At 52.8% G+C, this 111,974-nt stretch overlaps 10 protein-coding genes and 1 non-coding gene across 13 annotated transcripts; 4 read left to right on the top strand and 7 right to left on the bottom strand.

Annotated features, from left to right (window-relative positions):
* The first annotated feature begins 2,164 nt into the window (after positions 1-2,164).
* Positions 2,165-52,901, top strand: STX1A (syntaxin 1A). Of its 2 annotated transcripts, XM_065731638.1 has the most exons (10): positions 2,165-2,252; positions 11,470-11,547; positions 12,694-12,793; positions 31,502-31,576; positions 33,448-33,521; positions 42,641-42,749; positions 46,903-46,976; positions 47,238-47,375; positions 49,260-49,370; positions 49,707-52,901. In XM_065731638.1, the coding sequence occupies exons 1-10, from the start codon at positions 2,223-2,225 to the stop codon at positions 49,782-49,784; spliced, it is 867 nt and encodes a 288-aa protein (XP_065587710.1). In that variant the 5' UTR covers positions 2,165-2,222; the 3' UTR covers positions 49,785-52,901. The 2 variants fall into 2 exon arrangements, with proteins under 2 accessions (XP_065587710.1, XP_065587711.1); XM_065731639.1 differs by lacking the exon at positions 49,707-52,901 and having other exon boundaries at positions 49,153-49,351.
* Positions 52,902-52,990: 89 nt separating this feature from the next.
* On the bottom strand, positions 52,991-57,815 carry BUD23 (BUD23 rRNA methyltransferase and ribosome maturation factor). Of its 2 annotated transcripts, XM_065731640.1 has the most exons (13): positions 57,751-57,815; positions 57,624-57,661; positions 57,410-57,505; positions 57,244-57,326; positions 57,067-57,163; positions 56,333-56,429; positions 55,986-56,036; positions 55,342-55,427; positions 55,083-55,128; positions 54,782-54,843; positions 53,711-53,800; positions 53,488-53,576; positions 52,991-53,281 (listed from the first exon to the last, which is right to left on the bottom strand). In XM_065731640.1, exons 1-12 carry the CDS (start codon positions 57,796-57,798, stop codon positions 53,522-53,524), a joined length of 849 nt encoding a protein of 282 aa, XP_065587712.1. In that variant the 5' UTR covers positions 57,799-57,815; the 3' UTR covers positions 52,991-53,281; positions 53,488-53,521. The 2 variants fall into 2 exon arrangements, with proteins under 2 accessions (XP_065587712.1, XP_065587713.1); XM_065731641.1 differs by lacking the exon at positions 57,751-57,815 and having other exon boundaries at positions 57,619-57,661.
* On the bottom strand, positions 54,182-54,317 carry LOC136046006 (small Cajal body-specific RNA 20). The gene has a single exon (XR_010621951.1). It is a non-coding gene; the product is annotated as a small Cajal body-specific RNA 20 (non-coding RNA).
* Positions 57,816-57,826: 11 nt separating the features above from the next.
* DNAJC30 (DnaJ heat shock protein family (Hsp40) member C30) lies at positions 57,827-60,312 on the top strand. The gene has a single exon (XM_065731644.1). It carries the CDS (start codon positions 57,918-57,920, stop codon positions 58,533-58,535), a length of 618 nt encoding a protein of 205 aa, XP_065587716.1. The 5' UTR covers positions 57,827-57,917; the 3' UTR covers positions 58,536-60,312.
* A 3,869-nt stretch (positions 60,313-64,181) lies between these two features.
* VPS37D (VPS37D subunit of ESCRT-I) lies at positions 64,182-65,413 on the bottom strand. Its single transcript, XM_065732166.1, has 4 exons — positions 65,258-65,413; positions 65,013-65,184; positions 64,813-64,895; positions 64,182-64,657 (listed from the first exon to the last, which is right to left on the bottom strand). Exons 1-4 carry the CDS (start codon positions 65,378-65,380, stop codon positions 64,265-64,267), a joined length of 771 nt encoding a protein of 256 aa, XP_065588238.1. The 5' UTR covers positions 65,381-65,413; the 3' UTR covers positions 64,182-64,264.
* A 2,235-nt stretch (positions 65,414-67,648) lies between these two features.
* LOC136045625 (fibrinogen-like protein 1-like protein) lies at positions 67,649-71,600 on the bottom strand. The gene is made up of 4 exons (XM_065731635.1): positions 71,501-71,600; positions 70,487-70,627; positions 69,662-69,724; positions 67,649-68,679 (listed from the first exon to the last, which is right to left on the bottom strand). Exons 1-4 carry the CDS (start codon positions 71,502-71,504, stop codon positions 68,051-68,053), a joined length of 837 nt encoding a protein of 278 aa, XP_065587707.1. The 5' UTR covers positions 71,505-71,600; the 3' UTR covers positions 67,649-68,050.
* Positions 71,601-79,602: 8,002 nt separating this feature from the next.
* On the top strand, positions 79,603-82,044 carry LOC136045622 (fibrinogen-like protein 1-like protein). Its single transcript, XM_065731632.1, has 3 exons — positions 79,603-79,644; positions 80,237-80,353; positions 81,311-82,044. The coding sequence occupies exons 1-3, from the start codon at positions 79,641-79,643 to the stop codon at positions 81,955-81,957; spliced, it is 768 nt and encodes a 255-aa protein (XP_065587704.1). The 5' UTR covers positions 79,603-79,640; the 3' UTR covers positions 81,958-82,044.
* Positions 82,045-83,019: 975 nt separating this feature from the next.
* LOC136045623 (borealin-like) lies at positions 83,020-84,738 on the top strand. Its single transcript, XM_065731633.1, has 5 exons — positions 83,020-83,076; positions 83,323-83,421; positions 83,609-83,735; positions 84,174-84,260; positions 84,536-84,738. Exons 1-5 carry the CDS (start codon positions 83,066-83,068, stop codon positions 84,578-84,580), a joined length of 369 nt encoding a protein of 122 aa, XP_065587705.1. The 5' UTR covers positions 83,020-83,065; the 3' UTR covers positions 84,581-84,738.
* Positions 84,739-89,029: 4,291 nt separating this feature from the next.
* Positions 89,030-91,503, bottom strand: LOC136045620 (fibrinogen-like protein 1-like protein). The gene is made up of 3 exons (XM_065731629.1): positions 90,941-91,503; positions 90,372-90,521; positions 89,030-90,257 (listed from the first exon to the last, which is right to left on the bottom strand). The coding sequence occupies exons 1-3, from the start codon at positions 91,047-91,049 to the stop codon at positions 89,695-89,697; spliced, it is 822 nt and encodes a 273-aa protein (XP_065587701.1). The 5' UTR covers positions 91,050-91,503; the 3' UTR covers positions 89,030-89,694.
* Positions 91,504-92,913: 1,410 nt separating this feature from the next.
* Positions 92,914-96,596, bottom strand: LOC136045621 (sperm acrosome membrane-associated protein 6-like). Its single transcript, XM_065731630.1, has 9 exons — positions 96,152-96,596; positions 95,602-95,676; positions 95,192-95,260; positions 94,935-94,958; positions 94,773-94,850; positions 94,529-94,632; positions 93,939-94,092; positions 93,488-93,647; positions 92,914-92,943 (listed from the first exon to the last, which is right to left on the bottom strand). Exons 1-9 carry the CDS (start codon positions 96,378-96,380, stop codon positions 92,922-92,924), a joined length of 915 nt encoding a protein of 304 aa, XP_065587702.1. The 5' UTR covers positions 96,381-96,596; the 3' UTR covers positions 92,914-92,921.
* A 1,509-nt stretch (positions 96,597-98,105) lies between these two features.
* LOC136045624 (N-alpha-acetyltransferase 38, NatC auxiliary subunit-like) lies at positions 98,106-99,441 on the bottom strand. The gene is made up of 3 exons (XM_065731634.1): positions 99,409-99,441; positions 98,558-98,723; positions 98,106-98,354 (listed from the first exon to the last, which is right to left on the bottom strand). The coding sequence occupies exons 1-3, from the start codon at positions 99,430-99,432 to the stop codon at positions 98,245-98,247; spliced, it is 300 nt and encodes a 99-aa protein (XP_065587706.1). The 5' UTR covers positions 99,433-99,441; the 3' UTR covers positions 98,106-98,244.
* Positions 99,442-111,974: the final 12,533 nt, after the last annotated feature.

Raw genomic sequence — 111,974 nt, 5'->3', positions numbered from 1 at the left:
AGGGGGGGTGCTGCACACTGCGGGTGCGGGCAGCAGGGCAGGGAAGCAGCCCTCAGTACTGCCGCGGCTGCAGCACGTCGCCGCTTTCTGAGCGCCGCCTGCCGTTGCCGCAGGGCGGACGGGGTCGCGGTGGTGGCTGCGGCATTGGCGGAGCTGCTCCGTGGGCCGCCGGTGGAGGCCGCGTCCTGCGGCGCGCCTGGTGAGCTGCGGTCTGCGTGGGGCCGAACGTCCCCGGGGCCCTGCGGGCTGCTCGTTAAATAGACGTCGCAGACAAAGGGCGGGGGCAGGGACGTTGGCTGGGTGGAAGACAAGGCTGCGGGCTGTTGGCAGGCTCACAGGATGCAAGCGAACAGAACAGAAAAGGAAGAACGAAATGAGGCATTTGCACGATGGGGGAACGGCTTTGCACCGGCGTCAGATTCCGGCAGTTCTCAAAAGAGAACTACGTGGGGTGCGATAACCTCGGACCGCGGAGTGCCAGCGGAGCTCCCGCGTCCCTCGGGCCGACCTCGGCCCCGCGCGGCTCTGCGGGCGGCACCGCGTACACGGACCCGCGGTCAGCGGCTGCGGGGTCAGCGGTGCTGCGGCTCTGGGCAGGGAGGAGCACACGTGCGGGGCGTGCGGAGGGACAGACCGTCTGTGCCTGCGCGGTGGGAGTGCAGCGGTAGCTGCCGAGGTGACTGCCTGCCGCCCCCATCGCGCGTGTGATGCTTCGAGGTACCGCCTGCGTTTTCTGAAGCTGATAGCAAGATTTGAGCGCACGTCAGAGCACTGCTGAGCTGGGCGACGACGCACTCCAGCGGATCGGTCAAAAATAAACGGCTGTGGACTCCTCCTGCATCGGAATTGCTTTTGGGTACACGGGTCTTTGAGTCCTCCCACCTGTGCTAAAGCAACGCAGAAAATCAGAAAGGGCTGACACAGTCACAGCCTGATTCATTCGCGATGTGGTCAAAGTTGAAAAAAAAATCTGACTTTCAAAATGGTTGTGAGGATTTCTGCAGTGTAAGAGGAATTCCTGTTTGGGTATTTCGGGTGGGTTCATCCTTTGCAGGTCCGGGAACAAGAGGATCGTGGGAAGGTACGTTTCCCATGATCCCGGGTGTGTGTGTGTGTGGGGGGGGGGGGAGGGGTTGGCATCGAGATCTGCTCCAGAGCATCAGATCACCTCAACGCTGGCCTGAGAGACATTTGTTCAACTGTTGTTGAAACGGAGATGGAGACCACAGATCGTCCCTTCCAAATTGTTTCGTAGGCGCGGGGCATAGCTCTTTCCTTTTGCTCACACCACACAGACGCCCTTCTGGACGCCTAGGTGCTTTCCCTCACCCCCTGCAGGTCTCAGCATCGCGTTTTCACCCACACTGCTCACGGTGCCAGGATGCCCCGCGCTGAGGGCGGCGGCTTTGCCCTCCTTGAGCGCTTCGTTTCTCGACGTGCGGCCGTGTGCCGCGGCTGCAGGACCCACTGCTGCACCTCGGAAGGCGGCAGCCCCGGTCTGAAGATGATCGGGGGGGGAGGGGGGGGAGGGGCAGCTCTGCACAACGACGGATTCTGCGGGTCTGAGCCTGTGGAGCCGATGAGCGGGGAGGTGCTGATCTGGAGTTCTGGGGTGCGAAAGGATGGAGCACAGCCGTGCTGCAAGGGATGCGGGGTACCGGCGGATGGGCACGAGCCAGCAGTACCGTGCCCCGGGTTCTCCCAGCACAGCGCAGCGCAGCGCAGCGCGGCCAGGAGGGCGGGGAGGGATGTGCCCCTCCACTCTGCTGCGAGCCCTCACCTGCAGCGCGGCTCCCACGCGGGATGCGCTCAGCGCAGGACAGACGCGGAGCTGTCGGAACGCACAGAAACGCTCCCGGTGACTGCACCCCCCCCCCGTGCGGGGCCAGGCCGAGGGCTGCGGCTGGCAGAAGACAAAAGACCACCGTGGGGGAGGAAAGGAGAGGCGAAATGACAGCGCCGCCGCAGCCGCATTATGGAGATGGGGAGAGATGGGGTGGGCAGCACCGGAGGCGGTACCGCCCTGCACCGCACCACCCCCACCGTGTTCCACCCCCTCCCCCATGTGCCTCTCTCACCACGTGACCCCTCCATCTCTTTCCACCTCCCCCTCCCCCTCCTCCGCTCCCAGACGCCCGCGGGGCGATCCGCGCTGCTCCGCCGCTTTGCGCGCATGTGCCGCGCTCTCCCTCCCCCCGCGCGGCCGTTCGGAGCGGGGAACGATGAAGGACCGCACCGGGGAGCTGCGCGCCGTGAGTGCGGGGCGGGGTGTGCGGGGCGCTCCCGGGTAGGGTGGGGGTCTCTGTTGCGCTCCCCCCACGGTCAGCGCCAGTGCTCGGGGCCGCAGCGGCGGTGCGGGGTCGGGTTTCTCCACGGCCCACGCACCCGCTTTGCGTTTCCGTCCTTCTCGCTCCGCTGATGTCACGCGGTAGCCCCGCAGCGCGGAGCTGTGCGTGTCCCCGTAGGGAAATGGCTCTTCGATAACAGCGGAGCCGACGCGTGCGGGTGTTCTCCCGGCGGGGCCCGCGCCCGTGTCCGCCCGGAGCGGCGCTCGCGGTGCGTGGGGCGTTTGAGCATTTCTGGGTTCCTCTACATGTTTGACATGGAGGGAATGAAAATAAAAAGAACCTAAACGGGGCGCGATTTCGCTTCTCTTCTGACGGAGGCCCCCGCTCCGCGGCAGCACCGAGTGCCCGCAGGGGCGGTGCAGGGCTGCTGCTGTGCGCATCAACTGCCCCCGTGCGGCGCTGGACACGGAGCGGGAATGGGGTGGGATGGGGTGCGGTAGTCCTGGATGATTTGGGGTGGGGTGCGATGGGATGGAGGAGGCCCAGCAGCTGCGTGCCCCTTTGGGCGGGCTGTGCGCTGCGCAGTGTGCAGCAGGAAACGTGTGTCTGCAGGGCTGCGGTCAGAACTGTGTGCATCCACGAGCGAAATCCAATGACTGTAGTTAGTGACTGTTGGTTGTTGGCTTCCAGTGGGGCTGGGAAAGGCCCATCCCGGTGGGTTGACAGACCGTGCCCCCTGCAGAGAGAGCTGCGTGATGCTCGGGGGTAGGGCAGCATCTGCGTGCTGCTGGGAGTGCTCAGCACCTGTCGCTGCTGGGCTGTGCTGCAGGGAACGCAGTGGAGGTGCTCTCCTCCAGGCACAGTGGTGAAGTTTACCGAAGTTACTCTTTGTGGCAAAGCCCCTGTTCTCCATCTAAGCATCTCCGTGCTCCACAGTGTCAGCTCCTGGTATGCAGAAGACACTGTTAACCTTGGGAATAGATCTATTTACTTATTTCAGTGCTATATTCCTTTTGTTTTTTACCCTCCTTGGTGGGATGCCATGCTTGTAGGCTCTCCTCTGCAACCTGAAGGGTGGTGTTAGTCATCGAGCCCTGCGCCTGCTGCCCATGTGGGCACCTGGACTGTTGTATGGGAATAAGAGTGTGGGGCAGGTAGTGGGGGAATGGCTGTCCTGTGCAGGCAGCACGCTGCTTGGGGCAGGTATCTCTGCTTCACTCTGCCACTTCCCTGCTGAGCTGCTGTGCTGGGTAGGGTGGGCACACCATGTCCCCTAGGTGTGGTGGAGGCTCAGTCTGGCCCTTCCTTTAATTGCAAGTGCTTTTGCCTTTTTGCGAGCTGCTCAGAAGCTTTACAAATGTTTGTTTTGCCATGTATCTCCCTGCTAACAAGACTGCTCAGGAAATATGCAAAATTATCACTACAGGCAGAATACATACAGTAAGGCTCTTTAAGCTAAGTACTGTGATAAATTGCTACTTCCAGAAAATTGTGTGTTAACAAAAAGGAGGAAAGTGCGCGTGCCAGCCCCGGCAGCTGTTCTGGGCACAAGGGGTCAGTGTCCTCTGAGTGGCAGCGGTGGGGTCACCCTCAGAGAAAACCCACAGCGAGTGGACAGTGAATGGAGTGGTATGGCTCAGAAATCATGAACAAAGCCATGTGCCATAAATACCTGCCTGGGAGTTAGGCCGAGGAGAGTGTTGGTACAGAAATCATGAACAAAGCCATGTGCCATAAATACCTGCCTGGGAGTTAGGCCGAGGAGAGTGTTGGTACAGAAATCATGAACAAAGCCATGTGCCATAAATACCTGCCTGGGAGTTAGGCCGAGGAGAGTGTTGGTACAGAAACATGGTGAGAGCCATCTCTGGAGCAGGAGGGATGGAAGGCCTGCAGAGCCACTGTGGCTGGGCAGCTGTGCTAGGCAGCTGCTCCAGGTGGTGCAGGGCTTTCAGAGTGGCTGAGATTGGTGAGTATCTCTGCATCATGGAATCACAGCATGGCTGAGTTGGAAGGGACCTCACAGCCCCTTGGCCATGGGCTGTGTGCCTCCCAGTTCAGGCTGCCCAGGGCCCATCCATTTCCTGGGGCACCTGCAGGGATAGGGCACCCACAGCTCTGGGCAGCAGTGCCAGTGCCCCACTGCCTTCATAGTGGAAAATTTCCTCCTGATATTTAATCTAAATCATCCATCTTTTAGTATAAAACTATTACCTCTTGTCATCTAACTATGTTCCCTGATAAAGAATCCCTACTTAGCTTTCCTCCAGGCAGTTAGGTGCTGGAGGGCTGCAATGAGGTCACTCTTCCCCAGGCAGGACACCCCCAGCTCCCTCAGCCTGTCTCCACAGCAGAGGTGCTCCAGCCCTCTGAGTACCCTCATGCCCTCCTCTGGACCTGCTCCAGCAGCCCCACATCTTTCCTGTGCTGGGGGCCCCGGGCCTGGACGCAGTGCTCCAGGTGGGGCCTCACGAGGGCAGAGCAGAGGGGGACGGTCCCCCTCCCTGCCTGCTGCCAGCCCTCTGCTGATGCAGCCCAGGTGCTGGCGGCTTTCTGGGTGCACACTGCTGCTCAGGTCAGCTTTCCCTCCGCCAGAGCCCCAAGTCCTTCTCCACAGGGCTGCTCAAGGAGTTCTTCGCCTCAGTATGAACACATACCCAGCATTGCCCCTACCCAAGGGCAGCACTGTGCACTCGGCCTTGTTGAACCTCAGGTGGATCACATGGGCCCAGTTCTCAGCTTGGGTCCATCTGGTCATCACAGAGGCACACAGAGCAGATGCCCATCCATGCGTCCTGGCAGAGTCCTGACCACAGAGGAGACTCCAAACCTCTCAGATCCCTGTGCCCACACAGCACAACAGTGCTCCATGATGGTCTTAGGAACCTCTTGTGCTGCAGTTTGCTCCTTCTGCCTCTTGTCCTGGCACTGTCACTTTCCCATCCTACAGTGCATCTGCTGCTATGTCTGTTTCAAATTCTTTAGCATTAAGCCTTCCTTTTGTCTTCTGTTGCTTTCAGATCTTCCAGTGGGACCTGTCAGATGTGCAGCATGCAATGCACAAAACAAATGTTCATTTTGCCAGGAGACATTTCAACTCTGCCTTCTGGGCAGGCTGATGTGTCTCGTGGATGGTGCTAAGTTTCCTTTACAATCTAGATAAGAGCACCCAAGAAATTTAATTACTGTGTTTATAGTGGGTGAAGTCTGATGGTGTTGCTGGCTGCGTTGGTTTTCTTGTCTTTCCCAGAGAAGTGAGTGGCGGGAGAGAGCGGAAGCTTTCAATTTCTATAATGTTTCAGAGGAAATCTGTGCTTGAGGGAGGATGAGCAGGGAAGGGTCCCTTTGGCTGAGGTCTGTGGGGCAGAGCTGCCCCAATCTGCAGCCCTGCCTGAACGCTGTCTGCACTGGGAAACTGAGAGCATCGTCACTCCATGCTGAGCTCCTGCTCTGTTACTACCTATGGTGTTTCTTTGGGGAATGCTTTAAGTCTTTGTGGCATCGTGGATGCCCCTCTCTGCCCTCAGGATCCCGTTGAGATAGTACGTGCCTCCTTCCTCTTAGGAGTTGGCCATTTGGGCTTCACAGCAAAGGTTGGTAATGTAATTCTGCAGTGATGAAAATGAACACTTAAGGACAAAACTCTTGGAAATCTTGTTCTCTGTTGTGCTGCTGGTGTTGGTAATTGGAAATGTGATGACTCAAGCAGATGTTGGTGAGTGATTGTCATTTTTACCTTTAACCTTTATTAATTGAAAGTTGCGAGTCCAATGCGGGGGCTGGTTTCAGTAATGCTGGAATTGGACGTAACAGAAGGGTCCTGAGGGAGGTAGCTGGTGTGGGTGCACAGCTGCTCTCCATCACATTCAAAATGTTGTGGCTGGAAAAAGAAAAACATTGCTGCTGTATTCCAGGAAGGGAGATCTGGGGAACTGGAGGCCCGTGAACCTCACCTCTGTGCCTGGGAAGACCACAGAGGAGATGTGGAGGCACAGGGGAGATGAGGAGGTGACCCCAGACAGCTGGTGCAGCTGCAGCAAGGGCAGAGCATGCTTGACCCACCTGGTGAGCAAAGGGAAGGCAGCTGATGTTGTCTGCCTGGACTTCTGCAAGGCCTTTGATGCGGTTCCACACCACATCCTTATCTCGAAGTTAGAGAGATACAGGTTTGAGGAATTGACCATTTGGTGGATAAAGAATTGGTTGGATTGCCACAGCCAGAGGGCTGTGGTCTGTGTCTGTGTCAGGTGGAGGTGGTGACGAGTGGTGTCCCACAGGACCCATGCTCTTCAGTATCTCTATCAGAGACATAGATGACAGCAGTGAGTGCAGTGTCGGACACCAAGCTGAGCGTTGCAGCGAATTCAGCAGAAGGAGGGGACGGCATCCAGAGGGACATGGACAGCGGGCCCTCGTGAACCACCTGAGGTTCAACAATTTTCAGCATTCAGTCAGATGTGAGGAAGAAACTCTTCACCTGGAGAGCACTGAGGCCCTGGCACTGCTGCCCAGAGCTGTGGGTGCCCGATCCCTGGAGGGATGTAGGGCTGTAAAATAGTCCATTTATTAAAATGTCTGAGCCCAGGCTGTTGATAGCAAATGCTGTAGTCTCATGGGACTGAGGTCCACAGAGATCATCTTCAGCTCCAGCAAGCACCTCCTGAAGAGCTGCTGGCAGCACTTCTCCGTCTGGACTCCTGAACCTTGCTTGTGCTGCAGCTGTGAGTGTGAAGGGTAAGCAGAGCACCCCCAGGAGGAGATGGCAGAAGACTTTGGGGTGGTGGCAGAAGACTGGGGGTGCTCAGAACCGTGTTCTTCCAAAGCTTGTAGAGCTTCAGTGACCTGCCCTTGTGCTCCTGAGTGTGGCAGTGCTGTGTGTGTAGACGTGGCCCAGCATCTGTGTGTGTTGGTCTTGGTAGGCTTAAGATGGCTGAGAGGAGATTTTTCTTGCAGCTCATCGCTGAATTATTCTGACCTCATCTGTCTTCACAGCGACATGCACGGCCAGGAGCTGGAGCTGCGCAGTGAGCAGAGGATGGCAGCAGCTCTCTGGCTGCTGGGTGGGATTCTGGGGACTCCTGTGCTTGATGATGAGAAGAGCCAAGTGGATTTTGAACACGTGCGTGCTGCAGAGGTGTTCAGCCAGTGAGAATGGGTTCACCCAGGAAGAGGTGATGGAGAGCAGCAGCCTGCGTTTCTCAGGGAGATGTTAATTTAATGGTCTTTTAAAAGAATAGCAGCTGCTGTGGCCTTTTTCTGACCTTCTGTGCTTCCATGAAGCTGGTGTTCCTCCTGTGGTGACGTGGGGTGGCACGTGGTAGTGGCCCTGCAGCTGTGCAGACGTGGGGCGGCTGTGGGCTCTGTCTGTGTGCTGCTTGCTGCTAGCCTTGCCTAGGAAGGGTTGGCTTGCAGGTCTGGGGCAACTTCAGGGGCTTGTGGCATCCCCTGGGCTACCAAGCCCACTGTGCCCTTGTGCAACTCCACTGCTGGCTCCTCAAATACATCTGGACATGGTCAAATCAATCTGCAGTGCTCACGGCATAGAGCAGGGGATGAGCTTGTGTGTGGCTGCTGCAGAGATAATAGAGACCTCGTTGCCGTCATGCCACAGCTCTCCCTGCCTGGGGCCTCTTGGTTTTCGGTGCAGAGTAGCAGTTTCTGGCCTTTTCACTGGGTTTGTGCTTCTCCGCTGTCTTTCAGAAATGAGGCTTGTTTGAAGCAGAGGGATGTAATCTGCTCGCTAATTAATATATTAGCAATGTGCCTATTACCAAACGCCTGGAGTTGGGAAGCATGAGACACTCTCCCCAGCCCTCCTGTGCCAGCTGCTCATTGCTTGGTGCTGGCCATGCCATTGCTGGGCTGTTGGGGTGACCAAGCTGACCCCACTTGGACCTAGACCAGAGCATGTTTCTGGCTACTGCTTTGGGAACCTGGGGTGGCCACACCAGGACATCTTTTTCAGCAGCTCTTGATGAGAAACACACATGCTGTCATTCAGGTTGGTGCTTCCGTGGGGAAGTTTGCTCAGCTTTGTGTCTGCCTTGGCAGCAGTGTAAGGGAAGCTGCTTCACCCTGAGGTGGCAGTGCCTGCTGAAGGCATCAGCATACGATGTGGTGCTGTCGCAGTGAAGCAGGGTGAGGTGTGACCTGTGCACCAAACTGCGCTGCCTGGAATCACTGTGAGCTGAGGTGTGCTCTGCCTGCTCAGAGACAGCTCTCTCCTTGCAGAGCCCTGCTGAGCCCTGCAGGTACCCCGGGGCTGCTGCTGCTGCTCCTTGCCTGTCCCTGGACCGGGCAGTCAGCTGGGCGCTGCGTGCTGGATGTGGAGTGGCACAGGGGGCACTTCCAGTGACGCGATTGGGACAGATGGTGCCCTTATCCATCCCGCAGTGACTTTGTGGGAGTGACACGTGTCCTCCCTGCCATCAGGCTCCATCCGTATAATTTCCTCTTCCCAGCTGGGCTCTTGTGCCGCTTTCCCTGCATGCAGCAGGGTAGCACTGCGCTGTGTCTGCCCTAAATAACACCACGTTGTGGGAGGAGACGACGGAGGGGAGCATAGGGGGACCTTAGGACCACTGGTGCTGTTTGGGATTGCACCAGCACAAGGAAGTCAGAAGATGTGCTTGTTTGCATGTGCTCAGGTGCAGCTCTCATGACGAAATGTCCCCTGCTCTGTGCAGGAATGCTGGGCGTGAGGTGGCTGCTGCCAGGCGCTGGGTTTCCCTGGCCAATGGCTGTGTTGCAGCACTGTCTGTCTTAATTAGTAGCAGACGGTTGATGCTGAAAACGAAGCAGAGCACAAATGAAGTGGGATTTGTGGTCACATGTAAAGCAAAATGCAAATGTGGATCTCAGTGCATTTTGCTGTCTATGGGAGGTGATGCTGTAACTCCTCCTGTGCTACACTGCCGGGCTGGCTACTGGAGACTTCTCCATTGTCCCTGGGGCTTGCAGTGTATCCCCGTGGGGATTTCACACAAATGAAGGAGTAGGAGGGCAGCTTGTGAATTCTGGGCTTCAGGGAACGGAATCATGGGCTGTGTGAGCTTGGGAGGAATGTCTGGATGTCATTTGGTCCAACTCTGCCCTCAATGGCGAGTTGTCCCATACCATGTCCAGATGGCTCTTAAGCATCTCCAAGGAGGGGAGCCCACGGCCTCTCTGGGCAGCCTGTGCCAGTTGCTTGGTCACACACACAGCAGAAACCTCCTTTGTGTTCAGAGAAACCTGCTGTGTTCTCGTGCTGGCCCTGGGTCTGGCTGTGTCCTCTTTGCACCCTCCCTTCAAGGACTAACAAATTAGGATGGGATCCCCATGGGTCTCCTTCAGCCTAAGCAGCCCCAGCTCTCCATCTCTCCCCATAGCATGGTGCTCCAGACCCTGAATTATCCTTGTGGCCCTTTTGCAGGTCTCTCCTCAGTGGCCCCAGATCTCTCTTGTGTTTAGAGGATGCAGAACTGGACCTAGGACACCAGTGCTGAGCAGAGGGGAGGGGTGACCTTCCCTTGGCCAGCTAGCATCCAGCAGCCCAGGATGCTATCAGCCTTCCTTCTGGGAGGGCACGTCACTGCCTCACAGTCAGCTGCAGGCCAGCAGAACGCCTCTCATCATCGCCTGCTCCGTCTCTTGGAGGAGGATGTTACCATCAAGGTACCCCAGCATGCAGGGTTCCTAGGAAGGGTTTGTGGGATATCTGTGATAGTGCTGTGTAGGCACTTCCTTGCATACCTGCAGGTGCTGGAAGTGGCTCTACTTAAATCCCATTTTGCTGATCCTGTGATCCCTCCATCACATCATCCTGTGCCCTGTGTGCAGCAACCCTGCTCAGCACTCGTGCACAGAGCTGCTGGTTACTCCTTCTCCCTGCAGTTCTTAGTTTAACACCTTCCTTATGAGGTAAGGCATCACATCCTCCTGGCAAAACCTATTTTTTTCCCTAGGTAGCTGGGTGGGTCCATCTCTCCAAGCAGACACTGATGTTCGTGGCCCCATGGTCACAGAACCCCAAACCCTGCTACCAACAGCAGATCTGCAGTCCAGTATTGAATCATACTGTCACTGCCCTGCCCTGCTCTGCACAGACAGGGCTGGGGACAACACCTGGCCTGTGTCCCCATAGCTCTGTCATCCTTTCTGTTGCTGGACACCCTTCTTTGTGCCCACAGAGAGTGGGGCTGGGTCTGGGCAGAGGCACTGTTCTTTGTACCTGCTGGGCGGGGACTGTCACTTGCATAGCAGTAGCTCTCGGTATCTTTGGATATGGCTTTCGTGGCTACCAAAACTAATGGTACCATGAGCGGCATCTAGAGGGCTCCACCTAAATCAGCTGTCTTAGATTGTAAAGGCAGTTTTAGGAGGAAAAAAGCAGGCTGTCACCTGGCATATTTCAGAGTGAGAGGAATTCTCTAGATCCCTGCTGTCTGTATTGGCAAACTGTCTGAAAGTGCAAATGGACTGTGGGGCAGTAAGCTTCTGGGTGGCAGTCTGCAAAGTGCGGGGCAGTTATTAGATGAATAAAGACAGTCCTCACTCTTAAATCCTCCAAATTACACTTGCTTCTTCTCTATAGTGAAGACAGAGCATGGAGAGGCTTTTACGCCCCGTTACTTTTCCATTTCCCTCATCTATCTTTGGATGATGTCTTTGAAATGCCTTCTTATACAGAGGACATGAAGGCTGTCGTTTCCCTTCCTGCTGTGAGCTTGTGTTCCCTGCCTTGCAACATCATGAGGTGACAATGACATGTGTATTGCTCCAGACTGGGGCACCCCCTCATTTGCCTGCTGAGCTTTTACTGGTTTGGGTGTATTCTCTGTTCTGTTCCATCTTTCCTGTGCTCCAAAACATGCATTGTGCTGTCCCGTTCCTGTTGTTGTGTTGCTGAGGACAGCTCAGTGAATACACACATCAAGTGTGTATGCCATTAGCCTCCTATGCTTGCCACGGCAGGCTGAATGTTGGCACAGCCAGCAGCAGCAGTGATGTTTGCTGTGTCTTTAATGCTGGAGCTGGATGTCATCTGCTCTCAGGAGCTGCCTGCAGTGCCATGGGGCAGCAGTGCTATCCCATATCCTTGGTGCCACTGAGGGAAGGAGCAGCTGTGGCTGAGAGAAGCTCCTGAGTGGGTCAGTTGTGTTTGCAGGAACTACTGATACTTCTCTCTGTCTTGTTGCAGGCGAAGGACAGTGATGATGACGATGAAGTCACTGTCAGTGTGGACAGGGACCGCTTCATGGATGAGTTCTTTGAACAGGTGAGTTTTGTTTCTCTGGTGCAGAGCTCTCTGTTAGCATGCATGTCTGTGAAGCAGGCTCCCAGGGCAGGCGGGCAATGGTTGAGTTGAGGTTGGATGTCCTGCCCTGACTGAAGCTGCTCTGCTGATGCTTGGCCTCCAGGCCCCTGGGCTTGCACCAGGCACTGAATTGAGGTTGCTACGCTGTGTTGGTCTTACCTGGCCCCAGGGCTGTTCCTGTAGAAAGCAGCAGGGCAGCTGAGCTGGCTGACCACTAAGTGGGAGTGTGGGAGATCGTGGATGCAGACTGCCATGTTGGAGACTTCCTTGCTGCAGCATGGATGCCTCCAGAACTATTGGAGCAGACAGGCTCTAATGTGTCTCCTGAAGGTACCTCTGAAGAGTAGCACTTTCTACATGGAATTGAATTAATTTTGTGCCTCTTGTTACCAAACAAGACGTTGTCTTATGGTGTGTGGGTGGCAGTGAGATATGCATGCAGTTTTTTCAGCATACCCTTAGCATTACATGTGTGTAGGGGGTGTAGAAATGTATCTGTGCAAGCAATGGAGTGTGGAATGAAAAATCTGACATGCAGTTGAATGAAGATGAGCAAAGTGGTGATGTGAGTCGAAGAAGATAGATCTGAGCATGTGCAGATAGAGGGCATGAATAGAGGTTCCCAGTCTCTGTGATGCTGGCTTGCTTCCTTGTTTCCTTGAGGTGCAGGGAAGACGCCAGCATGGAGCACCTCATCTCATTTGGCCTCACTACCACCATGGCCAAGGGACAAACAGGAGTCCTCAGGCCCTGAAGCAGAGGCGGGGGGCTGAGCCAGGGCTGGGCCATGCTGGTGCAACCTGAGCCATGTGCTTCACGTCAAAGCTGCAGAGTCTGGAAATGCATAGATCCGATGCTCATTTAAACAGGTCCCCAGTGTTTCGCAGTTTATCACAAGGCATGCAGGACCCAGAGCCTGTACTACCTTGCTCTGACTGCAAAGCTAGTTGCTGTGATGTGAAAGGTTTGATTTCATGTCAGCCCTACAGTATGAGAATCCAACTGGGAAATGCATGCCCAAGAGAACCTTTGTTAAGGTTCATACATGCTGTGGTTACCTTTCACTAGTTTCTCACAGCAGTCTTGTCTTCTTTTCTGTTTCCACAGGTGGAGGAAATACGAGGGTTCATCGATAAAATATCAGAGAACGTGGAGGAAGTGAAGAGGAAGCACAGTGCCATTCTTGCTTCGCCCAACCCTGATGAGAGTGAGTGAGCCGGGTCTGCTCGTGTCCCTCTAGCCATGGGGCTGCTCCTGGGATGGGTAGACACGGCTGAAAATCCTCTTGTCTTTAGCAGTAGTTGCTGGAAAGCTCTGTTCCTGAGGTGGTCGATGGTTGTGGAGGCTGCACAATGGTGGGCAGTGCAGCTCTGCCTCACTTCCCCTCCTCAAAAGCCTTGAGGGGAGAGAATATGAAAATGAATTAATATAAGGAGAGGGTGATCACTAACAACTACTGTCAGGGCAGTACAGATACAGCATAAGGGAGGCTGCTGTTTTTTATTGCGTATTACTCACAGTGACCGTGCTGTCAGTGGCTACCACTTTTCCTCCCCCACGCCCTCTCTTTCCTTCCCCTCTGAGAGATGCAGGGGAATGGTGCTGTGCTCAGCCCCTATTGCTCCATCTCTGCTGCTCCCCCACTGTTCCTGTTCCACATGGGCTCCCCCATGGCTGCACAGGGATATCTGCTCTGCCTGCTCCCTGTGGGCTGCAGGGGAACGGCCTGCTCCTCACCCTGCTGGGGGCCAGGAACCTTGCTTTGTAAGCCCAATACACAGTGGTCCACGTGAGGGAATGATGAGACCTATGCAGAAAGGAGATGGAAAGACTCCTGACTGCTTTCTGACCTTGAGTGAGAAGGTGAGGTTTCAGAGAGGCTGGTGGAGAATTCCTGAAGGACAGGGCAGTGTAGAGGCTGAAAATAGCAGTGGGTTTTGAGGCTGGATGGCTGTTTTCTTGCTCTGCCCTGCCCAAGTGCTTATTCTGCATTTCCATTTGTATCCTTTACATGAACTGGAGGCAGAGCCAGCACAGCCTGTCCGTGCTGACTCAGCATCAGGAGCTGACACAGTCCTGTGAGCCTCAGGTGTGTGCTCCTGACACTGTCCCCTCCATCCTTAAAGATATCTCACTGCTGTCCCCAGGTGCAGGCAGTGCCCTGGCTGGTAGCTGAGGTGCTGGGGTGGTTGGAGCAGGTGCATGATGTGGGCAGCAGGTGTTCTCAGCACAGGGACTTTACAGCTGCAAAGAGGAGTGCCATGTCTCAGGCTGCTGTTTGCCCATCCTGTGTTCTGTGCTTTGTTGCTCTGTGCTTTTTCCCTGTAGGATTTAGCAGTGTTTCTGTTTGGGTGTCCTTAGGAAGAAGCTGTTGCAGCTTTGCTTCCTGCTGCCAGGCACACGCAGTGTGCAGCAGCACAGCGCCTGCTCAGCACTGAGCCACCGCTCAGACTGCAAAGGGCACTCATGGCCTCAAAGTATAATCTATTTAAAAGTCTGAGATCTGCAGAGAACAAGATACTGTGACATTGGTGTGACTTCTAGAAGCAGGAACATCAGGAGTGCTTCTGGTTTTGTTTTACAAAATTACCTTGCCTGGGTATTGCGGAAAATTTGGCATATGATGCCAGAAACTATTGGGTAGCACAGAAGAGCCTCTGCATTGTTAAGTAATCCATGTTTTGTAACGCTGTTGTGCATGGAGAATGTGCAGTGGGGCTGGCCAAGTGCTCAGTGGTAGGCAGCAAACCAGGAGGCAGTGGCAGATCAAAATGAGCTGCCCTCTGTGTTTTGGTCAGTGTTTTAAGAATCAAACCCTCAGGAGCATTGCCTCAGTGCTTCGGCATCCTGTAAGAGCTCCGTTGAGAAGGAGGTGGGAAATCGTTGTTCTGAGTTTCAGAAAAAAAGATACAGAATTGCTGTCTGGAGTCAGCTGTGCCCTGGTGGTGCTGCCTGAGTTGGTGTGGTGTTTGGCTCCTGCACGAGGAGGTGCTGAACACCACAGAGAAGTGCACCCTGGAGCTGCATAGTCTTGGGGCAGGGAAGGTGAGGGCAGAGCTGGGCTGTTAAGCTGGGAAACAGATGACTGTGGTTAGAGATGCTGTTGGAGCACTAAGAGGATGGATGAATAGATGGCTGAGTTGTTGTCTAACAGAGAGAGGCTTTGCAGGGGCAGTCCTGCTGGAGCCTGCCGTGTGAACGTGTGAACGGCTGTGCTTAGGTGGGCACAAGTATTGCCCCACTGAGGAGGAGGGGCCAGGGCTCATGTGACACCTGCTGTGCGAGCCTGCATGACACTGGGCTGCACTCATGTCATCGTACTCCTCTATTCCCTCTGGTCTCTTCTGGCTGCACAGACTGTTCTCAGATCTGTGGTTCCACTGCCGTCTGTGCTTATTTTGGTGCCCTGTGGGTGGGCATCTGCCTAGCTTTGCCATTGGGCCAGTGAGGTGGGGGAGATGGGAGCTCCTCCCTGCCAAGCAGCTCTGCGCCATGGGGCACTGCTCTGCAGCTTTACCTGCAGGCATGGGGTGCTTGGACTCAGAGAGGCTGCTGCTGCTGCTCCTCTCAACTGAATCAATTCCTGCTAGATCTGTTTTTAAAATCCTTCCCAGTGAGCTGCTGCATCTGCTGCCCCTCATGGTGCTTCAGGCAGGCTGTTAGCCTTTGGTGCTTGGACTGGGCTGGTTCCCTGAAGAGGTGGCTTTGAATTTAAAGTCACCACACAGAGAGGGCTTAAATTATAACAAATCATATAAATTATATAAGCTGGAGCTGTTGGGAAGGACTGCTGTGCCATTCGTCTTCTTGGTTCACAGCTTTCCTCTCCATTTCCATGCCCATGATTCCTTGGTGCTGAGTTATATAAGAGATGCTGTTGGGTGAATGAGTTGCCTCCGGGAACACAAATCTTCAATCTGAAGTCATGTCTTTCAGCCTGTCAGCTCAGTCCCTTTCTGCAGACTTCAGAAGACCTGACAGATATCTCAAACCTTGAGGTGGGTCCATTACTGCTCTGCAGTGAGGCAGAATTTCTCCTCTGTTGTCACAGATGTAAGCAGGCAGTGGCTGCGGACACCTGGATGCAGCTCCCAGGTCTCTGCACAGCTTTGTGCTGCAGGAGGTGCGAGTTATTTGGGGAGGGGTCTTATGTTCCTAACAAAACATCTGCTAGGAGAGAGCTGTTCCAAGTGCTTGAGGAGGCAGATCATAGCTTCTTGGCTCTGTCTAACATATTGAAGCAAAGCTGTCTGTCTGCTGCTAAGATGGCAATTTTGGGTCATCTCAGTGCTGGCTGTGCACCTCTGAGGGGGCTGTGTGCTTTCACTGTTGGTACCCTCGCTGCTTTTCAGGTCCTTTGGCAAGGTGTCACAGCTGACAGCCTGCTCTCCTGAGTGTTGGGGCAGGGCACAGGTCCCTGGTGCCCAGCGTTATGCCATGCTGTGAATGCCTGCTGTGTGCTGAGGGCAGAGAAGGGCTGTGCCTAGGGGTGCCCCTGGCTTGCTGCATCATGCATCTGTCTAACACTGAGATGCTTCCATAACCCTTTCATGCATTCCTGCATTTCTCTGGTTCTGTCTTGAAATAATTTTGTTTCTTGTCCAAGCAATTCCTGTTGAAGGGCTGCTCCAGGACTTAACCTCCAGTGGTCAGGATCCATCTTCTCATTTCCAGTCTGAGTCTATTTATGATCAATTTAAAAACCAACGTCATCACAGGAACAAATATATTTAGCTTAAATAGCTCTTTGCTCTTCTGGCTTCATCCTGTCAGGTTTGTACAGGAGCTTGTTCATTTTGGAAGGTTTTTACACAATCCCTGCCCTTTCCTGTCCCCTACCACCTGCCCCCCCATTTGCTGGGAGCTGCTTTTGCCCCATGGTGCTGTTTGCTGGAGCAGAGCTTTACCCTTTTTTAACCTGGATGTCTGTGTGTTCAGCCCTCAGCTCCTGCAGCTTGCTGTGCTGGGGCACTTTCCCCTTTCCATGTGCAGCTGTGCTTTGCTTCTGCCCCTGAGGTGTGCCACATGCTGGGCCAGGTGAGATTCCCTCTTGGCATGCAGCCCCTCACATGCCCAGGCTTTGTTTTCTGCTCCGTCATCCTGAGCACTGCTGGATGATCCACTGCACTGGGTGAATGCAGAGTAAATAGCAATTAACTGTAGTCTGATTCATGGCAACATTAAAAAACAAATAACAAAACTACAAACCAAACCCAATTGTCTGCTCTGAAATTATTTTGGGCTTAATTTAGACTAAACACAGCAGTCCTTCTGGAAGATGTGTGCATGGCCTCTGCAGGTTTACTGCACACTACTATGCAGTGTGCTCTGGGCCAGGGGCAGCACCCTGGGGTGGGATGGGACGGCCACAGGGGATCTCTCCAGCAGACTGTCCAAACCCAGCAACATGGCTCTGCAGCTGCACCTCGGTTTTCTCTTGCTAAATCTCCTTTGTCTTGCTGTTGACAGACAGAGATAATCTGTTATTTGTCATAATGAGTTTAGCAAGGCTGAGATGAGCAAGCTTTAAATCCTGTTACCAGGGATTACGTGGGCACTGCTGCATGTTGCAGGGTTGGGGGCCCTGTGCTTTCCAGGCACACCAAGAGCTGGAGCACAGCCTGTGGCCATGGCCAGGATACATTGCTGCTTGCAGGACCACAGGTGAAGCAGGGTGGGCATGGGAACCCTGGGGTTACCCACAGCCTGCAGGGTGGCCACGATGAGTGAGGGAGTTACAAGAACTGGTTTTGCAGTGCAGTAATTGTCCATCCTGGACTTTGGGATGATGAATTAGAAACTGCTGGTGGAGATATTTAATGATGAAAACCCATCTGGATTGGCGTGGCTGGAGAAACAGCAGCTGCATGCTTCCTGTGCCGGCACCTCCATCTTCCAGGTGGGAAGAAGGGGAGGCGGAGTGGATTGGAGATTTTAGGCAAGTGGTAGGAGGGAGCAGGGGATGGAGAAGAACATCAAAGTGCTGTAGAGGTTTGGAAGTATGGAGAAACCCTAGGAGTCCTAAAATCACAGTTTAGAGCAATTTTCTTCTGATAGCAGCAAGAAAGGTGTCATCATCTGCAGTAATAGGGAGAAGTGTTCTGTTTCTGTGCACTGTGGGGGAAAGCCAGGTGACGTGTTGTTGTCCTGGAGGAATCAGGAGGGTGCCTGGGGCAGCAGAGGTTCAGTGGCAGCAGGTGCTGCTGAGCTCTGCAACAGCTCTGCTGGGTGCAGGGGGGGGTTGGTACAGGCAGGGCTGTCTCATCTTGGGGCGAGGTGATCTTTAAGGTGTGTTCCAACCTGAGTCATTCTATGACCTTAACAGTCACCAAGCAAAGGAAGGAGGCTTACCACGCCCCTGAGGCCAGACAGAGGCAGGTGGTACAGTCCATGTGGTGTTGGCCATGAGCAGCTCCTGTCATCCCCTGGGTACCTGGGCTGCAGCATGCTGGGCTCCCCTTCTGCACTGCCCCTCCCCTGGCAGCGTGCTCCCAGGACACTCCTGACCCCACTGCACATGCTGCAACCACGCTGCACCCAGGCATTCATCCAGAGGGACAGAGAGCCCAGGGCTCTGCAGAGGGGATGTGAGGAGAGCACCGCACACTGCCAGGATCTCTGCTCTCATCTCGGAGAGGAGTATTTGATTCAGTGCTCAGAAATAGTACACAGAAGGGTGGCCTAATACTATGGCATGGTAAATACATAAATCATTTTTAGAGGAAGATTCAGAAAATAATCATGTTTAAACGTTTTCCAGAAAGCTGTTAATACTGTGCTGAAGTATACCTGCTTGAATTGCTGCAGCCATCAAGTGTTATGATGTTTCAAATCTTTCAGCATTTGGTTTTAGGAGAAAATATTCATGTAGAAAATATCTCCCCGACCACCCTCCCCCCTAGATCCTGTTCATTTATTGCCTTGCAACACTGCCTACCCACAGCACTACCCGTCGCTCCTGCCCATAGTCCCAGCACAATGCTGCCACGCTCCCACTGCCAGCATGAGTGCGGCTGGGAGTGCTGCCTGGCAGAGGGTGGATGCTCTGCAGCTGCATGGTGGCACTTGGGAATGATGAGCACCAGGAGGATGATTAAGCATTGCAGGGGATGTTGCTGTCCACTCGCTGTTAACTGGGAGCCCTTCAGAGTGGTGTGGAGGGGGCTGCCCTGGCAGCTGCCAGCCCTGGTTTGTGCCGCATTGCCTCTGCTGGGCAGCAGCACCTGCAGCTCTGCCCTGGCTCTCCTGTGTCCTTTTGCCTGCAGGGCATGTGGGTGTTGATGTAGGTGTTCATCACCCTGAGTGGGGCGTGCAGGCTGCTAGGAGAGCAAACATCTCCCCCTTTCTGCCCTGGCCTGGGTGCAGTGAGGGCTGCCTGTGCAGTTGCTGCAGCTGGTTTTTGCTCTGTGTGTCCCTGAGCTCTGCTCTGGGCTGGGACCCCACTGCCTCTCTTGGGGCTGAGGATGCTGGAAATCCAAGCTGCTGACTTAACCTTTGTTTAAAGTCATCTTTTTCTGTTGCATCCCCTTGAAATCTGCATCTCACAATGAAAGAGAAGAATGAGGTATGAGCAGGAGCTCATTGCAGTTTCTGAGGACATAAATCACATGGTGTGAGCTGCAGGTGTACTGCGCTATGCAAAATGAGTCCCAGCTGGGGCATCGGCTGTCTGGGTGTTTGGGGTTTGCCTAAAACTTGAGCTCAGTGAGGGCTCAGGTAGGGGTGGGCTTTATAAAAGCTCGACCTGCTTGGGATTAGCAGTGAATTAACAGCTTGCTAATTAAGCAAGCCAAGGTGCAGGCCCTGGTCTGCGACCTTACTTTATTTGTCCTGATGTGCCTTTCATTTATGGCACGTGGCATGGCTTGGCTGTGCCTGCTGCGTTGCACCCTGCGGCCTCTGGGTGCAGATCCCCACACTTTCCCTCCCGCAAGAGCTCTGCGGTAGTGTCACTTCACATCAGCAGTGATTGAGCCAGCTGCGCTGTGAGCTGTGGAAGCACCTCCTGGGCCTTGAGGCTGGTGGCCGTGGGGCAGGGTCCCACAGTGTTGAAAAGCCAGTTCCCTCCCACTTGGAAGCTCCCCTTGAGTACAAGCAGGCTGCCATGAATTCTCTTCTTGTGCGCATCCCTTTTCCTTCACCCAGGTCACAGTTTGCTTGGTTATGTTGTCCTGGAGGAGTGCTCTGACATAACCTTTTTGCTAACGCTTTGCCTTTATGAGGTTTTTATCCCAGTATCCTGATCTTTCCTCCGCTGCCCATGAGTGCTGTATTACTGGGCTCTGTTTTTGCTCTCTCATGAGCAGGCTCCTCATGCTTCTAATTCAGTGGGAACTTAGGGTTCTTATGCACAAAATCATAGAATTAGAGATTGGAAATGATCCACTCCAACTGTCCATGTACCACCAACGCTGACTGCATCACTCAGTGCCACATCTGCCCTTTCCTGGAACACCTCTATGGACGGTGATGCACCACCTCCCTGGGCAGCCTTTGCCCCTTAGTGCTGGTTGTGTCACAAGAGATGGCAGTCGTATTTGGGTTGGCGACTGTTTGGGGGATCCAGAAACTGTCACTTATCATAGATGTTATGGTGTGTAGGGCTTGGCTGTGGGGTCATTTGGGGTCTTGTCTTCAAGCAGATGAGGAAATCTGGGTGTGCTGTGTGGCTGCTGTGGCAGAGGGTGATGGCTAGGTGACATCCCGCCTTATTCACCTCTTTTTCATCACATTGTTGTTGGATGCTCAGCTGGTAGATTTCCCCCAGAGCAGAGCTTGCAGAGCTCATGATGACAGCTGAACTGCTACTGTCTCCCTTTTTTCCAAATGCTCCAAAATGAGCGGGATGGGATCTGGTCAGGAAGGTTGCCTAACTGCACAGAGTAGGGCTGAGCCTCACGTGTGTAACACTCAGTGCAGGTGGGTGGGGACCTCAAATCACAGCCCTGTTAGGATGTGGGGAAACAAAGCCCCCTAAAAATCCCAGTCTGAGTTCTGCATGTAATCAATAAGCAAATAAAGCTGTGTGGCATGTGGAAAGGCCTGTGTGGGAGCAGGATGTTTCTGGTCATGACTGCACAGGAGATGACAGAACATCAGAGCAGTGCGGGGGGACCGGGATATGTTGGGCACAGGGTTATCTGGGGACTTTTCATCCATCTTGGAAATCTGATGAGTTGTAACTTCAGATTAAGCAAAAAGAAAATTCCTTTGTCAAAATAAAATTAAAACAGGAGTGGATTGGAAAAAACTGGGGAATGTGCATGGCTGACTGTTGCTGATGCGGTTACTTTACATGGGAAGTAAAGAGGGGGTGGGCTGCGTGGCTGCAGCAGAAGCGGCAGGAAGCAGAGCATTTGGGGTGGGCTGCAGGTACGTGCTGGGAGCTGGCAGCTTGGTGGCTTCCTGCCTGTTGTAGCTGGTAGCCCTGCAGCAACGTGCACGAGCTTGTGTCAGCATCTGTGTGTAGGGTCTGTAGCATCGGACTCTGCACTTGCTACTTGAAATACCAGCGTCAATTTGCTAGTATGTTTGATTAAAAAAAAATAAAAAATAGGGCATATTTGCTAGGAAAATGGAGGAGAAAGTGTTGTCATCTGAAGCAGGATTGCTGCAGCCACACAGTGCTGGGATTCAAGGTGCCCTGAGCAGAGCACAGTGTGCATGTGCCCCTGGTTTCCGCATTGGTGGCTGTGCTCCCCCATGGCCCTGGAGCCACCCAGCAGTCCTGTCTGCCCGAGTGCACTGGGGCTGCTTCAGAGCATCACCTTCTGACAGCATCAGTCTTGACCTGTTCTGAAAGTTGGCATTGCGTGCTTTAAGCCTCTTGCAGTCTGGTGGTATTGTTAATGAGTTTCCAGACGCCACAGAGGTGGAGCAGAACTAGATTTCCCTAATTGAGTTATCAGATTATTAGCAAAAATGCAAATGAAAGAGCTGCTTTAGTTACAGGGGAAAAAAAGGTCAAACCTAAGCCCCGCAGAGTGGTGGTTAATCAGCAAGGGTGAGTGAGGGAAGGAGATGTAGTGCAGCTGGGATGCAGCCTCCTGATTTCAGGCTGGAGCTGTCCCCTGGCAGATCTTCTTTCTTAATTATGTGAAGCTGTAGATAATAAATGCATTTATTGAGTTACTTCGTGAGTGTACACTGCTGTTGATCTTATGAAGGGTTAATAGGTGATTAATCGGCACTGAGGTACACAATTAGTCAGCTGGTGAGGGCTCCAGCAGGTCAGAACTTGGCTGCTAATCTGCAGATGTAGTAGATGCACAGCTGAGGAACACCTCGGGCAGACTCTGTTTATTACTGACCTACAGCCCCTCCTGAGCCACTTGGTTGTGCAGCCTTAACACAAGGAGTGATCCCTCATTTGATTGCTCAGATGACCGCCAGAGGTTTTCATGGCTGTAACAAAAAGGCATGGAAGAAGGAGGGCTGGGATCTCAAACAAAGGGCACCAGCTCCAGGTGGGAGCTAAGCCTGGGGGAGTTGTCTTTGTGTGCTGGAGAACTTCTTGTTTGTGCTGAGCTTGGAAGGAGCAGTGCTATCTCCACTCCACTTCTTTGCAATCCTTGCACTGTTTTTTGATGGAAGACAACTGGAAGTGCTCCCCGGTGGTTGGCAGCCCAGGGTTCTCTCCAAAACTTAAGGTGTTCTGTGATTCTCATCCCCAGGTGGGGCCACCTGTGTGCCATGTCTGCTGTAGAAGTATAACCCGTGATGAGTATTTGAAGAATGCAGCGAGTGACTCATGCAGCTATTGCGTGTTCAGTCCAAGTCAGAAATTAGGGCAGTTTTATGCAAGACACATTAGTGTCTCTTAAAATGCTACAGCTATAAGGAGTGCCTTATTCTTGGCATCCATCTGGATTCTTGCAAAGGCAGTACTTGGAGTGGGTAACAACACCATGTGTGGATTCCGTATCTCACTGTTACCAAAAGGAATCTGGAGCTCCCAATTTGGGAGTTAATTCTGTGTCTTGAGAGTTCTTCAAGGGCTTAGAATAGCTTGTGCTGCTGCAGGGAAGCAGCCGGGTGAGAAAGTGATGTGAAGAGCATGGGCAGAGCCTCACCTCCCTTATTTTCCTCTGGGCTTTAGGGACATTCTGCTTAACTATTTGCTCGTCCTGCTGTGTGAGCACAGGTGGCAAATGCCACTCCATCTTCTCTTGCTGCATGAAGCCACATTCAACTCGAGTGAGCTTGGCAAGGCTCAGATGCTCCTTTTGGTGTAGGAACAGTGGCACCCACTGACATCCATTGGTGCTTACTGAACGCGGATGGAGACTGACCAGTGGATGTGATCACAGTGAGGGGTGAGTGGTGTGTTTCTGCAATGCGACAGCAGCAATGGGTCAGCTCCACTGGTGCAGGTTTGGATGAGCACAGCATACGCTCTTGTTCATCACTGGTGAAAATGCACGGCTAACTGTGGTGACTGTGTTGAAAAACAGTGTTTGTAGCTGGGAATTTGCTTTGTCAAACAGAGTTACTGTGCTCTGTGTATTGATTGTAGTTTTCCATGGCAATAAATAGGAGGCATTGCTTTCAGAGCAACCCAAATGGGGCCCTCTTTACTTGTGGCTCAGGCAAGCCAAAAGGTTGGGAACCCATGTTTAATTAGTTAATAAAACTTTGCATGCTCCTTATTATGTCTAGTAGTATGTGCAGTAATTAATGATAAGAGGAAGTCTGCTTGTCCTAGATACTGTGTGTGCCAGAAAGGGAGCCACTCCATTGCTGGCATTTGTGTCCGTAATCACTGTGGAAAGGCAGAACCAACAGCAGCAGTTACTGCTCCAAACAGTATTTACTATGAAACCTTTTGCAAAAAAAATGTTGCTGAGGTTCACTCGTGCTGAGCTGGCTGCATGCAGTGTTTTGGGTCAGCAGTGCCTTTCTTGTTCTCACTGCTGTGTCCTGACTGTGTGTGGTACTGCACATTCCCAGTAGCTCCTCGTTGCTGGGGTGCACAGACAGCGTGGCGTGGGTGAGAAGCGATGTGTTCCATGGTGCATCACCAGGTGGTACCGGGCTGTTCGTAGTCTGTGCTCCCAGCCAGGTGCTGGTGGTGCTTTGCAGTTGTGTCACTTCTGCAAGACAGTTGCTTTTCAAGGACTGTGGGTTTCAGGATAGCACAGTGGCTTGGCTTGTCTGGTCTGACACATCACAGCCCGTTGCAGCTGCTTATCTCTGCAGAATTTACAGGGTGGCTGAAGTTGGCAAGGATATGTGGAGGTCAGTGACCCAACCTCCTGCTCACACTGAGTCACCCAGGGTCATGTTCAGGAGGTGTTTGAACATCTCCAATAATAGAGTCTCAGTGCCAGTTCTGGGTCATCCTCCCACTAAAAATCAGTTCCCTACAGAGCCACAGGGCAGCTGAGGTTGCTCCACCTCTGAAGGCAGTGGGAGGTCAGAGCCTGGAGTGGGACTTGGCCTGTTTTTCCTTCCCGATCTGCTTGCCAACGCCTGGTGCCCAGCCCGGCAGGCAGGAGGGCTGCATCCCTGTTGCTGCAGGGTAATTAACAGTGCTGTCCTAATTGCCTTACCTTCATTGCAAATGTTGTTTTTGTGGCTTTGTTTGCTCGGTGGATAGATTTTAAAGTGATTTTTATGCTTGCACAAAAATGATTAGAGAGGTAGCAGAGTTTGGCCAGACAGATGCCCGCGCCAGATGACTGTGGTGGAGTAGGAAAGCTGGTGAGGCAGAGCCTGCTGCTGTGCACAGTTGTTAGTGAAGAATGAGCAGCGTTGTGAGCAGGGAAGGCAAATCTTGGCAAGGAGAGAACTGCGGAGCAAGAAGCAGCAGAGGAGGGAAAGCTCCAGGTCACGAAGAAGGAGTGTCTGGGGAAGCCGTAATTAGGGGAGACAGAGTGTGGCTTGAGGAGGAGCCTGGCATGGTGCTCGGAGCAGCTGGTGGTGTCTGGGGGTGTGAAGGAGTAGATGAGCCACGCTGCCGAGGAGACATGAGTGATGTTAATGAAAATATTAACTATGCAGAAACTGAGGAGGTCAGGTGAACTCTGGTAGCCAGTGTGTGCAATCCCAAACCTGTATTCAGCCAATTTTCCCTGTCACTTCTGTACAGACCAAATCCATCCTTAGACAATTGGGGTTTTCTTCCCTTCCTGCCACCATTCTCAGAGTTGGATCTTTTGGGGAATCAGTTACCGTGCCCTTCTCTGAGCAAGGAGGAGTCAGGTTTGGAGCTGTGAGACAGGCAGTGAGTCTACCATGGAGCTGCTGTGTTGCTGCACAGGTTTGCAGTCCCTGTGGCCATTTTACTTTTGGGGGTCCCTCTTCTCCTTTCCCAGTGTTCCTGGGACACCAGGGCTGCAGCCCTTGCTATGTTGGGCACAAACACATGTTCTATAACATTGCTTCAGCTCTGCTGGAGATGAAAACCCCTCTGCCCCCTAGCAGGATGGCTGCTGGCTGTGTCCCCATGCCTCTCAGAGGCGCTCAGATGTGGCAGCAGTGACAGTGTCAGAACCAGGCAGTGTGCAGTGAGGCTGTCTGATGAATTAGTGAGCACCAGGGAACTGGGGGCTGGTGACATGGCAGTGACACAGCAGTGACGCTGGCAGTGACACAGTGCACGGAGGAGTGGGGCGAGTGTGCTGGGCAGCACGTCCCCATGCCAGGGAGGAGGGAGGGCTGCACCTGAGGGGCAGAGCTGCTGGGCAGTGGGGGGACCAGGGGGAGGTGGTAGTCATCCTGGAGCAGCCTGCTTTCATGCTGGGAGCTGCAGGATGGAGAGAACATGGAGAACGGGGGGATGGTGTAGTAGGCGTGGCTGGGACATCAGGATGTTATGGGGACAGGACCTCCCCTGCTCTGAGATTGATTAATGATGCATGCTTAGGGGCGTAGACGATGATAAATATATGTATATAAGGAACTGCTGTGCCTTATTAAACGCCATTTTCTACTTCTCCATATTGGTGTTTATGTGGAAGTGACCCTAGTGTGGAAAATCGCTAGCCCTCAGTGGTCCAGCCTCCAAGAACAGAGTCAACAAATGGGCATAATCTCACTGATATGCTGATGGCCCCTCCTTGCTCAGAACACAGCTTTGGTGGCATGAGTGACTCCAAACAAGGAAGGAATCCAGTGCAGGGGAGAGCTGGCTGCATTGCGGAGTGTCCCAGGTGCAGTGTTGGGCCCAGCAGCCCAGTGCTGTCCTCACAGAGCAGCACTCTCCCAGCAGAGAGGTGCTGCAGCCAGTGCCTGGCTCTACAAGATGCAGTTTTTTCCCTGTTCTGCCATTTCCCATTACTTTCCTATTGCCATTTAGTGATGCTCAGTGAACTGGGCTGTTCCTGGCTCTCCAGACTGTTTCTCTCTGCTGATTAAATGCATTACAATTGTTGCCTGTATGCTGCTGCCTATCGAAACTCTGCCAGAGCCATACCTTGTCCCCAGCTGTGCTGGGCAGAGCCATCAGCACCATGCCTGGCCCCACTGCCTCATGGAAGGGACACGGGGCACAACTCTTTGGGACTTGTCTGACTGTAGTGTGCCCAAAGCTGCAAGCTGTGAAACCCAGCAGAGCAGCAGGTCGCAGTGGCTGCTGGGCCTGGCCAGGTGTGACACCAGCAGGTCTTATGCAGGCTGCAGCTGAGGGTGGGAGCGGTCAGATGGGCACTGTGTGTCTGTGGAGCTGCTGCTCAGAGTGGAGAGAGCAGCTGCAGAGGGACTGGAGCCTCGCTGGGTGGCTGTGACCCTTTTCCTGTGCAGGGGCTGTGGCTGAGGCAACTCTCTTCAATCTGAGTTCAAAAATACAAATCAGGCCGCTTTCTTTCTAAGAAAAAAGGCTGGATTGGTCAGGAGAGGTGTCCGAACTCTTCAGCAGGTGGCTTTTGGTACTGCATTTCACATGTGCTTTTGTAAGAGTTATAGTCCCTTGAAGAGCTCTCCTGCAGATGAAGCTCCAGGTGATAGGACATTCTCAGGTCATTTTTCGCACTAGCATCAGGAGAAGTTTTTTTCCAGCGCTAGATGGTACTTGCTCTTTATTACAGAGGTGTAAAACTCCACAAATAACCTTCCCAGTTCTGCCTGGCCACCTTTCTGCAGTAAGCCCAGCTTCCCTTTGTACAGGTGGGGTCACAGCATTGCCTCATGCATAGGGTGATGGACTGCCCATCTCCTGTGGGCACTGCCCTGCTCCTGCTCCACTGCTGCCGTGGCAGGGCACACTTGGGGCACTCGGTTGCCAGCCCCCAGCACTCCTCTCGGTGGGAGCATGGAGCAGCCCTGTCTGCAGAGCACAGCTGTGTACCTGAATGGAAGAGCCTCCGTCCTGGGTTCGGTTCAGCAGATGAAGGAGAACTGCCAGCAGGATGAAATGCCAGGAGTTCAGTGCAGATGGTCACGACTTGATGGCACCATGTGCACAGAGTAAATGTAAAGCTACAGGTCCTCTGCGCATTCTTTTCTTACTGCTTTTCAGTAACTCCTACTTGGGGTGATTTTTTTACTGCTTTCTCTGCTTTTCCCTGTGTGGCTGAGGAGGGGGATGAGAATGCATTCTTCTGGTGCTGCTGGGGCGTGGAGCAGCGAAGGCAGCCTGAAGGACAGCCCACCTGCCTGAAGTGTCCTTCGGCAGGAGCAGATAACCATCAGCAGTTCCAGCACATTAGTAAATGACAATGGTAGAACAATGCAGAAGGGATGGAAATATAGGGGAAATGCTTTTTTCGAGTGTTCAGGAAAAGTTATATACTTCATGATGGTTGAATTTTTGCTTTGCGAGAGAGGTATGGCTGGTTCTTAAACAGCAGGCCCCAAAAACAGACTGCTCTGGACCCCGTCTACCTGGAGTCATCGATAGGGATCTTGCAAAGAGCAGAGTAAGGTGATTTGTCTGCCCTTAGTGTGTTGATTTCCACTAAGTCTCCAAATAGGTATTTGGAGAAGCTTCAGGAGCTTGGAAGGTGGCACAACATCCACTTTCTGGAAAAAGAGAAGGGGAAGGAGCTAAGTTCTTATTGACTGATTAACTTGACATTGCATCTGGGCAAAATAATGGACTCCTTGAAGTGGAATTCGATCAATAGAGAATTAAGGGAGGATAATACAATTCCTGCTGTTCCCCAAGGTGTCGGTAAGTGGGTCTGATCAGCTGCATGTGGTGCCCTTGCCTGCTGAGTGCCTTGCAGGCAGAGAGGAGCTCTCAGCCTCCCACTGGGAGGACCTGGGCTTGTGGGATGGTCATGCTCACAGTCTGTGGGAGCAGCCAGTCTGAGCTGTTTGTTATCCCAAATCTGGCAGTCTTAATTGGGTGCCCTTCGAGGAGATGGCTCCTGTGTGGGCTGGGATGAGTGGGTGCCAGCTGCCAGAAGCCTGCAGAGCTGTGCTTCTGTGCAGAGTACTTTGCTGTTTTAAGCCATGCTTTAGGAGCATCTCACTGCTAAGAAACTAGAACTAAGCTCTCCGTTTTGCATTGTAAGTTGGGAAACGTAATTATTGCTTTTGTCTTTGAGTAATTGGAAAGAAAATCGAGTTCCACCACTTCCTTCCAGGAGGAAAGGCACCAAGACACCGAGCTGTGTGTCTCCTCCACCGTTTGCACAGGTTGGTCACAAAGTCAAAATGCTTCTTGCAGGAAAAGTTCAGCCCTGTTGTTGGTGCTGCTGGGCTGTAACCAGCAGGCCAGCATAGCTGCCAGTGGAGCTGATGGATGGGGCCCAGACACCTGGCTCTGCCCAGCCTGGGCTCTGCTTCATCTGGAGGTTTCACTGCTGGACAGGACAGGTGGTACTGAGGATGACACCTTCAGCCTCGGGGAATCTGTAAGAGCTTTCCTGTGCAATGTCATCTCTTGTCTGCTCCTGTGTAGAAGTGTTGGGACGTTCCATGATGACATCAAATCACAGCAGTGATGACATGATGGCAGTCACCTGTCACACTGGGACGAGAAGTCTGGTGCTGCTCAGCTCCCTGCTTCCTCCCACACTACTGATGTTGAGTATCAGTGCCCAGGTCGGGCTATAGCAGCAGCTCGCGTGGGAGCATTCAGCAGGTTGTTTCATCCTCTCCCCTGCCACATGGGGAACAATTCCAGGAGCTCAGGAAGCAGCAGAGAAGGGTAGTAGGAGGGAATATTTTTTCCATTTGCTGTGCAGCTCATAGTTTGCTGGAACTCCTGTTACCAGCCTGGGGTGGGTGCCAGGAGGCGGATGCCCTCTGCAGGTCAGTGCCTGGCTCACTGTCAGACCATGCTCACCTCCCAGATGGGACTGGGGTCTGCTGGTGGCCATCGGGACATCCCTACACCTGTGCTGTGCTCTGGGCCAGCCGGAAGTGGGCTCAGGAATCCTTGGGATCCATTTCAACTGGGGATATTCTGAGCAACTCCGTGGGGTCTCACTGAGAACTGCACCCACTGCCGTCAAACCACTGATGTGCTCATTTCCCAAACACAAGGGCACACAGCCTGCTAAGTTTTGTTACTTTTATGCATTAACTATATATTTTATGAAGATTGATCCAGAAGTAATGCCTCCTGTTTTATGGTGTCAGATCACAATGTCAGAGGTGGATGTTGGTGGTACGGCAGTACAGGTTGACCCTTCCCACCCATGGCCCATTATGTGTTGTTGCCGTGTGACAGATGGCAGCAGAAGAGCAGTCTGACAGAACAGCATCTGACACAGAAGTGCAGATGGAGCAAAGTGTGTCATTGAACTTCTCCATGCAGATACAGTGGCACCCTCTGACATTCACTGATGCTTGTTGAATGCTGATGGAGTCCAAGCAATGCGTGTGAGTACGGTGGTGTGTTTCAGCAGTGGGACAGTGACAGTGGGGTCAGCTCTGCTGGCACAGGTTTGTGCCAGCTGAGCATGCAGGCTCTTGTTCATTGCTGGTGAAAATATGTAGCTAATGGTGGTGACTGTGCTGAAAAGTAGTGTTTTGTAGCTGAGAATTTGCTCTATCAAATGGCATTATTGTGCTCTTTGTATCAGTTGTAGTTTCCATGGCAATAAATAGGAGGCAATACTTTTGGAGCAACCTACTTATATGGAGCCTAAGACAATCCCTCTTTACTCATTGCAGCCCAGGAAAGGTTGGGCGTGCATTCCCCGTCCTCTCTGCATCCATTATCACTTTCATGATGACAGGTTTTCCCATCTCCAGTTGGAATTTCTCCTGTCCCAGTTTGCTCCATCTCTGCTTGAGATCTCCCTCTGCACCTCCCAGCAGGAATCTGCCTCCAGGTCTCTCCCTGCTCCCACTGTACAACTGGAGGTGGCTGTAGTGTCCCCTGTGCTTTCCTGTTTCCAAGTGAACAGAAACAGCTCTCAGCTCTGCTTGTGTTCTCAGCAGTCTGGGTGAAGGTGCTTGCAAGGCGCGCTCTTTTCCTCATCTTCCCGGCCCTTCCAAAGCTCTTAGCTCTGAGTCAGAAATGTGTACAACTGTAACTGTCAGTAGGATGTGACCTTCCCCCAGCACATTCCTATCATCATGATCTTCTAATTCTGTTACTGCCAGCTGGAAGTATACAGCATCAGAGCTACTACAGCCGTTGAAATGACTCAGTTAATGTGCCTAGAATCTATTCAACAAAGTTTTATTCAATGAAGTAAGTCTTGATCTCATCAAAATCAAGAGGGAGCGTTAGGGTGGCAGCATTTCTGAGAAATCATGTTTGAAAGGTGAGTGGTTCATGCTGTATGTGGGATGTGGGTTGCTGTGATGTGCTGGTCGTGCAGCTGTGCCTGGAGGTCAGTATTAGTTGCTGTTGAGCCAGCCAAACTCCCCATGTTGTGCTGCTGCTCTTGGGGGGGAGCAGGCCTGGCATTTGCCATGACACTGTTTCCTGGGAGAGCAGATAGAGGGACTCTGCTCTGCTCCAGGTTTGCCAGACATGGGTGGCGGTGTGGAGGTGCTGCTGCAGTGCAGGGAGAAGTCCTGTAAAGCAGACATCTAGAGACATTCCAGTGATTGCAGTGTTGTTAGTGGTGAGTTCAGAGCCATGCAGCCTGACTTCTGCTGCTTGCATGTGGGAAGGAGGATAGATAGCTCTGTGCCAAAACCTTGTCGGTGAGTCAGAGCTCACAGCTGATTTACTGTTCTCAACTGTGTCATACGCTTTGCTTTCCTTCTCTCTGCAGCCCAAGTCAGTATTCCTGGCAGCCTAGAAAAGGATTGCTGCTGGAAAGCTTCTGCAGTCCTTGGGAGAAGGTGCTGGTGACAGCAGGGACTCACTGTGGGGCTCTGCTCAGTAGGACTGCTCCCAGCTGGAGTCTGCAGCTGTCTGTACTGCGCTCTGGGTCTACATGTTGGCATGTAGGGATGTGAAGGAGTACAGGGAACAGGAGCTTGCCCCTGTTTTTGTTTGCATCTCCTGTGCCCCTGCACTTGGCAGTGTGAGGGCTGCACTACACAGCCCTGCTGCTGTGCTCCCCAGGGACATTTCTGAGGTGAAGGACATGGGAATGGGGGTGTTCTCTGTCACTGTGCCACTGCAACCCATGGGTTTTTTGACAAAAGTGCTGAATATGGACAAAGTGGCTATTAATCAGATGGTGTCAGAGGTGCTGCTGGCTGCAGGGCAGAGGGAGCCTGGGTATGGCTGGGTGAAGTTCTTGTTGATCAGTACATGGGGAATAAGCAGAAGATCAGCAGGTTGTCCCTGGGGGAGACATATTTTGGAGAAGGCTGTCTAGTGTGGCGGGGCCCTAGGGAAATCAGCCTGTACTGTGGCACTTGTTGAGCAGAAGAGCTTTGATGTACAGCAGTCATTTTCTTTCCACTGTGGGAACCAGTGCTGCCAGCTGTGCATCTATTTCTGACCAGGAAGGGTCAGTGCTGCCAGCTCATGGCCCCACACACTATGGGACGGGCAAGCAGGTTTGAGTGGTGTCTACAGCATGCCCATGTTTGTGCATTTCTTTCTCCCCAGAAACAAAGGAGGAGCTGGAAGAACTCATGTCAGACATCAAAAAGACAGCGAACAAAGTGCGCTCCAAGTTGAAGAGTGAGTACATGCTGGTGCTGCTGTTGTGGAGTGCTGGGGAGGGGGCTCTGGCCATGTCCCGATTGCCAGTATTTCTCACTGTTCCCTGTTGTGCTGTGGCAGTCACTTTCCCCAGCTCTGGTGTGAGCCCATCTTGACAGCAGAGGCAGCTCTGAGCTACCTGGACTCCTGCTTCTCTGGGCAGTGACTGGGCAAAGCTCTGTGAATGCAGTCTCACCTGGAATGTTGGATTTACCCTCAGTTTTGTCCCACTATCCAAGTGATTTTTGTTCCACTACCTCCCTCAGCACCCTTGGGTGAGTTACTGTCCAGCCCCAAGGACGTGTGACAGCCCAGATGGAGCAGCAGGTCGCTCACTCTTTCCTCCTGAATTGTGGGGGTTTACTCTGCTCCCACCCCTGTGTTCCAGCTCAAGGTCTGAAGACAACTGGTCTGACTGTTAAAGAAAGAAGTAAAGAGGGCTTTGAGAATCTCAGCCTTTTCCTCATCCTCAGTGATAATTTCTCTGCTGCATGCAATTAAGGATTAGATTCTGCTTCATCCTCCTCTTGCTGTTAATATATTTGTAAAAACGTTTTTATTATATTTAACAATGGTGACCAGGTGAAGTTCTTTCTGGGCTTTTGCCTTTCTGATTTTCCCTTTGTGTATCCTGCATATGTCCTTGCACTCTTCTCTGACCCTTCCAAAGATCATAAACTTTCTCCTGGAGTCTCAGCAAAAGTTCCTTGTCCCAGGCCAGTCATCTTCCCTGCTGGCCCATCTTAGGGCATGCAGGCATCTGTGCATTTAGGATTTCCTCCTTGAGCAGTGTTTGGCTTTGCTGGGCCCCCCTGCCCTTCTTAGCTGACTCCCATGAGATTCTCCCAGCCAATATTCTAAGCAGGTCAGCTTTGCTGATCCTCCTTCTGACTTCACCAAGAATGGAGAACTCAATCATTTCATGGTCACTGTGTCTAAGGCAGCTTCTAGGCATCGTGTGCAGCAGTGACACCCAACCTCGCAGCCAGCACGAGAAGAACAGCTGAGCATGGGTTCTTCCTCTAGGGAACATGTGACCAACTCTACAAATCACAGGTTTTCATGTTTTTGTGCGAAAAAGCCCTTTTCCATGCCTGTCATATTCTGTAGTTTTTCTTTTTTATTATTATTTTTTAAAGGGGCTTTGAGAGCCCAAAGAATTGCAGAGCAGTCTACAGTTCCCCTTCCCTTCCAGAAAAGACTCACTAGTACCTGCTTGCCTGGAGCAGCAGCCTGTCGGTCTTTGTGCCTCGTCCTGCACCACCTTGTGGCCAGTGTGATCATTGGAAGGAAACAGGAGTGATGAAAAACACCATATGCTTACAGCGGGTTGACTCCTTTAGGAGAGATATTGCTCATGCAGTGGCTAATTCTAATTACTGTCTTCTTGGGAAAATGTGATTTTATTAATTATCCTAAATGTACAATGTTTGCCAATACTGTTCCTTGGGAACAAGGAACAACTGATGACAAATGCTGAAGAAGATTGCTGATGAAATGGCAGGGAAACGCTAGCAGGAGCTTTCTTCCAGGGTTCTTAGCAAAATGAAAAGGGCAACCCTCTGTGGTGCTGCTGGGCTATCCCTGTGCAGCTGGCTGGCTGCTATGCATGGGGTCCCTAAAGGAGTCTCAATCTTTGGTATTTTGCAGAGATGTTTCAGCTCTGGTTTCCCTCTTCTTGCACAGCAGGAGAGCAGCCATATGCTCCTTTTTGTTTGGGTACGGGAAAACTCTGAGATCAGATTGGCTCTGAAATGCCATTATGTCCATTTCTAAAGTCACTTTGGTAAACAATCTCTTTTTCTTCTCTAACCAGCCTAAAATAGTCTGTGTCTTTCTACCCTGACCAGGTATTGAGCAGAGTATCGAACAAGAGGAAGGACTGAACAGGTCATCTGCTGACTTGAGGATAAGGAAAACTCAGGTGGGTCTCTGCCCTGGTGGCACTGGGTGGCATTCTCATGCTCTCTGGCTGCAGTGTGTCGGAAGCAGCCTTCCTGCTGAGCTGGGGGTGCTGCTCCACCAGGATGCAGCTGCCCAGTCTGGGAAACACTGCACTTGAAGGACTGATGCGTTTCACTCATTCCAGTGAAACTGCAAGTAATATGCACCTTCTTCCAGTGCCTTCTTAATGGGCTTATCCGGGGATTTAGAGGGAGAGGCTTGGTTTATTCTCAGAGCTTTTCAGGGGAAGTGAGGCAGGGTTGTTCCATAAGAAGTGGGTGTGTTAAGTGAGATCAACATGCTAAAATGGGTATTGTTAATGAGACTCAGGTATGAAGGTATGCCCCGTGGCTGCTTTATGCCTGATTTTGACAGTTGAGTGTGCTGCTCCCATTTCTGGTCTTGTCAAGGGAGATGCAGCGTGTTGGCTTTACGAGAGGTGGGAGCTGAGGGACATGGGGTTCAGTAGGTCCAGAAACATGCACTGATAACTGGTTATCACAGACCCTGCTTTGAGCAGGGGTGTGTTACATGACTTCCTGAAGTCCCTTCTGGGCTGAAATATCCTATTAATCCCATTCTACCACCTCAAAGTCAGGAAATATTGTAAAGAAATGTTATGTACCTTGACTTCAGCGGGGCTTTTTACACTGCCTCCCACAACATCCTGGTTATGAAGCTCAGGAAGTGTGGGGTGGACAAGCAGACAGTGAGGTGGATGCAGCACTGGTGAGTGGCAGAGCTCAGAGGGCTGTGATCGGTGGCACAGTGCAGTCGGAGGCTGTAACTAGTGGTGTTCTCCAGGGGTTGGTGCTGGATCTGGTCTTGTTCAGCACCTTCATCACTGACCAGGATGAAGGGACAGAGCGCACCCTCAGCAAGTTTGCTGATGAAACAACGATGGGAGGAGCATCTGACACAGCAGAAGGCCGTGCTGCCATTCAGCGAGATCAGGACAGTCTGAGAGTTGGGTGAAGAGGAACCCGATGAGGTTCAACAAGGGCAAGTGTAGGTCCTGCACCTGGGGAGGAATAACCCCACACATCAGTACAGGGTGGGGGCTGAGCTGCTGGAGAGGAGCTCTGCAGAGAAGGACTTAGGGGTCCTGGCGGCCAGCGGGCTGACATGAGCCATCAGTGTGCCCTGGTGGCAAGAAGGCCAGTGATGTCCTGGGGTGCATTGCACATAGCACGGCCAGCAGGGCAGGGAAGGGATCCCCCTAATCTGCTCTGCCTTGGGGAGGGAACATCCGGAGCACTGTGTCCAGTTCAGGGCTCCTCAGTTCAAGGCAGATGGGGAATGCTGGAGAGAGGGCGGTGGAGAGCTGCAGAGATGGCTGGGGCCTGGAGCATCTCCAGTAGGAGGAAGGGCTGAGAGCCCCGGGGCTGTTCACCTGGAGGAGAAGGCTGAGGAGGGATCAGTGCTTGTAATGGGCAGGAGTCAAATGGATGCTGCCAGGCTCTTTTCAGCGGTGTGCGGTGACAGGACAGGGGCGATGGGCTCAAACCCAGACAGTTCGTACCAACTCAAGGAAGAACTTTGCTGTGAGGGTGCCAAAGCCCTGGAACAGCTGCTGAGAGAGTTGTGGGAGTCTTCATCTCTGGGGACATTCAGGACCCATCTGGATGCCTTCCTGCATGACCTGCTGCAGGGAACTGCTCTGGACTCCGGGTTGGACTAGTGAGTCTCCACAGGTTTCTTCCAACCTCTATGATTCTGTGCTTCTGTGAAATAACTCAGAAATTGCCTGGAAGATATAGTGGCCTGCCAATATTTGAAGGGGTCCTACAGAAAAGATGGGAAGGAACTTTTTAATCAGGAATTGTAGGGATAGGGTAAGTGGTAATGATTTTAAACTAAAAGAAGAGAGATTCAGATTAGACGTGGTGAAGAAATTCTTCACCCAGAGGGCAGTGAGGCACTGGCACTGCTGCTCAGATCTGTGGGTGCCCTATCCCTGGCTGTGGATGGGCCCTAGGCAACCTGAGCTGGGGGGCACCCAGCCCATGGCACGGGTGGGGCTGTGGGATCCCTTCAAACCCAACTGTGGTGTGATTCTGTGATTTATGTTGGAGTTCATATTGGGGTGTCTTGTAGAGAGGTTCTCTCGTGAACAGCTGGTTGCAGTGGAGGGGTAGGTATTTTAAGCTTTAAACTAAAAGAGGATTAGCTTAGGTGTTAGAAAGAAGATTTTTAGCGGTGAAGGACTGGCACATGCTGCTCAGAGTGGTTGTGATGCTACATCCCTGTAGGTGCTCAGGGCTGGGCTGGATGGAACCCAGGGCAGCCTAATGTGATGAGCTTTCCCCATCATCCACATATTGTCTTCTATGGAGCAGATCCAGGATGAGTCTCATGGGGGCAGACAAGCAAACAGAACACTAATGCTGTGCCTACCAGTAAATCATCTCCCTAACCTCACTTCTTCACAAGAAATGTGTGAAAACTTTCTAGCATGATCTGAGATGAGAGACATTTTGGTGGTCTGCTTGATTACCTAAAAGAGCTAAATCTTTTTTATCTGTCTGTTCATGCAGATACTGCTGTTTTGGGGTGGATTTCTCCATTTCTAGCAAAGGCAGCTGAGCTTCTTCACAGTGGGCCTCCCATATCAGTTCTTGTAGAATTCACTCCAGATAGATGTGACCAGCACTGAGCTGCTTCCATCCAGCCTTGCCAGCTCAGTGACGAGGGGTGGTGTGTGCAATGCTGCATGCTTTTGGTTTCAATTGCTCTGCAGGACCAATCTGTAATGGCAGCAGTTCCAAGTTGCCTGCAGGTGTTCCTCCACCAGCCCCTGTCCAGTAGCCTGTGCTTCTGGGATCAAGTGGACCCTCAGCAATGTTTACAGATGACACCCATCTGAGTGGTGCAGTTGATACAAAAGGAAGGGACACCATCCAGCAGTGCCACTTTGCACTTCAGTTCAGGTGGATTAGCCTGGTACTTCTCTGCTCAAAGACGTAGTATCTATCCAACAGCTGTTGGGACCATTGCAGTGTTCAGCAGGCAACCAGCTGACTGTGGTGCTGGTAGGTGATCTGCGTTGGTGATTCATGAAAGCAGGAGCAGCTCTGTGCCTGCATTCAGCAGTGAGGTACCTGCCCAGCAGACCCTGCTAGCTTTTGGGACCCCACACACCATCCAGGTTTGCTATATAGTGCTGCATGTGCCTCTACTGTAGAGTCAAGTAATAGAAAGATTTAGCTAACTTCAATGGAAATGTGTATGGGTAGAAACAGCAGAGAGAATGGTGGAAGAAGAGGTTGGCATGGGTTGATGGCACTTAACCCAAAAAATTATCAAGATGCCAGTCCATACATACATCTTTTAAAGCTTAGGGTTGCAATCTATTGGGCAACTTCCTCCAGGACAGGAGGTGAGAAGGACCACTGGAGGCCCTGTGCAATTCAGGTCGTTCTCTGACTGTCAGCTGTGCTGCCTGGGGACCCCAAAGGAGATAAGTTAGAGGAATTTAAGAGCAGTGCTGCTGCCAGCTCTTGAAGAGTACGGGAGGTGCTCCCATGCCAGTTTGTGTCCACCAGCAGCACAGAATGTGTGAGGAGGACTCATAGGGTGTAGTACACACATGTGCTGCTGTTGTGCTTGTGAATTTGGGCCGCAGGATAGTGAGTGAATCTGGAAGAGAGAGTAAGTGTGAATGAAGGGGAGGTTTGGGTTTGATATTAGGGAAAACTCTGAAAAAGCAGTGCTGCAGTGGCACAGCTGCCCAGGGAGGTGGTGGAGTCACCTTCCCTGGAGGTGTTGCAGAGCTGTGGAGATGTGGCTCTGAGGGCTGTGGTCAGTGGGCATGGTAGGAACTAGATGATCTTGAAGGCCTTTTCCAACTTCAATGATTCTGTGGTTCTATGATTTACTGCCTCACGGCTTGGCGATGCTGTGTAGCCTCTGCCGTGGGTTGACCAACCTACTGGTGGGCCTTTAATGGGAGAACACCTTGCAGAATGAGGCCATTGCTCTGGCAGTGCTTCTTTGGCCTTTGCTTCTAGTTTTCTTTGGGGCACGTTCTGGTGCTTTGTCTGTCCTCAGTGGTTGCACTGGCATATGTGAACAAAAACGAGACATCTCAGAGCAGACAAATGAGGCCTTTTTCTGCAGCAAAGGTCTTGTTTTTTAGCAAACCAAACCGATAATGCAAATAGCATTGTTCTTCAGTGCCCATGAGTTGAGGTTTGCAGGCAGCTTCACTCTCATGGCATTTTTACCCGCAGCTATAGCTCACTAGGAGTCCTGTTTTCTCAAAACAGGGAAGCCAGAGGAGTTTGATTGTTTCTATTCCTTTTCAGCACAGTATGCTCCTGTGCTGCAGTCACCCTCTAATCAATACCAGGTGACATTAGCAAATTTCCTCTGCAGAGGCTGCTTCCAGCATGGAGTCCTGCATTCTCCAAGCCCTGCACAGGTGAAGGATGGCTGAGTCCAAGGCAGTGGACAAGCAGTGCTATGCAGAATGAGCGCAAGAGAAATGCTTCAAATGTGTCTCAGGAGCAAGCAGGAGTGCCAAGTGTTGGTGCATGCTTTTAGCAGGACATAACAAAGCCAAAATGAAGCACAGTGCACAGTATGCAGCAAAGCAGGATGGCAGCGAGCCCCTCTGTATGCTATCTCTTCTCTCCTGGTTGTGGGAAGAGTTGTGGCACAGTTCTGCTGTGGCTGCACAGCCCCAGGGACCATCCCCAAAGGTCATTTTCAGGCAAAAGAACATCAGCAGAGCTGATACCTCTGAGCTGCCATCTCTCTCCTTCCTTAGGAGGAACAGAGGAGATTTGGGCCATCTTTTACCTCTTCTTGCTTTCCTGAGTCCCAGTGTGTGGACTTGGTCATCCAGCAACAAGCCAAGAGCCCAATTGGAAGTCTTGATACCTGGATGAGGACCTGACAGTGGATTGCAGTGCATCAGTGGGAGGAGACTGTAGCCTCTGCCTTGGAGCAGTGCCATACCAGGCTGCTCATGGCCTTGTCATGGCCTTTTGTCAGTCCTCTGGGGAAGTTGCAATCACCACTGATTTTGGAAGATGACAGAGAGGCAGTTTGCAGTGAATTGGTCAGTTCCATGCTCAGATGCATCCTGTCTGGTCCCACGGGTTTGCTTGTTACCAGCTGTATTGAGTGTTCCCGGAGTTCACATTGCTGTCTGTGTGGCCAGGCTCAGCTTTGCTTGGTTGTGCTGTCTGAAGCCAAAGAAATTGTTGGGAACCAGACTGAAACTAATTTTAAATCACTAGTCTGCAAGGAAAATTTTGCAGTGGGTAAACCTACAAAGGTGTCAAAATTGTCATTTTTAAACTCTTTTCCTGCCATACCTTCAGCAGCAGTCTCTAATCTGTCTAGAATGGAACCCAAGGAAGCCATCCTTCTTCTGAAAGGCGCATTTGTGCGTGGGAGTCAGGGCAGGTTGAACTGAAGATCTGATTTAGATGTCTGGTACATGAAGTGCAGTCCTTGTGTAGGTATTTCTGCAGCAAGGGCTTCACTGGTTTGTGCAGTGAGCAAACCGCCAAGTAAAGCAAGGAGCGAATTCCCTGTTAGCAGGCTGTAAATCAGGAGTGGACAGCATTAAGATTATGGACTTCTAAGTATGAATGTAATTTCTAGTTCGTAACGGAGTGAACACTGGCATTTATGTTCTTCCAAATGTCAGTGCTTGTTATTCAGAATTGATTTTGCTTTGATTGCTTTTGTGCTTGGTTTATGTAGTTTGTGGAAACACTCACCCAGCAGGTGGAGCTCTGCAGCCCTGTTAGCACAGGGGGAGCCCTGAGCCATCCCACAGGAGCCCCTTGGGATGAGCACTTCAGAAATGTCTTTTAATTACAGAAATGCTCAAAGACAAATGACCTCTGAGATCATGCAGTCCAGTGCCCACCTACCACCAGCATTGCCCACTGACCACATCCCTCAGTGCCACATGTGCCCTGTGCTTAAACGCCTGTAGGGACAGTGACCCATCACCTCCCTGGGCAGCCTGTGGCAGTGCCTTGCCATTATTTCTGAGATGTTTTCCTTCATATCCACCCTGCCACTCCCCTAGTGCTGGCTTTAGCTGAAGCAATTCCATTTCAGAACTCCAGTTAATGTTTTCTGTTTTTGAATTTGTTTCAAATGCAGGATCTATCACAGTGTGCTTTTATTTATTCACAATATTCAGGTAGCTTTTATTTAATGACTAAAAGCCATTTAAAATACCTTTTCTAGCTCATTTTCATGAAACTCTGTGTTCCTTGAAAATCAGATGCATTTTGTAGACATGTGGGATGTCTGTGGGAACATCAAATAACAATCTGACAAAATAAAACACTGAGTTAAATAATTAAGTAGAAGAGAGAGGGTATGCTATGCTGCTGAGCAGCAGGGAGTGTCGTTCACCACCCAAGGCGATATCTGGCTTCAGACCAGCGTACGTTGATAGCTCTCAGCAGAATGAGAATGAACTGGATTTTAGGAAGTCCGTTTTGAGAAGGTGGAATGAGATTCTCTTGTACTGTGCACAACAACTACTTAGGGTTCCAGGCTGTGAGCTGGAGGTGATGGCAGCTGCTCTGACCTTGCCATGGTACCTGGAGCAGCGTCTGCCTGGTGATGTGGGAGTTGCCCCAGGCTTCTATGGGAGATTTGCTGGCAGAAGAGGAACAAGATTGCCTGAGCTTGAGGCTCTGCCATAAATATGGAGCTGCTGTGTGCTTAGAATAGCTCCAAAGCAAAGGTAAATGTGTCTGAAGATGTTTCTAGGGCCACACCCAGGGGTACGGACTGTTGGCTCAGGACATGTGGACGTGTGGCAGGAGCATGAGTGGCTGTGTGCATCGGGCCTGGTGGGAGCCAGCGTGGGGAGATGCTGCATTGCCCCAGTTCTCCCCACATACAGGCTCTGAGGTTCCCTCCCATTGGGTAGTGCTCAGGCACAGCCCTGGTGGTGGCAGTCCTCCGTGGTGGTAACCCACTGTGAGTGTGAGCTGTGCTGGTGGCCCCAAAAGTTGCAGGGGAAGCACTTAACAAGAGTTCCTTTGTCACATCAGTCACTCTCAGTTTTCTCTCTCCTTAGACGCTTTCTCATCCTTTTGGGATTTTCCTATCCCTTTTCTATCCCTTCCTCTCATTTCTCCCTCTGCCATATTTCCATGTCTGTTTCAGTTCCTGCTGCTCCCTGCTCCTGGGGTCTGGCTGCAATGGCGGACTGCAGGACTGAGGTAGGGGTCACTTTTTTCCTGCTTTGCAGGGCTGTCAGTTAGCTCCTGCATGCAGGTGCCCTGGGAGTGTGCTGCTGATTTGTGCATCACGCTTGCCTCTGGAAACTCCGTTTTCTGGCATGCCAGAGAAAGGCCTTGTTGAAGAGGTGCTGCTGGCTGTGCTCATGTTTGCAGGCAGCTGGATAAGACAATGAATTCTCCTGTCGCTTATTCCTGGCTTATTTTAAGATATACAGAAGACAGGAAGATTGCCAACAGAGCTTCACAAAGGGCACGTCGCAGCTAGCTAACTTGATGGTCTTCTATGGCAGAGTGGCAGCACTGGTAGTGAAAGGAAGAATCAACTGCCTTGGCTTCTGGAATGCCTTTGTTACAGTTCCACCGAACATCCTCGTCTCCGAACTGGATAGAGAGGGATTGTTGGATACACTATTTGATGGCTAAAGTGTTGTCCAGGACAAATGACATCCCTCAGAGGTTTACATTAGGACCTGTACCTTCAGTGGAGATATGGCCAGTGAGACTTAGTGCCCTCCAAGCAGTCTGTATATAACAGTGAGGTGAGTGGTGCAGCTGATACAACAGAAGGAATGGATGGTATTCAGAGGGACCAGGATTGAGAGGTGGACCCTGTGCAAGGTTCTGCACCTGAGTTGGAGCGGTCGCAAACATCAGTGTGGACTGAGGGATTCATGGACTGAGAACAGACCTGTGGAGAAGGACTTGAGGTTCTGGCGGAGGGAAAGCTGACCTGAGCAGCTTTACCCAGAAAGCCGCCAGCACCTGGGCTGCATCAGCAGAGGGCTGGCAGCAGACAGGAAGGGGACCATCCCCCTCTGCTCTGCCCTTGTGAGGCCCCACCTGGAGCACTGCGTCCAGGCCTGGGACCCCCAGCACAAAAAAGACATGGGGCTGCTGGAGCGGGTCCAGAGAAGGGCACGAGGGCGCTCAGAGGGCTGGAGCACCTCTGCTGTGGAGACAGGCTGAAGGAGCTGGGGCTGTTCTGCACCTCACTTCAGCCTTCCAGCACCTAACAGGGCCTGCAGGAAAGTTTGGGAGGGACTGTTTGACTGGAAGGATTGTGTTAGTACAAGGGGTATCACTTTGAACTAAAAGAGGAGAGGTTTAGATGAGATAAAAGGAGGAAATTCTTCACCCACAGCTGGTGAGGTGCTGGCACTGCTGCACAGAGCTGTGAATGCCCCATCCCTGGAAGTGCCCTCGGAAATGGATGGGCCCTGGGCAGCCTGAGCTGGGGAGCACCCAGACCACTGCAGGGGTGGGGATGGAGACTCATGAGGTCCCTTTCAACCCAACTGTGCTGTGATTCCATTACCATTTATGAAAGTTCTGTTTTTACTGAGGTTCCTGATGGGGACTGTGCTGCAGGGAGGCTGCAGGGCATGGTGGGAACTCCAGCACGGGCAGACCCTGGCCCAGCTGTCCTCCCTGGCTGTGGCCAGGTGCCCCTGCCCATGCCTCATGAACAGGAGGGGTTGGGCAGCAAGCCTGGGGCTTCCAGTTCACTGCCCACTCTCAATGAGGACAGCATGGTTCAAAAGCAGTTCAGTGATGTTTTGTCTGTCAGCTGCACTGGCCCTGCTTCCCTACCAGCACATACCCCCTTGCTTCTGACAGATCACTGCAGTGCTGCCAGTCCCATGTACTGCAGGAGCAGCTGGGAAGGTGGGCAGTTGGTGCTGGGCTTACAGCTCAGCGCTGCCGTCTGCTGGCAGTGTCCCCGCCAGGTTGCTGCCACAGGGTGGGCATGGGGTGCAGTGCTGAGGCTGCAGTACAAGGCAGAGGCAGCCACCCATCATAAAATCTGCATTCCTTCTGCGGACAAGGCAGCTGGTGGTGGTGACCCCCTCTGTTGCTTTTCCTTTTGCAGCACTCAACACTGTCTCGCAAGTTCGTGGAGGTGATGTCTGAATACAATGCCACGCAGACTGACTACCGGGAGCGCTGCAAGGGCAGGATCCAACGGCAGCTGGAGATCAGTGAGTAATGCAGGGCCGCACGCTGCACCAGCTACTGGGCTCTGGCAGGAGCACACCAGGGCTGCAGGCAGTGGGGGACCACAGGCCATCATCCTGAGGGCTTTTGGCTTAATGCTACAGGTGGTGCTTATTCAGCTGATCAGGTTAAGAAAGGCAGAGGGCTGCACCTTGCTGGTGGCTTCTATTCCAGGTGTGCTAACGTAAGTAACAGTAGAGAAATAAGGTCTTGAGACGTGGGCACTCTGCCCCCAGTGCTGCCCCTCAGAGCAGCCCTGACCCAGCACACTGATCACTCTGAGCAGCAGTGGTGTCTTCCCTCTGCAGGTGGGCCCCAGGTGACACCTCTGAGGCTGCAGCAACTGTGGCACTGAGATCTCTCTGAGACCCCCCATGTAGCTCAGAGAATATCACTTGCTCTAGGTAATTGGTGGCACCTGGTTAGTTTTAGAGAAACGGGTCATCTCCTAACAGAGAAGTGCTGCCACCATAACTAGGGGAATAAGCACCAAGTCAGGATGAGCATGTGCTGACACACATTGCTAATTGGCAGAGAAGGGTCATGGGTTTTTGTGATCAGAATGTAAAAGCATAAAGCGCAGTACAGTTGTTTCTGTTGTTGTTTTCTAGCAAGTCAGTGCCTTTTCCATTCAAAACTCAACTTGATACAACAAGGTAGGACCCAAAGGGGTTCCTGCAAGGTTGCCTGGGAAATGGAAGTGTCATTGTGCCTCTGAATACCCCTTGTGGGTATGGGCAGCTCCTGTGGAAGGCCAGGAGAAGGCTTCACTGTGAGCATCATTCCTCTGTGATGTATAGTGATAAGAAACGTTCGTGATGTCTGAGTGGAGGAGGGATCAACACAAGGCTTAGTGAGTGCTTGGCGTTCAATGGGAAGCAGGATGGGGAGTGTGTGTCAGCTTCTGCTGGTGGTGACATCTGTGAACTCACAGCATACTGCAGGTGGTATCAGCCATGGAGATGTCTTACTGCAGACAGATGAAGTACCCCTAAGTCCTCCCTTCAAAGAGAAGAAATATGGAAGTGTTTACCCAAATCCATCATTTGCAGCAAAGCCATGAAACAAAGCTGAAAGGAACTTTCCTCTAGTTTTTCAGGCCTTGGAAGGACTCTGCCACTCTGCTTATGTTATGCAGTGCTTTGCTTTGCCCATCCCACATGGCTGTCTTTTCATGCCAGCAGGGTGTGAGGGCTCGCAGTGTTACGGTGTTGGGTGCAGCAGTGTCCTTTTAGTGATGCTGAGGGTCCTGCCCTCCTCTGGGGGGTTACCTGGTGTGCAGGGTGTTATACTGCTCTGTGCACAACCCCTTGGTTCCTGTGTCCTGTGGCTGCAGAAGGCCTCTGGTGGCTTGTTAGCAGTGGCAGCATGTTGAGGCTGTCAGGAATGCTGCCTGGAGCCAGGCTGTGCTGTTCCCATGGTGTTACAGCCCCAAGCAGAGCTCAGCAGCTGTGCTGACCGCACATCTGAAGCATGCAGCGCTCACTTTCAGCTGTTGGGTGTTCTGGAGCTCTGTCAGTGAAGCCAGGAGATCACTCAGGCTTTGCAAGTAGAGAGCAGTGTTCTCAGCCACACTGGGGAGGCCCTGAAGCAGCTGCTGAGCTGCCCTGCCCTAACTGCACATACTGTTTGCCTTTGAAGGGGGACAGCTGCTGCAGCCTCTTCTCTGGTCTCTTTGTGACACACTGGCTCCATGTGTGGCTGCCTTTTGCCTCCACTCTACGCAGTGCAGCAGTGGCAGTGGGCATCTACAGAAATACCTGTGCCAGAGCACTGCGAGCTGCAGGGGAATGCTTCCTTCATGTGCGTGGCCAGATAGGACACAGCTGCAGCTGAATTTTGGGTGTGGGACCTGTGGGGCTGTGCCCCCACAACACGGTCCCTATGCTGCTGCCTGCTACCAGCTGCAGCACCTCCGCTGGGAACTGTACTCCTTTGCGTCCTCCTCCTGTTCTGGCTACTGTGAGAAATTGCATCTTAAATCTCAAGGCAGTGCTATCCCACCCCTCATGATCTGGACTGGACTGTTTACACAGAGCTTGATAGCCTGACGAGCAGAAGGTCCCAGCCTCCAGGGAAAGGTCTGGGCCACTGCTCCAAGCCAGAGCCTCATGTTGTTCTGAGGTGCTGCAGCTGGATGGGCACAACTGGACTCTCACAGCAGCACAGCCATGGTGATGAACTTTGTGCTGCCCCAAAGCCATTCCTATGTTGTGGACAAGGTGCAGCCTCTGGGCCTCATGTTTTGCCTTAGCATTAAAGCAAGCTCTTCCTAACCATCTTGGCCAGACCTCCACTTGTTAATCCGCACAGTGCCCTGAATGCTTCAGGGCCTTTACCTGCCTTGTGCTTTGCAGAAGGGGAATGGGACAGAGGGGAAAGAGTGAGAGCCAGGGAGCCCATTCTATTCGTCTGCATACACAGCATCTCCTGGAGCTGGTCCTGCTGCTTGTCCTTGGGGCTGTCTCCAGGGCATGCATGAGATATAGCAAAGGGTCCTTGGGATGCACTGTACCTGGCATGCTCCTTGTCACTGTGCTGGTGGCTGCTCAGTGTGGAACAGGATTGATGTGAAGGTCAGTAATGTGCTGTTCCATCCACTGCTTTTCTTCTCTAGATCTGGGTCAACTTCAGCCAAGAGCAGGGAGCCAGCAGCTGCCCTCAAGAACAACCAGCCTGGCTTTCTGCAGGGCAGGGCTTTTCACAGGGACTGGTTCATCTCTATGGTCTGTTAAAAGGAATGTTTTAATTCAAACATGAGAGGAGATCTGACCACAGTATGATGTTTTGACAGAAGTCCCTCTGTGTGGGAGACAGGGTGGGCCGTGCTCAGCACCAGCTGGCTCAGGATGGTCTTCTACCAAAGTTAAAGAAGTGCTTGCAGAGCAACCTTTCATCTGCAGAGAGGTCTTTTTGGGAGGATAACTTGCTCTAATTTGAGTCTTCGGAAATCTCCAGCTGCCAGAAGTTTCCCAGTTGCCATAGCCTTGTTGGACTGCTTTTTTTGCAGTTGTGGAAGGTTTTGTCTGGAGGTAGGCTTGCTTGCAATTAAAAAAACTGTGTTTCCCTTGTTGTGTTGCTGAAAGTCATTGGGCTGCCGAGTCCCTCAGAAACCTCACTGCTGCTCCTCGACCTCTCTGCTTCTTTGCACTTATGCCTCATGGGCAGACTATCTCTTTGCTCTGTTCTGTACTCCTTCTGGGCTGCGATGCCCCACATCTCTGTGCTGTTTCTGCTCAGTGTGCCTCAGGAAGGTCCAGGTTTTTTGGACATCCCAGGGATGGCCACCTTCTGCCAGCTCCAAAGCCCCACGTCGCAGAGGGTGTTTGTGAGGGAGCATTTCTCCTTCTGCTGCCCTTCTTATCCTTGTTGTTACATTTAGCATGTGACCAAGAAAGCCCACAGAAAACCCCTACCTTGGGTGTTGCTGCTGGGGAGCCACACAATCCTGTGCTGGCTTTGGACATTAACCCATTTGTTTGGTGGAAAATCATGAACTATTCATGAACAGCCTTTACTTACTGAGTGCGTTCCCAGCACTGGCAGAGCAGTGCACATGAAGTACATGAATGTCAGCAGTGCTGTGGGAAGAGGCTGCTCCTGTCCTGCACTGTGGTGCTGGGGCCAGACCCACAATGCCATCATCTCCTTGGTTGTGCGGCAGGGGAGGGGGCTGCAGCTAAGTACAACTCCATTCAGAATGCCCTGGACTCATACCAGAGAATGTTGCTGTTCCTTTTAATACCTGCTAAGAGAGCCCTTGGGCAGTGTGTGGTGAGAAGTGCTGCACCAGACCTCAGCCCTTCCTTGTGGTCTTCCTGTTGGTTTCATGTGGGCTAGAATGCATTCCTGTTCTCCCCTTAGTGTGTAGGGTTTGGGCTCCCAGAGGGCTCCAGCCAGGGGGGGCAGTAGGTGGTGTGTGGATGCATCTGGCTGCCCTTGTGGACTTGCCAGGCTGGGGTGGCCCTGCAGTCCGTCCTTCTCTTGGATTGCTGCTCGCCATTCCATCACTACTCTCTGTGCTTAGGGAGCTCAGTTCTGCTTCTCGGACATGGTGAAGCTAATGAGGCCCTGTATGGGGCTGCGGGGCTGTAGCCAGGGCAGGAGCTCACACTGACACCTGTATGTTGTTTGCAGCTGGCAGGACCACAACCAGTGAGGAGCTGGAGGACATGCTGGAAAGCGGCAACCCAGCTATCTTCTCCTCTGGGGTAAGCACCACGGATCAGACCTGTTCCCAACCTGCAACCACTCCAGTAACTGTCCCTGGCGGGCTTTTCTGGTGGCCTTGCCACAAGTACTGCCCACAACAGAGATGTGGGCACATGCAGAGTGCTGCTGGGGCCTGGCTGCACCTTCCCATTCACCCCAGGAGGTGTACTCCTTCACAGACCTCTTCTTGCCCCTCCTGGTGCCCTATCCCAGCAGTTAGGGGCTGTGCTGAGCTGGGTGCTGGCTGTGTCACCCCACAGATCATTATGGATTCCAACATCACCAAGCAGGCTCTGAACGAGATCGAGACACGACACAGTGAGATCATCAAACTGGAGAACAGCATTCGAGAGCTGCATGATATGTTCATGGACATGGCCATGCTGGTGGAGAGTCAGGTAGGGATGGCTGCAGCTCAGGGCCCAGCTTGCCCCGGGGCCAGAGAAGAACAGGGGTGGGGTACAGGGGCAGATGGCAAAGGGCAGCCCATGGGCACACTTTCCTCTCACAGCCCCCTGCCAGGTGGGCACTGTAGGGAGAGTGGGGCTCTGTGTATGGGGCAGGAGGTGTGGGGATGGCGCAGGAGGAGGGCAGTGGATGTCCAGCACCTGGCTGCAGGCTGGTCCTTGTCCCTGGAGTCGGGCACCAGCCCTGGGGGATCTGTGTGGGACGGCCCCACCGCAGAGCCTGGCAAGCCCCAGGCCCAAGCTTCTATGTCTCTGCTCACCCCCCTTCTTGTCTGCCATGCTGTCGTGGCCTGAGGAGACATCAGTGCAGGTAAAGCCTCACCTGGCCCTTGCCAGTGCTGCATGCTCAGCTCTGCATGGCTGTACTCTGCATGTCCACAGCTCTCGCATGGCACTGGGTAGGCCTGAGGATGCAGGGTAAGGGTGGAGGTGTCTGTGCCCTGGGTCAGTGGGGCATGCATCCTGCCCATGGCACACCCAGCTTTCTGCATCTCTGGAGCTCTCCCTTGGTGTCTGCAGGGCAATGGGCTGGAAGTGCTGGGCCAGGCTAGACCAGGTTCCCAGGGACACATCACAGCAGCAGTGCCATCTACCCCCAAGAGGAAAGTCTTCTGTCTTCTGTTCTCCCTGTCTGGCCCCAGTGTGTGCAGAGTGTCAGTCTGTGCAGGGCCACCCCCACCTTGTTCAAAGCTGCCAGCTCCCGTGTCCCCGCAGTGCCATTGCTTTGGGCTCACTGTGCCTTGTCACCACTGCTGGAAGCCCTGACTGTCCTGGTCCCTTGTGAGCAGTCAGTCCCCCGTGGTGCACACAGATGGTTGGAGATGAGGAGTGCCTTTTGGGTGACACAGGACACTGTTGTCATTGCTGACCCTTTGTGCTGCCAGTACCCGTACTGCCACCCCACAGCCCTACCAGGCCAGGAACAGTGACCCAAGGATGTTGTGTGGGAAGGGGCACCAGCAGCCCTCACTTGCTTTCACAGGGAGAAGTGGAAGCACAGAGCTGTGCTGTGAGGAGCACTTGCCCTGCTGTAACCACCACATCTTGCTTTGCTCCATAGGGTGGGGGGCTCTGAGCTGCTGGCACAGGGGAGACAGGGAGTGGAGGAGCACTGCATGTTGTCAGCTGCTGCTCTGCCCCAGGCATGGCACTGCTGGGTGCAGGAGGCAGTTACAGCTGAGAAAAGTGCATTGTAGGTCTGCTGGTCATGCCCCTAGCTCTGTGACATGCAGAGGATGTTGAGGTTCAAGACCGTCCTTGCCCCTGGAAAGCCCATCATTGACACCTGCAGGGGCTGAAGGGAGTGGGTGGGCTGGGAAGCATGTCCCCATATCCTAGGGCAGAGCAGCAGTTCCTGCAGGACCTGGTGCTCCAGACCTACCAGCCTCAGCTCCAGGAGCCTCTGCTCTTCTGCAGGGCATTTGTGCAGACCATAGCAGGCGCCTCTGCATGCTCGTGGCTTTCTGAGCATCCCACGTGTTGCTGCCGGTGTGCTCTTGGCTCTGGTCCTCTATCCTTCCTGCTCGTCTGGTGTGCAACACAGTGTCAGTGCAAACTCTTCTGTGGTTGTGGTGCTCACCTGGGCCATGACTGATGTGGTCCCTGGGCTGGGAACCCCTTGACCCTTGCTTGCCACCTGGCTGGCCCTGCACAGAGGTCCCTCTTGGACAAAGTCTGTGATCTGAGCCTGCACCTCTCTCCCTTGCAGGGCTGGAGATGGGCAGGATGATGTCTGCATGGTGCCAGGGAGCAGCAGGGAAGGAAGGAGCTCACACCTGCATGCATGGGTGGGTGGGCTCTGTCCCTGCACTGCAGGGTGAGATGATCGACCGCATCGAGTACAACGTGGAACACTCTGTGGACTACGTGGAGCGAGCTGTGTCTGACACAAAAAAAGCGGTGAAGTACCAGAGCAAAGCCAGACGGGTGAGTGGTGACACAGGGTGGCTGGCAGGGCTGGGCTGAGCGCAGAAACACGGGCAGGCAGCACTGGGGGAGCTGTGGGGCAGGACTGCCATGTGGGGGGAGGAAAAGGGATGGGGTGGACCCAAGAGCTGGGCTGGCTGTGGGCCTAAAGGAGGTGGGGGCAGTGGAGAAAGACTTGTAGATCTCTGACCTTAACCACTACCCTGTTTCACAAGCTGAAGGGGAATTGGGCCCTGCCTTGTGGTCAGAGCCCCGGGGGGCCGGGCTGGCCCCAGCATGCAGCACTCACAGTCCCCTCTCCTCTTTCTCCCTGTTGGTGCTGGAACCGCCGAGCAGAAGAAGATCATGATCATTATCTGCTGCGTGATCCTGGGTATCGTCATTGCCTCCACCTTCGGTGGCATTTTCGGCTAGACTCCCCCGACAGGACTGCTTGTGTGTGACAGATGGAGCCGCGCGTGCTGTGGGGCCGGAGCGAAACACACAGCCCCAGAGCCCCCAACAGCATTTCAGTTTCTAATGCATGGTTGTTTGTGATGCTGTGTGTGCGGTGCGGTGCGTCTGTGTGGAGGGAGCACCGGCCCCAGGGCGCAGGTGGGGTGCAGGGGACAGTGATGGGCGCAAGGGGGGACCTTTGGGGCAACCCGAGCTCTCATCACTGCTCAGCCTGGGAGGCTGCCAGGAGTGATGGAAATGGAGGTACCATTGGGCACTGTGCAGGGCCAAGAGCCTGTTAGTGACACCTGGAGATGAGACCAGTGTTGGGTCTTACAGGCTCCTCTGGAGCACAGTGCCCTGTCAGCCTCCCCTTAGCTTTCCCCATCACCTCTGGCCAAAGCTCTCATGTCTGTCATCCGCATCTGTGCTTGCAAACCACTTTTATTGGCTGCTTCTCCTACAGGGCACTTCCCAGGGCTGTGCTCTGCCAGAACCTCTGTCCCCACTGCCCCACTGCAGGTGCCCGGGGTGGGTGTGCCGCTGCTGCCAGTGGGTGGTGCATGGTAGGTGGCTCTCTTCTAGCCCTGTCTGATGGAGCAGTGTAGGGTGAGGAGCTGCTGCTTAGGCTGGGTACAGCAGCATGGGCTCTGTGCTGCAGCCCAGTGCTGAGTTGGCAGAGCAAGAGGTTACAGGGAGTTTAAGGGCAGCAAGTTTTACTTGCTGCTTGCCCTGCTCCACGTCCTCATTCTTTTCTCAGCTCCAGCACACAGTATCCCCAGCTTTTGCTTCCCCCAGGCCTGGGCTTTGGTTGTCAGCATTTGAGGATGGCTCTGACATCCACAGCCCCAGTAGTGCTCGCTGGGAGCCTGACTGTGCCCAGCACAGCACCTCCACACAGCATCTTAGGGCTGGCAGTTGGAAGCAGGAGGGTTTTCTCCTGTCACAGTCCCAGGGAGCAGCCCTTGTTGCATCCACCCCCACAAACTAGGAGCAGCAGTCTTCCTATTCCTCTTCTTCCTCCTCTGTGCCACCAGCTCCTGAGCAGGGCAGTGCCTGACTGTTCCTTCCAATTCCACCACATCTTAGCATCTGCCTGCTACCTTCTCCTGGGACAGTGCCCTGCTTCCTGCCCTTCCCCAGGCCTCCCAGTGAGATACTCACATACTGGGTTGCAGTGTGACCACTGAGGAGCTGTGTGCTACCCGCTGCATGTGGCCCTAACCTGCTGCAGTGGAGAAACCTGCGTTGCCACTGGCCATTGCCCCTGTGCTGCTACCTTAGAACAGTTGCATGTCTCTGCCCTCGTGTTCCTCAGGGGACAGCAGTGCTGTGGCTTGGCCACAAAGTGCCAAAGCACTGTGGAGAAGCCTGAGCAGTACAGGTGCCTGGTGCCAAGCTTGCACTTGGAGTGGGGGGTTGGACATGAGCCCAGGCGCTGATAGCAGAAAAGAGGCAACATGGCAGCACAGCTGCAGGCAGAGCACTGCTTCCCCACTGACCAGGGCCAGTTGAGTCTGTCCAGGCTAAGGGGCAAGGGCTAAGGGGTTCGAGCTGCGCAGTAGGGTGAGGACAGGCCTTGCTGAAGCTGAGCCCTGCTCCCACCCAGCTCCATCCTATCTGGTGCTGCAGTGCTGGTGCCAGCCTCGTGCAGTGTGCTCACAGATGAAGGGTGCAGGCTGTTGGCCATAGCTAAGATGCAGCCCTCCATGCCACCATCACCAAAGGTCCCACCACACTGTCCCTGCTTGCATTTGGCCACTGATGGAGAGTATGTCCAGCCTGGTTCCCCCTGCTGCCCAGCCCAAGCCCTAGCAGCTGTGGCTTTCAGACCATCCAAGACGAGCCCCCTTCTTTCACAGTCCAGTGGTAACTGGTGTGAGCTCCACTGCTGCAGCCTGAGTGGGCATGAGGATCTGGGGCACTGGGTTTGCTGCCAGCAGAGGCAGGGTGGGTGTGAAGCCCCCCTCCAGGGCAGGAATTAGGCATAGGCGCAACCGTTGCTTTGTGGGTATGTCTGACTAGAAGAGACAGAGCTGGGGCTGACATGCTAGTGTCTGCTGCTGCAGTTTGCACTCTGCTGTGTTGAGCTAGGGAGAGCACTGGGCCCCATATGGGAAGCAATAACACTACTGGTAGTGCTGCTCCTAAGCAGGCAGGCAAGAAAGTTCATCTCAGGCTCCCTCCACAGCAATGCCCACCGCTAGCGCAAGGGGATACTTTTCTTCCAACAAGTGGTTCCTGTGGCACAAGCTCAAATGACATCATGGCTGTGGTCCATCCCAATAAAGGCACGAGGCTTAGAATAGTGCTGGGGGGAACTGACACTTGCTCCTTCCTTTTGGGTGCCACCACTGCCAGCAGCAGAGCCATGATTCTGACACTGGCACTAATCTGGGACTGTGCAGGCAGCAGTAGCTGCAGGCACTGACACGAGGGAGGCAGAGGAGCATGCTGCCATTGCTGCCCCACAGGCTGTCTTGCATTGTCCTTTCTGTGAGGGGAGGGTGTTTTGGTGCAATAATTACCTCTGCACTACGGGAAGTCCCATTCAGTTCCTTTTTACCTGCCTGTCATTGCATGTACAGACCAAATCACCAACAGTGTGGTTGTGCTTTGGGAAAACATTTCACTTTTTCTTTCTAACCTCCAACCTCAGCCCACTCAACCTTTGTGTTACATCACCTCTGTTTCAAGTGCCACCTGCCCTCCCAGCACTGGGAGCATGTCGATGCAGTATTTTACAAGCAGTGTGGGGCACACACAGCTTGCACTTGAACTGAGGATTGTTTTGGGGTTTTTTGAGTTTTTTTTGTTGTTTTTTTTTTTTTAGTAAGTAACGTACTTGAAGGCTTTCTGAGCCCCCTGTGGAGTTGTACTGTTGCTGTACTGTGAGCTAAGTGTCCTTGTTTTCTATGTGGATCTTGACCCTGGCTTGCTCTGTCTCACTGGGCTGGATGACACTGTATTGTTGCCTCTTATCTCCTTCACCCTTTCCCACTCTGCTAGCCTGCCTTTCTTCTCCCAAAAGCTTTGGGTGCAAAACAGCTTCCCATTTTGTGGAATTTTTATGTAGAATAAACATTTGTAACTGTATAGCTCTGGATGGCACCTCTGTTAAAGGGGAAGGGTGGAGGTGACAGGGACCAAGGGCTGGGGTGGGGAGACTTCAGCACCATCATTAACACAGACAGGGGGCCTGATGTGAAGAACATGTAAGAAAAATCGCCACGGAATAGTTCAGATAACACCTGTGCCCACCTGCCTAGAGGAAGATTTGCACTTGTGAGATAGACACCTCCATACTGTCTGGCTACCTCCTTGCACACAGGGAAAGCTGGCAGGGAACCAGCTACTCTGATTCCCCTGCACTGATATGACACAGGAGACCAGCAACTCTTTAAATTTGTTGACTGTTTAGAGAAGAGTGCATATAATGTTCTGGGATTGCCTGGAGTTCCAGAAGGCTCACTGCCCTGTTGGGAAGATAAGCAATGTCATGGCAGACACCAAATATCCAGAACGTTGTGCTGCTCTCCCTCATGAAATGAAACAGCTGGAAGCTTTGTAGTTAGCAGTTTGGCTGCACCTGAGCTGGTCTGTGTTTGCTGAGACAGGTCACTGTGACTCCTGCAAGTCCAAGGCCTGGAAAGTCCATTGGGGCCATCCACAAGAGGCTCACCAGTGAAGCCAACACACAATCTTCCACGTCCAATTCAGAACTGAGGGCGGCGCTTCCGACCTGTGTATTTTGTGTCTGCCCGCACCTCCCTGAGGAGAAAAGTGAAGAGCAATTCAGTGTGATCCACAGGTCCCTCTGGGACAGGAAGGGAAGCTCATTCAAGGCAGGAGTTTACGTGGGTGACAGCAAGCCAGGCCAGCACAGTCAGCCCTGCTAAACTTACTTCCCCTGTCGTCTTCTGCGTTCTTTCTTCTCAAGAATCCAGTCCCGACTTTTCTTTACAGATTTGCCTTTGGTGTTTCTGAACCGTATCCTACACAGAGAGTAGACAGCAGCTAGGAACTGTGGTGGGGGTACACTGACGTGCTTTGGAATATTTCCCCTCAGAAACAGTGAGGTATGACAACATAGTCCAACCCCAGACACTGCTGCAGGAGGGAGGCTGCCACCAGTCCTGGCTTTGAGCCAAGGGACACCTAGCCATCAAAGCTGCAGAAGGTTAGCACTCTCCTGTGCTGTATCTGACACCTCACATGCTAAGCTCTGGAATTTCCAGATAATAGAAGTTCGAGCAAAGCTACCTTCCCCTTGTTTGCTCTACTCTGAAAGGAGCAGACAAAGTCCCCAACTTTCCAGCACGTTGTCAGTTCTGCTACAGCCTTACAAGATTCTGGATTGAGTGAACAGAGCACAGCAGTGTAAGAGGCAGGAAAACATGACAGCCAACATCTCCTGGCAGCCATGACGACTTTCCTCCAGTTTTTGTTCTTTGTCTCTTCCCACTGGCTGCAAGAGGGGTTTCTCCTTGCAACCTACCACAGAAGGAGACCTTGCCAAAAGGAAAAACCACCCAAGCCACTGCTATGCAATTACAACAAAAAAAATCACTGAGGAAGGAATGGAACATGAGGCTTCAGACATAGCCTTCCCACTAAAACAGCAATGCTTGGCACAAACCAGCACTGTAAACAACCTACCTCCCACCATCACTGGCCTATGCTGCAGCACTGAGTACCAGACTGAAGAGCACCTCCAACTAATTGCTCAGTAGCAGTTTCACAGCAAGCATCAAGGACAGCTCCCTGACAGCACTGCAAAGTTCTCTAGTTAAAGCAGCTTGTCCTGCACATTTCTGGGATCCTTCAGCATGTCAAAACAGTTCCTATCTGGACTGCAGAGAGCCATCCCAGTGCACCCACCCCCTCCCACTTCATGCACAGTAGCACTGCAGTCCTCTGCCAATAAAACTTACACCCTCTAACATTTGGGGGGAATTTAACTAAACAAACAATACCTCTCATTGGTGAATTTTGCCTGGTGTATCTCTCGTCCATCAGCACACTCAGTACCAAGGCCCTGAAAAACACAACTGAGACCTTCCATCTGGAGCAGACAGAGCCAGTGATCACTGCCATCTAATTATGGCACATGGTTCTCTGCCAGGGGAAGGACTGTGGCAGGAGTAAGCTGATCTCACAGAAATTGTGGCAAAGAAACATGAATAAAGCTGTATCTGCATACATGGAGCTGTCCCCTGCCCACACCTCTTCCACATCAGTCACCAGCCATTTCTGCTGCTTTGCTGAGTTCCTTACCTTTGGTAAAATGCCAGATGCTCCAACAAAGAGACAGAGGAAGAACCTGAAAGAACAAGAATGAGGAGCATGAAGCTAGGATTCAATATATGATTCCAAGTTCTGAAGTAAGACTGGCAGCTTTTACAACAGAGTCAGATCCAATCTGCTACCTCTGTCCAGGACTGTATCTTGGGAAAAAGGAACACAGCTCACAGAAATAGTTGCTGAAGTTATGCTTCATCCCACTCATGCCTATACACAAAGATACAGGACTCACTTCTTAGCTTTGGCACTGTTGGGGTAATCTACGACCATTCCACCAGTAAAGCCAGCTCTCATGGCTTGGGCCGTGATGAGCTCCAGCTGAAAAAGGAGCATGAACAAAAGACATTTATCAACTTATCGTTATTAGTCACCACCAGCAATGCCCAGCCCTCTGTACTCAGCCACAGCTGACTGTGTGCTAAAGACAGGTCAGCCCTGCTTTTGTTAAACCTTGTTCCAAGCCCTCAGCTCTGTGGTAGGATCCAGACACCAGTCTGCAGCATTTCCTTAGCTCTCCCTGGTCCTCTGGGGTAACTGAAGAGCAGACTTTCTGAGAGGGATACACGGTGGGATTTTCCAGCCCTGGGAAACTGCAGTATAGCACTGATGACTACAGCCCAGTCTTCAAACACGTCACAGAGAGGAACACACAGCACAGCAGATTCAGATCACATTCTGCCAATTCCTTGAATTTAAAGGCTCAGCCCAAGACCAACTGTGAAGCAGTGGAAAGGGTGTAGGGCATTTTCCATTTTTTTTTTCCTTCTAGTTTTTGTGGAGCTTTACAGGTGGGAGGAGGGACACAGACAAAGAACCAGTGTGGGAAAACACAATACATCCTGAGCCTCAAACAAGCACAAAACTTCTCTGCTGTACCTGTTCTGAGTTCTCAGGGTACAGCTGCAGTACAGCTCGGGATCCTCGGGCCTATGGGAAACAAAGTCAGTTACAAGTGTGGCTTAAAGCAGGCTTCTCCGATTGATGCTCAGCCCATATCCCTCAGAATGCCTCCTGGAGAGCAGCTGAAACAGCAGAGCCAGAGTCACCAGAGCACAGCAAGGCACAGGGCTAGCAACAGGAACTGTAGAAACATGGACACTAGGCAGACAGGGAAGCAGTCAAGAAATGGGTGCTGTAGCTAATGCTACATTTCAGTAAATACTCAGTCTTGCTACAAGGCACCAAAATAGGCAGTGGGATGACTGAGAGAGCATGACACTTACCAAGGCACTATAAAGAGTTGAAAAGAACTGATAAAGGCGTTTTGGAGGACTATGTGACTTCTTGTCAGCATTACAAAGCCACTGCACTGCAGAAATACTGCAAAAGAAATAAAGACTCACAGGGCACTGAGCCATCAATTCTTCAGCAGAGCCTCCCACCTTCCTTTGAGCACTAAGGATGTGCTTGGCTTAGGAAAAAAAATCATTTTTTTCCACGTAACCTTGCATTGCTTCGCAGTAAAGACACTGCAGGAATTCCTCCAGAGTCTTGCTAAGTCATGCCACAACCCAACCTGGTGTAGCAGTTACTCAAGCACAACAGGAACACCAGACCTCTGCTCTAGGCCACATACCCACATAACTCAGTGCCTGGCCGTGGGCCTTCCCTAGCCCATAAGCAGCCACACAGGTTTTGCCAGAGTAACCCCAAACCCTCAATCAACAGTACTGAGATGCTTTAGTGCACATCTCAACTCACCTGAAAGTACACCATCTTTAATTTATGCCAATCACCCTCTTGATTCACATCCACAAAAACAGTCAGCTTGGTGGGAAAAGCTGCTTCTGCAATGTGGACCTCAGCAGCACAACCCAGAGAGCTGCAGTCTGTGCAGCACCAGAAGAGCAAGGAGAGTCACACTCCTCTCTCACAAAACATGAGCACCCTGTGCTCGCTGCGGAAGGCGGCCATTAAGCAGACTATCAGGAGAGCACATTCTGATGCTCAAACTCACCTGATGCAGCCATCAAACGTGCCAGGCCTGAAGGGAATGCCATTCCCCATATCTGCAAGGAGCAGGTCTCCTTCCACCTCCCTCTCCACAGCCACATCTGTGCAGAGAGCACAGCGCGGGGCTCAGCACATGCCCGCAGCACTCCATGCAGGGGGCGGGGGACAATGGGACGCTCACCCAGCATGGCGCGGCTGATGTCCACACCGATCCAGCAGTGCCCCGTCTCAGAGATGTACTCCCCGCTCAGCCCGGAGCCACAGCTGCAGACGGGAGGGGAACAACGGCGGTTCACGGTGTTCTCCCACGACGGCCCCGCTCGCTGCCCACCCCACACCCCGCTCACCCCACATCCAGTAGGAGACACGGCCGCCCCTCAGGAAGCGCCAGCAACTCCACGGCCCGCGCTGCCATCTGCACCTGGATCTCGGCCACGCGGGAGCTGCGGAGCGAAGATGGTGGATCAATGGAGGCACTGCGGCCCACGCGGGCCCCCCCAGCAAAACACACGCGGGGGCCTCAGCCCACTCCACCCCGCCCCACCCCATCTCCCACCGTACTTCTGTGTATACTTCCGCGCCTCCGTCTCATCGTAGAACTGCAACGACAAAACGCGATGAGAAGGAATGCGGCGTGAGCGCGGAGAGCCGAGCCGAGCCGAGCCGAGCCGAGCCGGCCCGCACGCACCAGCTCGGGGGGCCCGCGATGCTCCGGCCGCCGCCCGCTGCCCGCCATGCTGCGCGATGACGACACCACCCGGCGCCGAACGACCGCTCAATGACTCCGCGGCGCGTCCGAGTGACGTCACGCGCAGGCGCGCCTCGCACAAGATGGCGGCTCGCGGTCGCTGAGCGATGGCCCCGTCGGCGCTGTGCCTGCGGCGCCTGCTGCTCCCTGGGCCCGGGCTGGGGCTGGGCACGGCCCCGCGCTGCGGCGGGAGCTCGGGCGGCGGAGAGGCACCGCGCCGCACGCTGTACGAGGTGCTGGGCGTCTCGGCTACCGCCACGCCGGCGCAGATCAAGGCGGCCTACTACCAGCAGTCGTTCCGCTTCCACCCCGACCGCAACGCGGGCAACGCGGCCGCCGCCGAGCGCTTCGCAGCCGTCAGCGAGGCCTACCGCGTGCTAGGCAGCGCGGCGCTGCGCCGGAGGTACGATCGCAGCGTCCTCGGCCGCGACGACGTGCGCGCCGCCCCCAGGCCCTCGGGCCGCGCTCCCCCCGCGCCGCCCCCCGTCCGCACCGCCGCCGCCGCCCGCGGCGGCCCCGCGACGCCGCCCTTCGACTTCGATGCCTTCTACCGCGCGCACTACGGCGAGCAGCTGCAGCGGGAGCGGGTGCTGCGGGAGCGCCGGGAGCGGCTGCGCCTCTTCCGGGAGGAGGCCGCGGCACAGGGTCGTCTCCGGTTCCTAGCGGACCTCACGGTTGGGCTGGTCTTCGTGCTGGGCTTCGCGATGCTCTGCGGCCTCAAGTAGCAGTGGGCCGACATTGTGCTGGCGCCTTTTGGACGGTGCGGGACCCATGAGGGAGCTCAGCGTCGTTTCTGAGACAGTGTGTGCCAGCAGTGTCATCGTGCTACTGCACGGCCCTGCTCCACGGCTGCCACGTGCCCCATTTGCCAGTGGACCCCATGCAAGGCGCCTGACAAGGACATGGACTCTGCTTTATGGCCTCTGACATATCCTCTGCTGGCACTGCACTGTGACCCTGGTGGGAGCCACATTTCTGCTCTGCTGAGCCATGGTAAAGATTAAATAGTTGTCAGTAGTGTCTGTGTGCTGCATGTCTTCCTGGAGACACTCTCAGTGATGTTAAGCAACATCTCTCTGTGGGTTCCATTCATCCCAAGCTTGCCCCCTTTATGCTGTCACACTTAGTACAGTATTGGAGCATTGGTCTCCATCCTGTACCGTGCCTCTGTGTGTCCCTGCCTGGGGCCTGCCTCACACTGTGCTGAGCACAGACTTGGTTCAGCAGCCTGAAAGAATGGAATGTGGGCCTGTGGCAGCCCATGTCCTCGTGAGCATGTGTTGTCACCTGGAGGAGCTTCTCCAAGCACCTTGCTGTGCAGAGCAGCTTGCCTTGGCAAGGGCTTACTGGGAGCTTTGCATGAGATTGTCTCAAACAGCTGTTGTGGCTGGGAACAGTACACTTTTGTCAGTTGCATTATTTCTGCTTGACATATCTCTAAGCACCTTTTGCACATAGGAGTATTTGCCTAATTAAATACTGAAGTGACTCAGGAACTGAAGACTGTCTCTAAAAGCTTCTGTCTCTCCTTGGAGTGAAGATGTCACTTGTGCTACATGGTACTGCTGTGAGAGAGTGAAGCTTGCTGGAACACCATGTTGCAACACCTGGACTGCCAAGGACAATGTGCAGTACTTTGCGCTGTGTTTGCAGGGATGGACTGTGCCGAAGCCATGCCCTCCCTCACCACAGTGATGCAGGGTTATGTTTTCTCTCAATACAAACAAAAGCAAATGCCTTGTGTTTTTCAGTGATGGAGTTCTGATACTGAGCTGATCCTGAGACAGAAGCAGGGCAGAGTGCAGTGTGTACTGGTAGGTGGTACATGCTGCTACAGAAGAGTCTCCTATCTCTTCTGGAAAGAACTGTACCACTTTTAACTGCGGACTGTGGAGGCTGCTGTGTGTTTGAGAAAATTCAGCGCAGGAGCAGAGAGAGAGCTTTCCATGATCCTCTATTGTTGTTGGAATTATAGTTCTGAAATTTGGGCTTATGAAGAGCAGGGGGAGCTTGGCATTGAAGGGCACTGGTTAGAGAGTGAAAGCATATAGAGCTGTGGCTCTGTCCCAGTACACCAATGGACTTTTGTGCTGTAAGCTATGTCCCTTACTGCCCCCAGCGGCAGCTTCCCAGGAAGAAGGAAGGTTTGGCCAGCAGCATTCTCTTGCAGGCTGGAAGTGCTCTGCACAGCCGTGGAAAGCAGGAGGTACTGTATGGGAGCACCTCTTTAAGTTCCTGGTATTGTGATTTGCTGGTTTTTAAGGCTGTCTGGACAACCATAGGTTGTATTCTGGGTTGATAACTCTGTTGTGGTGCTGAGGCCCATGGCTCAGGCTTTCAGGTGTAGTACAGCACAGAGCAGGAGGAGCTGAGTGCTGTGCTTCTGGCGCTGCTTTGGTCCCTGGCACTGGGACAGGGAAGCGCTCCTGTGAGATGCTTGGCTCTCCTGACCTGTATTGAGTGCTTGTGTCTGAAATCAAGGCACCAAAAAATTCATGGATAGGAAGTTCCACAGATGTACATGGGAGCTTCTTCGCAGTGCAGTGATGGAGCACTGGAGCTGCACACAGAAGTGGTGGAGTCTCCTTCTCTGGAGACATTCAATACCTGCCTGGACGCCTACTTGTGCAACCTGGGCTGTGGAGCTGCTTTGGCAGGGGGGTTGGACTCAGTGATCTTTAGAGGTCCCTTCTAACCCATACAGTTCTGCGATTCTGTGAAAGTTGGGCTCATCGATGTGCCTTACCATGGTGGCGAGGGCAGTTCATATTGCTGGTTCTTCCTGTTGCTCCTCAGGTCTCTGTGACACGTCTTGAGCATTAAAATTATCCATCCATAAACTAGTGATGAAATGACATGTCTTTCTTTTGATGGGCTTGAATGGTAAATATTCTTTGTACTTGCTGGAAAATGGAAGGTGGGAGATGGGCTGGTGTTCACTCAGTGACCACAGCAGCCTGAAGAAGATGTTTGTGGGAGGGTGCTGTACGGGAACTGTTGAATCACGGCCTGAACCACTGATTGATACCTGAGGCGAGCACTGAGTCAGCCAGCACAGGTGAAGGCAGTGCACCTGTGTGACTGGAATGGGTGGAGTCCGGATCCACCTCTCCCAGACCCCATTTAAGGGCTGACCACCACTGGGGAAGGATCTCCTGTTGGAGATCCCTTCTGTGTGGAGTTCCAGGCAAGCCTTGATCTTCAGTGACAGTTGAGCCCTTACTAGTTTACTGTGTGTCTTTATACCATCTGAATAATCCATCAAAAAATATATTGTCCATCTTCATTATATTATGTAGGCACTATTCAGGGTATTCACACTATGTGCCTTATTTACCTTGAGACCTATTGGAGAGGCTGGATGTGCAGCTTGCAGTCATTGGGAGTGGGTGGGTTGGCTTCTATAGGCAGACTTCACTCCTGCTGCTACAAACGCACTTAGTGCTGCCTCTGATGTACATGGGGTGTGCTGTGACATACCCTGCTGGGCTCATTGCTCTTGGTTGGAGAAGGGGAAGCTTGGCGTGCCATGGGGGGATTTTCTTCCATTAGCTGGTATGGTGCTGGTTTTGCTACTTTGTATGCAGTACGCACTCCCATTAGGGGACACTGTAACTCCCCAAAAGTAACATCCCTGTGTCTGGGATGTTACCAGCACTATACCAACTAATAGGAAGAAAATTAACTCTATTCCAGCCGAAAGTGTCACCTCCTCACTGCTTGGGCAGAGTGGCCATCTGCTGCAGGACAGATGTCAGGAAATCAGGTGCCTAGGGGTTGGGGGTCATCTGGATTCACAGACCAACTGCCTCCTTACAGCACACAGGGTTTCTAGCCTCTCATCACCTTGCATGCATGCTGTCATCATGTTCCGTATTTCATCTCTTTCCCAGTTGTTTCCCTGATGGAGAGCTGCATCTTAACCCTTAACCCTTAACCCTAACCCTAACCCTAACCCTAACCCTAACCCTAACCCTAACCCTAACCCTAACCCTAAAGCTTTCCTTTAGCCAGGTGAGCTCATTCCATATGGGCTACCTGTGCTATGAGTACCAGAGGACATCCAGCAGGATCAGGTTGTGATAGAGCAGCAGTGTCACAGCAGAGACTGTGTGAGTTGTAAAAGCCCGTCAGGATCAGCATCTCATGGTGGAAAAGATGAAAGAGAACAAAAACAAAGCTTAGGTGTTGCAGTGCTAAATCAAATGAAAGCTCCCTGCAAACTGGGATGGGACTGCATGAAGCCTGCCAGCCTTGTGGAAGTCAGGTGCAGCCCACGGGCTAGTGCTGCAGTAGCAATGCTGTGATCACTGCCTTCCCACGGCCACTCAGGAGCTCATGCACTGCCTGCAAAGGCCTCATGCCTGGTGCTGTGCTAACTGCCCTCCCCCAGCCTGGGCCACTCTCCCTGGCTGTGGGTGGAGTGATGTATGGGCACAGGAGCTCTGGGCCTCTTCAGGGCCTCTTCCACCATCTGGAGGAGCCAAGTTGCACCTTGGGAAGGAACTGGTAGGCAGAGCCAGAGGGAGCTGAAGGCTGGGCAAGCAGAGTCCTGAGCAGCAGCAAGGGCACTGCTGGACCCTGGGACAGCTGCAGCCCTGCCTTGCCCTGGGGTCCCTGGGCAGAGCACTGCTCCCAGCTCTGCTGCAGTGGGTCCTGGTGCAAGGTCCCAAGACAAACCCGCACAGTTGGCAGCACCTGTGGGCCTACTCCCCTCCCATTCACAGCATGCCCCGCAGCATACCTCTGTTAATAGAGTTTTCCATTAACAGCCTTGCTGCCAGCTCAGCACTGCCATGCAGGGAGACCCAGGAAGACACCATGTCACTGCTGCTGCTGGCAGTTCCACCCCAGGGGTTTTATCCCCTGCAGAGCAACCTTGTGGCATGCAGGGTGTCTGGCACCTGCCAGCACTAGGGCACTCCTCCGCCTGCTCTCCAGGCCTAAGCACACTGGGCTGGGGCAGCAGCTCTGCCCAGTGTAGTTGTGCAGTCCTACCACTCATGAGCCAGGCAGAGACCTGGGGGAGAGCTGCAGGACCCTGCAGACAGAAATCAGCCAGCATTGTTGCAGTGTGGTGAAGGATTCTGCCTTGCTGTGGGTTTGCGCTGCTGGCATTAGTGCTGTGAGCTGCCTTTGTGGGCCTGGGAGAGACTTGCTTGCCCAGAGGAACTTGTGCTCCTGGGGTCAGAGGGTCCTTCAGGACTCAGTGCTGCTGAGCCCACGCAATACTGTCTGGAAGTACCCAGCCCTGGCAGCCAGGTGAGGGGCACTGGGCATGGCTGTAGCTGTGCTGTGTTCTGGGGGATGGTGCAGCTCCTCTGAGACAGCCACACGTGTGCCACTGCCAGTGCTGCTCCAGGTCTCGTCTTGCAGAGAACTGGCACAGCTCCACACCACTGCCAGCATTCAGCCTGTGCAAGTGCTCCTCCTGAACCATGTGCTGTGTTGGACTTTCTCTCCCAGACTTTGGCAGCCAGATCCCCAGGAAGCCTTGTGGTTGCCCCCAGCACCTCGTGTGTGTACACTGAGCCATCATGGTTCAGCATACAGCACTCAGCCTCATGTCCCCACACTGCTCCCACAGCTCTGCCTGAGCCTGAGGGCTCTGGGACACCACACCACCCAGCAGAGCCCTGAAATGGGCGCACACGGACCTTCCCCAGGGAGAGGAACTGCACAGCATCCATCCCTGCAGCCAGCCCTTTGTCCTTCTCTTAAAGCTGTGTTTTAACTAACCAAAGGGCAGGAACAGCAGCATGGGGGTGGGGAGGAGTGCCACAGGGCAGCAGCTGAAGGACGTAGAGCTGCCCCACTGCCTTCCAACTGTATCTCCCTATCCATTGGTTGATACTGAGGACCACTGTAGAGCAGCACGGGAACAACACGGCAGTGTGGTCAGCAGAGCTCAGCTCAGTGCTCTGCCACCTTTACCAGGGGCAGGAGGGCAATGGGCACTGAGAGCACTGCAGGGTGCACCCAGGACATGCCCACCTCCGACTTCAACCACGGGTTTGGGGGCAAAGGGGTGCTGCTGGCACGATGTCCTCCTCACAGCCCCAAACTTTCACCATCTATGGGGTTGAGCTGGGGGGCAGCACTTGGTGTCTGGCCTGGGGAGAACCACAGTCCTCACACTCACAAGCTCTATGCCCACACTGGAGCAGCCCTCACCATCCCCAGGCGCAGCCCAGCCCAAGTTCCCCTAGCCAGGGGAACCACTCTGCCTGCCCCCTCCCTCTGCTCACAGCCAGTCCCAAGCAGTGCGGAACAGAGCCTTTATTTGGGGAGCACATTGCAGGCCGTGCCCCCGGACCTTCTTCCCCACTACCTCCAACCCCCCCAGGCTCACGGACCCACCCCGTCCCACCCTTCCGCAGTCGATGCAGCCGCTTCTTCCCTGCACGCAGCAGCTCTCGGAGTTCCGTGCCCACCGTTTCCCGGCCCCGCACCTCTACGGCTGCAGCGGCTCTGGCTCTCGGCGGCGGAGAGGCCGGGGGCTGAGCGGGGCCCCGTGCGGGGCGAGGTGTGGAGCGGCCGGCAGCTGTCCCAGGGCCGGGAGACGGTGCTTGGGCGGCACGGCGAAGGGCACCACGGCCGCCGCGGGGGCGAGGACGGCGGGCACGAAGCCGCAGCGCAGCTGCAGGGCTCTTGGGGAAGCCGTGCCGCGGCCCGGCGCCGGGCTGAGCCCCGGAGGCTCCTCCGCAGGGTCCCGGCCTTTCTGCAGCAGCTCCTGCAGCTTCTCCAGCTGCGTCCGAGAGACGTGGGAGCGCGCGCGGCTCCGGCAGAAGGACTCCAGAAAGGCATCGAGGGGCACCTCGTGCGCCAGGAACCGCTGCATTTGCGCCTGCGGGACCGGCGGTTCGGGAGCGTCGGGTGGGGCACGGGCGAGTCCCGTTCTTTCCCCACCAAAACCCCGAGCCCCGCGCCGTCTCTCAGGGCCCCGCACACGGCAGGGCACGGAGCGGGGCTCTCACCCGCCGCCGCTTCGCATCCGCCTACCTCCGCCTCTGCCTCGGACGCGTCCAGCGCGGCTCGGAGCCGGCCCACGGCGCGCTGCGGGCCGCACTCCTCCAGGTACTCCTCTGTGCGGGGACAGAGCGGCGCTGCCAGGAACGCCACTCCCCTCCCCTCCCCTCCCGGCACGAAAGGGCGCTCCCCCCGCCGGGCAGCCCCACACGTTCCCACCGCTCCACACTCACCCAGGCGCCGCAGCTTGGCCCGGCACGCCTCGCGCACCTCTCGCAGCTCCTGGTACTTGATGGCCAGCGCCGCTTTCCCGTCCTCCAGCCGCGGCCGCAGCGCCAGATTGTCCCGGGCCAGCGCGCTGTTGGCCGCCAGCTGCTCCTCCCGCTCCCGCTGCAGCGCCTGGAACTGCGGCGCCGGGCGGTGAGCGGCACGGAGCGCCCGTCGCACCGCACCGCACCGCATCCCGGCCCGGCCCTACCTTCCTGCTGAGGCGGACGGCGCGCTGCAGCCGGGGCTCGTCCTGTAGCAGCGCCCTGAGCTGCCCCGTGCTCAGCGCCCCGAAGCAGCGCGGAGCCCCGGGAGGCCCCGGGGGCCGGGCCATGGGCCGGGCACGGCCGGAGCCCCCGTCGCCGCCGCCAGCACCGGGAGCCGCACCGCCGCGCCTGGCCCCGCACCGCCCCGCCCCTCAGCCTTAAAGGGGCCGTCGGCAGGAGCGGGGCTGTCCTCGGCTGTGCGCGTCCGGCTCTGCACCTGCTGCGCTCATCCTGCGCTGCACCCGCTGCGTGCATCCTGCGTTGCACCTGCTGCATGCATCCCGCACCAAACCCGCTGCATACATTGCGCACAGTTGCCTGCTGTGTGTGTCATGCACTGCGCCTGCTGTGTGCATCGTGCGCTGCTCCCACTGTGTGCAGGCTTCAAGTCCGTAGATATATATGCAGTACTACATCAGATAATGTGAATCTTACACCGCAGGGTGCAGCATCCTGCACCACACTGCGTGCACCCCATACAGCGCTGTGCTGTGCACATCCTGCTTCTCAGTGTGTTGGCCTGCATTGCACTTGTGCATTCTGCACACGTTCTGGCAACAGAGGCCTCTCTTGATTGCTTTGCTGCCAGCTGTTGTCCCCAGCATGCTCAGGGCTTGAGCTGCTGCTCCCCTGCTGGAGCTGCAGGGAGCATTCCTACGCCCCAGAGTGCCACCACAGCAGCTCGGTAGGGAACAGGCATCGAGTGCTGCGCCCTCAAGGTCCTCCTGCCTGCCTGGTGCTGATGGAGAAAATCCTACAAAGGGCTGTGGCATCCAGTGCTTCACTGTGATTTTAGGAGTTCCTCTAATAAATCACACCAGCAGTTTCTATTATGGTCATCCCGACCTAGACAAAAGTACATCTTTGCTTTTTCTAAATATACACCTACAGAGACTTGTACAAGCTTAGTTCTTAACTGACTGACAACTGTTTTCACCCTGATGGTCAGCTGCACAGTCACAGAACTGTAGGGGCTGAGAAGGACTAGTGTAGAAATTAGTGAGCCCAACCCTCAGAGCAGTTCCCTGCAGCAAGTCATGCAGGAAGGCATCCTGACAAGTCTCCAGAGAAGGAGACTTCCACACCTCTCAGCAGCTGTTCCAGGGCTCTGGCACCCTGACAGCAAAGAAGTTCTTCCTTATGTTGGTACGGACTGTCTAGCTCTGTGCCCATTGCCCCCTGTCCAGTCACTGCACAACACTGGTCCAAGAGGATGTCTTCCTTTCCCCAGTCTCTCTCTTACCACCACGGTCTCCACCAAGTGGCTCTCCCACTCCTCTCTGCAGAAGAACAGGGGGAGAAAATTGGATGGAAAAAGGCACTTTTCCCCTGCCAGCCTCCCTTCCATCCTCCGAGCTGCACAGCAGACTACTCGGTTTCCTGAATGTCCTGGCCTGTGTCGCTGCTCTGTCCCTGGGGAGCTTGAGCAGAAGGCATCAGCACTGGGATAAGGACCCCTTGGTCTGGCAGTGCAATTGCAGCTCCATTTTGCCTGTCACTTAGAAACTGCAGAGGCGCAGGGGGAGTAGAACCATTATTTCACAGCTTACTGCTCCATGGCATGGAACCTTCTGGCTTTGAAAGCCAAAGCCACTCTGAGGAAAGCAAGAGTGTGTGTGCAGGGGGAGTATCTTCCTGCCACCTCTCCTGCTCCTGCCACCGTCTAGTGTCCTCTTCCAGTTGCAGCCATGTCCATCACAGAGCTGTCCTGGATGCTCCCACCCATGCTGTGCCCATCACAAAGGCAAGCATGGTCCTTCTCCGGGACGGATGTTCCCTTCTGGGTTATGGGATGACTGGGTGTTGGGAGAAGCATGTTTGGGTTTTCTAGTCCAAGCTTTGTGTAGCAGAATTGACCAGATCTGCTCTCTCACTGAACTTTGGGAGCATCCAAAGCTGAATATGATCCCATCTCCACAGAAGGCCATGTGACATTGCAGTCTCTGCAGGGACTCCATCCTCAAAGTAATGTCTGTGTGAAATTCCAGGAGGACCGTGCCAGCAGATCTGGAGCCAACACACCAGGGGGCACAGACCCCAGGCAGGAGCAGATCCATGGCACTGGGTACACTGCCGCAGCACTGAGTGCTAGACTGTGTGCACAGTGATGGTGTTGGATCATTCTCCCACATGCCTCATCCTTTCTGACCAATGCAGTTACAGGTCCATTCTCTCAGTGTAACTGGTTTTAATCAGCACACATCCATTCCCGCAAGAAACATGTGGGGGTTTCTGGCCCTTCGCTGAGCCCCAGTGCTCTGTCCAAGCACTCACTGTGGGATCTCGCTGGGTGCAGTGGGACACACAGAACAGATGGTCAGTAATGTACAATGAGCTGAAGGAAGAATGTTTATTTGGCTGCTCTAAAAACACCATGGAGAAGTGCGGATAGAAGGACATTTGTGGAACGTGGCCTTCCTGCTTTCTGTGAGTTCTGGAGACAACTAACAATCACTGATGAAATGTCACTCCAGAGCTCTGCATTTTCCTCCCTCAGGGAAGGTACATGTGGAATCCACAAATTTTACAAGTATTTATTTTTCCTTTTTTTTTTTTTCTTGATTATGAACATAACAAAAATTAATCATTGGCAAGCACAAGGAGAAATAGGCAAAGAAAGAGAAGAGAGGGGAAGAGTAGATGGCATTTCACCAACCCCTGACACCCTTAGGCTCCCTTTCTACTCCAGGAAGGCACCAGCTTTGCAGAGCTTTGGGTGCAGACAGGAGAAAGATGTGCTAACAGTACGGAGCTGGTTTGATGAGGATGAGGGAGGATTTGCAGTCCCCTTTGCACAGGCTGCCCCATGTCATGCCGCCCTTGAAATTCAGCCGCACGGAATAACATGATGAAAACCACCACCCACCCTCATAGCTGTAGGCGCAGTTCTTACCGTAGTTGTCCTGATCCCGATCTTTTGTGGAGAATTTCATGTTATCATGCATAGTGTTGGGATTGTCTGAAGTCATGGCATCCCCTGCTGTCCCACTGTAGGAGCCCAAACGCAGTCGGTACCCGTGGGGCTCATCCTCCATGCTGAAGAGGTTGTAGTCTGCAAACTTGACATTGTTTGTGTTGTCTGAGATGACGAACCTGACTTGGTAGACCTTCTGCTTGGTGATCTGGTGGATGTACTCGGTGCCCAGCCAGTATTCACTGCGCACATTCCCAAAGCCGTACTTGTAGGTGCTCCAGGACTCAGCCCAGGTGACAGCTGTGTCCTTCTGGTTCCTCTGGATGACCGTCCAGCCCCCACCTGTTGCATTCATCTCACAGTACACCACGAGCTGGTGGAGACCCTTTGGCTGGATGATGTAGACACCGCTGTGGCTGCCAGGAGGGATCTCACTACAGTCCTTGGGCCAACCTGGGGCAGGAAACAGGTGGACATTACATTTTACCTGACACAAGGAGACACTGAGCACATGTGATTACTTTTACACCTGTCCTATTGCACACACATTCCTGGGATGTCCTCCTGTCATGTGCCTAAATTAAAGTCTTGGATGATCAAAAAAAGAGTTGGACATCATGTGTTTCCAAGACAGGAGTCTACCTGATATGGACGCACAGGTCCCCACTGCCTTCAGCCAGGATGCAACACAACCTTGTCCAGGTTGGAGTTGCTGCAGTGAAACCCATGTCTTGGTGATGTATCACCACACAGGGAAATGGCAGTCTGGACTCTGAAGCCAATTGCATGGGAGGTTTAGAGATTTGGTCATCTTAGAAACCCTTGAGAGAGTGCGGTCAAGAGATTCATTTTGCTCATAATGAAATCAACCCTTGCGATCTCATTAGGACAAACCCACTGGGCTTACCCAAGAAGCCCTTTATAGATTTCCTGACTTGTTTCATTTGATCACAGACTTTCCATTCTCCAGAATGGAAACCCTCATATAATGAATGTACTTCTGGGAGAGAACTGGCTCTGCTCCCAGAGCTGTGCTACCAATTGTTTGCACTCAAAGAAGACATGCTGCGTGGTATATGGCTGTCACTGACTCAGACAATTCAGTTATGTAGTTACTCTCTGTCTTAAACAGCTTTGTCATCAACTGCACAGCAAAAACCAAATAATAATCAACCACCACAACCCAAAGGCCAATAATGAATAATCGATTTCCAGTTTGGATCTTCAGGTAGAAATTTCTCTCAGCACATATTAAGTCCCAAATGAGGCTGGTGCTGGGGTCTATCCAGGATTATGAGCTGTGGTCTACCAGAAAATCAGTGTTTTTTCCTGGGAGAAATGAGTGCATATGAAAGGTCAAGAGCTCTCTGTGAGCCTCTGGGCTCTTAGTGAAGGCGAAATCTTGTGAGCAGATGTACTTCTTGCACAGACTTACCATGAGCTGCTGGTGAGTGAGGGGCAACATCTCTGACCTGTCGAACATGATGGTCTCCATCATCTGAATAGACAAGAACAGAGAAGGTAGAAGTGTGTTGAGAGCACAGACATCAGATGCCTGCCAGAACAGTGTCACCCTTTCCAGATCATTCTCCTGTTGCTGTTGCTACTCGTCACTCCAGAGGAATGTTCCCCACAGGTATCAGCCACCAGCAAGCAGCCTGGGGGAATTCCGTGAGGCAGATGCTTCCTTGATGAGGAAGTATTTGATAGCAATATTGATACATAGCAATCAAAAATATTGATAGCAATACCAGGAAGGCAGTTGCTGAATAGGAGTCAGGAAGGGGTGGAAGTAGAAGAGGGGTGAAAGGCAAAAGAAATGTTGGAGTGGCTGCAGGAAAAATGGCTCTGGTGTCTGGAACAGGAAGAAGGGCTCAGAGGGGAATTTGAAGAACTGCTGGAAGAAAGCATGGTTTAGAGCGAATGAATGCAATTCTTTCACAAGGACATCTGAGTACATCCATAGGTGAATCCGTCCCTTCTGTGACCTAGGGGCACCAGGGTTCAGATTAGTGGGCTCACAGAGAGGCTGAAGAACTTGATGCCACACGGAGGATGAGGCAGGCTGCAGTCAGAGGACTCTGGGATAACACTTATCCCAGCAAGGCAGCATAAATTGTGTTGGCACTGTCCACACACAGAGTTTAGTCCATCCTGCCCGACACAGGGCTGGGGTTGCTATGGGTTGGAACACAGTGCTGTATAGCATCCGACCAAACATGACCTTGTTTGCCTCTCCCTATTACACAGGTATACTTACCAGGCTGGACGGGCTCGGGGCGAATATTCATAATCTCATCCATTGTGCCATTTAAGAGATGCAAGTTTTTTATGTCAAAGACAAGAGGCGCTGCCAGGGCCAGCAGGGAGGTGAGAATCAGGAGACAAAGGCACTGGGTAGCTGAAATGAGAAGAAATTGGGGGGTGGGAAGGGGTTGGGCAAAGAAGAAAAAGCACATAACTCTTCTATTAATCCTACTTGATTCCTGCAGAGTAAAATATGAAAACAAAATTATTTCTCAAGAGGGAGCTTTCTCTGTGAAGCTCCCTCTTGAAGCTGAAAGTCCGGTTTTGCCCATCTAGAGAAGCTATCAGGTATTCATTGACAAACACTAAATACTTGTGGAGTGATCATCAAGGACAGCTGGTACCAGTGGATTTTCTTTTTGCAACAGAAGAAGTGTGAAAACCTCATCCAAACTCAAAAGTCATCAGAAGTCCCAGTGAAGCCAAGTCTTGAGGCTGGAGAGTGAGCAGGGAGGGGGAATCCTTTTTCCTCCCAGCTACTATTGCCCTGGCAGGTGACAAACATGACCCCTTTCTTTAGCTGATCCACACCTCCCCTGTTCTGCCTCAGGCTGCTGAATTGAGCAGAGTTCCCTGAGATGGTAAGAAGGAAGATGTTCAAGGCACAGCTGCCTGGAACCACATGCTCCATCCTGGAGGCCAGCATCCCTTCCAGGGAACACTAGAGCTGTCCTGGCCACTGTGCTGTGTTCTGCAGCAGAGTTCTTCTAACCACCCTCCAAAAGATTCATTTCTCAGCTGCTGGGTAGTGTTTTGTGATTTGTGTTTAGGGATATTTTTAAAGACATCTTGCCTTAGGGCCACTGGAGAAGCATCGCTCCTCCTGCTGCTGGCCCTCACCCCACAAAGGGTCATGGAATTCCAGCAGGAATGGGACAGCCTGGGGTGCAGAGAGCCCTGTGCAGACCAGTGCCTGGGGACCCGCAGCACTGCAGCAGTGCTGTCCCCCCACCCAGCCCGCACTCACCCATGCTGTCTCCGAGGGGACTCTGCAGGGCGGAAGCCGGGAGGATTTGGCCTGTGGGAGGGGTGTTCAGCCCGAAAGTTATAGAGCTCTGTGGGTGAGGGGAGGGAGCACAAGACTCAAACCACAGCACTTGTCCCCTGGTCAACGACAGCGTTAGCACTTTATGCCTTGTTTGCTCTTCATTGTGAAGTGACATGTCCCTGGACAAAGAAGGCTGTGTCTCACAGACATGAAGAGCTTTCTTCAGAAGCAAAGCAAATAGTGAATTGCCAATGAGACAGTGCCTCGAAACACCTCCAACATAGGGAGCCTGGCTGCCCCGTCCCACCCCCCACCCCCACTGCTTTCAGGGTTTCCCCAGGGAACCATGTCCTCTGAGCACCTCCCAGCGTTTTAGCATGTCAGTAAACACCGTGATGGCATTCCCCTCCTGGATGGAAATCAAACGCTGGGGTGTAAATTGCCCTCTCCAGAGGAGTCGTTGGGCCCTGCAGCCACAGGAGCCCACCCTGGCATTCAGGAATGAGGCACTGGAGTGTTCTGGGCAAGTGGTGCTTTTTTTAATCTAAGCACCAGATTTCAAAAAGTCCCTCTCCAGTGGCACAGTCACGCTGCTCTTGTGCAATGTGCATGGTATGCTCTGCTGGGCCCACTACCCCTGCAGTTCTGGGAACCGGGACAACGCAAGCATAAAATAATCTCATTCCAAGCCTCTCTCTGCAAATAGGTGTGCTTACAAACATGGATTTCTTCAAGAAAATTCTAGTCAGTCCCTCCAGTATCAGTACCATAGAGAGAAGAGCAGGCAAAAGAGCAGCCTTTGTGGCCTTCACAGCCTGATAAGTACCTTGAATGTAGAGCCAGGTTGTTCTCAGAGGTGCTGGGATGAGAAGCAATGGGTCTAAGCTAGAACATGGGAAATTCAAGTCAGGGACTATTTTTAGCATGAAGTTGGTCAAATACTGGAACAGGTGTCTGGAGAGGCTGTGAGATTTCTGTCCTTGAAGGTTTTCAGATCTTTACTGAATGAGGACATCACACTGTAGATCTGTGTTGAGCAGAGGGTTAAGACTGTCACTTCCAATCTAAATGAATATCTGACACTGTGATTCTGTGGCTCTGGAGGGCCACAGAGACAAGGTGAGAAGCAACAGACTGAAGGGAAGCAGGGAAATTACAATTAGATTAAGAAAATATCATCTTCAAACACTGGAAAAACAAACAAAACAAAACAAAAGCAACAGTCGCAGAATCTCCATTCCTTGTCATATTCACAACCGACCTTGACATGACCCTAAGCAACACATTCTAAATCACAGAGTGTTATGGTTCTATGATTTTTGTTGCATTATTAAGTTAAAGAGTTAATGCTGTGGTGTAGTGGTTAGGAGCCGGTGCTTGCACGGCGGCGGCCCGGGTTCGATTCCTGGTCAGGTATACCCAGAACAGAGCTAGAGCATTAACCCTTTAACTCCCAATACTCCACATGATGTTATGATGTGGAATATTAATAATACAACAAAAATCATAGAACCATAACACAGAGTCATTGAATTATGAAATCATTGGAGTTGGAAGGGGCCCCCAAAGGCCTGGTCCCACTGGTCCCACTCCCTGCAGTGCACAGGGACACCAACAAATCTATCAGTGCTCAGAGCCCTGTCCAGCGTGACCCTGGCTGTCCAGCGATGGGGCACCCACTGTATCTCTGGGCAGCCTGTGCCAAAGCCTCACTGCCTTATTGTACAAATTTTTCTCCTTGTATCCAATCTAAATCTCTCCTCTTATTTTGAAACCTCTTCCCTTGTCCTGTCACAACAGACCTTGCTGAAGAGTTTGTCCCCTTTTCTTACAGCCCCTTTAGATACTGAAGGCTGCTCTCAGCTTTCCCTGGAGCCTTCTTTGCTGCACAGCCCCAGCTCTCAGCCTGTCCTCGTAGGAATGTGTTCCATCCCTGGGATCATTTTTGTGGTCCTTCTCTGGACACACTCCAACAGATCCAAGTCTCTCCTGTGCTGAGCACTTCCCCATCTGAGCACAGTGCTGCAGGTGAGGTCACAGTGCAGAGCAGAGGGGCAGATCCCCTCCCTGCCCTTCTGGCCACACTGCTTCGAGTACACAGAGACAGTCGGCTTTCTGGGCTATGAGGGCACACTGCTGGCTCATGCCCAGCTCCCATCCACCAGTACTGCCAGGTCATTTTTGACAGGGCTGTGCTCCATCCTTACATCCCCCAGCTTGTACAGACTGCAGGGGGTGCCATGACACAGATGCAGTTGCACTGGATTTATTGAAACTCATCAGGTTCTCCTGGACATACTGCTCAGCCTATGGATGGCATCTTATCCCTGGACATGTCGAGGTGTCATCCACAAACTGCTGAGGGTGCACTCGTTCCATGGTCAGTGTCATCGATGGAGATATTTAACAGCACCAGTGTCATTACTGACCCATGAAGGACACCACTCATTACTGATAAATCATCCCTGCTCTGTTGTGGAGATCAGACCAGCAACATGCAAAGCTCCACTTACTTTTGGTTACTCCTTACTTCTCCAGTTCCCTGAAGGGTACTGCTTCCCCAGCCCTGCAAATACAGCTGTGGCACCAGGCCTTGTGTAGGACACAGAGCTGGCTGCAGCAGAACAGGCACTGTAGTAACTTTATGGGCATGAAGAGCTACAGCAAAAGCTAGGGAACACAGTCTGAGGGCCCGTGGAGCACTGGCAGACCTGTACAGTCAGGTGCAATTTGCTCTTTTGGGATTAACTGCTACTGTTATGGCCCTAAGTACATCAGTGTGTCCTGGTGGCCAACCAACCCCACCTGTGCCCTTCACTTGGACCAACCCAGAGAATCACAGAATCATAGACTTATTACTGTTTGAAAAAACCTCTATAATCACCAAGCCCAACCTCAACCCACCCTACCATGCTCACTGACCACATTCCTCCGTGCCACATCTCCATGGCTTTGGAACACTCCCAGGGATGATGTCTGCACCACCTCCTTGGGTAGCTGTGCCTCTGCAGCACTGCTTGGAGAAGAAATTGTTCCTAGTAACCACCCCAGTGCCATTCGGTATGGCACCATCCACCACAGAATCACAGAGTCACAGAATTGTGGGGGTTGGAAGAGACTTCCAGAGATCACTGAGTCCAAACCCCTGCCATAGCACCTCCCTAGCCCAGGTAGCATGGTAGGCGTCCAGGTGGGTCTTGAATGTCTCCAGAGGAGACTCCACCAGCTCTCTATGCAGCCTATGCCAGTGCTCCATCACTGCACTGTGGAGAAGTTCCCATGCACATTTGTGCAGAACTTCCTGTGCTTCTGATTGTGGCCATTTCCCCTCGTCCTATCACCACACGCTGCTGAGAAGAGTTCAGCCTCATCCCTTTGCCTCCCACTCCTTAGATATTTATAGATGTGGATCAGATCCCCTCTGAGTCTTCTTTTCTCAAGGCTGAACAGCCCCAGGTCTCTCAGCCTTTCCTCATAAGGGAGGTGTTCCAAACCCTTTATCATATTTGTAGCCCTCCACTGGACTCTTTCAAGGAGATCCCTGTCTTTTTTGTATTGGGGAGCCCAGAACTGGACACAGTACTCCAGATGAGGCCTCACTAGGGCAGAGTAGAGGGGGAGGATCACCTCCCTTGACCTACTGGCCACGCTCTTTTCAATGAACCCCAGGATCCCATTGCCCTTCTTGGCCACCAGGGCTCACTGCTGGCTCATAGTCAACCTGTCATCCACCAGGACACCCATGTCCCTCTCCTCAGAGCTCCTCTCCAGCAGCTCATCTCCCAACCTGTACCATTGTATACAATTATTCCTCCCTAGGTACAAGATGTCTGGGAGGGACACCACTAAGTACAGTCCTCCAACTGGACTCTGCGCCACCAATCACAATCTTCTGAGCTCTACCAGTCTGCCAGTTCTCAATCCACCTCACTGTCCACTCACCTGTTCCACACATCCTCAACTTTGTTATTAGGATGCTGTGGGAGACAGTGGCAAATGGCTTGCTGAAATCAAGGTAGACTACATCCACTGCTCTCCCCCCATCCACCCAGCCAGACATCATGGAAGGCCACCAGGTTGATCAAGCATGACCTCCCACTGGTGAACCCATGCTGACTACTCTTGGTAACTCTCTTCCAACTGCCTGGAGATGGCATCCAGAACAGACTGTTCCATCACCTTTCCAGGGACAGAGATGAGGCTGACTGGCCTGGTATAGGTCATGCGGATACACGTCCTCATTTTTGGCCCTTTTGAAGACCAGAGTGACAGTAGCTATCCTCCAGTCTTCAGGCACCTCTCCCATTCTCCAAAACCTCTCAAAGATGATGAGAGCAGTTCAGCAGTCACCTCTGCCAAATTCCTCAGCACACGTGAATGCATCCCATTGGGGCCCATGAATTTACATACACCGATGTTGCATAGATGCCCTCAGACCATCTCCTCCCTCAGCAATGGGGAGCCTTCCATTCCCCAGACCCTCTCACTTGCCCCATGGTCCAGGAGTCCTGAGAGGGAGTTCCCATAGTAAAAGCTGAAGCAAAGGTGTTCAGTATCTCTACCTTCTCTGCATCCTGGCAACCAGAACACCCCCCTCATTTAGTAGAGGACCCACATTTTTTCTTTAGTCTTGTTTTTACTGTTGACATACTTAAAAAACCTTTCTTATTATCCTTTATCTCTTTTACCAGGTCCAATTCCAGGTTGGTTTTGGCTTTCTTTGTTGCATTCCTGCAGGCCCTGACAACATTCCTATATTCTTCCCAAGTGGTCAGACCCTTTTTCCACATCTCATGGACATTTCTCTTCCCTTTGAGTTTATGCACAAGCTCCTTGCTCATTCACACAGGTCTCCTGCCAACCTTGCCAGATTTCTTACTCACAGGGATGCACCGATCCTGAGCTTGAGAGAAGCACCGTTTAAATGCTGACCAGCTCTCACAGGCCCCCTTACCTTCTAACTCCCTATAGCCCACAGGATAGCTCCAAGAAGGTCCTGGAAGAGATCGAAGTTGGTTCTCCTGACATCCAGGGTAGCAATCCTACTTTTTGGTTTGCTTCTTCCACTCAAGATCTTGAACTCTGCCGTCTCATGATCACTACATCCCAGTTTGCCCCCAATCTTCACTTCCCTAACATGCCCATCCTTATTAGTAAGAATAAGGTCCAGTAACTCCCCACTCCTTGTTGGCTCCTCCATCACCTGCATCAGACAGTTATCTTCAACACACTGCAGGAACTGTCTGGAGCGCATGTGCCTGTTGCCATGTTGCTTTCCCAACAAATATCTGGATAATTGAAGTCCCCCGTAAGAACCAGCACCTGAGATAGCAAGGCTACTTCCAGCTCCTTGTAGGCCTCATCAACTTTCTCCTCCCGATCAGGGGGCCTATAATATACTCCCACAACAGCGTCACCCACTCTAGCCTGCCCCTTAATTGTCACCCTCAAGCTCTGCACTGGTACATCACCCTCCCCCAGGTGAAGTTTGATACATTCCTGCTGCTCTCTCACATAAAGAGCAACTCCACCACCCTGCTTCGACATCCTGTCTTTCCTACAAAGCACACGGCCATCCATGGCATCATTCTAGTCATGTGAGTTGTCCCACCATGTCTCTATGATCACTATGAGATCATGGCCTTGTGACTGCACACAGATCTCTTTATTTCCCATGCGGTGCACATTAGTATTGTCACAGAGTTATCCCTAGATCTGTGTCTGTGACAGGGGCACAAAACAAAACAAAACAAAACAAAACAAAACAAAACAAAACAAAACAAAACAAAACAAAACAAAGGAGAGAGGGGGAAAAAAAAACTGCCTCACCTTTTGCAGCATGGCTGGCCCCAAGCAGGCCGTGCACTCTGGGGGAGGGGGAAGGGCATGGAGATAGCAGATGGGTCTAAAGAAAACAATGGCAACAATCTGAGGAGGAATGGTAATTTACTAAATCCAACAAAATAAAAAAAATGAGAGACAAGAGTGTTCAAAAATACAAAGTTTTACACTAGTAGACTGCAGGGGAAGCACATGCTTTTTTTCCATGGCAAACTTAGAGAGAGAGAGAGAGAGAGAGTGGCTGGTGTCCTGCCAGGAGCTCGAACTTTTTTCCTCTGCCCATCAGGTCCTCCCATCTGAGAACCCAAAATGCCCAAATATGTCAGCTCACAGAACCAGAACATAAACTCTTTAACCGTTGTTTTACATGATGTTCTGATGTGGAATACCAACAACAAAAATCAAGAAACCACAACAAGTATACAGACACTTTAGGGAAGCAACAGGTGCAGGCATCCCTAAAGGGAAACAAGAAGATTTTAGGTGGTTAGTTCACAACGCTATCTCCTCTGGGAAATCCTCACAAAATCCTACAGGGTGATCCAGAGTTATTTCCCTGCAATCTCCTGCAACGACAATATCCCCAAGCCCTTCTCCATCCTGTTGACCTCCACCCTCTTCCCCCATCAGATCTAGTTGACAACTCTGAACTACTCGCTCCTCTCTATTGAGTGACATTTTCTCCCCTTCCTCCTTCATACCTCCCCCTTCACACCATCTACCCCTGTGACCTCTGACCAACCACCTTAACTCTGCTTTTTCTGCATCATGGCAAAATGGGAAGGATCATCTTTTTCTCTGATGCATCTGGCTTGGAGGTGAAGTAAAGCCGAACTGCTGTTGTTCAAGGAGAGGAAGACTCATACCATCTGTCTTTCAGGAGCAGTGGGTCCCTAAGGCCCATTTCTACTCAGCCCTGTGCCTCCAGTCCTGGGCTCTGGTCCCATCCTCTGCCCTTGCTTTCTGGATGAATCTTAGACCTATGCTGTGCTTTTCTTGTTGGATGCTTGCTTTTCTTGCTGGATACTCACTCAGATGCTTGCTGTAGCACATCTCTAGCCCTGTTTCTTGCCTCATGTCATTCTGCCCAGGATCCTGGCTGTGGTTAGTCAGATGGGCTTGCCTTGCTTGGGGCTGTTGCCTACACTCAGCTGCCTGCTGTGCTCAGCTCTTTGCAGTTGAGAACCACTTTGGTGAGGACACTGCTTTCATGCTTCAGCTCCTGGCTAGCCTCTGCTCCAGACTTTGCTGCTCCCCAGGAGATAGCTCTGGCCTTCCTTCTCCTGCCTTAAGTCCTGCAGAGTGCCACAGGCCCTACAAGTTGCACTACTTGACATGAGTTCCTGCAGGACAGAGTTTGGTGGAAACCTTACCTTGGTGATGGTTGATGTGCACATTGGGTTTAAAGCCATGCCTCAAAGAAGATATGTCTATTCAGTATATTACTGAAACCAGTATTTGGCCTCTGGGACAAGGAAATAGAAAGGTTACTTCTCTACCTGGTTAAATTAGTGCGATGAAGACTACACCCTCTGGACCCAAAGCAGCCCCCATGGACCCCCACCCTGGGAGCATTTTTCTACAAGGAGCAACGTTTCTGGGTCTGTAGGGCCTTGCCAGGCCAAAAACAAGACTTGGGAAGGAAAATGGGAAAGGGACCCACAGGCTTGTCATCTTCCCCTGCTCAGATTGTGCAGACTGCAGTGCCAGGGGACGTTGTGCCTGCAGTGACTTCTGGCTGCTGGACACTGGTTCCAGCTCAATGATTTCATCAATTGATCCTGAAACCTGCAAGTGGAAGGTTAGCAGGATGGTCTCTTGAGGATCTGTACCCATCTTTCTGACATCACCTTTGGAACTAGGCAAATAGGAAACCTAAGCTCACCTCCCTCACCAGTTTGTTTACATCCTTAGAAAAAGCCACGTCTCTTCACTTCAATTTGATCATTGGCTCTCCAGAAATTACTCCAAGTGGGCAATTCACATGCAGTGTTTGTGTAACGGGAAGAGTCAATAAGTGAAATCTCTGCACATGGAAGGGATTATTTTGTAATTCTCTGCCTGAAAGAGCATGATCCCCTCCCCCCAGGCACCCTATTGTGCTGTAAAGGGATCTAAAAGCTGCTTGAGTCACAGACTGCAAGTGCCTCCTAGTGCCTCTACAAACAATGTGTGAACACAAGTGGGTGTGCACAGTGCCTATAAAGTAACCACGCAGAGCCTGGCATGGGAGAGTGCACCACTGGGTTCCTACTCTCTGCTCAGCTGTGCTGTTGTGATGGGTGAGTTATCTTCCCAGAAATAAGCTGCATTAAGGTTTGCTGCTGGGCTCAAACCAGACCTGCATGGGGTGAGTATACAAAGGCACAAGGAGATCAGCAAGACAGCAGCCATGACCTGGCCTGGGTGACACATGGCCTGGCCTGGTCTTAGAAAGGATGCAGACCAAAGCAGTAGGTGACATATATCCGTGGTGGCACATTATGTTTTTTGCAGGCTACCTAAGGCCAGTTCTGTTAGTATGGTTAGTATAGAGCCCTATATTTCAGCTTGGTTCTTTCCCCTCCTGGTCAGAGCACATGGCGCTTGTGATTGCACAGGGGCCATTCCCCAGCTGGGACTTGTACCTCCCCCAGCACTGAGCTGATGCAGAGCATGAGATTGTATTGGTGGCCAGTGGTTTGGGCACATGTAACTGTGCACGCACAAGAGACTTCCTCCCGTCCAGCTGGTATCTGGACAGGAGTATCATAGGACTCATCCTCTGGATCTTGGTCCTGCATCTCTGCCTTCCCTGGTCAGAGTTCTTCAGGGAAACTGAAGGGTGGGGGGCTGTCCAGGGGCCCTGACAGTTCTGTGTCCTTCCCTCCCCAGGGCAGCAGGCTGGGACACACCAGCTCCGTGGGAACCTTGTCCTCCTGCCCGTGGTGGTGGCGATGCTCCTCTGTGTGAGCGCAGGTCCAGGAATGCCCACCGCCAGCTCGCGGAGCTGTGAGTATGGATTGGACTGGGGGAAGTGGCATCAAGAGCAGGAGAGCATCTTCCTTGCTCAGCACTGACCCTCGGGTCTGCTAGGTGCCAGACAGGCTGTCACACAGGCAGGTTGACTGAGGTATAAGACAAAAACTCCTCAACATACTGACTCCTGAACTCTTGTAAAGTAAGCAGCCTGACACATATCAAGCCATCCTTTGGTGGCTCCAGGCTGAAATTGGAGGACTTCTGCCTGAACAGTTCCATCAGAACATCAGAGGTCTTTCCAGTACTTTGTTACTTATTTATATATTTATCTGTAGCTCTTGTTGAGTCTTCCCCTCCATCCCCACATGCAGGGTAATGCAAGACATATGCCAAAGATACGCAGAATTCACAGGCTGAATTTGAAGAACCCGCAGTCCATCATCAGACACAAAACAAGAAAAACAAATTAGATGACAGATTAGTTTGGCACTTAAATGATGACAGATAAGTCTTGTTAACAGATGAACTGAAGCAAGCTGGGGGAGGAGATCCCTATCAGATCAAGGTAGAACCTGCCCTTTTGCAGTGCCACAACTCCAAGAGTAAACATGAAATTTCATTATATATCCTAATCCAGTGGAGCATTTTGCACACTTTTTATCTTTGCAGGAGCTGCATCTCAGATTATCAAAGGCCCAGTGCACAGGCCAGCTTCACTTGGAAGAGATGACTGGCATCTGGGAGAACCTTTTCCCCCTGTCTTGGCTGAATGCATCAGCAGCTCCAAAAAAAAATCGTGATCATAAGCAGGGCGCTTTGCAGGACGACTCTCAGGGACCTTTGGTCTCCCTGCAGAAGAGCCAGAGCCAGTGCAGAAAAGACCACAGATTATACCATCCCTTTTTGAGTCTTTCTTCTAGGAGCTCCTCATTGCCCGCACAGACTTATACAGCCCTTCTCTTTCCCACCCCTCTCTGTTTGCTACAGTTCCTGTTGCAGGGTTCCCCAAAGACTGCAGCCACCTCCGCAAGACCAGCCCCAGTGGAGTGTATGTCATCCAGCCAGCAGGGTCTCCCCCCCGCGTGGTGTGGTGTGACATGGACACTGAAGGCAAGGGCTGGACTGTTGTCCAGCGAAACTCTCACGACACTGAGATTGCATGGAAACAATCGTGGACCACCTACAAGTACGGCTTCGGGAACGTGCAGGGCGACCACTGGCTGGGCACCGAGTACCTGCACCTGCTCACACAGCAGGGCACCTACAAGGTCCGCTTTGTCGTGCGGGACAAAGCCAATGTCACCCACTATGCTGAGTACGACATCTTCCGTGTGGAGAGCGAGAGCAGCGGGTACCCGCTGAGGCTGGGCCGGTTTTCTGGTGAAGGGGATGACTACCTGACTGGTTACTATCCCAAGAAAGGCGGCATCCACGACAATATGAAGTTCAGCACGGTGGACAAGGACCAGGACCAGTACAGCGGGAACTGCGCCAACAGCTATGGGGGGTGGTGGTATGACAGGTGCCAGAATGTCGTGCTCAATGCCAAAAAGTACATCCTCTGGCCGGGATTCTGTGATAAAGGTGACTGCACATCATCCCTCATCCTGGTCAAACCCACCGATGTGTGCTGACTGTGCCAGAGGTTGGGGGAGTGCCACCATCCCAAGCCTGGTCCCCCATCCCCGTGCCTGCCAGCCCTGTGCCAGCCTTGCTGGTGCCCCGTGACACCTGCAGCTCCCACATGGCCACCAGCTCTGACACCGTGGCTCTGGGGCTGGGGAGTGGTCTCCTGAAGCCCGGGGCCTGTGGGCAGCCTCTCCTGGTACTGCTGTGCTGGCCGGCACTGGGATGCAGGCACTGCTTTGGGGTGGGAGGAGGCAGAAGTGCAAATTCCCTTCTCCACACAATTGGCATCTCCCTGCTTTGCTCCCCTGTTCTGTAACTGCTACCCACAATGTGAGAAATCAGCTACAATAAACCTTGGTGCCAGACTTTGCTGTCTCCTTGCTGTATCAATAATATGAACAGAGGAAGGACCACTCTGTCCAGGCCCCAGGGTGGCAGACCTCAGGAAGGGTGGATGTATTATGTGGTGTACTGTCACAGATCTCTGACTGAACAAGGAGATACACCCACCCAAGTGAGCTCAAGCCTCCCTGCAGCACACACAGCACATCATTCCTGTGGATAGTTTGCAGGCTGTTCATCCTGAGATGGTTTTCTCAGGCACTGCTGGGCCATGTCAGCTGATGATCCTCCAGCAATGAACTGGTGCAGAGCTGGTGTACCATGCAGGGGACATCTGCTGATGTGTGTTGTTTTGCTTTTATTCTGAAGTGCTTGAATACTCCTCTGCAGAAGGCCTGATGCTCATTCTCCCTGGTGTTTACTGTCCTGAAGATGTCCCTCTGCTGTGGTTGCTTTACACAGCTCTGTACAGTTTTGTACCAAAATCTGACTGTGATTTGGTTCTCAGATCTCTGGATGCTTCTGCTATGCATTATGTTGTGACTGTGCTTGGTCAGCAGGGACAGACCACAATACCCTTGCCCAAAATCTGCCTCTGTGCAAGGATGGATGGTTGCTTCATACTGGGAAGGGGAATAATTTCCTCCTTATATCTCATGTCAACTTCACCTCATTAGTTTAAAGCTGTTACTCATTGTCCTAACATGCTGCAGCTAAACAAAAGCACCAGCATCCAAGAGCAGAAGAGCTCCTTCAGCAAGAGTGAAGCGCATGAGCAAAAGGTAACAGGGATGAGTTTTGCAGCAGTATTTCAGAAATAGAGAGGAAGGCTGCAGTGCTAATGTAGCTGCTTGATGGGATGGTGCATGGCTTAGTAGGCCGGATAATGTAAGCGTGTCATGCTGTAGGTCAATTTGTGAGAACCTCAGGTCATCTCACTTAAGTCTTTGATAAGACAGTGCTTCTGTATCTGTTAAAATTATTTTTTCTGAGAGCAGGGCTTTACTTACATGCTTCCTTTTAAGCAGATCAAGCAAAAGCAGCTTTATCACTCCAGCTACTGGTAGAAATCTTGATCTCTGTGTTCGAGGAGGTGCCTCCATTGTCACACCCAGGTTTGATTCCAGGTTTGTATTCTGTTACATTTTTCTGTTAATTTCTTATACAGAAAAGTGCCTTGCTGTTTGCTTCTTACACCATAGTTGCCTATATGCAAAATATTTTCCATCAGTGCTTTCAACCTGGAATGGAAGGCGTTTGGTCCAAATACTTTAAGCCATTGCTATAAAGTTCCTCACCTGTTGTTTTTTCCAGAATTTTCAAGATGCCACATTTGCGCACACCTGCAGTAAATGAACGTGTTTACACCATCTCTGCTAATGGCAGTCCCCTTGCTGATGGCAATGATGTCTTCATTACTATCCCTGCTGGAGGAGGGGAGGTAAAATCAAAGTTTTTTTCATTCTGTAAAACCCATGCAGCAAGGAGAGCTTGTACCTTCTGGGGGGCCTTATCAGTTTCAAGGGACTCTTCATTCCCTTCTGCTTACTGGTGCTACCACAGTTTATAAATGTGACTTTAAAAAAACCTTAAGAAATTATTAGTCAGAAGCTGGAGGAGTTTGATCTGGTCTAAGCAGAATGCAGACTGTTGCTTTACTGTGCGTTTAAGTAATGCTTAAAGTAGCTTCTGCTCTTGATAGTGCATTGGTACACCAAGGGCAGGTATGAGATGAGCTGGTCAAGCTGGATGTGGTAGTTGAGGTGTATGTGGTCTCCTAGCGTGCATTGTGTTTCATTTTTGCTGCTTACAGCTGCTGCAGCTAAACAACCTGGAAAGCTGAGATTTGGTGGTGTTTTATTTTTATTTTATTTTTTAGAGCATTCGTTTAACAGCAAGTGATCTGACCAAGAAGAATCTTCTTCATCTCAATCCAGAGGCACAAGGCATAATGAAGAAGCTATCTGTAAGTGTGTGTGTGTGTATTCTTTTTTTCCCTATTCAAGACCTGAGGCTGTAAAGCAGCATTGTATCTTAGCTCCTACCACTGGTTGAGAAGAAGCATGAACTGGGAAGGGAAGGAGGATAAAACCTCACACCTGTTTGGGGGGGAAAAAACCTGTTGTCAGCATTTTGAAAACCTGAATCAAAACTAAAGGTGTCTTCCACTTCAGGTGGTAATTGGAAGTGGCTGTGGGATGTAATCTCTTCAGCTATTGATGGATTTCTCTTTCTGCCTAGGTTCGTCTTGCACAAGCATGTAGCAGTGCAAAAACCCATAGGTGAAGGTCAATTAATGTCAACACCTTTTGTAAATGTGGAACTACTATGAGCTACAAGTACATTTTATTTGCTGTCTTATAATTCTGTGAGCATTCATTTAAACAAAACAAAATAAAAACAAACAAGAAAGCAGTTAAAACCAGTGCTGTATAATTGACAATGCTGTTAATATTCAAATGTCCTTCTTCAGCTGTCAGAGTGATTCGTGCCAGCTACAACTGAATCACAGCTGCCAGGCACCTAATAGCTAGCCATTTTCATCGCCCAAATCCATTTTCTGTTCTGCCTGAGCCCTGTGTGCCTCTAGGGTAAGCAGTAGTTCATTTTTCTGCAGTATACTGCTTGCGTAAACTACTAGAATAACTTCTGCCCCTTCTGCGGCCTACGTGGCAGTAGTATTTGGTTTAACCAAACTGGAACTTCCCTCTGCTATTCAGTTCAAGGATTTCAGGCAATGCAGGGAGGCTGATTCGCTTCTTTGCAACAGAATCTCTCAGTGTATTGTAAAAGCTCCAGTGCTTCTTCATCAAGGTTTTCTGATCTTGAAGCAAGTGCACAGGCAAATCATGATGTACCTGATCAAAGCACTGGCATTACTGGGGGCAGCTGGCCTGTAGATTCTCTGCCATGGGTTCTCCCCCAGCACGTACTGGAGGCAGGCTGGTAAGGCGACTGTGCAACCTCTTGGAACTGTGGCCACATTTATATCAGCGGGACTCAATAAAACATCAGGGTAAGCAAGGTCATTTGCACAAGGCAAGGTCATTTGCACAAGACAAGGGTACGGCAGCAGAGCAGTTTCTCACGGATGAGTTTCTTTTTAGCTACGTGCAGAAGTGGAGGCTGAGGCAGTTTACTTGTGTTCCCAAGCAAACAGGAGACTTTTCTCACAGGTCAGCCACCTGTTCAGGCTGTGATCTGTGTTTGCTCACATGTTCCACCACTTCACAGCATGAACTGGGACATAGCTCCTCAGAGGACAGCTGAAGAACACTGCATCCAAATCCCACATAAGCAATAGAGCATGCAGCAATGAAGGCGGCACACGTGTCAGAGTCCAATCATACTGTACAACTATTTCCTGCACCATGGAGTTATGGGGGCTAACCAAGTACAGATAGGATCATTCACTAGTTGTTCCATTTTAATTATTTGGGTCTTCATCTGTGTCATTGTACGAGTTCCATTTTGGAACCATCAGGGTTGCATACACAGCAGTCACTGTTAATGATTGCACTGGTACCCCCCTGGACAGTGGTCAGTATGTCTAACGCCATGTGGTTCTGTAGTACAATTCTTTGTTTGTTGTAATTCCTGGCTAATTGGCCCAGTAGCTTGTTGTGTTAAATTCAGTGGTGCTGCAGTATGATTAGCTGATGCTGATCCTTGTCTTTCAGTAGTGATAGCTGCTGCTTGTGGTGGGAAGATAAGATGGCTGTGGCACAGAAGTACTAAGTGGTCTGTTTATGTCTGGCCGGAAAAGTTTGCTGACCAGTTGGTGTTTGTGGCGATTTGGAATGCATGGTACTGGGTATGTAAGGTCATGCCCAAATAGTCTTCTGGTCCAGGTGAAGGGTAGGTATGGCCAGCCGTGCTGACCACATACTCATGAAGAGCCCCACAGTATCACATGTATGGAAGGAAGACTCACTAGGGTCTTTATTCAAGGATTTGGGTAAGAGGACGCTCTTAGGACAGCTTTTGGGTAAAGCTCCTAGAAGAAGCAGGGATGGTAGGCATCCAACACAAAATTAAACTTCCTGGATAGAACTGTACATTCTAGTAGCACTCCACTCTATTTTACTGTGTTCCCTTTCACTCCATTCCGTTTCACTCCACTATACTCCATCTCTTTTCATTGCATCCCACTCCCATCCACTTCATTTCATTGCATTCCCTGTGACTTCACACCACTCCACATCATTCTGCTCCGCTATATCCAATTCCATTTCATTTCTTTTCAGTACACTCACTCCCCCCCAGCTTCCCCTTCCCATGCTTGTCCTTCTCCCTCACTTTGACCAAGTGCTCCTTGCTAAACCGTGCTGGTTTCCTGCCTTCCCGCGGGGATGGAGAGTTCTTGCACTCTGTCAAAGGTGTCCTTGGACTTGTCAGTTCTGTTTGATTCCTGCTTCCATAAGGACAGTTTACCAGGCGACCTTTCCTCCTGATTTTTTGAAGAGCTGGCAGTTCACTTTTCTGAAGTTCAGGGGTCTGACCCTGCTCTCTGCCATGCCCCCAGGTTCACAAACAGCCAGGATGCAGTCACTGTGGCGTGTTCTGCCTTTAATCTTAACTTGAGGTAATGAGCTCCCCCACACTGGTGGGGCACCTGATGGGTTTCAAGGACACCCTATGGATTTCGGTTTCACCAACTTAGTTTAAAGCTGTTACCCCTTGTACTAACACGATCCTCCCTGACAAACAGTCCCTCCCAAGCTTTCATGCAGGCCCTGTTAGGTGCTGGAAGGCTGAAGTGTGGTGCAGAACACCCCCAGCTCCCTCAGCCTGTCTCCACAGCAGAGGTGCTCCAGCCCTCTGAGCACCCTCGTGCCTTCCTCCTCTCCAGCAGCCCCACATCTTTCCTGTGCTGGGGGCCCCAGGCCTGGACGCAGTGCTCCAGGTGGGGCCTCACGAGGGCAGAGCAGAGGGGGACGGTCCCCTCCCTGCCTGCTGCCAGCCCTCTGCTGATGCAGCCCAGGTGCTGGCGGCTTTCTGGGTGCACACTGCTGCTCAGGTCAGCTTTCCCTCCGCCAGAGCCCCAAGTCCTTCTCCACAGGGCTGCTCAAGGAGTTCTTCGCCTCAGTATGAACACATACCCAGCATTGCCCCTACCCAAGGGCAGCACTGTGCACTCGGCCTTGTTGAACCTCAGGTGGTACATGTGGGCCTGCTGTCCATGTCCCCTCTGGATGCTGCCCCTTCCTTCTCTTGTGTCAGCTGCACCGCTCAGCTTGGTAACATCAGCAAACTTACTGAGGATACGCTCAGTCCCATCACCTATGTCACTGATAAAGATGTTGAAGAGTACAGGTCCCATGACGGGCCCCTGTGGGACACCGTTTGTCACCACCTCCACCTGACACAGACATTGACCACAGCCCTCTGGACATGACCTTCCAACCAATTCCTTATCCAACAAATAATCCACCCTTTGAACCTGTATTTCTCCAACTCAGGGACAAGGATGTGGTGGTGGACCATGTCAAAGGTTTATCAGAATTCCAGGTAGAAACATCAGCTACTCTTCTGTTTCCCACCAGCACATCACAGAAGGCCACCAGGTGGGTCAGCCTGCTCTCCCCTTGCTGCAGCCATGCTGGCTGTCTGGGATCACCTCGTCTCCCCTGTTCCATAATCTTCCCAAGATAGTCACACCCAAACTCTGAGTGTGACCCCATTCACACTGTGGTTTCTGTCTGAGGGATGGTATGTGCACAGTCGATACAAGACATAATCTTAGCAAAGATGACACAGCTTAACAAGCCGTTAGTCACTTACTGAGGATCCGTTTTGGCAGAGTCTCTTAACATCAAGGCATAAGAAATCACTGCAGCAAGTGTAAGGAATCACTGCACAGACTGCTGTCCACTGCTACTCTTTCCTGTGGGCACAAATGGAAGGCAGAACATGGGCGGAACCAAAGACTATAAAGCCCTGTGAAGCACAAGTGGAAAACGTTAGAGCCCACGTTACCTTTTCAGGTTTGCTAGCTGAAGGAAGGAGTGAAGCCTGAAATAGATGTGTAATGCATATCATCTCCTGGCTACGTGGCTGTCGTCGCCGAGAGGGTTTTTGTTTTGCTGGAATGGGACTTCTTGTAGATTATAACCTGTCTGGCAGGGATAGGATCCACCTGTCCAGAGGAGGCCAGGCAATCCTTGGCAGCAGGCTGGCTGTCCCAGTGTGGCAGGCTTGAAACTGAAAGACTTGGGGGGCAGAGTCCGTAAAGGCAATGCCATTATGAACTGAGGCGGTGGAGTTGCTCTTTACCTGAGAGAGCAACAGGAGTGTACTGCAGGGAACTGCTCTGGTGCGGTTGGAATGGGGGAGCTCCGGAGGCCCCTTCTAGCCCCTGTGATCCTGGGATTGCGTGATGAAGAATTCCTGCAACAGGTGTAACCTTGAGAGGCACCCCAACTCAAGGGGAGATCCAGCTGTACGTTCCACTATGGTACAGGAGAGATCAAGGGCTCCGGGCTGATTACTGTTTGTGGGGGTAAGATGATTGGCTCATAGTCGTATTGGATACTGATTGTAGTTTTGAGCTTGATGTTAGGTCCCCCTGAATCTCGTTTAAATCAGACAGTGTTCAGCACTGTGGTTAGGCTGGTGCTGGTGCAGCTGTTCCTCAGCTGCTGAGCACAGTGCTGGTTTCTTCATCAGCTCCAGCTGAGCTAAAAACAACCGTGACTGTGGTCACCCCCTGCCTGAAAGAGGCCGATGGTGCCACAGCCAGGCTGAAAGGAGAAGAGGGAGCTGGGGAAGCACACCATCACATTCTCACCTCTCGCTTTAGGCTGTATGGTACTGCATTCCCCTTCTGAAAGATCCCTGCTTTGAAACCCGACTCCCTTCTTTAAGTGCAAGTTTTGCCTTTAATTCCCCGCTTGAGTTTTGTCAAAATTTTCCCCTCTGATTTCTTAGTGGAACAGGAGCCTCAGGCCTGCTCCTGGATAAAAGGACATTTTCACATGTCTGTGCTGGTTCGGAAAGCAGTGTTATTCTTCAGGATGAACATAGGCTGCAGCAGCTGTACGGTCTGCCTGGGCAGAGCGGAGCAGCGTAGGTTGGGTTAGCCAGCAGTGAATGAGATTTTAAATCAGAGCAGGAAGAGAATGGGCCCTCGCTGTGTCGGGAAAACCAAAATGTTTGAAGAACCCACCACAGGTGTCAGGCTGTGAACAAAGCAGTGAATGTTGCTATTTACAGGAAAAAAGTAAAGGAAAACTGCTCTTGGTATAAAGGAACACCTCACTCATGCCCAGAACACCAGCCAGCAATGAGCAGCGCAGCAGAGCACTGTTCTGGTTGCGTCCAGTGAGACAGAGCTAGCTGGACAGAGCTGGTTTGATGAGGATGAGGGAGGATTTGCAGTCCCCTTTGCACAGGCTGCCTCACGTCATGCCACCCTTGAAATTCAGCCGTACAGAATAACACACTGAGTACCACCACCCGCCCCCAGAGCGGGATGCACAGTTCCTTCTTGAAGTGTCCTGATTCCAATCTTTTGTGGAGAACTTCAGGTTGTTGTGCACATTACTGGGATTGTCTGAGCCCATGGCATCCCCCGCTGCCCCTGCGTAAGTTCCCAGCCGCAGCCGGTAGCCCTGGGACTCATTGTCCAGACTGAAGAGGTTGTACTCTGCGAACTTGGTGTTGTTGGAGGCATCGTGGATGATGAACCTGACCTGGTAGACCTTCTGCTTGGTGATCTGGTGGACGTACTCGGTGCCCAGCCAGTAGTCGCCGTGCACGTTCCCAAAGCCGTACTTGTAGGTGCTCCAGGACTCGGCCCAGGTGATGTCTGTGTTGTAGCGGTTCCTCTGGATGACCGTCCAGCCCCCGTCTGTCACGTTCATCTCACAGTGCACCACGATGGGGTGGAGCCCTGAGGGCTGGATGACATAGACACCGCTGGGGCTGCCAGGAGGGATCTCACTGCCCTCCTTGGGCCAACCTGGGGCAGGAAACAGGTGGGTGTTACATCTTACCTGATGCAAGGAGACGCTGAGAGCACGCAGTAGGCCCAGACCAAGGAATGGCAGTGGGGTTGGTGCAAGCACTGCGATACCCATAGAGTGCTTCTTACTGTTTTTCTTTGGAGTGTTTGTCAAAGTGTTGGAGAACGTTTTCTTGAATCTGTTTAGGGCTTGTGCAGGCATGGAGAGGCCTGCAGCGGCCAAGATCAGCACACAAGCAAGGATTAGAAGGTACTGGGTTGCTAGAAAAGGGAAAAGATGCAAAAACGTTGAAAGAGAGGTGGGAAATCCTGTGGCTCCAGCACTCACACGTGAGATGCAGGAACACACGACGTACGCTACACTGTGCCAGCTGGGGAGCCGAAGGCCTCAGCTCCTCAGCCAAAGAGGTGAGCAGCTTGCCCTTTCCTCATCCCCAAAGCCATGCACGGGGCAGGGTCAGGTGGAGCACAGTGCCAAGAGATGACCCTGCCGAGTTCTCACAGGAAAGTGTTCCTGGCCCCAAAGCAGGACCTGGCTGGGGTCACCATCAGGGCAGGCACGGAGGGGTGCAGGGGAGCGTGGCCATCTGCGCGTGCTGATACCCCCGATCCCCATGAAGGCAGTGCTCAGAACCTCTCCCAGTGCCCCAAAAAGGAGCCCTCCCCAGCCCCACACTCACCCATGGCTGCGGCACGGGGCTCCTTCTGACACGCACAGTCATGGGGCTGTAGTGGGAGAGGCACTTGTGGGGCCCTCTGCAGTGGATGGGCTGAGTGCGTCTGACCCATACAGCCTCCTTTCTCCTGGAGGTGGAAATCAAAGAGGGTTCTTTTCCAGCCCTCAGAAAACACAACCTGGGAAGAAAGTGGCTGTGACTCACGGTACACAGCTGCAAAGAAAATAACGCCTGTGCCAGCAAGAGTGTTCGGACAGCTCTCTGCTGTGAGTGCTCAGCTCCTTGGATGGAATTCCTGCTGGGAACAGCATAGCCGGGAGCTCTGAAGAGCACTGCTTTTGAACAAACACTTGCATGCCAGTCCTCATCCAGCAAGGAGAGCAAACACTGGGGACTGGAGAGGCCTGAGTGGTCACAGTGTGAATGGAGGGCATCCGAGGTGCCAGGAACTGGATGAACCCATGGGCGGATAGGGTGGGACGTGGGGGATCTAAGAGCACTCGGAAGGCAGCAAGAGGGGATTGGAGGATATGTAGAGGGGGTGTGGTTTGGGTGTAAGGAATGGCAGGGGCTGGGGTGTACACAGAGGATGGCATCAGAGATCCGAGCTCGCATGGATGGGAACTGTGGTGTCCCAAAGCATGGGCGGGAGGCAGAGAGGGCATTCCCAAAGGGAATGGGGGGCAATAGCACCAGAAGGGAGGAGCAGAGGGCCTCTGAGCACCCACGGAGCATAATGGGGAACCACGGTGTGTGTGTGGGGAGCAGAGCATGCTGAGGAAGAGGAGGGAGAGGAACTGCTTGTATTTTCATATTACAGGAAGGTTTCAGTGCCTGCCTGTGCGTGCAGGAGCTGTTCCTGATGGCTGTCCTTTGTGTGCTTGAAAGTGGCTTCCAGGTTGACTTGCTCTATCCCCTCCCAGGGACTGAGGGGAGGGACCGGCTGTAGTTCCCCTCCTCCTTTTCCCCTTCTTTTTGTTTTCCTCCAGGTTTTTGGACGATCCTCCCATTTGCCACGCACAACCAAAGCTGATGTGGAGTGACACCTGCCAGCCCCCCAGCAGCTGTGGGTGCATCCCTCAACACCCAGGAACTCGTCCACATCCAGCTTGCTCAAGTGTTCCCTGACCTGATCCTTTCCACCAAGGATGAATCTTCCCTCACCCAAGTCTTTGCCAGCAAGCCCATGTTTTCCCTGCTCTTCGTGCTGCAGGAATCCTTCTTGCCATGGATTCCACGTTGAACTGAGCTCCTTGTGAAGCAGCACATCCTCGGAGTGCCTATCTGGGAGGGTGCGTGGTGGGGACAGGTTATCACAAAGGAGTCCATGCACATATCAAATGAATTTAGGATTCCAGCCCCTGTACTTCAAGAATATCTACATGACTCTGCACAAGTGCTTCTCAGTGCGGAGAGATTTCAGTGTGGAGGACGAGACGTGACTCGCTCCATGTGGGAGCAGCCCCAGTGTATTAAGCTCCCTGGCAGTAGCAGTGAGGATGTGGTGGTGCAGCCCTGTCCCGGGTTGCTCCGTGCTCTCAGGGCATGTCACTGTTGCACTGCTGCCTTTGTACCAGAGCACTGAGTTGGGATGACAGGCGCTCCCTGGCTGCTTTGGACCCTCTGGCACATGGCTCTCCCAAGGCCACGCACACAGCAGCTCCTGCCTCTGTGGGGTTGAGTCATCTCCGCCTATAGCATAACCTCTCTCCCAGAAATAGGTAAGACACTATGATTATAATTTGTAACAAAAGCAAAGGCAAATTCTCCCCCACTCCATACAGGCAGAGAGTTAGGGGAAGGACCCAGGAGTCCCCATTACACCCCATGGTCAGTGGAAGATGAGCAACTGCAGATGTTTTGGCACTTGGGGAAAGACTCTGGTGTAAGTCCATGTGAATCCGCATAGGGAGCTCTGGGGCCCTGGTGTCCAGGTCCATGGGGTGCCTGGGAGTCACTGGGCTCTGGGAGGCTCCGGAGATTTTCAGCAGCATCGCCAGAAGACCCTAGGAGGAGGTGAGAAGAATGGAGAGGGAGGAGTAGTGGGAAGGAGACCTCGTATCCCCATCTGCTGGGGGGAGAGGGAAGAGGGCTGTGGGGCAGCTGTGGGTCCTGGGAGCAACCGAAGGGTCTAAGGGCGAAAGTACAGGGCCTTGGGGTCGTGGGGGCAACTGAGCCAACTGCATGTAAACAGAGCCCTGACGGGACTAAAGGGGTTCTGGGGAAAATGAGGGAAAGTGACGGGGTCTCAGGGACAGTTAGGGAGTCTGGGGGAGGCAGGGTGCTCCAGAGGGGTCCTGGGTGTGAGTGAGGAGCCCCAGTATGCGTCAGAGGACAAAGGGAGTCCCAGGGGAAAATGAGAGCTCTGTCAGGTGGGGAGTCGGGAGTCACATCAGCCTGTATCCCTCCCTGAATGTCTGCTCCGCTCACGTCTGTCGGGATTCCTGAGGTGCTGGGACTTCAGGGGGATTTGGGAAGCCGACACAGGTTTGTGGGGGACCCCAGCTGCAAGAACGGTGAGTGCAGCAGGGCAGGAGCACTCACAGCAGCAGTAGCAGCAGCAGCAGCAGCATGAGCCCCACGAAGCCAAGGGCCAGCACCAGCAGCCGGGATCCGGTGAGGTGCAAGGGGGCCCTGCCCTGGGGCCAGCCCAGCACAGCTGCAAACCGGGCCTGAAGACCCTGCTCAGCCTCCACGCTTCCCACTGACACTGCAGAGACCCAGCCAGGCACGTGGGGAACTCCCACCAGGAGCCACGTGCCCCTGCAGCCCCCGCAGCACCTGCTCCTGCACAGACCTGGTGTCCCCCACACACCCCACACACCCCATTGCCCTGTGAGGAGCTGGGGACAGGGAACACCCCGCTCCGCTTTCCCCTCTCACCAGGGGCCTGCAGGCACCCTGCTCTCACTCAGCCCACCTCCTCCCACCCTGTACACCCAGGGATCCTGGGGACCCGCTGCACCCAACGCTGCTCTGGAGGGTTCTGGTCCATGCACACCATTGAGGTAGAAGTACTTGCGGGCCAGGATCTCAGAGGCAGCCGCCAGGCAACAGGCAACGGTTCCCAGAGTAGGGTCATGCACGGTCAGGCGTTGGGGTTCTCCAGTGCTCCTCTGCAGCTCCTCAAACAGTGCCAGGTCCTGTGTGCGTATCTGGGGCACGGGGAACAGGTCAGCGCTGCTTGGCACATCGGTACGTGCATTCAAAGCACCCGTGTTGCATGCGTGCATGTCACGTCCCTGCGTGCTTGTGTCCTATGCATATGCATGTGCATCACAGCACATGTCCCACGCACCCTCCTCATGTGCCACACGAGGATGCACAACACGTGCATGGGTCACTTCCTTCACAGAAGTGCACGAGGAGCTGCACACATGGTGCCCCACCTCCTGCTCACTCACCCTTCATGTGGGTGCTCACTTATTCCTGCCCTGTGCGCTCTGACACATGCTGCTTACAGCATGTACATTTATGTCATGTACAGCAATGCCCCCTCAGCTGGCAGCACTGATGCCAAGCACATGAGCAATGCTCCCATGCCCAGGCCGCTCTCGATGTCCGTACGCGTTGCACGTGCATACTGCTTACATCCTTGGCAAACATCCATGTAACCTGCAGCTCGGGAGGGACAGCGAAGGGTACATCGCAGTGCAGCGTGATGGCTTCGTCCTCCTGGACCCATACGTCCTGAACTGGGAGTACTGTCAGCTGAGCTCAGCTGTGCTCACACACCTGTGGGAGCAGCTGCACCCGTGCGACTGCCAGTGCTCGCAGCAGGCACGGGCAGACACACGGTCTGGGTAGCGACATTCTGGTCCCCGTGCCCCCCTACCTGGGCAGTCTACAGGGAACTGGCAGTCCACGAGGCGGCAGGTTGCGCACTGGAAGACGCGGGCGGCTGGCTGGTGCCCTGGGAGGGAGGTGCTTGGCAGCCTCAGGGGGTAGGAAGGCAATTTGGAGACAGGGGGGATGGCAAAACAGGAGAGGCACTCACCGCAGGGGGGAATGCAGGCAGGAGCTGTTTGGGGGAAGCATCATTAAACGGGATCGTGAGGGGTCCTCATCCCTGTGATGAGCTGTAAGGGCTCAGCCCTTGCCCAGCCCTGGTATGGAGTCTCTGGGAGTGCCTCCAGGAAGGGGACGGCCAGGGTGGGGATCTCTGGGGCGTAGATGTCTGGAATGGGTGCCCCAGGTGGGGTAGCCGGGGGGGGGGGAGGGGGGTAGTCCCAGGGGTCCCTGTTGGCCCCATACCTTCCTCCAGCTGGCTCAGCTTCACCCAAATGATTTGGATGACTTCCCGCAGAGACTCCTCGAAAGGCTCTGGGGGCTCACAGATGTCCATGTCAGACAATGGCTCCCACCCCCAGATCAACCAGCGTCGAGACCCCTGTCCCCACTAATCCCGCAGATTCCCTGTACAACTCACCCGGATCCCATATACCCATCCTGGAATTTCATATGCTCCTAAATACCCCTCCGAAGCACCAGACTCTCTATACCCTGAAACCCATATAACCTCAGGATTCCCCAGATATCCCCTTACACCACCCCAGAACTCCATACATCCTATATTCCCACAGATCCCCATTCAAGTCCTCTGTGTCCCACCCCATGCCCCTAAACCTCCCATATGTCTCATCCCCGCACACGTCTCTGCTCACTCTTGTCCTTCTGTTTCTCCAGGAAGTGCAAGGCATCCATGACAATCTTCCGCAGCGCCTCACTCTGCCCTGACCCTGGGACCACAACAAGGGCACTGGGACCACCACAGGGTCAGGCTTGGAGGCTCATGGCTAGAGGGTTCCAGGAAAAGCTGGGGGAGGGGGAGGTGCTGATTCCTGGAGTCCTGGTCAGGGTGTAGGGGTTCCGGGAAGGGTCAGGTATCCCTGAAGATCCCCAAGGTCTTGGGTAGCCCTGGGAGGTACTGGAAGTCCCCAGTGTGTCCCTGGCCAGGGCTGGGTGATCCCCAGCGTCCCACACAAGTCTGGGGTTCCCAGAGATCCCTGGGGATACAGATCAGAGTTGAGAGTGCCAGACAGGGCTGAGGGGTGCCTGGGGGTGTCCACCTCAGGGCTGGGCATTCTTGAGGGCCCCCACAATGCTTGTCTGAGTGTCCCATTGAGATGGCGGTCCCTAGGGTGCCTGTCGGGATGGGTGTCCTTGGACAGAAGGCCCCATTGGGGTGGGTGTCCCTAGGGTCCCACCACTCACCCACAGTGATGGGGGCAAGTGGCACAGTAGCCTCTGCGAGGGCCTCCAGGCAGTGCTGGTGCTGGGAGTCCTTCTGAGAGCTCCTGGCAATCTCACGGCACAGCCGGGCCCACTGAATGGGGGGGGCAAAGCAGAGCAGGCAGGAGTGCAGGCCTGGAAGCCAGGACACCAGGAGCAGTAGGAGGGGCACGCACCGCTGCTCCATGGTCTCGGACCATAGAACTGGCATGTCTGGGTGCCCGGGCAACGGGGGTTCCGAGGTGGGGCCCAGGTGCCCCGGTTACCTCCCGTGGGGATGGAGGTACTCTTGACACATGGGTCTTGCGGGGTTTTGGAGATGGAGAAGGGGCTCTCGGTCTCCTCATTTTCATCTCCTCAAATTCTTTGCCTTCAGTCCCCACTGATGTTACCTGATTCACAAATAACCTCTATCTTAACCTTCATTTTCTGCTGCCCAACCCGCCCCCCCCCCACCCCGGTTTCCTATAATCCTATATAGGGTAGTGTCAGATTCTTTGGCCAGGTATTTTTGTTCTCAACTGACTGGCAATGTCAAGCGCAAAATAAAGTCATAAATAAGTTCTTTTATTTCTTCGTAAGCACAGAGAATTTTTATCGTAAACAGAAACGAGTCTTTAACCCTTCCCGCTCAGTGCAGAAGCTTTTGTTGTCTTGAAGGTGGGCGTTTGTCAGCCTCCAGCTGTGCTGCCAGGTGGTGATCCTGCAAAGGTGCAGTGGCTGTGTGCACACCAAGCAACTCAACAATGGGCTCGCCTTGACCACATACTCTAAGTGCACCTTTGTACATCAGTACGCCAGGGAAGGAATGGAGGAAGAATTTTCTGAAGCCTGGAAGATCTGGCTGCCCTTGAGGAAGACTGTGAAGAAGTCGGGCAAGACTGGGTGGAAGCAGAGGCCGAAGAAGAGGACGAATACTGAAAACACTCATCTGAAAGCTGAAGTCTGGAAAAGCGCATCCGGCAACAAAAGAACTGCAGAACTCAGTTCACTTCAGTTGTTTTCAAATAAGCTTTTACATGCTCTACTGTTCATTCTTTTTCCTTCTTGTTTACGTGTAGAGCTCACATAGAGCCCGTGGCCCCATGCTCACTGTGTAACGGAAGGGGCTCTTTCCGTCCTTCCTCAGTGTGGGGCTTTTGTGGGCATCACACTGCTCCTCACGTAACTCAGAAGGGTCTGAGAGGAGGGGCACCCCACTGTTCCCCATCTTGTGGAAGGGGGAGGGTTCAGTGCCCCCATCTCCCATAAATGCAAAGGGGCTCTTGCTGCGCCCACAACTCTGGGAGGCCTGGGGGGACAGTCCTGTCCTCGTTCCCACCCCGAAAGCGTTAAGAAGGTGCTTGGAGGCAGGGGGAGCTTTGCCAGAGCCTTCCCCAGATTTCAACCGAAAACTGTCCCTGGGGGGCATTTTGGGGATTTTTATACAGTACACAACCATTTTTGACTCTTTTTTTTTTTTTTTACCCTATACATGAAGTGTTGTGGGGGGTGGGAGGTGTTTTATTTTGAGGGGAGGGCGGCTCGGGGCTTCCTGACCCCTGGTGCTGGTCCCTGGGCTGTACCTGCTGGCAGGCTGTGTCTCAGTGTCACTGTGACCTGGGGGGACGGCCCCCTCAGCAGCCCCCTCCCACCCCTTCCCACCCCTTCCCACCATGGAGCTGAACCCTGTGGCTGTCCCAGATCCCTTGTGGACCCTCCCCACCCCCTCTTGTACCCACTCCTCTCTGACCCCCTGTGGCCCCAGTGTTTTATCACAGTTAGGAGGGACCAGGACTGCCACGTGTTCCCTTTGCCTCTTTCACCCACTGAAACATTTTGTACCTGAGATTAAATTAACCTGCACAACTCTGTTTCGGGGAGAAAACTGAGTGTTTGGGTGAGGCATCTGCATCCTGTTTTGTGGGGACCTGGAATTACGGCATCACATGGTGACAGCGTGACCACCGCAGGCGCTTTATTGGGGCTGAGGGGATAGCAATTCCTGTGGTCATTTTGGATGGCTGGGGTCTGCCACCAGTTAGGGTACACGAGAGGTGCACAACACACGGGGGTCTGTCCCATGGGAGGAACCGTCAGGAGCACAGGGCGGCGGCGGCAGCGCGCTCCACCTCAATGGACACGATGTGGTGCCCAGGAACCATGGCTAGTCCCAGCACACGCGGCTCACTGCCTGGGAATGCATCTGGAGAGGACAGCAGCCCTGCGTCACCCTCACCACCATGTCCCCACCCAACAATCCCGTGTTCCCATTCCCACCACCCCAATAGCCCCACCGCCTGCCCCACGTCCCCATCACTGCCCCCATTTCATCACTCCCCACCTGTCCCCGTCAGCCCCCGAGTCCCCAGTGCTTCTGTGACCCCATTTCCCGATGTGGCCCCATACCTGAGGCCTTGAGGAACTCCTGTGCAGAGCCAAGGATGATGTTGGCGTCACGGTCGGTGCAGAGGAAGGCTCCCACCAGCGTGCGCCCATCTGACATGCGTACCCGCAGGCTGCGGTTCAGCAGTGCTGCCAGGCGCCGAGCGCGGGGCTGCGGCCCCCCGGGGGGCTGTAAAGAGAGGGTGGGGTTGGATGCGTTCCTATAGGCCCCACTATAGCCCCCCAGATATCCCATGAGCACCCGCAGCACCCCACAGCACCCCTGAAGCTCCCAGGACCCCCTGCTGAACCCCATACTCTCTCCATGCCTCTCTGGTCCCCTGGAGCACAGCCACAGCCACGCCTACGGCTCCCAGCAACGCTACAGCTCTGCCACAGCACTCCTGTATCTCTGTACCTCCCACGCACGGCTTCTGTTCCCACTCGGTCGCTCCCAGGACCTCAAAGCACATCTATGGTTCCCAGAACGCTACAGCACAACCTATAGGATCGCCTAGAGGATTGTTTACAGCAGTCCTAGAGCACCCGTCGAGCACCCCTGAAGCTCTCGGGACTGCCTAGAGGACCTCCATGGTTTCTGGGATTACCTACAGAAACCCGCAGCCCCCCTACAGCTCCCAGGACCCCGGCAATATCCCCATACCACTACCGCCTCTACAGGTCCCGCAACCCCCACATACTAACCCGTGCCCACCCAGACCTCCCTACAGCCCCCCTTAAGAGCTTTTGTAGCCCCCCCTACAGCCACCCCACAGGCCTCCATGGATCCCAAGACTCCCAGAACACCCCCAGAGCACCCCCAGCTCCCACGAGCACCCCTGGCACCCGCCCCCGCAACACCCCCAAACGCCCACCCCGCTCACAGCCGGCTCCGCCATACAAACTCCCCGGCAGGCTCCGCGCGCCCAGAACAGCGCTCCCCGGCATGCCCCGCGGCGCCGCCGCCGCGACACTTGGCTCAGCCAGCCAGGAAGGGCGTGCGCTGCTTTGCGGCGGCGGCGCCGCTTTGCTTTGCGGCGGAGGGCGGGTGGAGCGGAGCGGAGCCTCCGGCAGCTCTTCACCTCACGACGCGGGTGGACCGGAGCCCGCTGCGCTCCACGGCGCGCGAGGGAGTGCCCGTATATGAAGTGGGGGGGAGCGGGGGGTCTCGATTCATCTTCTGGAGGTCCCGGTGCAGCGGGGGAGGGTCCCGGGGCAGTTCAGGGACTCTCGGGGGGGTCCCGGTGCGGCTCCGGGATCTCCGTGCGCGGTGGGGGCGCTCCTTGTGCTTTCAGGGGGCTCCGAGCCTCCCGTCCCTTGTGGAACCCCTGCGTCGTTCGGGGGTCTGCGGGGCACTCCTGGAGCTGACCCTTTCTGGTCAGCGACGCCTTTCTGGCGTTCCCGAGTGTGCGGGGAGGGGGTGGGGGCAGTGGGGGCCGGTGCGGGGCAGGAACGCGCTCCTGGAGCGGTACGGGGCGTGCTGGAGTGGGGCCCTGCTGTGCCCCCACGTCGCCCTGCAGTAGGACACAGGCTCTGGCGACGCCGCTGAGCTGCGCCTGGCCCCGCAGCCCTGTCTCTGTCGTGACAGCGTTGAGGCCTCTGGTGGTGCTGGGGAAGGGAGGTACCTCAGGACCCTCTTCAAGATCCCACTGGCCCGTGGGCAGCCCCAAAACCTCCAGACTCCTCAACCCCCATCCCGGAGGGGCAAAACAAAGGGGGTTTGTTTATAGAGCTTTAAACTAGCTATGAAGAGGTGTGGGGGTGAAACTGGGGTCTCTAGAATGGAGCCTGTATGTTACGTGCCAGAGCTCGTGGGAGGGGGATGTGCTAGTAATACCCTGCAGTCTTGTGTCTTGGTGAAGGAGGTGGACAATGCACCTTTTTGCGGGATCCACACAAGAGGTTGAAGTTGGTTACAGTGGAAACACTTGAGTAAGGTCAGGGAGGTTTTAGGGCTTCTCCCATCCAAAAGGTGGCCCAGCTCAGGTGCGTTGACACTAATGCACGCAACATGGGTAACAAACAGGAGGAGCTGGAGACCATTGTGTGGTTGGAAGTCTATGATATAATTGCTGTCATGCAAACATGGCGGGATGACTCACAGAAATGGAGTGCTGTGATTGATGTCTACCAACTTTTCAAAAGGGAAAGGAAAGGCAGTGGTGTGTCCCTCTTGTGTTAAGAAAAGATGTAAATGTCTGGAAACTAATGATGGTGATGACAGCCCGAACCACTGATTGAGCAACTGAAGGAAAGACCCGGTCAACCCTAGGAACAGGAATAGGTGAAGGCAGTTCACCTATGTGACTGGAAGGTGTGGAGCCAGGCTGCACCCCTCTTAGACCTCATTTAAGGGCTGAGTGGCCCTGAGGAAGGGTCTCTTGTTAGAGATTCCTCCTCTGTGGAGTTTTTTTGGCAAGTCTTGAATCCCTGGAGATGGGTGAGCATTCTTCTTCTTTTTGTAACATCATCTCACTGCGCCAGTCCCTCTGCTGTTACACCCGGGCTCAGGCAGCGATGGTGGATTAGCTGTTTGCCCAAACTCACATCCATTCAGTCAGATATCAGAAGCCACTTCACATCCAGGGGGGTCCAAGAGTAAGCACAGAATGAAGGGATCCAATAGGTGATCCAGTAGGTTTTCCATCCTCTATGCTATCCTCGGGCAGATGCTATTGTTGGATGTACTAACGGGCACTGAGACCCTGTAAGCCACAGTGGGCACAACGGGTGACCATCACAGTTAGTTCTGCCCTAAGGCCCCATCCCTGCTTCCTGGGGAAAAAAGGAACTGAAGATCCTGTGCAGCTGCCTTACTCCCCAGGACAGCCCATCCTGGTGGACCTGCCGCTGCCGGGACAAGTGATTCTGACCCTAAGAATTCCCCGTAACCTTTATGCTTGGGCGGCCACTGATGCAAATGAGAAGGACCATCAGATTCATGCCCGATGGCCTGCTGTGTCTTTTGGATCATTTTCTTATCCGCGCACACATCTTTCAGGGTGTTAGAAACCTGTCATAGTGCGTTGGGTCTCTGTCACTGAGCGAGTCATTGTATTTTGGCTTGATTTTATTTGGAGCATTTTTGTACTTCACAATGGAACAATGGGTTAGAAAATGTGTTTTTTCCACAACTGACATCAGAATAATGGGATTGCCAGGGGCATCTCCCAGCCTAGCTTGGGAACTGAGACAAGCATTTATGCACATCTGGAATTATACAAACTAAGGGATATGTATCGCTCTCCTCAGTTCGGTGCCTGACGGTTTTAGATATGCTGTGACCTTAGTAAAAGTTCTGGGGATATCGGCAAATTGGATAATCTTTACCAAACAGAGGGGAGACCCTGCCTGGGGAGTGGTTGAATCCCCCTTCCTCAATCGGAAGGAAGGGCGGTCATGGGTCAGAAGTGGGACCTGGGTTAAACGTGCCTTTTACCAACTCCCAGCCACTGTCCCTGGGGATCATTTTGGGCATCGAACATTGCTTGCTGATTGTTCGCTCCACTGGGATGCAGGAGAATACCACCTCTGTCCCTTACGCCATTGTGCCACGGTGGGATTCCCCTCGTCAGGGTGGATATTTTGAGTGTAAATATGATGTATGCTGGGACACAAATGGGTGTATACAAATCGCCAGTGGGCTGGACACCCCACATCTTATCAATTGTATCAGGTACAAATGGGTTGCACCCCTGAAACAAATACTTGAGCCCATGGCCCTCTAGCTTCAACCTCCTTTCCCCTCAGTGGGGAAGCCCCTCACCAGGAGGTTGGAAAGGATAGCTGTATGGACAGTGCTGACTTCTTCCCACTGGGGAGAATCTGTGCTGCAAACTGGATCATAAGTGACGGATAGTCTCCTGGAATAATGAAAAGCCAGAGGTGACCCTACTAAAATTGTTCCCATCTGTAGAGTTGTCTGACAGCAGTGGGTGCCCTCCTAGAAACCTGGTAATCCCAGAAGTTAGAAGCTTTCTGTGAGATGTATGCATCTGTTGGGGATATGCTAATTATGGTCACTGGAACAAAGATAACCGATGCAACAGCTCTTCTATAGACTCTAAACAAGCACTACTCTGTCTCCCCTTTCTTCCCCCCCCCCCTCCCCTTATGTTTCCCCTGTCTCAGCCTTCCCCCACTTCTGCACTCCTTTCTTTGCTCCCCGGTTCCTCTGCCCTTCTGCTGCCTTCTGTGGCCCCCATCTCCTCCCATTGTACCTGCCAGTAACGCATCTTGGGGAAAGTGGAGTGCTGCAGGGAAATGATATGTTCTTGGGAATAAATGAACGTTTTGGTGAAAAAACACTTGTTTTGGGGGGAAATATATGTGTTTTGGAAAAAAAAAATCATTTTGTGGGGAAATAATGCATTATCATGGAAATAAGAGGTTTGGGGGACAAATAACAGATTTGGGGGAAAGTAGTCATTTGTGGCCTGGGGCATCTCCAGGGATGGGGGACCCACCGCTTTGGGCAGCAGTGCCAGTGCTGCACCGCCCTCGGGGGAATAATTTCTTCTGTATATCTCATCTCCACTTCCCCTCGACCTGTCGCCATTAGACCAAGTCAACAGTTGCTCCCCTGCTACTTATAATTCCCCTTTAGCTACTGTGAGGCCGCACTGAGGTCTTCTGGAGTCCTCTCAGCACTGGGGGAACTGCTTGGTACCCGCCCTGGGACCTCTGCCCCTGATTGGCACAGAGGCAGCACCTCTGTGACCCACAGTGTGCATCAGTCAGCACCATCCATTTGCCTCCCGTCACCCCGGGGGTGGTCGGTGGGTAGAAGGCGTGTGGCTGTGCGTGTCACCTGGCGGTGGTGGCTGTTGGTGTTGCGGGGCTGTCTGCAGGTGGGGGCTTTGATGGTTTTCCAGAGACCAGATCTGTTGAGAAATGGTTTTAATTCGCAATGGCAATGGCGGGCATCCCGCAAGCCAGAGCACAGAACCAAAGGCACATTGCAGCTGTATATCCCCTATCCCCTGACACTGAGAATCCCTGCCTTGCTGCCTCGCTGATGGAGCTCTCCAGGCTCACAGTCAGTCCCTTGCTTGCTGTCTCCTGGGGAGCTGATGATGTCCACCTCTCTGTGTTTCTCCAGGGAAGAAGAATCCATAAAACATTTGCCAAGCCACAATCTCTCACCAAGTGCCTGCAGATGGGTTTGTTTCCTCTCATGCAGCTCTGGGTGCAGGTGTGTGTCTCACAGCCTTTCCCTTTGGTTGCCCACCATCCCCCAGCAATCTCCCCAAGGAGGAGAGCACACAAATGAACGCACTGGCCAGAGCCTCCTCTTATCTGTCCACAATGCACGCGCTCTATTCCTTAACCACAGACAAAAGCTTATTTTGTATCAAGGGTCCCTTTGGTACAACATTCTCTGCCTTATCGAAAGCCAATACATCATCTCCCACGGGTCCAATCCTGCCTGCTGCGGTGCAGTCCAGCCAAGGCTTCTGGGCTGACCTGGAACCATAGTTGGAGTGGAACCTCACCTCCAGGAGAGGGAGGGGATCTGGGAGCTGGAGTTTCATGGCTGTGTGGCTGGAGGAGAGCCTCTGTGTGCGGACCTGTGGCAGACTGTGAGGATGAAGTGTGGGCAGACAATGATGGTGCCAGGCAAGGGGGGGACAGCTTTCCACTGAAAGAGGGAAGGTGTAGGTTAGATGCGAGGGGAAAACTCTTCACTCGGGGTGGTGAGGCCGACCCCAACTCTCACCACCACCAGCTCCTTTCAGCCAGCTGTAGGGTGTAGTGAGGTCTCCCCTGAGCCCCCTCTGCTCCACAGTGACCCATCCCAGCTCGCTCAGCCGCTCCCCATCAAACGTGTGCTCCAGAGCCCTCACAGCTCCGTTCCCTTCCCTGGACACGCTCCAGAGCCTCCACGTCTTCCTTGCAGTGAGGGCACAGCACTGAGGTGCGGCCTCACCAGGGCCCGTACAGAGGGACAGTCAGCTCCTGCTGCTGCTGGCTGCACTGCTGCTGACACAAGCCAGGATGCCGTTGGCCTTCTTGGCCGCCTGGGCACGCTGCTGGCACATGGTCAGCCAGATGTCAGCTCACACCCCCACGTCCTTTTTCTCCACGCATCTTTCCAGCCACCCTGCCCCAAGCCCGTAGTGCTGCGTGGGGCTGTTGTGACCGAAGCGCAGGACCCGGCACTTGGTCTTGTTGAAGCTCATCCCATTGGCCTCAGCCCATCGAGCAGCCTGAGCAGATCCCTCGGTGGGGCCTCCCTACCCTCAGGCAGATCGACACTTCCTCCCAGCTCAGTGTCATCTGCAAATGTACTGAGAGTGCACTCAATCTCTTTGTCCTGATCATCAATTAAGATATTAAACAGGTTTGGTTGCCCTGCACATGCTGTGTCATTACACTCAACCTGCTCCACGACCTTCCCTATACCATGGTCAGGCTGACAGGCCCGTAGTTCCCCAGATCCTCCTGACCCTTCTTGTTGATGAGCATCACATGAGCAGTCTCCAGTCACCTGGGACCTCCCCACCTGACCAGGACTGTTGATAAATGGTGGAGAGCATCTTAGCAGTCACCTCTGCATGTTCCCATCTGGCCCCATGGACGTGTGACCAGGTGGAGCAGCAGGTGACTCACTCTTTTCTCCTGAACTGTGTAGAGTTACTCTGTTCCCACCCCTGCGTTCCAGCTCAGAGACTGAGCACCCTGGGGACAACTGGTCTGACTGTTAAAGACAGAAGTAAAGAGGGCTTTGAGAATGGCCACTGCATGGAAAAGGAACTGCTGCATGGTGGCTGTGCCACGGTGCAGACCCATGACTATGTCAGCCCAGGCCCAGTGCCCAGCCATGTCCTGCAGTGCAGGGCTATGGTGCGTGTGGGGAGAGGTTCAGGGACAATGGGCCGGTGGGTGGGACACCCTCATCCCCTCAGGGAGCAGCAGGAGCCCTACAGGGCAGCTGTGCTGCATCCTGTGCTGTGCCATGCAGGAGGTGGAGCAGCATGCAACTCTGTGCTGTGCTGCCAGAAACAACCCTGGGATGGCCAGAGATCTGTGTTCTGTCATCACCAAAGCAGACAGCTTTTGGGAGCTGACTCAGACAGGTCAGTTTTCTGCAGCCCTTTGGCACAGGCGTAAAGAAATGTAATTGTAAGAGTTGTCAGAATTTGTTTTTTGGAAGCACGTTTGTGTTGGGGAATGCTGAATGGCACAGTGAGGCTGTGCTCAGCATTTTGGTGACAGACTCACATCCATTGCTCCCACTGTCTATTGGTTTTCCTTTGTATTCCTCCTGAGGGTCTGTGGTCAGCTGAACAGGAAAAAGATATGCAAAGTCTTTATCTGCACTTTATATTCGTGCATTTGGAGCTTCATTGTGCATTGAAACTCCATTGCATTTGTTTCACAGAGAGTGTTGTTGTTATCTGCTGAATGATTGCAAAAGAGAAGTACACACTTGTACAATTGAGAACTAATTGGTATAAATGTTGCTCTGGTTTGCTGTTTAATTGGAGCCAAATGCAGTTTGGGGCAGTAGCCAGCATCATGGGAAGGGATCTGATGTTGTTCTTGTTTAAATGTGATCTGAAACCTTGAAATGTGTGGGAGCCTGATGGCAGGGCTGCCTGGCTTTGGCATCTGCCATTTGCCTCCTGCTGCTGGCAGCGCTGCTGCACTGCAGGAATTCCCATCTGGGCTCTTGGCAGAGGCACCAACAGCCACATGTCATGGCAGGCAGAACTTAGCTAGGTCCTGATGGTTGTTCAGATTGGTTGTTTTTCTCTTGCTTGTTTGTTTGTTTGTTTTAAGTTGATGAAGTAGCACGTGTGAATGGGAAGTTCTGTGCAGTCAGTACTGGTCAAATACAGAAATGTCACATGCCCAGAAGTTGTATGAAAACATTTGTCCAGGCAGTGAGAGGTCCTGGTGGGGCAGTAGGTGCAGAAGAGATGAAAGTTTCATTTAGTGAGATTGGAAAGGAGGAAAAGATAAAAAAAACATAAAAGATATTTTTTCAAATATTGGGAGCTGCTCGACAACCATATCAGCCATCTCTCTCAGAGCCCTGGGATGCATATCACTTGGCCCCATGGACTTACATGCATTCACTTTCATGAAGAGGTCTTGGACTTGTTCTACTGTTACAGTGGGACAGAATCCAATCCTCTCGCCCCCACCTAGAGGATGAGGGTCCTGGCAGACATAGGGAGCCTGGCCACCAGTGAAGATCGAAGCAAAGCACTTATTGAGCACCTCAGCTTTTTCCACATCTATGGAAGCCAGTTCCCCAGCCTCGTTAGTCAAAGGGGGAACGCTCTTCTTGGTCTGTCTCTTCCTGCCTATGTACCTGTAGAACCCCTTCTTGTTATTTTTTACATACCCCACCAAGTTCAGCTCCATCTGTGCCTTGGCTTTCCTGATCTTATCACTGCACATGAGTGCAACATCCCTATATTCTTCCTAGGCTAAACGACCCTGCTTCCACTTCCTATACAACTTTCTTTTCCCTCAGTTTAATCTGTAGATCCTTGCTCAGCCATGCTGGTCACCCACCTCCTCTGCTCGATTTCTTCTGCTGGGGGATGGAGAGCTCTTGTGCTTGCAGAAGGGTGTCCTTAAAGAGCTGCCAGCACTGTTCTGTACCTATGCCCTTCAGGGCAGTTTCCCAGGAGATCCCATCCAGCAGTTCCTTGAGCAGCTGGAAGGTTGCTCTCCTGAAGTTCAGGGTCCTGACTCTACTTTTTGCCAGGTCTGCATTTCTCCAGATCAAAACTCCACCAGGGCATGATCACTACAACCCAGGCTGCCCCAAATCTTAACATCTATAATGCTCTTCCCAGGCACAGAGGTGAGATGTTAAGATTTACTGATTCTTTGTCACTTCTTTTCCTGTTAGATTTGGCTTTGTGAGGTCTCCTCTGAAACTGGTTTTGTATTATGCAGTCTTTACTTTTATTAGAACCTTATATCTCTGTCAAAGGATTAATTGCTGAGTTAGCAAAACTGTGGTTTTATTTTTTGTCCTTTTTAGAATTTTTCCAATTCTATCATTTTTCATAATAAATAATTTACAATATTCTTGGTTTGACTCATTGTACACCATTTTTTATCATTAAAATGATGAGAATAATGATATATAATGATATAATTTGTTTTGGTTTTTTTTTTTTTTCCTTCCAGTATTCTTCTCATGTGTGCTCTGGTTTGTGTCATTTGGGGGGTTTTGAACTCCAAATTATTTCAAAGTAAATAAACTGTAATGATTTTAAGTTATTTCTCCACAACACAGGCCCAGGACTGAAAAGTTGTGGAATTGAGGGGAAAGTTGCAGAAATTTGGGGGGAAGATATGGAAACTTAGGGGGAAGTTAGGGGAAATAAGGGAAAAGTAGAAGAAATTTAGAGGAAAGATACGGAAGATTTGACATAATAGGGGAAACAGGGGTAAAATGAGGTGATAGTTATATAGCTAGTACATGTACAACAGGAGGCCTTGCTTGAATTTCACAGTATTAGCCAAGGGAGGAACACTCACTCCAGAGGTGGAGATTGACGAGTGGTGTACTAGGAATAGGCAAGACTTGGGAGGAGTCTGCTAGAAACGGGGCAAGGCTTTTGCTTATCAATGGCACATTGCAAGGTGGTAGATTCCTTGGATTTCAGGTCTGAAGCTTTCAGATAATAAACTGGACTGACCACTACAGGGGATGCAATATTCAAAAAGACTTATCAATACACAGCACATGTCCAAGAAGGACAGCTAGAAGACATTCACGGAATTAGCTTAGGATGACCCATTGTGTAGAATGAGTTAGCACTTCTCCCTTCGTAGAATTGTGATTGTGTGTCTTGTGTGGTATAAATATATCTGCTTAAGAGCCACTGGTTGTGCAATTAGGGCGGTGTTGGACCCAGGCGCCGGAGTGCACCTTAAACTAATAAAATACCTTCATTCTGACTCTGCGAGTCTGAATGGTGTCCTGCAGGTCATAGCAATTGGTGAAATCTGAGATATTTGGGGGAAAAATGGGAGAAAATAAGGGAAAATATTGAAATTTGAGATTAAATGAGTAAAATTGGGGAAAATTGGTGGGAATAAGATAATGGGGAAATTTGGGAGAATATAGTTTTTTTCTTTGTAAGTTAGGAGATTGGGGAAAAACTGGAAAATTAAGACATGAAATTTGGAGGGGAAATGGGGAAAGCAAGAAAATAAAAGCAAAAGCAGATGAAATTAGGAAAAGTGGGGGATATAAGGGGAATGTTGGGAGAGCTTTGGGGAAGATAAAGTGGGTAAATTGGTTGAAAAGAAAAAAAATAGAAATTAAGGAGAAATTATGGAAAACATGGGGAAAAGGGGAAAAATGAGTGAAACTGGAAGGAAATCTGGGGAAGAACAGGGGGAATAAGTGAAAATGAAGTAAATTAATGGGAAATGAAGGAAAACTGGGGGAAATGTGGGGGAAGATGTGAAAACTTAGGGGGAAAACAAGCAGAGATTCAGGGCACGCCAGGGTGGTCCTGTATGGCCGTATAAGGGCAGCAGCCGCTTGGTTTCGGAGGAGGAGTCCTAAAAATAGCCCCGGGGGGTGGAGGATAGGGACAAGGACAAAGCCCCAGCCCTTCCCCACATCCACCTGTCCTTTGTCCATCTGCAATCCTTTTGTCTGTCCTCATCCATCCCATAATAACCAGGTGGGGGGGGGGGGGGGGGGGCAGGGAATCAGGTGGTGTATGGGCTTTGTCCTTGTCCCTGTGGGGTCCAATGGCTCTTGGGGGGGCTATGGGGGGGCTAGAGATCCCACGAAGTTCTGTTGCATCCCATAGCATCTTATAGGGTCCTAAAGTCCTGGAGGGATCCTAAGGGTCCTATAGGATCCCATGGTTCCTACAGGGTGCTATGGGACTTGAGGATCCCCAGTGGGATCCTGTGAGATCTGCAAGGTCCTATAGGGTGCTGTGGGGCTGGGTAGGGGGGTGTGGTGGTGCTGGGGTGGTCCTGTTGGATCCTATGGAGCTATGTGGTCAGGGGGAATTAAGGGATTGTATAATGATAGGGGCTCCTATAAGGTCCAGGGGGGTTCTATAGAGTTTCTATGGGGCAGAGGGGTCCCTGTGTGGTCCTATAGGGCTGGGAGTCTCCCTATGGATACCTATGGGGCAGAGGGGTCTGAGGAAGGAGGTGTATGGTGGCTCCTGTATAGCCACACCCCCTTGATGACGTATTACTTTTCTGGGAAGGGAGGAACATAAAAGAAGTCCCCAGCATCAGAAGCAACAGAGCCTGGGCAGGTGGGAGTGAAGAACTGGGAGTCCTGGTTGGGGACTGACCTTGTCTATAGGGGAAATGGAAAAGGATGGGACAAACTGGGAGGGTCGATCGGGAGAATGGGAGGGACTAGGTGGGACTGGGAGGCGTTATGAGAAACTGGGAGGGACTGGCATGGAACTGGGAGCACTGGGAGAGTCTATGGGGGAGGGGCAGGGAGAAGATATGGGGGGATATGGGTAAACTAGGAAGGGGTTGGGAGAGTCTCTAGGTGAACTGGGTGGGGACTGGAATGTACTGGGATGCACTGGTGAGTTCATGGTGTTTTTCTGTGCCAGGATTCTGAGTGAGGATAAAAACGTGAGGGAGGGACTGAGAGCACTGGCTTCCAGCTGGTGGTCTTAATAATGTCCTAGTGCTTTACTGGTTCCTTATATCTGCCTTACTGATGTTCGTGTTGCATTGGGCAAAATGGAGATTTTAGTTAGTGGAGAAAATGGAGAAAATGATGGAGAAGTGATAAAATTTAGAGAAAATGATGGATGGGTGAAGAATGGGACAGAGAAATTGTAGAAGTCAGAAATTTGAGAAATTGATTGATGAATGGAGAAACTGGAGAAGATGGATAAAATGGAGAAAACATAGAAACAGAGAAACTGATGGATGGAGATATTGGGATGAAGACTCCGATGGAGGAATTGGAGAAATGGGTGGATGGTTGAGAAGATGGGGGAATGGAAGAGTAGGGATGGATGGTGGGTTGAGGATGGGGAAGCACGGATGGACAGAATGATGCTGGGATGGCTGCAAGAATGATGTGACTGAGAGAGAAAGAAGATGGAGAAGTGGGAAGGAGTAGATGAAGGATTGCTGGGTAGATAGAAAAAGCCTGGGTGGATGGTTGGAACAGTGGATGGATAGATGACAAGACAGCTGCCAAGATGAACACTGCCCCACCCCACAGGAGGAGCAGGCCAACTCCAACCTAGCCAAGTTCTGCAAGGCACAGCACGAGCTGGATGAAGCAGAGGAACGTGCTGACATGGCTGAGTCCCAGCCTCTGACCAATCCCCTTTGAACCCCCAAACTCCCCTGCTTTCAGTCAGTAAATATCTTTGAGCCACAACATCTGCATGTGTGGGGCAGAGTGTGGTTTGGGGCAGGGCTTGTTATGGTGTGACTCTGCCCCATAAAGCAGTTGGGTTGTGGTGGGAGCTGCAGGAGTTTGAGTGTGGTCAGGAACATAAGATCTCCACCCAGGCTGTCTCATAGTGCCATTGAAGCTTCCTTATGTGAACCTCAACCCAACGTGCTGTGGGGCACTATGAGGCACTACAGGGCATTGTGCATTCCTATCAGTTTCTCTGTGTCGCTATTGGTACCATATGGGTCTCTGTGTGGTCTCTGTGGAGCATTATGAGCCACTATGAGTAATTGTGGGTCCTCATGTGTCTCTACGGGTCCTGTGAGTCCCCACCCCCCACTGGTTTCCCCCGTGGCCCCATCCCCAGGAATTCGTCACTTGCCAAGGACAAAGAGGGGACAAAGAGGTGGAGGGGGTGCTGGGAGATAAGGAGGCCAGAAATAGCCCCATCCCTGCCGCTCTGTCAGCAGGCAGAGGTGGCAGTCATGGAGTGTCCCATAGGGATCCACAGGGACCGTTAGAGCCCCATTGCTCCCCACAGAATCCCATAAGATTGCATACACACTCAGAGTGAGAGCTAAGAGCCAGAGCTTATGGGGCAGAGCTTGCTCCTTGTGTAGGGCTTGCAGCATTTTCTATGGGGCAAGGCCTGTGGGACTGTGCTGTGAGCACAGAGTGAGAGTAGTGGAGCATAGGCTATGGAGTAGATAGGATTCTATGGGGCAGAGCGTATAGGTCATGGATGTGAGGCACAGGGCGGGAACTATGGGGCAGGGCTTTTGGGTCTGCTAAAGGGTCTATGGGGGAGAATGGGATCTACAGGATATAATGTGAAGCTGTGGGGCAGAGGGGGTTCTGTAGGGAAGAATGGGAACTATGGGGCAGAGTGTGTTCTATAGGACAGAGCATGGTGCCTGGATTCCTTATGTGCCTTATGTGGGGTGTTATGGGGCAGGCTCCCCCTCCCCCCCCACTCCTGTACCCTCCTCCCCTCCTTCTTTTCCAGGAATGTTTTAGAAGAGACAGAAGAGGGCGGAGCGGGAGAAAGTTCAT

The sequence above is a fragment of the Cyrtonyx montezumae genome, unplaced genomic scaffold (assembly GCF_038088225.1).
Source record: "Cyrtonyx montezumae isolate F1298 unplaced genomic scaffold, pur_monq_1.0 scaffold_15, whole genome shotgun sequence".
NCBI classification, from domain to species: Eukaryota; Metazoa; Chordata; class Aves; order Galliformes; family Odontophoridae; genus Cyrtonyx; species Cyrtonyx montezumae.
The sequence above is the reverse complement of the archived record's forward strand: the minus strand, read 5'-3'. Positions and strand labels throughout refer to the sequence as shown.

Coding starts and splice junctions, on each gene's coding strand:
- LOC136045620 (XM_065731629.1), bottom strand. CDS start 91,049: ATGGGTCAGACGCACTCAGCCCATCCACTGCAGAGGGCCCCACAAGTG. Junction 90,522..90,940: donor GCCCCGTGCCGCAGCCATGG/GTGAGTGTGGGG, acceptor TCCCTTTTCTAG/CAACCCAGTACCTTCTAATC. Junction 90,258..90,371: donor CAGTAAGAAGCACTCTATGG/GTATCGCAGTGC, acceptor TTCCTGCCCCAG/GTTGGCCCAAGGAGGGCAGT.
- LOC136045621 (XM_065731630.1), bottom strand. CDS start 96,380: ATGCCAGTTCTATGGTCCGAGACCATGGAGCAGCGGTGCGTGCCCCTC. Junction 94,633..94,772: donor GTTCCCTGTAGACTGCCCAG/GTAGGGGGGCAC, acceptor CAGTACTCCCAG/TTCAGGACGTATGGGTCCAG. Junction 93,648..93,938: donor CAAGTACTTCTACCTCAATG/GTGTGCATGGAC, acceptor GGGTCTCTGCAG/TGTCAGTGGGAAGCGTGGAG.
- BUD23 (XM_065731640.1), bottom strand. CDS start 57,798: ATGGCGGGCAGCGGGCGGCGGCCGGAGCATCGCGGGCCCCCCGAGCTG. Junction 57,164..57,243: donor CATCAGCCGCGCCATGCTGG/GTGAGCGTCCCA, acceptor CTCTCTGCACAG/ATGTGGCTGTGGAGAGGGAG. Junction 55,428..55,985: donor ACCCTGAGAACTCAGAACAG/GTACAGCAGAGA, acceptor CTCCTTTTTCAG/CTGGAGCTCATCACGGCCCA.
- LOC136045623 (XM_065731633.1), top strand. Junction 83,422..83,608: donor ACACCCAGGTTTGATTCCAG/GTTTGTATTCTG, acceptor TGTTTTTTCCAG/AATTTTCAAGATGCCACATT. Junction 83,736..84,173: donor TCCCTGCTGGAGGAGGGGAG/GTAAAATCAAAG, acceptor TTTATTTTTTAG/AGCATTCGTTTAACAGCAAG.
- VPS37D (XM_065732166.1), bottom strand. CDS start 65,380: ATGGCCCGGCCCCCGGGGCCTCCCGGGGCTCCGCGCTGCTTCGGGGCG. Junction 65,185..65,257: donor CCGTCCGCCTCAGCAGGAAG/GTAGGGCCGGGC, acceptor CCGGCGCCGCAG/TTCCAGGCGCTGCAGCGGGA. Junction 64,896..65,012: donor GGCCAAGCTGCGGCGCCTGG/GTGAGTGTGGAG, acceptor GTCCCCGCACAG/AGGAGTACCTGGAGGAGTGC.
- DNAJC30 (XM_065731644.1), top strand. CDS start 57,918: ATGGCCCCGTCGGCGCTGTGCCTGCGGCGCCTGCTGCTCCCTGGGCCC.
- LOC136045622 (XM_065731632.1), top strand. Junction 80,354..81,310: donor CACCGCCAGCTCGCGGAGCT/GTGAGTATGGAT, acceptor TGTTTGCTACAG/TTCCTGTTGCAGGGTTCCCC.
- LOC136045625 (XM_065731635.1), bottom strand. Junction 69,725..70,486: donor CCCCGAGCCCGTCCAGCCTG/GTAAGTATACCT, acceptor TTGTCTATTCAG/ATGATGGAGACCATCATGTT. Junction 68,680..69,661: donor TCACTCACCAGCAGCTCATG/GTAAGTCTGTGC, acceptor TTCCTGCCCCAG/GTTGGCCCAAGGACTGTAGT.
- LOC136045624 (XM_065731634.1), bottom strand. CDS start 99,432: ATGGCGGAGCCGGCTGTGAGCGGG. Junction 98,724..99,408: donor CGGAGCCGGCTGTGAGCGGG/GTGGGCGTTTGG, acceptor CTCTCTTTACAG/CCCCCCGGGGGGCCGCAGCC. Junction 98,355..98,557: donor GGAGTTCCTCAAGGCCTCAG/GTATGGGGCCAC, acceptor TGTCCTCTCCAG/ATGCATTCCCAGGCAGTGAG.
- STX1A (XM_065731638.1), top strand. CDS start 2,223: ATGAAGGACCGCACCGGGGAGCTGCGCGCC. Junction 47,376..49,259: donor CCATGCTGGTGGAGAGTCAG/GTAGGGATGGCT, acceptor CCTGCACTGCAG/GGTGAGATGATCGACCGCAT. Junction 49,371..49,706: donor ACCAGAGCAAAGCCAGACGG/GTGAGTGGTGAC, acceptor ACCGCCGAGCAG/AAGAAGATCATGATCATTAT.